Here is a 128,306-nt window from a genome sequence, read left to right as displayed (position 1 = left end):
TCCCGCCCACCAATAGGAAGTCGGCTGCTGGTTTCCATGGTGATGGCGCTGGACTGGTGGGCTGGACCAGCAGGCAGGGTCGGGACAGAGGGAAGAGCTGCTTCCTCACGGGATCCCAGCCCGGTACCCCCGACATGCAGCCTCCCACCCCTCGTCCCCACACGCCCCTGCACCTTCCTTGTACAGAGGCGAGTGGGCTGCAGATGGTCCTCCCCACATCGGCCCCAGCCCGAGACCAGTAAAGACAGGGACAGGAGGTGGTAAGACAGACAGAACCAGCCATGGAAAAGGATAGGTATAGAAAAGATGGGATTTGAGATGAAACAAAGAGAGAGACAGAGAAATCAAAAGAATGAGAACAGGAAGACAGAAACAGAGACAGAGGTAGAAATTGGAATTGCGGGTGCCTGGGTGGCTCAGTTGGTTAAGCGACTGCCTTCGGCTCAGGTCATGATCCTGGAGTCCCGGGATCGAGTCCCGCATCAGGCTCCCTGCTCGGCAGGGGGTCTGCTTCTCCCTCTGACCCTCCTCCCTCTCATGCTCTCTGTCTCTCATTCTCTCTGTCTCAAATAAATAAATAAAATCTTTAAAAAAAAAAAAAAAAGAAAAGAAATTGGAATTGCTTCGGCTTCCTCCTGGCAGACTTCATTCTGGGGGCAACCTGGCCCTCTTGGGCCAGCGGGGGAGACCACATGGCCTGTTGGGCTGGCTTTGCCCTGAACTGCAAGGAAGTTCATCTTCTGTCTAGCCTCAGGCCTTTGTGCTATGGGAAGATGGCTTTTGGGGACAAGAAATGGGAACTCCCCTACCCATGAGTCGACCTGTATGTGGGGACAGGGACCTAGATGGAGTCCCAGAGTCAGGCGTGTTGGGAGGGGCCTCGGGGAGGCAGTCCCTGTCCCCTCCTAACCCGGGACTAAGTCCATCTGCGCACAAGCCAGTCTCCGCCAAGGTTGGGGGCCCTCGTGTGGCGCCCTGGGGAACAGCAACCGCGCCTCTGCGCCCCGGAGCCCCTGCCTGTGGGCTCCACCCAGGCGGAGCTGATGAAACTGCAGGCGGGGGCGTGTACATGGGGAGGGGGTGGTATCCTCACTTCCCTAAAGTTGTGTGTACATCAGTATGTGCACCACGACATGTATGCTGCTGACGTTTATGAGCGGGCACGTAGGCATGCCATTATTTGCATGCATGTGTATCGTACGCACGTAGAGTACGCACGTACAGACTAGGCGTGTATTTCTCTCTGTATACACGGGAGGGGCCGTTGTGTTAGTCTACATATGTCCACAGAAACATGGATGCATATGCGTGTGCTATTGTGTGTTTGTGAGGTCATGACTGTGAGTACTAAGTTATAACATGTATTTCACAGTACATGTAGATGCATGGCGTTCTTGGACACTTCGCAATATATGACACACTCCATGCAGGCATGTAAATATGTGTAGTGACAATGACATGGTTTTATTTATTTTTTTTTTCAAGATTTTTATTTATTTGTCAGAGAGAGAGAGAGAGCACAAGCAGGGGGAGCAGCAGAGGGAGACGGAGAAGCAGGCTCCTCACTGAGCAAGGAGCCCGATGCGGGACTCGATCCCAGGACCCTGAGATCGTGACCTGAGCCGAAGGCAGACGCTTAATGACTGAGCCACCCAGGCATCCCGATGACATGGTTTTATTTAGATCTATGTACGTAGATATATATGCCACCATGTATCTACTCTATATGGATAATCACGTGGGAATGTGTAGACATGTGTGTGTGTGGACCCAATGCGTTTATGACGTGACTGGCACTGTGCGTGTGTTTGTATGCTCTTCCATGTGTAACACACCTCGTGTGTGTTTATGGCGTGGCATGTGCGTATACTGTTGCGTATGTACGTGTCCTGAGGGTGTGTCTATCTCTGTCATTGATTGACATGCCAAGCATGTCCCGGGCGTCTGTCACTGTCCGTGTGTGTTGCTAGCGTGGTTGAGGGGGTCCTTGTGTGGAAATGCACGTGCGTGATGGTGCGTATGTATACCGTGTATTAGTATCTGTGCCCTCGTTTATGTATACGATGCTCTGTGTGTGTGCCACACTTACCCAATTCTTAGACTACCAAGGACCCAGGGGACTTCCTTAGATTAGAACTGGAGGTAGGCCACTTTCGGTTTAGGGGTGTGGAAAGTGAGTGGAGGGCAGGGCAGGGCCAGAGCAGGGAACGAGGTAGGAGGGCCCCTCCTAGCCCTGCCGCTCCCTGTCCTGCCCCCTTTTCTGGCTTTGCAGGGAGGTCTCACCGCTCCACCACCGCCCCCCAACCCGCACCCCATCCCCTCCTTCTTTCCCAGGCCCAGACCTCTCTTCTGGTCTCGCAGGCAGGGCCAAACCCGTATCTCTCAAGAGAGTGAGTGAGCCTCCCTCCCGACCCCTCTGTGTGCCCACCCCATCCATGTGCCCGCTAAGCCCGTTCAGCGCCCCCACCCCAACAACAAAGTCTCAGACAAAACAGAAGCAGAGTCCATTCTTTATTAGTGTTGGGACCCCTGCCACCGCCCCCCGCCCCGCCATTCCCCTCCATCTACCCTCCTTTCCAGCCTCTTCCTCGTCCTGGCCTCTGTCGGCTTGTGGCTGCTCCATAGCTGGGCAAGTCCAGATGCGTGGCCCTGCCGGACCCCTGCGCCGCAGAGAAGCTCGTGCGGGCTTTTCCCGGTTGGCCACAACCGGGAGGGACAACGCCGTGGGGGACACTGGAGGCCTTTCAGGGGTCTGGGCTGGCGGGGAGGGGAGGGCGCCTGAGGGGCTCACCTGTCGCACACGTCCTGAGCGGGGAGGAAGACGGTGGCGGGCGGCAGGCGGCGGCGGCGTGGTCTCCGAAGCCCACAGTACACTCATCCATAAAGTAGGAAACACTACACCCTCCAGTGCTGTTAGTAGTGCTTTCTACTTTATGGGTGACTGCACTGTCTGTCTGTCCGTCTGCGCGTACTCTTCAGGCCGCCTGCTCCTCCTCCTGACTCCTGCTTCGAGAGCCCCCAGCCCTCCCTGTGGCTCCCTAAGACCCTACCCCCCTGCCCCGCGGCCCCCAGAGGGGCTGCTCTGGGCCCTGTGGGCGGTGACTCAGCATGGCGCCAGTCCTTGCCTCCCCTCCCTCCCTCCCCCCACTTCCTCTTTGGTTCCCTCTTCCCTTCCCCCTGCGGCTCCACCCCATCCCCCCACTTCTGGAAACACTCAGGTAGAGACCATAACTCCTCTGGTTCTGACCCCAGTTCTGACCCCCGTCCCCGGGTGACCCCTTCCAGCCACACTATCTGCCCTCCAGAGTCCAACTGAGGCAGCCACAGCTTCCTCCCACCAAGGCCTCTGTCCCCAGCGTCCTCTCAGCCCAAGGTCCTGAGTCCCTCACCACCCAGCAGCTGCCCAGGCAGAAGCCCAAGGCTGTCACAACAGAGACGGTGGCCATGTTGGGTGGAGGGAGACATTTTAGCGCCTCTCGATGACACGGAATCCCACGTTTCAGCCTACACCCACCCCCCGCTATTCCCACCCTACTCCCTGGCCCTTGTCGCTGGAAACCCAGGACCCCTCCTCTCTTCATCTGGGGCCAGGAGCCATTTTACCTTCCTTGTCTAGAGGGAAGTCAAGGCCCAGGATTTTGACTTCCCGCCACAAAAAGCCGAAAGCCGATAGATCTGAGGGTTATTGCACCTCTTTGCCTAGAGCTTTGCTAGTAAGCCTTGGCACCCAAGCTCTCACAGTCCCTCCCCCGAGGATCTCCACCCAGGGCCTGCAACCCAAACCCCTCATCACCCCTTGAAGCTAAGAGTTGAGGAGCCCCGGTTGGGGCCGAAGTGAAGGTTCAGATCCTTACCTGGTGCTGCAAGGCCCAGAGGAGCAAGCCTTGTGCTCCAGGCTCCTAAGTGGGGTTCCCTTCAGGCGGGCAGGGCTTATAACCCAGAGGCCACGTGGGCCAGATCTCAGGGCGCCCAACGGTCTTGGAGCCTGCCCCCACACCGCAGCGGAGATTAGCGCGCCCCTCCCCTCCCTGGGGAGGACAGACTGACAGGAAACCAGCGACAGGCTGGGTACTGGCGGGAGGGGGGCTGAAGAGACCATCTCACACGCCCTGGGCAGGTGGCTTCCGGGACCCCGGAGCCTGCCCTCCCCCCATGGCACCCAGTCCAGGGGATGGTTCAAGAGCCTGGGACTGACACAAGGTACTGGGTTAGTGACTCTAGGAGATAAGGTCTCCCTGTCAGGGCCTTCGGTGAGTGCCCAGAACACAGGGTTCCGAATGCAGCACAAGAAAAGGACCTTTTCTCCGAGTCCCACCCCCCTGACCCTAGCCCAGAAAACTCCCTTCCCTTTGGGACAGCAGGGACGTTCAAACCAAGCCATGGCTCCTCTCTACACGTTGCCTAGAGAGGCCACAAAGGTACAGATGCGTGAAGGGAGGTCCAGGCCAGCACATCACAGTATCCTTCACATAGTCAGAGGCCTCGGCACCTCACAAAGCCATCCCTCCCCCAGGCCCAGCCGGTGGAAGGCCAGGCCTGTCCCCTTGGCACAGTACGGAGGCCCCACTTGGGCCAGGTGGGCCTGTTAGCGCTAGGCTGGGTGTTTATGCTTCCTTTGGGGCCTATAGGGATAGGAGGGCAGGGCAGAGCAGCGGTGAGGACGAGGGTCTAGGGCAGGGCATAGGTGCCATTGGGCTTGGAGGAGTGGAGGGAAAGAAACTCCAAGGGGAGGTTCTGGCAGCCACCGGATGTGGGTACGGGGCCCGCCCACCTGCATGCCACCCCCGCTTTCCCCATGGGGAAGGCAGGAAGCTGCCCATCCCAGGGCCCCTGGCTGGGGGAGGGGAACAGGGTGTGGGGCTGGGTGGGGGCTGGGATGGACTAGGTCTAGGCCACACATTTTCCCCAAAGTTCTCCAAGCCTCTCAGTGGGTTCGTTTCTGGAATGAAGAGGAATAGTTTGGGGGGGGGATGGAAGGGTGGCATGCATGAACAAGAATCACCCAGTGACTCCTTCCCAGAAGGCCATGGGCCTCTTCTCTGGGTCCCCCATTCAGGGTCAGGCCCACACAAACGTCAGGGAACTCTCAGATTCAAGGGCCAAGAGAGGATTGGCATAGACTAGGGGTTCGCGGGGAGGGAGATTGTCATGCATTTTTTCGTTCGGGAAAGGGGATCCTCAACCTGAGAATTGTGATCCAGCCCAGGGCCCTAAATGGGATGGAGAAAAGGAGAACAGGGCCCTTCATCCACTGGGTCTGAAGAGACAGAAGTGAGGAGGGCAAGCTGGCCAGAAATGGGACAGTGCTCCTTTAACAGACCACCGCTGCTCCAGACCCTGGGTGGAGGGGAAATGGCTGCCCTCCACGATAAGAGGATAAGAATATCAAAGTTGTGCAGTAACCTGAGTTCCTGGACCCCCACCCTTCGGGGCCCCTCCTCCTGGAGCATCTTGCCGTCCCACCACCAGGCCTCAGAGTGCTCTCACAGCTATCACCTCAGAGGTATTTTGTCCCAGCAAACAAGAGGCACAGACTGGGAGCCAGAGCCCTGACTTCAGGGCCCAGCTCGGCTACAGACCGCCGCCACACGTGACCTGCAGCAAGCCAGATCCCAGGTCCCTTCCCAGGGACCCCCATGTCCCTCAACAGTCTCCAACCCAGCCCCTTTCCTGTCCTGAGCAAGGTGAAGGTGTCCCTAATGTTTGCTCCCCTGCTTTTCTTTCATATAGGTCCTCAAGGCCAAGGCCAAAGACCACCACTGATTTTTGTGTTTGTGGGTTTTGTTTGTTTGTTTGTTTGTTTGTTTGTTTGTTTGTTTTAGGAGAGAGACTAAGGCCCAGTGTCTCCACCCCAGAGTTTCTGGAGTCAGGAGGTTTCTGGAGGGGTGGGGGCTTCTGCTGGTTCCCACCCTCAGGCTGGGGTTGAAGAGGATGGAACAGAGGTGGGGCTCAGTGTCTCTGTATCCCCGGGCCTGGCAATGGCTCCCAGCTCTGATGGGCCTCAAACCAGGAGAAACAGGACACGGCCAAAGACAAAATCAAGGACAAGGAAGGGGCTTGGTCTGAAATAAGGACACAGAGACAATAAGAACCACCCAGGTGTGTGGAAGAGGAACACTGGGCCGGAAGCCCCTCTCCAGGCTGGCACAACCCGTGTGTGTGTCCCGCGTAACTGACCAGCAGGTGCCTGAGGGACGAGCAGCGGGTGCCTAGCAGACACACACACACAAGGACACACAAGGCCCAAAAGATTCCCAGTCTCCTTTCCCGAGAGACACAGCCGACAGGGCCCAGAGCCACACAGACATGCTGTGGGTCACGGCTCAGCTCAGGCCTCTGGACACACCTCAAGGAAGACCCGCCACACGTCCCGGACACCCCTGCCTCCTTCCTGGAAACACCCGGGAAGGTTCGCTTGGGAATCCGAGGCCAGCCCTTGGAGGGTGACTGGAGGGAGCTGGGGACGGCTTCAGAACACGGGCCTGTCTGTGTGAGAGGAGTGGCTCCCTCTCCTGCCCCCAAAGCTGTCTGTCGCCTCAGTTCGCCAGGATGAGAAGTGAGGGCCCGTGGCTGAGAGAGGAGATGCCTCTCTTCGTGGAGGAGAGAGGAGTTCAAGTTGACTCCGCAAACTCCGCCCCTTGGCAACAGGTCAGGGCTCCACCAGACACTCACTGGGCAGCCTCGCTCGCCTGGACTCTGCTAGGAAGTGTCCCCCACAGCCTTTCTAGTTCCGACACTCTTAGTCCCCAGATCATAGTCCTGCTCAGAGGTAGTGAAAGGGGAGGAGGAGGAGGGAGCAGGATAAGGAGTAGAGGCAGGGCCTCTGGCATCAGAAAAAAAGTGGGAACAGCCCTTCACCACGTGAGAGGGCTGAGGCCACCGGGGTCTGGGATCCTGGAGGGCTCATGACTACCCCAATCCCTCATGTCTACCCCAATCTCGCTGACCCAGGGGACAGCCATCTTTGTGTGCCAAGCTGAGAGTGAGGAGAAAAGGACACAAGACCTGTCTTCAGGGACTTCCGCTCTGATAGACAAGATACAGATAGGTAGACAGGGTATGAGAGCTCTGTGTGTGGGTGTGAGAGCAATTCGTACCAAAGCAGGTGCAGGGCTTCAGGTCTGATGCGGACTCTTGGCTCCTACTTGAGCAAACCCTGAATCTGAGAGGTAAAGTGGAGCGCGCATATATAAACCTCCACACGTACCTACATCTTACAAAATGACAGCAACGAGGGCAAATCAGTCGTGGCTGGGGTGGAGGGGCCCACAGGGCTGGACTGACAGATGTTACAGTAGCGACCTCAGGGTCACGGGGGCCCAAAAGATAAGGCTTCCTGGAGAAAGCGAGTGTGGATGGAAGAGGGTTTGGGAAGAGAGGGGAGAGAGGAGGAGCTGGCTGGGCAAGGGGGAGAAACAGGGAGAAAATGGCCCTTCGAAGACCTAACACTTGCAAGGGAGAGCAGGCCCAGGAGGTGGGAGAAAGGGCAAGGCCCAAGGCAGCTGCACAGGTCTGGGGCCTTGGCTCGGCAGGCAGGCAGAGATGGCGGCCCAGATAACCTGCCTGTGAGGAGACAACACGACAGAAGCCACAGGACCTAACCACTCACAAACAGGAAGTCAGACGGCCGAGCAGGCCCGCCCTCAGGGGAGCAAGGGCTGGGGGCATGCCTGGCTACAAAGGAGGGAAACTGAGCCCCCAGCATGGCAGCATGGGGCTCAAGACAATTGGGGTCAAGAGTCCCAAATGCTAGGACCTTTCAGCACTCTCCCTGGAAGGGCCACTAAAGGAAGCGGGGTCTGAGAAAAGAAAGTGCCTCAAGAACCCAAGGTGGTGCTCGTCCTTGCAGAGGTCAACTCGGCACCGAAGCAGGTCCCCTGACTCATCTCAGAGCCTTGGGGAGCACCCGTCATGCCGAGAGGCCTCCAGACAAGGAGGGTGGGCGCATTATCCCCTCCGCCCTGTCCACACTGCCCAGGCATCCTGCAGGTTCAAGGCCATGCTTTCCTGCTCTGCTGGGATGAGAGGCAGCTGCAGTGCACCCCGGGAGGCCGGCCCTGCCCTAGGACAGGGTTCGGGCTCAGCTCTCCAGACCACAGTCCTGAAGGCCTTTTAAGCGGCAAGCTCAGGGGGTAGTAACCTGGCCTGAGCCAGGAAGCTGATCTGCAAGCCCAGAGAGAGGCAGAAGGCAGCCTGAGGTCACAATGCAAGTGAAAGCCAAGTTCAGGGTTTTGTCCATAGCATCTGGGAAGAGGCAGGATGGGCTGGGTAGGAAAGGGGGTGTGGGTGTGAGGAAGAGAGTCACCCCGACAACTGCTGTGGGAGTGGCCACGAAACCAGATGGCCACTGGGATCTCCCAGGGACACGAGCGGGAAAAGTGCCCTCCTGGCTCTCTGCAGCAAAGGTGCTTGGTTTAACCTGCCGCGTCTGCTCCAGCTTTAACAGCTGTGAATGAACTCTGTGTTTATTGTATGTGTGTGTCGCACGAGCTGGGGCCTGGTCCCTGCCTGGAAACCACTATGATCTCTCATCAGCTTAACTCCCTACTCCAACATCAGGACCACCGAACAGAAGGCAAAAACCAGGAGGCAGGAGACAAGCGGCCCAGCCCCCACACTGTGGCTGTTCACAGTATGACTTTGGACCACTCACAGAATCTGACCCCCAACCCGCAGCCTTTGCTTTTTTCACCTATAAAACTGAGGAGGAGGTTGACCAAGGACCTGGGAAGTTCCCAAGAGCGAGGGGCCCTAGGAGCCTTGGAGGAGGAAGCAGAAAAGGTCTGTGTTCCGAGACCTGCCCAGCTCCTGGGCAGCTGACGGATTTCCCCAGCCAGCTCAAGAGCACAGCTCCCGTTGCTCAGAGAAGGCAGGTGGCTGGGAAAGGATCGAGAGCCGAATCCTCCCCTTAGTTTGGCTGGGAACAAGGGACAAAAGGCTGGGGGCACTCCTTGGTCTCTCTCTCCCCTCCTGCCAGCATTCTGCACCCCCCACAGGATCCCTCACACGCCAGGGACAGCTGGGGAGGCCGAGGGTGAGGGCTGCCCCGTCAACTGCTCTGGGCCCAGTTGCTTCATTCACCCCCCTGTGTTGCGCACGCCGAGCTGGGGGAAGGGCAGCAGCTGAGGCCTCTAGAGAACTTAATAAAACACATTCAATCTGAATCTCATCTGATCAGCACGCTGAGCCCGTGATGTAAATGATGGCATCCCCGTCTCAGAGATGAAGAACCGGAAACTCCACAGCGTTAAGTTTCACCTTCCTGAAAACCAGCCAACAGTCTGCTTCCCGGTTCTGTCGCCCCTAAGGAACTCAATTCAAAGTGCCCCCGAAAAGAAGCAGACCTCAGAGAGGTTACCCAACAGAGAGGGGAGCTGTGGCCTACAGCTGCTCACAGACCCGGCCGGAAAAGGGGGTTGGAAAGGGCCGTGGGCGGAACTCGGGTGCACCCTGCTGCCCGGGCTTGCGGGCGAGGCACTGGGCTCCGAGTGGGTGACCAAGTGGTGTGCAGGATCTCTCCAACAGCAAATGCCATCCCGGCCCCCGCCCCCAGCCCCTTCCCTCGGAGCCCATTAGGCAGTCAGATGAGGGAGAGCTGGCCACGAAGTCTGGGGGCCCCCAGCAGCCACAGCAGCAGCTCACAGCCCTGGAGCCGTTAAAAAATGACTCAACCAGAAAGTGCGTTTGAAGCGCCGCCTGCCAGGGCCCCAGAGCCAAACCTCAAAAAGACGAAGTGAGAGAGAAGAGCCTGCGGGGGGCCGGGCGGGGGTGGAGGAGGCCCGGCCACGAGCCGGCCTGGCCAAATAAGGGCAAATGCTCCCAGGCTGACCAATGGGGCGCCTGCAGCCGCGTCGTGGGGCTGGACGGGCAGGGTGAGAGGCCTGGGGCAAAACGGGAGCTGGGGACTGGGGCAGGGCCCAGGCCCTCCGCAGGGTCCGAGGATGAGTGAGCACCGCGAGGTGTCGAAGCCCTCATCCCCAAAGACCTTGGTACTGAGGTCAGTAGACCCGCACCCCCGAAAGCCCCACCTCCAGGCTGGGGCTCAAGGGGGCAAAGGGAAGACAAGGAGGACCCCCTCACCCCTACCCCAGTTATGGGCCCTAGATCCCCGTCTGCCACAGCAGAAATCAAGGGAGGCCATAAGGACTGCTGGGCTGACACACCAGTGTAGTTTTGTCTGGCTACTGACCTTGGGCAAGGGATAGAACTGAAACTGTCTTCTCATCCGTGAAAGGGGACTAGTACCTCACAGGTGGTACCGAGGAGTGGATTCAATCATGAAAGTGGCCGGTTTTGAACCTGGTAATTGCCATACTGACGCAGTAAATTATTAGAAGCCCAGGGACAGCTTCTCACTCCTATTCTTGCCTCCCAATTCCTGTGAATGGGCCCTTTACAAGGACACCGTGTGGTTCTCAGTCGTGGCCCCTGGTGTCTACAGCAGGGGAGGGAAGATGTGGACATCAGAGGGGTCCTTCTAATCTGAGTCCAGTCCCTCCTGCTGCAGAAGCTGAATAGACACTTTGCTCAGCCTCAGTCACCAGAGACGCGATGTGCCCACCTTGACCACCTCAGCCAGGCGCCTCTGAGCTCTGCACCCCGTGCCCACCTCCCGGCTCCCCTGGGGTGCAGGGCAGAAGAAGTGAGTCTATTCAGCTGCCCAGAGAAAGGGCCAGCGTCCCAGAGGCCAGCACAGGCTTCTCCGGGACCTGTGTCAGCCCCTTGCCTCAGGCCTTCCCAGCCTTGGCTGGGATCCCCCTGCCCAGGAGGAGAGCTGATCAATGGCTGCCAGATTCTTCCCCTCTGGGGGGCCCTTCTCTGTTCCCAGCACCGATTTGCATTCCCCCCTCTGCCCTCTGCTCCTCAAGCCCTCAGGGACCAGGTGACAGTTAAACCCCTTCCTCAGGCTGGTGGCCCCAGAGCACTCACTTCCTTCCAGGTATTTTCCGGCATGGGGGGAGGGGTTGAAAGGGTGGCAATGGCTGGTGGTGGGGAAGAATGAGGAATCCATTTGGGAGAGACACTGCGGTCCCTCCACCCTGGCGTCTGAAGCTGTTGCTTACCTTCCCTCAAGTTCTCTCTTTGGCACAAGAGCTCAGGGTGGAGGAAGGAGAGTGCACAGGCAGGAAGCAGCACATAGGAGCTCTTGAAATGGGCCTGCCAGGCCCCTGACTTCTTACAGGCCCAGGCCTCCATCCCCCAAGTCCTCTGTCCATGACCCCGTAATGCCTGCCCTCCACTCTGGGGGGAGCGTTGAGAATCAGAGTGCCAGAGGTCTGCAGGAGAGAGGTTTTCTGTCACATTTCGCAGAGGATCGGGCAGCTTGGTGCTGGAGCCCTCAGTTTTCTCTGCCCTCGGTTCCTGCTCTCTGGGATCTTAAAGCAAAGAGAAACCCAAGCATCTCTCGGCAGAAAGCACCAGGCCGGGTAGTGTAGGACAAATAAAGTAGCAGTGACCCCTTTGGGATCAGGCTGACCACTGCCTCTGCTGCTCAGTCTTCTCACCCATAAGGAGGGGGCGCTGGCCTAAGTCATGACTCTCCCAGCCTTCACACTCTGTATGATCTGCTGTCACTCTACAGCCCCAACACTCTCGTGAAGGCCTCTGTGCCCCAAAGGCCCAGGCAGGCAGCCACGTGCTTTCTTCCTCAGTCTACGCCTTACTGGCTCACCCTAGAGCAACCTTTACCAGGTGTGGCTATATCTGTTCTCCTAGCTCAAACGAGACTGGAGGGGGGACAGCCACACATGGGCAGCAGAAGTGACAGGCTGACATGAATCCAAGAGGTAGAAAAACAATCAGTCCCAGAACCACTTCACCACATGATATAAAAATGGAGGTTTCTAACAATGACACTGAGCCAAGTAGAGGTTAAATCACATCCAGAATCTTGTTTCCAAATAGCAAGGAAGTACATATTAGAAAACAACAACAACAACATATGTCATAAAAAAACAAGAGAACAGAGAGATTAAAATTAAAAGCCACGGTGCTTAAAGGAAAATGTGTCCATTGTGATGTATTTCTGTATGATAGATGTATTGGAACATCCATTGTCCAACAATACTATAGGGATGCCATTCTTGCTACACTTACCTAGAACTTATCTAGAGGTGGACAACTTTGGATAAATGTGATTCCCTAGATACACGTAATAGTGTACAGCTCTCCGATTGCTTTTACATAAACTAATGTATTTCTCACAACGATCCCAAGACAGGACCGCTGTGTCTTTAAGTGAACTTTCTATTTGAGGTTAGCATACAAATAGAAAAGTGAGCAAATCGTGAGTGTATAACTCAATAAATCTTCAGAAAGTGAACGAACCTCTGTACCTGGCATCCAGAGCAAGAAACAGACTATAACCTCAGGATCCCCTCATATCTCCTTTTCCACCCCCACCCGTCACGGGTAGCCACTATCCTGCAGAGTTTTGTCAGCTGCATTTTATAGAGAGGAAACTGTTTTAGAGCAGTAAAGTGACTGGGAGGCAGGGGCAATGCCCCTAATTGGATATGTATGTATATTTTCATCACAAGTCTGTGTTCCAGTGGAGTGTGAAGGTGCCATAATTGGGCTGCAAAAGGTGGTGAGTAGGAAAAAAACAGAAGAGGTTGGGGAGTACGGGGCACAGGTCAGCAGATACCTAAGAACTGCTAGAGTAGAAAAGAAGATGCCGCCAGCTGGGAACTAGAGGAGGGCTGGACCAGTTTCCCAATGTCCTGCATGGGGATCCTTGAGTAAATCCCAAGGATCACCTCCCTGGACCCTTTCCCCACACTGTCGACCTCTCTTTGGGTAATTGTGGACTTGGGGACTAGAGATGTAAGTGGTAGGCATAGGGTGTTCGGGGGACTCAGTGTATAGGGACATGTAACTCTCACTCAGCAATAAACTAACGCCTCATGCTGGCTCTGTGGAATCCTCACGAAGGGAGCAAGCCCACCGCATCCGGGGATAACTATGTTGGAAGAAGTTAGCAGCCCCAGATTGGGTGTGAGCAACGTATTTCTTGATTTCAGGCTCTACTTCTTGATCATGGCCAAATCACTTTAACTTTGACCCTCAGTCTCTTCACTCCGTAAGGATGTTGACTATGACGTAGGGGTTTTGTGAGGATCAAATAAGATAATGGACATGAAAGCCCTTTTGTCAACTGTAAAATGCCATTTAAATGAAAGGTTTTACTGATAAACATGAAGCAGACTTCCAAAGTAAGATGCTAGTCTGTTCTTCAACATTACCTACCTGTCTCTTACACACACTCACAGGATCAGGTGTCAGGGAGGGTACATGAGGATTGAATGGCAGGTCATAGACAGGCCTGGAGTGAGAAGGTAGTGGCCATGCCCAGAGGAAACGAGGCCAAACCTAAAGCGCCCAGCCTGAGCTTACTCCTCCCCAGCTCATCCCCATTACTCTTCTGAAACAGCTTCCCTCCAAAACCAGAATGTTCCATCAGCCATCAATCACTGCCCAGGAATGGAGGCTGCATTCAGCAATGAACTGCCACGGAGTGTGTTTTTTAACCCCACGGGCAGTGGTGGGTAAGAAGAAGAGAATGAGGAATAAGCAGACAAGGGGAAGGCAGCCCGGTCACTAGCCTGACTCGCAGCTGTCATTGTGGAACTAGGGAGGAGGAGCCTTGCCTTTCTGAGGTGCAGAAGCCAAACGACTGAGCAGGAGACCAAGACCCTGGGTAGATGTGGGGCCTCCGTGGTCAGACCGGGCCTGAACGTCTGACAGGCACAAGGAGCAGGGCATGGCCCTCAGGGACGTGCCACGCAGGGCAGTGGCAGCCGAGACCTCCTCGTCCACATCGCTCCGCCTCCTCACGGGGAGCCGTGAAGAACCAGCAGCCCCTCCTTCAGTCTCTTCGGGCTCCCCGCACGGGTGGACTCTAGCACCTTACGGCCTGTCTGGGCTGCCGAGTGGCACCAGAGCAGCTTCCAGGACCAGAAAAAGCCAGAAAGCGAACCGAGGGGCGGCTTCCAGGCCGAGCCCACTTGGCACCGAAGTCTGTGAAATCCGGTGCCGCCGACTGGGCACCCCTCCCCCACAACCAGCGGGCCCGTGTCTTTCGCTTCCTGCGAGGCTAACAGTTAGGGCTCAGCTCGGCGCCGACGCAGCCTGTGTGGTTACTTGCGCACAGCTCCTCTTGCCTCCCCTCCCCACAACTGTTTCCATTCTCACCGAGCAGCCACGTCCGGGTCAGACACGCAGGACAGCAGCTGGGGATTTCCAAGGGACTTTTTGAGAAAAGCCAGTGAAAGTGGGGTGTTGGCTGCCTGGCCTAGGCACTCTTGCCGAAACCCGCTTCTTCCCTCCAGAACCTTCCCTCCAGAACGTAAGGCTGGCCTGCTGGGGCTACTTCCCGAGGATCCTTTCAGATTGAAATTGAACAGAAACCACCACCCCTTGCGCTCTTTCAGTTTGCTGGGCTGAGGAAAGCCTTTAAAAACTCAGCTGAAACTGGGGCTGATGGACCATTCCCTCAGAGCTTGAAGGTTCTGGTTTGAGGAGGATCTGTGAGTGACATGAGCATCCTGGGCCACTCCCTGCTTCCTTCCCATGGGCCTATGAGCGGACAAGGACAGGGGTGGGAGGGGGTCACGGGAGAATCAGCACCTCTCCCTCCTTCCCACACACTCCAGGCCACAGGTAACAGGGACACTGACTCACTAGCAACACCAGGTGGCGAAGAGACACAAAGCCCTAGTGTACACACCTCTGCTAACGAGTCGAGCTCATTCTGCAGTGCTGATTCTGGGCATTTCTCCCACTGTTTGGTTAACCGTGCACATACTGTAAAGAATAGCTAATAAAGGGGCGCCTGGGTGGCTCAGTCGTTAACCATCTGCCTTCGGCTCAGGTCATGATCCCAGGGTCCTGGGATCGAGCCCCGCATCGGGCTCCCTGCTCCGCGGGAAGGCTGCTCATCCCTCTCCCACTCCCCCTGCTTGTGTTCCCTCTCTCACTGTCTGTCAAATACATAAATAAAATCTTTAAAAAAAAAAAAAAAAGAATGGCTAATAAAAAGAGTAAATGAATTTTACTTTTCATAAAACCTAAGTTCTAGAATTTTCACATTGCTTCGTTTTTATAATCAATACTAAGGTAAACAGGCAGTGTTATCGTTGTTTTATAGATGGAGAACAAGAAACCTAGAAAATCAATATGGGGATATTAATAGGATTCTTTGTGGAGATTTAAGTAAGAAAGAATTTCTGGTAAATTTTTCATTCTAAAACAACTCACCTTGACCAATAACCTGATATCAAAACCCCCTACTAGGCCAGAGGGGGAAAGGAGTTTATGCCCTACAAAGGCATAATCTAACCGGATGAAGGCCCAGCAGCCACCTGAGGGTCTCCAGTTAGAGGACATGCAGCAGAATGTGTGTAGGTGGGTAAGCGAGGGTCATGAATACCACTGACTGGCCTAAGACAGAGGAAGAGTGGTAAAAAGAAGAAAAAAAGGGAGAGGGGGGAAGAGTATTAAATATGGTCAACAGGCAAAGAATACTGAGAAGCCTCAGGCTTTCTTTCAAAAGACACTTGCTGTGCCAGGTCTAGAGCAAGTCTGCAACCCCCAGACACCGGGACTACCAGCTTGATGGGGCTGCCTAGACTCAGGACAGCAGACCTTCCAACAAGACCCAAGGAAGCACACTGGAAAGGCTGTAACCCCGGAAGGCTGAAAGATGGGTAACGGGGAGCAGGAGGGCCTCTACTGCTCCGGGAAAGTGCTTACAGGGTTAAGTGAGTTCTTCCTGTGTCCAGGTAGAAAAGAGGCAAGGCATCTGTCATGGGCTTAAGAACTTTCCTAGGGGTTCACGTTTATTTGGCATTTGACCCAGAGTCCTACCCATGGGCAAGGGCACAGACTGGGTCTCCTACCCCCCATTCAATTCAGTCTCTGTTAATCCACCAGCCCAAACCCCCCACCCCCAGCCCCAGCCCCAGCAGCAATCCAAAGGTAAAATGGCTCAGAGACACGCTGTGGTCTCTCAACAGTCCGCCGAGTCTCAGAGTTGGAGGGTGGGGAGTATCTGAAGTTCTGTCCATTTAGTTCCGTAACAAAAAATTAGCAGATGCAGGAGGTGGGGAGGAAAGACAATGGTAGCCATGCATCTTGCTAGGTCTTTATAGCTGTGTCTCTGGATTTGTAGGCCACTCCTCGACTTTTCAGCTCTCGCACGATTCCTGCCACAGGAAAAGAAAGCTCTGTGAGGGAGGAAGATCCCAGAAGTTAAGAAAGGTCCCTCTACTACCACTTTGGTGGGGGACAGGAAAGGGAGGAAGGAAGGAAGCTGTTCCTAAGCAAACTGGAGTTCCTACACAGCTCATCAATAGTCCTGCTTGGTTGGCTGGTTACCACTGAAGATCTAGGCACGTGTCTGGTAATGACTTGGCAAGAACGAGAAGGAAAAGACTACGCGTCGTAGTCGCTAAAACCAAGGGTTCTGGGGTCAAAATGCCTGGGTTCAAATTCTAGCTCCTCACTTACTAGCAGGATGACCTTAGGCAAGGTATTTAACCTCTTTGTGCCTCAGTTCCCTCAGAGCGGTGAGGACCGGCGTGCAGTCCCACAAAGGACTTCCAGAGAGCTTGGTGCGGTAAGTGAAGACTGGCCACTACTATGATGATTATTACCTTGGGGAAGGCGACCAGTGACTGACACTGCATAAACACCCGGCTTAAAGTTACCTATGAGAGAAGAAGAGAGACGGCAGTGAGAGTGTGTTAAGTGTAATGACCAAATGGAGGTTTAAGCTAAAAATGAAAGGAATGCTGCAACTCTAAGACAAGAACAATCACTTCTTTGGCTCCGGTATCAAACGACACAGGCACAAACGGGCACAGGACACTTTCCTCATGTTTCCTACAACCCCATCTGTTTCACTCTGCGGTCACTTACCCTCTGATCTAAGACATCCCCACTAAACCCGAGGGGCAGCAACAACACAACTCGGCCGGGACAAAGAGAAAGGGAGATACTTACTGACTCGCTGCCACTTGGAGACCCAGCTGTCCTCTGGACTCATCATCGCAATGATTCTGGGAAGGGAAAAGAAACAGAGAGTCAGCCTGAGCTTCCCCTACTAGAGAAGAGAGAGATGGAGGAAAATGCCCACTTTACTCTGCTTTCAGCCAGCAAGATAGTTCTGGGAGAGGAAACACAGGAAAAAGCCAAGTATTGAGTTCTACTAGAAAGCAGGGGAAATGGACTACTAATGCTGAGAAGGGGCTGACCCAAAGTTAGTCCCGACAAAGGTTCTCTGCCCGCCAAGCACAGGTCAGTCACCATTCCCAAAGGACTAGCTCATCTGGCTCAAAAAACATCCTTAGCCCAGATTCTCTGGGAAACAGGACAGCTTTAAAAGTAGATGGCCAGGGGCGCCTGGGTGGCTCAGATGGTTAAGTGTCTGCCTTCGCTCAGGTCATGATTCCAGGGTCCTGGGATCGAGCCCCACATCGGGCTCCTGTCTCAGCAGGGAGCCTGCTTCTCCTTCTCCCTCTGCCTCTCTCCCTGCTCATGCTCTCTCTCTGTATCTGTGTCTCAAATGAATAAATAAAATCTTAAAAAAAAAAAAAAAAAGTAGATGGCCAGTGTTACTAATTACAAGCAACACGACCACTAGGGGGCTGGGCCCTGGTGCAAAGGGGGAGGAGGAGGGTGAAGGAAACCATGGGTCCTCCTACCAGAACTCAGTCAGACTTGGCCAAGGCCTGCCTCTGATGAGTGTACAGCCTAATGCACGCATGGAGACCTCTCTCAGAATTGTGCGGAATGAAACTCAAATACTGAGCTAATACATGCCAAACACCTGGCACAGAGTAAGTGCTAGCTACGGAAGCATTCGCTGTCCTTACTTATATCTTAGTAGTTCTTCCCAGGAGAGCTCTGATCCCAGGGCACAGGCAACAGAAAGGCCCCGTGAGGGCTAGAAGGCTGCCACTAGAGCTTGACAGGTCAACGTCAGGAACTTTGAGAAGCGACAGAGGTCATTTCTGTCATTCATTCAATCAAATGCTTGCCTGCCTGCCGTGACAGGTCTGTCCCAGACACCGACTTCTGTCAATAACCACTCCCTCTTCTCCTGGCAACAACCTGGGATTCTTACTTGGGGAGCCTCCCTCCCCATCCAAATCCTACATTCTCAGCCATCTGCTGGGAGTGGAACTGCCCCCACCCTCCCCGGTGGTTAAGTAGGGGAACCCCTGCCCTGGCCTGGCAGACTGACCGGGGGCAGGCACACACACACAGGCTGTTGTCTGGACCAACAGTATGGTCTCTTCTGTTCTTCACAAGCAATCTTTCTAGCCTTATAGTGCCTGTCACCCAACCTTATGATTTAACCTCAACAGAATCCCTACCAACCTCCAGACATAGCCTGGTCTTCCCACCCCATGAATCTACTCAAGTCATTTCCTTGTTTAGAATCCTTTTTCTAAAATGCTCTCTCACCTCAACCTCCTCAAAAATCCTGTACTTCTTTCTTTCAGAGCCTGATTCACATGGTATCTCCTCTGCTTCTAGCTGAGTTCATCTGGCCCTCCTCTGGTCTCCTTTAGCCCTTGATATACCCATTCTCCAAAATCTAATATCCACCAGAATACACAAATAACTCTTAGAACTCAAGAACAGAAAGTCAAATAACCTACTTCGAAAGTGGGCAAAGGATTTGAACAGACATTTTTCTGAAGAAGATACACAAATGGTCAATAAGCACATAAAAAGATGCTTAACATCACTAATCATTAGGGAAAGGTGATCAAAACCAAAACAATACCACTTCATGTCCAATAGGGTAGCTACTATCAAAACCAAAACAAAACATAAAACAAAAAATAACAAGCGCTGGCAGGGGTGTGGAGAAACTGGAACCCCTGCATACTGCTGGTGGGAACAGAAAACAGTGCTGCCACTACGAAAAACAGTATGGCAGTTCCCCTAAATATTAAACAGAATGACTCAGCAATTCCACTTCTAGATATATACCCTAAAGAAGTGAAAGCAGGGACTTGATCAAATATTGGTAAAACCTGTGGTCACAGCAGCATTATTCCTAACAGCCAAAATATAGAAGCAACCTAAGAGTCTATCGACAGGTGAGTGGATAAATGATTATTCAGCTTAAAAGAAAAATTTGGACGCATGTGACAATATGGATAAACCTTAAAGACATGATGGTAAATTAACGAGCCAGGCACAAAAGGACAAATATTGTTTGAGTCCACTTATATGAAGCACTTATATTACACTTCAAATTCATATAGCAAGAGGGGCCCCTGGGTGCCAGGTGGCTCAGTCGGTTAAGCATCTGCCTTTGGCTCAGGTCGTGATCCCAGGGTCCTAGGATCCAGCCCCATGTTGGGCTCCCTCCTCAGCTTCTCCCTCTGCCACTCCCACTGCTTGTGCTCTCTCGCTCTCTGTCAAATAAATAAATAAAATTTTAAACAAAACAAAACAAAAACCACAAGAAATTCATACAGAAAGAAAGTAGAATGGTAGCTGCCAGGGGCAGTGGGGAGGGGAAAATAAGATGAAGAGAGTTCTGGAGATGGATGGTAGTGATGGCCGCACAACGTGAATATACTAAATACCACTGAATTCTACACTTAAAAATGGCAAATTTTCAGGGGCGCCTGAGTGGCTCAGTCAGTTAGGCGTCTGCCTTCGGCTAAGGTCATGATCCCAGGGTCCTGGGATCGAGCCCCATGTCAGGCGCCCTGCTCAGTGGAGAGTGTGCTTCTCCCTCTCCCTCCGCCCTGCTTGTGCTCTCTCTGTCTCTCAAATAAATAAAAATTTTTTAAAAAGTTAATTTTCTGTCACACATATTTTGCCACAATTTTTTTTAAAACTCTAATATGCAAAACTTTACACTGTGTCTCTTACTAGTAAGTACATCACTGTGTAACTCTTGACATCCCTGACAGCAGCCAACACAGTCGTTTACCATAGATGGGAGTCCCTTTATTCATTTGTTAGCAATTCTGTTACAGTGCTAACAAATCAACAAAGGTACTGGAGTATCTGACTGTGCACATGCATGTGTAGGAAGTAAGGTTCCTTGGCAACATCTTTTTTGCCTAATCCTTCATTCTTCCTTAAAGGAAGTCAAAGAAGGAATGGATGTAGGTGGCCTCACCTTGAAGGAAGTTTACTAAGTACTGGGTTTGAGCCCAGTTTGTGTGTAAATCTTTTTTAAAAAAGATTTATTTATTTGAGAGAGAGAAAGAGTGTGCAGGGGGAGGGGGAAAGGGAGAGAATCTCAATCAGACTTCCTGCTGAGCGTGGAGCCCAACGTGGGGCTCAATCTCACTACCCTGAGATCATAACCTGAACTGAAATCAAGAATTGGACACTTAACTGACTAAGCCACCCAGGCACCCCTGTGTGTAAACCCTTAATTGGCCTAGAGGCCAAAAGACACAGTATCTCCTTAACCCCCAAAGAATACTACCCTCTGGCTCCTATGTTGGGGAAAAAAAACTGAGACCTGGTCACTTATGTTACTCTCATTTCTCCTTCTCCCCATTGGACAATCTCACCAAGGGAAAACTTTTCTTATGGGGTCTCTTAGAAATATCTAACAGCATCAGCTTTCAGGTAATAATTTACCATTACTGTACCTTACCTTACCTTCACTTTCAGAAAGGATCTTCATGCATTTAACAAACATTTCTTAGCCCTCTGCCACCTTCCAGGCCCTGTGCCAAACCAGTGTGCACAAGATAAACACAGTCCCTACCATTAATGAGCTGACAGTCTAATGAAGAACTGTCCAGCAGAAATAAAATAAAAACCACCCAAGTCATTTAAAATTTTCTAATAGCCACGTTTATGAGTAGAGACAAAAGGATGAAATTAATTTCAATAACATATTCATTTAACCCAGTATACCCAAAGAATTATCATCTAGGTATATAATTAATATTAAAAAAATTAAAGTATTTTACATTCTTTTTCCTGTTCTAAATCTTGTCAATCCAGTGTATATTTTACAGTTAGAGCATAACAGTTTGGACTAGCCACATTTCAAGTGCTCAATGCCAGACATGGCCAGTGGCTACTGTATTGGACAGCACCAGGACTAGTGTGTGTCAAAATAACTGAGAACAACCAGGATCATGGTCTGCCTCACATTTACTAGGTGGGGTGGGGTGGGGTGGGGTGGGGTGGGAGTAACGGGAAAGTGAATGAAGGAATCTAAAGGGGCTTACCCGTCAAAGGAAGAGCTGGTGCAGTCATATACCATCTCCCGGTTACCCTTCATCTGAAGGTATGCATCACAATTGTCACAACCATCATACTCAAACTGGTCTATAGTCTGGGAGGGGGGGGAAAGGGGGATAGGGGTGAGTGTAAACAAGGCCAAAAGAATAACTAGCTCTCTCCATATTTCTACCTGGTCAAGTAGAAGGCTCCCTATGCTGGCTCTGTCTCATCAGGTTCCCCACGCACCACTCCCACAGCTCCATTCCTAAAGTTCCACCCACCCTCACAGTCCTCCCTCTTGTTCCTAACTGCGTTTTACCTAGTCCTCTCCCTAGTCTCCTCAGGGCCAGGCATCCTCTCCGACTACTCCCCCTCAGCTGCAGATCCCCACCCTCATCTGACTCCCAGTGGCCTTCGGCTTCAACAGAAGTTCGCTGAACGTCTGTTAAGGATCAGACCTGTGCTAGCTGAGGATTCAAAGGCATGTAAAGACTGCCTGCCCTCCTAGAGACTTAAACAATGGCCCCCAGCAGCTTCCCACACCCCTCGCCAAACCCGGGGTCCTGGACCTTAATTTTCTCTTCGCTATCCCCCAGCCCCGTTCCACCTTTTCCCCCACCTGGATTCCCCCATCGCCCCTACAACCAGCTCCCAGAAGGACACCTTGACCAGCGAACACAGCAAACAAGCCCGCAGATGCCGCAGGTCCTTCGGCACCGTCTCCAGGGCCATCCTCTCCGACAAAAGAACAGCAAAGGACGGGGCCACGGATTCCTCAGCCGCAGGAAGTAAACAGCGAATTACCCAGAATGCCTTCCACTTCCGGTGCCTAGGACTTCCTCTTCCGGTGTGGGAAGCCACAGGGCCCAGCCCTCCCTTCCCACACCCTCCCCCCTCCCGCCTAAGGAGATGGTTTCTCCCGCCTGGAGGCGGGGCCGGCCGGGAGTCACCTGGGCCGGCGCGCGCACCCGCCACCTGGGCCGGCGCGAGGGCGAGGCCGTGGCGGCCGTTGGGCCTGTGGGCAGGGCCCGTGGGGGAGGGGCGGCGCGGCTGGCGCCTGCGCGAGAACGCGCCGCGGCCGGAGCCGGAAGCCCGGCGGGGCGGGCCGTTTGATGTAGGCCGCTGGCAACCGGCCGCCGGTCCTCTTAGGAGGATCCCAGATGCCAGCCGAGATTGTTTTTTGTCTTGCCGTTTTAAAAGCGCAGGGCCAGAGAGTCCACTGTCTCCCTCTGGGTTATCTCTGCCGAGAGGGAAAAAAATCAGGAACAGCCCCTTTGTTCCTGAGAGCGGAATAGGGTTTCCGTTTGCCGTCCGCCGGAATGCGGGCTTGTGGGCCGGTGGCGCGTAACAGGCGTGTTTGATTATTTTTTAAAACTCTTTACGTACTTTCCTTGTTCCAGCCGATTATTTAGGCTTTGTGCAGCGTTTAGCGTTTAGACCGTTCCTTTACTCGAGAACATCTGTAGGGGATAGGAGAGTGTCCTTTTTTTTTTTTTCACCTTATAGAAAGCTAGATGCTTCTTTGCTCTGTGGTTCAAAACTGGGCAACGGACAGTGACCACCCCTACGAAACCTTTCGTGGAGAAGCGGAAGGGAAAATGTGCTTTGTGAGGATGGGAGCAAAGACTGCCCCAGGCTCTGTGGAATTCATACCAACTTAGCACCAGCTCTTGATCCTCACAGTAGTCCCAGGAGTAGGCAGAGCACGGTCATTGGTGTTTATCAGAACTGGAGCTCTGGGATATAAATAGATAGTTTCAGGCCCTGCTGTTCCATCCTCCCAACCGGGCCTCCCAGCTGAAACAGCTTCTTCAAGGGGGGCCTGCTGCTTGTGCCCATGCCATGCTGTGTTCACATGGGCTCTGTGACTGGGGTTAGAATGTTCTCCAGCACCGGATACTTTGCACCTCCAAACATGCTTTCACTCTTCTCTCAGGGGGCCCTGCAACAACTCTGTGAAGTAGGTCTATTTTATGGGTGGAAAAAGTGAGGCATAGAGTATTTACCAAAGGTCACAAAGTCACCGAAGCATCACAAGTAAGAGTGTGAAGTAAAAGGTAGAATAATACAGGTAACGACTGGACCACAGAATCCAGTCATGCTTTCGCCCTTCCCTGATGTCACTAAACCATGCTTTTAGGGGCTTAAAAACCAATTCTTGTTGCCTAGCCCACCACTCTGTCCTATCCTTTCATAAATCAGAGCCTAACTTCTGATATCGGAAATAACTTATTTCTGTCAAATGTAGAAGATGAAGCTGTTACCCTGAGTGACCATCATGACAGAACAAAACCACGAGACCAGACCTCATTTATGGATAAATATATTAGCAAATAAATACATTTCTCAACATAGTGCCTGATTCAAGCGTCTTTCTGTCTGGTTCAGATATAAATACCCATGTGGGTGCCTAGGTGCTAGTTCCCCACTGACTTTGAGGGAAGAAGTTTCCCAGGTAGGGTCCTGTGCCCACTTAGCTCCCACATTCACATTCCAAATGGGATAATGCCTGAGGAGCCGGCAACAGTCCAGCTGCCCTGGGGTGAATGTTACCCTCAGGAGGCTCCTCAGCCCTTGCCCACTCGGGTACCAGCTACCTGGGCCAGATGTCCTGCATGCACAATCTCTTGCATGCACACCTTCCTGGGTGCCCCTGGCCTGTATGGCTTATCATGGGAAGCTGGGCCTTGGATTGGAGCCATCTAAACCCAAATGTCCCACTTTGCTTTTCCTGTGTTTTCCCCTCTTCCTCATCCCTGCTCTGAGAGAAAACTCCCAGGGAGGAATTCGTTGTTGTCCTTGTTCAGCTGTAATTCTGTCTTTTCTACCTTCGTTCCATCCTCCCTCTTCTAGATGCAGTCTGGCAGAAATCCTCTTCTTTCCACCTACTTTAGGACTTTGGGTAATCTCCAGGAAAGAATTATTCCCTCCCCACTATCCCCGCCCCCAACCCCCAGAGGAACTGGGGCTGCTGGAGTGACGAGGGAGTTTGAAAGTCGGAGGCTTCATCCCAGGTTCTTCAGGGCGCAGTACCACTTTAGGGACAGAACTCCACACCCTGGCTTCCCAGAGCCTCCCCTCTGACTTAATATAGTGGATCTGACAATTAAGGACAAGAAGGGAAAAACATTCTCCCTTATGCACCAGGGCAGGTACTGCCTGGAGAAGCTGCAGAGCCTCCCTTTTTAGGGCTCAGGGCTCACCTATGTTCCCGATCCTTTTGCAAAGAAGGGAAATGATAAAAGCTGGGGTTGCTGCTGATGCGGCAGCTTTACCGAGGAGTCAAAGCTGGTGTGCAGGACTCACCCAAGAAAGGAGGTAAGAAGGACCCATTAGCAGGTATGCACATGAGACTTGGGATGAGGAAGGCCTGCTGGGCCTGGGGAAAGGAGCAGCACCTTTATAACACCTGTCTACCCATATCTAGCTTCCTGTTCTCAAAAAACAGCCTTTAAGGGAGCCAGCCCACATAGGTAGCAGCTGGTTGCCTGGCTGGACACAGACTTGCCGCCCTGCAGATGCATTCTGCACACAAGGTCCAGAGCTGGGAGCAGGGAACACCTGCCACCCACCATCACCACTCCTCTTCTGGAGGTTCCAGGGAGTCTGGCAAAAAAAGAGGGCTCTTTTCTGAGGTCCTTTCTTCTCTCAGGAGCAGGACTCTGTGCCAGGTAGGGCCCGAGTCATCCGAAGCATGCTCTTGGTTGGAGCTAGGTCTGAGCATCTCACACAGCCTGTTCACACAGCTCCTCAATCTCCTCCTCTGAGCCTGCATTTAGAGAGAGGGGAGGAAAGAGGTCACTGAGGGTCAGGCCAGCCACCTTCCTGTCCCACCTGCAAGACAGTATGGCTGGGAGAGAAGCACAGAGAGGGAGGAGCAGGGAATGTGTCCAGAAGGGGCAATTAGACTGAAAGCTGGGAGGGGCCCCAGTTGGGATACAGGGGAGAGAGAAACAAAAAAGCTAAAGAAAGAGAAACATATACAGCAACCAGTGTGTTACAAATACTTACTATTCGCTCATTAACCCAATAAATACTTATTAAGCACTTGTGAATCTGGCCTGTTACCGTGTGCCAAATAGAAGAATAAGCAGGGACCTGATTATCTTGTAGGAGAGGTGTGCATGCAAAGGGAAATTATGTAGTGGGACAGGACTGGATCATAAGACCTTTCCTGGAAAGGGGACAGATCATGTTCAAGTGGAGCAATCAGGAAGGGCTTCCTGAAAGCGAAGATAAATGAGCTGGTCCTGCAGAAATAGGTAAGAACTGGATTTATGGGAATAGGAAGGCAGCAGGATCGTCTGGGTTATAGGGACTGCAAGAAGTGTTTACTAGGTTTGGCTAAAGCATGGGGCAGGGGAAGGAAAGGGGAAGAGTGAAAAATAAAGTGGGGGGCGCCTGGGTGGCTTAGTCATTAAGCGTCTGCCTTCGGCTCAGGTCATGATCCCAGGGTCCTGGGATCGAGCCCCACATCGGGCTCTCTGCTCGGCGGGAAGCCTGCTTCTCCCTCTCCCATTCCCCCTGCTTGTGTTCCTGCTCTCGCTGTCTCTCTCTCTGTCAAATAAATAAATAAAATCTTTAAAAAAAAAAAAAAGATAAAGAAAGTGGGGAAGGAAGGTGGGGGCTAGTTGGTGCTAGAGCTTTGAAGGCCAAACCAGGCTCAGTTTTTCTTTACTGAGGTGAAAACAGAACATGTGGAAATTTCTGGACAGCTTATTTGAGGAAGATGAGCCTGGCAGCAGCAGTCAAGCAGGGTCACTGTATGTGCAGGGCCCCCCCTTCATGGCGCTGTAAGAGGGGAGGGAAGAGCTAGGAGGCTCCTGCCTTGATCTTTAGGCTGCATCTAAGACGTGGGCAGGGGCCATCAGTTCTGAAGGAGAAGGTAAAAAAGCTCTCAGGGACAGAGTTAACAGAACCTGGCACCGACTGGATTTGAGGAGCAGGGAAGAGGGAGGCGTCGAAACCAGTTCTAAGTACGGGAGAGGTGGTGGTCTGGCTCCAGCAGCCCTGAAAGCACACATGTGACAGGGTCCGAATGGATCGTCAAACACATGGCCAAAGCTTGCTTTGCATGGCTCCATGGAAGCCATGATTTTCTCTACTGTAACTGTGTACATGCCTCTGACCCCACAGACCTGGATCTCCTGGTTGACAAGTTCCATGTCCTCAGAGCCTAGCCTGGAACCTACCCCATAGCAAGCATCCAATGCAGGAAGAAAAAAGGAGGGAAGGAGTGAATGAATGAATGATAACAGCTCTAGGTCTTGACTGTAGGGTTCCTAGACTGTGAGGCCTTATATTTCAGGACCTTTGGGTTCCCTTTTGGGGTGCGTAGTGATAGCTGTAGGCAAAGAGCTTTGTCATCCACACCATGGGAGACGATGAGAAAAATGGGGAGGGGTGCTCTGGAGGAGGAAGAGGAGCATTTGAACAAAGAAACACCCAGTTAAAATTGAGGGTTTACATTATCACAATTGGTTGTAATACAATTATCAGGGATGCACTGAGGCCCCAGGAAAATGAGGTTGGTTTTATTAATAACGGTGCTTAGAAGGAAAGCCTTAGTTGTTCTTTTACCCCAGAGGGAGAGGAGAAACCCTAAGGACCCACAGGGATGCTGGGAACCACCCGTGACCTTTTTTTCTTTTCTTTTCTTTTCTTTTTCCTTTTTTCTTTCTTTCTCTTTCTTTCTTTCTTTCTTTCTTTCTTTCTTTCTTTCTTTCTTTCTTTCCTTTCTCTCTCTCTCTTTCTCTCTCTCTCTCTCTTCCTTCCTTCCTTCCTTTCTTTCTAATCATTTACATAGCTCTTGTCATATGGCCTAGTGTTATGGATATCTGCAATTATTTCTCCTACAAGACCTCATATTGCCCAGGATTATAGCTATCAGTAATTACTTCTCTGTGCTCTCCTCAAGAGCAAGGAACACTTGTTGGCCTTCTTTGTATTTAAAGCTGATAACTGGGGACACCTGGGTGGCTCAGTCAGTGAAGCACCTGACTCTTGGTTTTGGCTCAGGTCATGACCTTGGGGTCATGGGATTGAGCCCCACGTCAGACTCTGCGCTCAGCAGGGAGTCTGCTTGAGGATTCTCTCCCTCTGCCCCTCCCCAGTCTCTCTCTTTCTCTCTCAAATAAATAAATAAACCTCTAGAGCTGATAACTGTGTGCGCAGCTTTACTAATTATTACAATATTGAAACACTTACATTGGAGCTGCTGCCTCAGACCACCTAGGTGCTTTCTGATGTTTCATCCACACGGGCGCTTCCCCTGAGCCCTCCCTCTGGTCTGGCAACTAAAGGACTATCAGCGGGCAGGGTCACAGCACTTCAGGCGCCATCCTACGCTATGCCTGTTGTTCAGTATTTTGAATGCTGCCCCACTGCCCCCTTCGCAGCCTCTGTCAACCCCTCGTTGGCTGACTTCCCCCAGGCTGCAGTAACCTCCGGTATCCTCTCCTCACCACACCCTCCTCCCCTGAAAACTCACCAGGCTGGGCTGGCGGCACCTGGCAGTGTGGGTAAGGGCATGGCCTGCCCTCTGGGGTGCCAGAACTCCATTCGGAAGGCCCCTCTCCGGGTGGGTGCGGTCCGAGGGACTGGCGTGGAGTCAGACACAGCCACACTGGCTGTGAACTTGAGTAACAAGGGCCTGGGCTTTCTGGTAGCAGCCTCCTGTCCAGGCCTGGAGGTCCAAAGATCAATGGGTGGGCCTCCGGGGACCAAGGGTATGCCAAGCTGGTACTGTAGTGCGGAAAAATCTGGCAAGCTGGGTGTGCAGTCAAGTCCTGGGGCCGAGAGGCTGGGGTGAGCTCTGAGAGGCCCCCCCGCCTTTTCCTCTGTGGGTGTCGAACAGGGAGGCTGGATTTCTGCAAATGGAAGAGGCTGCTGGGACTGGGGTTGGTGGCATCAGCTGGGCCTAGGGCCGCCTCCACGAGGGCCCTGGGCCATTGTGGGTTGGGGAGCTGCCCTGAAGGGGCAGTTGGGTTGGATCTGGCAGCTTGCTGATCAGGGGAAGGCGGCTCTGGCTGGGGCTGTGTCCGAGGAATGGCAGGCCTGGCCTGGGGGACCCCAGTTTCTGGGCCAGGCTTCCGGCCGTGCCACTGGCAGCGTTTCTTGTAGTGGTGGTGCTGGTGGCGGTGGAAGTAGACGTGGCTGGAAACCTGGGTTGCCCCTGTGGGCACCACTGAGTCCAAAGACCGGGGCCGAGAGGCCACACTAGGCTGAGTCTCCTCCCCCCGGGGCTCCCCTTCCGGGCTACAGTATACCAAGGGGTCAAAGTCACTGCTCAGGGAGCTGCGGAAGGTAGAGCTGCTGCCGTGGATGCCCTGCAGACTGATGTCTGTGCAGTTGACCACTGAGTCACTTGAGGAGCCGTGACAGGGCCCCGAACTGGAGTCACTGGCGGGCCCATCTGCCATGTAGCCACTGCGTTCTGTGCGGTAGCTTTCTCCAGAACCACTGCTGTCATGAGGCCTGGCCCAGCGTGGGGTTGCTGGGCAAGCAGAGGGGTGCTGCGAAGTGCCTCGGGGGTGGCTCGGCCCCCAGCCCTGCACATAGGGGTGCTGGGCCACTGCCAGGCGCTGCTGCTCCCCCGGAGCCCTGGGATGTGCAGCTCTGGGGAGGCGGTGGTGCCGGGGGGCCGCACCTGGCTCCTGGGACGTTAGGAAGGGACCGGGTCGTGGGGGCCGGGCCACTGCACTCCGGGAAGGGCCCAACAGGTAGGCAGCAGGTAGGTGGTAGTGGGCATGGCCAGGATGCTGGCGAATGAGGTGGAGTCTCCGGCCTGGTTCCTGGTAAGATCGAGAGGGTCCCAGGGACTGAGAAAATGAATCTCCCTCTGGAAGAAAGAACCAAGAGCATAGGTGTTTGAGTCCACAAACCTGTGGAAGGTGGCAGCACTACAGCTATTCGAGCCACAGAGCCTGCATGTTCAGTCAGAGTTGGGGGACCGGTTGCACTCCTCATCTGCCTGTGCCCTGGGATGCCCCGTTCCTTCCAGTCAGTCTCTCTCCCCGGGAGTCCACTCTGCATGTCCATCCCTGCTCCTTCCACCAGCCCATGTGGGGCTCTTTCACTCGGGGCCACCAGTGGCCCGTAGTGCACCTTTGGGTAAATTAGAAAAAGGCTCTTTCCTCAAGATACTTCACTTTCGTCTTTTAGGAAATTTTCATACTATCCTGGTTTTGTTAGAACAAGATACTTTATTGCCAGAAAACCAGAATTATAAATACACAAACTATCTAGGTGTAGGATCAACAAAGTTGTGATGAAAACACAAACAATTTTTAAAGTAATAAAGAAGTCTACGATGTGAATGGTAGACCCCTTCATATGAGGCTCTCTTGAGCAGCGCACAGCTTAAAGAACTATTAAGGCAGACCTGCTTTCTCCTCAGCTTCAAGGCAACACCCTTCGTCAGAGGGCAGCCTTGTCCTAGACCCCTCTGGCTGCACACAGGGGACTGCTTGGCCCACCTCCTACCTACGATGTTGAACATGCAGAGAGGGCAAGTCCGATGCTGATGTAGCCAGGGGTCCACACACACACGATGGAACTCATGGAGGCAGGAAATGACCCGTAGCTCCTGCAGAACACAAGGGGGTCCAAACCAAAGTTATCTGTAGCTACAGCAGTAGAACCAGGCCTCCCCTTCTTGCCATGACCTTCTTGTAAAATACCACATAGTAGAATAGAAACGGTAAGGGCTTTGGTGTCAGGTAAGCCTGGATTTTGCCACTTAGCTGCATGACCTTGGGCAAGTTCCTTAACAGATAGTTTTCTGCTCCAACATGAGGATAAAAACTGAATCTACCCCCACCGCGCATTGTCGTGAGGCTAAAATGAGATCATGCATCTACAGCACCCACTGCAGAGCCTGGCACGCGGACAACACTCAACAAGGACTAGTGCCTTTCCCTGGAAGACCAGGAAAAGAGCCAGACCTCAGGGCTGTCCCCTCCCTCTGCCTCACGCAAGATACACAGGACACAGGTGCAACCAGAGCACGTGCAGCGGCCTTCAGTGCCTCACCTGGCCTCCCCCGCTCCAGCTTCCCTCCCCAGCCCGGTCACGGAGGGCAAGCACGAGGCCTGCCTTACCTGGCCCTCAGAGAACTCCTCCAGGCAAATGGCACACACGGGGGCTGAGCTACAGCTGCTACTCGAGTCTGGACACTCAGCCCGAGCCCTCCTGCAGCTGGCCCGGTACCTCCTGGTGGCCAGCTGGCTGATGGCCCAGGCTGTTCGCTGCTGAAGGGGATCCTGGGAAGAGGGGTGGGGCTCAGGATAGGGCAAAGGCTCCTCTCCCCTCACCCCTGGACCTCGGTCTGTACTCGGTTCCCACCACCAGTGAGATCACATGGCCGACTGACTACCCCTAGGAGTCTGTCCCCTTCAAGCTCATACGTGGCTCTGCCAAGCCAGCCAAGTCCTCCCACCCCACCCCACCCCATCCATACCATCAAGCTTTCCTTTCCTTGATGGCCCAGGAGAGGTTTTTCATAGGCCCATCAAACTGAATTTCTAATCCCATTAACCACCCAACAACACACCCATCCTCCCCCCTTAAAACCTAAGTCAGATCATGGTACTACTTCTGCTCAAAATCCTCTAGTAGCTCCCACTTCACCAGAGTGAAAAAACACAGTCCTGCCAATGGCCTCAGCACTCCAGCAAACTCCTGTCCTCACCTCCTGCTCTGCCCTCTCACTCGCTCTATTCCGGGCGCATGGCCCCCTAGCAGTTCCTCAGACATACTGGGCACACTTGTGCCTCAAGGCCTTTGCCTCTACTGTGCTTTCTGTCCGATCACGCTCTCCCCAAATATCTGCACATCCGACCCCCTCCCCCACTTAGGGTCTTTCCTGTAAATGCCACCCTCACAATGAAGCCTTCTCTGGCTTTGCTTTTAATAATTAACCCTGTCCCTTTACATTCCCTCTTCCTTCTTCTATTTTATTTTTCTCTCTGGCACATACCACCATCCAAAATACCACATAGATAATTTATTTTGTTTATTGTCCATCTATTCCTATTAGAATGAAAGCTCCCTGAGGGAAGGGATCTTTTTGTTCACCGTGCTATCGCCAACGCCTGGAACCGTGCCTGGTCCATACTAGGAGCTCCCGCTATTTGCTGAATAAATAAATGAATGGGCAAACCTATGTGGAGGGGCTGCTGGAGATCAACAAGTCAGATGCCAGGGTATTTAGATGTAAATGATTTCAAGAGCATAAGGGCACCTTCTTTCCTCCCTTTTCCCTTCCTGCTCTTTACCCTCCCACACTCAGGAACATGCCCACTTCCACAGGGAGCCCGCCCTGCTCACCGGCCTGCTGTGGTGGGGGCGGCACCGGATGCGCAGCACTGAAGCCAGGATGACCACAAAGATGGTGCCCACCACTGTCAGGAGGATCCACACATCATAATCTGGCTAGGGGAGTGAGAAGAGATGGAAAGAGTCATACTTCTGGAAGGAGCCGGGCCAATTTGAGAGAAACTCAGGTGCCGAGGAGACAGAGAGCTAGAGGTCCCCTTGAGTCTTCCAGCAGAGGGGATGAGGTGGGGAGGAACATGCAGGTGGGGCTACGTGGTCCCTCTCTGCCCACGGGCACTCATAGGAGAGGGTCCTCCAGATGTCAGCTTCGAGAGATACTATCTGAAGACCCATGTGCTTGGGGAAAAGAGGAAAGGGACTCCCCTGCAGAGTGGGAGCCTCCCAGTGACCAGCTGGGTGAGATTTCTAGCTGGTGGAGAAACACCAGCCAGGGCCTCAGGGGCTGGGGGCCAGGGTTTCATTCTGGCTCTGCTACTCTGTGCTATGAAACCACAGAGCTGAAGACAACTTTACAACTCAGCTGGCCTAATCTATTCATTCTGCAGATGAAGCCTGGAGGGGGAAGAAACTTGTCCAGAAGCACATAGCTGGTAGATGAAGTTGAACTGTAGGATTTCTAAATTCTCTTTGGTTCCAGGAGTCCAAGGGCTTTTGATGGGAGTCGCCACAGGACAAAGTGGTGGTGAGGATGCGTGCTAGGGCAGGGTCTGGAGACCTGGCGTGCTTACCCAGGTTGGGGGCTCCTTCAGCTCAATCCTAACGTGGGCCTTGCGGTTCTTGTACACAAACTCCATCAGCTTCTCGGCGTCCTTACCCCAGATCAACACCACCGGCCAAGTCAGCCCCAGGGGCTGCTGCAGCTGCAGGAGGGAAAGTGCCCGCAAGGGCTGCTGTGTCCTGACATGTCTTTCCCCAGGTGACTTTATCTCCCTCCATCCAGCTCCCTCCTCAAACACCCCAATGTTCCTGGGTACCTGCTCAGCAGCAGCTCGATCCTCCGTGATGTCAAAAAGGACAGCGCTGGCTCCTCGCTCCCCTGCCATCCGGGCCTGCAGAAACACACAGCAGAGGTCCCGCTGGGGTCAGGGGAGGACACAGCCCGTCCATGCCCTGGCCTCACCCTCACACGTCTATCCCTTCCTAGGACATTGCGTACACCTTATCTCTGCACACTCCTCTATGACACATGCAAGGGGGCAGTGGGACTAGGATCCCTGTCCCGCCCTGAGCTCACACAGCTCCCACTGCCATCAAGGACAACATTCAATCCTTCCTTTTGTAATCAAATAAACCCTTAACAAGGATTTAGTAGGTGCCAGGCAGTGGACTAGGCTCTAGAGCTAAGGACAAATAAGACATCTCCCTGCCCTCAAAGTACCACAGGTCTGCCTTCACTAAGAGCTGTGAGAACAGAAAGCAGGGAATGACCAGCACCCCCAGGGAGTGGGGAAGGGTGATCAGTCCCCAGTACAGAGAGAGAGAAGGGGAGAAAAGACAGATGGAGAGCTCCTTCAGAATAGAGCTGGGCTTTCCAAGGTCCAACCCTGCCTGACGAGAGGAGCCTGCAGGGCATCCCCCAAAGGCCTGGGACCCTGCTGCCACCCAAGGTCTCCATGGCAGAGCCCCAGGCTCAGCCTATTTCTTGGTGTATCTCTCCCTGCCACACTCTAGTTTGTCAACACGTTTCCTGGCTCCAATTCAAGGACTTAATGGGGTCCCCATCCAGTGTTTTGTCCCTGCGCCCCCTCCCTGAGGTGGCACTGGAGATTCAGTGGGGAGGGACCTGAGGGGCTGTTCCCACAAGGGCACAACTGTGCGTGCGTGCGTGCTTGCCAAGGCTCCAAGAGCAGGCGTGGGGCAGCAGAATCTAGCCAGGCAGGCAGAGCAGAGCAGAGCAGAGCAGAGCCAAGCCAAAAAGAAAAAAGGCAGGAATCTAGCAGCTCTGGGTGTGGGGTAAGAGAAGGGAGATAAGAGCAAGGGCTGGGTGGAGGCATAAGGGCAAAGGAGCAAGACAGATGTTACCTTGCCTCGGCGTCGGGCCGCCCTGCCCAGCACCACCACTCGCCATCCTTTCTCCCCAAAGCCCACGCTCATCTTGTAAGGGTATCAGGCTGGGACCTCGTGCCCCTGGGGGCCTGCTGAGTCTTTGGGGCTGGGCTGCAGGCACTGAAGGAGTTAATCCCTCTGCCAGCAGCAGTGGCAGGCGGAGGAGCCTACTCACACGCTCAGGCCTTTGATCTCTGCTTTCCTTCCCTGGGGAGAGCCTGTCTGGGCAGGTCTCCTGCCTGGCAGGCCCAGGGAGCGGCTCCTGGCTCCTGCTCCTCACTCCCCAGGAGGCAGCAGGGACCAGGGGGCCCCTCAGAACAGCCTACAGGCAGGGGAGCCCTGGAAGGTGGTGGAGACACTCTAGTGAGGCCCTGTTTGGGGTCAGGAGGGTGACTTTCCCCCTTCCTCCTTCCCTCCCTCCCCGAGTTGCTGAGGAGCCCGGCTGGACCATTGAGCAGCACCCAGGCCCAGCCCAGGCCCAGGTTGGCCAGCCTAACTGACTGGAAGTTCACAGGACTCCAGAATGGAATTGCTGAAGAAATTGAGACGTCTTAGCCTTCGGTGTCCTCCTGCCCACTTACTCCCAGGAAGTCCAGCCCAACTAGGGGACCCCAGACAAAGAGAAGCTCTCCAGGCTTCAGAAACCCCCAAGCCAGGGTACAGGAGCAGCCCCAGAGGACAAGGAGAGGGGCTCCCACTGCTAATGTCACAGTCTAGGACTTGGCCAAGGCATGGGGAGGTCACCCCAGTAGTGAAAGATTTGACTCCTGGATCTCGCATGCTGCCAAGTCCTCATGTTTCTCATGCCCAAATTGAGACCCTACACCCAACCCAGCCTGGAAGAGCATGAGGGAAGGGCACAGTCTTCCTTCTCCAGAGATTTTCTTACTTTCCCCAGCCCCCCTCTCTTTGAAGAATTGGGGTAGGAACAGTGGAAAGTAATTACCCTGATGTTCAAACACCCCAGCCCATTACAGCCCATAATTACAAAGTTGTAAAAGAGATCAAAGAGAGCATACTGGCCAACAGGGGAAACAAACAGGACTTTCAGGCAGTGGGTACCTGTGTCCAGAGTTCTAGGAATCAAACAGCAAGACTTGGGGCCAGATGGCAGCCCACACTCCAGTCTATCTGCACCCAAGGAAATGGGAGAGAGGGAGAGAAAGAAGCACTTCTTGGGAGACTGGAATCTGGAAGGTAGAGAGGGTGGGTGGGCCCTCTGCATGGGAAGACTGGGCTCTAGAAAAACAATAAAGAGATCTCTTTGGGAGCTGCAAAGAATCAGCCAGCCCCCTTGCCCACGGCCTCTAGCCACCGGAACCAGTACACTGCGGGAACTGTACATGACGCTCTTCTCCTCTGTGGGCTGTAGGTTTCCTCTCTGGACACAGTGACAGTCTCTGTCATCTTCTCCTCATCAAAGACTGACCGAGTACCTACTGTGCCCAGGGCACCAAGCCAGGGAAGGCCAGGCCCTCTAGAACAACTCATCATCTAGTTGTAGAGACAAGTCATATACATAATATAATGTTGATAACGTTCTAGAGTACAAATGAATGAAATAGGCCAATAGTTCACAAATCTTTCTTCACTGCAGAAAGCCCTTCCCTCCACTCCCCCTACCACACACACACACACACACACACACACACACACGATCCGACACAAATCTTCAGTACACAATAAAAGTGAGCTGAGTTTGAGGATGGGGGTGGAGTGAAGAAAGAGCCTTGGTTTTTCCCTCCCCTAAAACCTGGTGTGTAAAGCAGACAGAGACCCTGACAGTGTGCCAGAAGAGAGGGAGTTCTGCCCCTAATGGGCTAGCTGGGCTGGGCCAGGCAGGAAAGATTCAGTAGTAGAGGTGGAATTCACCTGGGCTCAAAAGCAAGGGTAGGAGGAAGGAGAAGGGATATAACCTATATTGAGACCCGCTCTGCCCAGACTGCTCAGGTTTGAGTCCTGAATTTGCTAACAACTATTAGCTGTGAGACTTTGAGTGTGTCATTTAACTGCTTTATGCCTCAGTTTTCCTTTCTGTAAACTGGGGATAATAATAGGACCTACTTCATGGGGTTGTTTTGCAGACTATATAAATTAAACCACATAAAGCCTTATAATAGTACCTGGTACATAATTAGTGTCCCTTAAGTATTAGTTATTGTCATATCAGCTATTACTACATGCTTTGGGTACATGAGTTCATTTACTCCTCACAACTCTATAAGACAGTCCATCCAGTTTTGAGTTGAGAAAACCAAGGCTCAGAGAGACTGAACAACTTGCCCAGCATCACACAGCTGAAAAGCAATGGAGGCAGGATTCCCACTCAGGACTTCAGTCTTCCAAGTGCCTGATTACCAGGTAGTGGTCTCTATGGTAAGAGAGGCAGGGCCTTGCCTCCAGAGCCAGGTACTTCCACCAGGTGAAAGGCCACTGCTCTAGTCCAGGCATGAGGGGTTTAGGGCCTGGGTAATCACAAGGATGGCTGTGGAGTTGCTAATAGAGAAACAGAAACCAATCTGGATGACTAGATAGGCGGGGGTGTGGGGGGTGGGGGGCAGTGACAGGAATGGAAGAGTCCAGAAAAATTATGGTGAGGGTTTCAGAGAAGATCAAGAGAGGTGCCAATGAGAGAAAAAACCCAATCTTGTTAACTATAAAAGCATGGGATGTTGATGACAATAGTAATAATTGTGATCCTTTATTGAGTGATTCCTATGTGCTTGGCATGGGGCTGAGAGCTTCTATCTGCACTGTCTCATTAAGTCCTCATAACTATTTTATGATGTAAGTCCCATTATTATTCTGCTTTTACAGATGAGGAAACAAGAGGCCCAGAGAGGTGAGCTAAAATGTCCAGGTCACACTGAGGGGCAGTGGAGATGCCCGGCTTCAGGCCCAGAGCTGTCTAGCTCAAGAACCCAAGCTCTGTTGATGGTGATGACACCACTCATACTAATAGATATTCCTGAGCAGAGCTGATTGAAGTCAGCAGTTTTCAAGCTTTTATCGCTAAAACCCACCTTTCCCCTATGCCTCCCATGAGCCATGTATTTTTTATTTTTTAATTATCTTTAAAGATTTTATTTATTTATTTGAGATAGAGAGAGAGCAAGAGAGAGCATGAGCAAGGAAGGGGCAGAGGGAGAGGGAGAAGCAGACTCCCCGTTGAGCAGGGAGCCCAATGCAGGACTTGATCCAAGGACCCTGGATCATGACCGGAGCCAAAGGCAGACATTTAACCGACTGAGCCACCCAGGCACCCCGAGCCATATATATTTTTTAATGTTTCACCAAACTAACTGCATTTATTATGTACAATTTATTTTCCTATGAGATAACTTGTAACCAAAAGCAACAAATATTTTAGTTAAGCTTGTGGGACTTAGGAAATCTTGGAAGTAGCTCAGAGACCTCCATTACTACCTTCACAGACCTCCTTTGGGCCAGAGGACCCCAGGTAGGAGCTGCTCGGTGAGGTCAAAGGATGAGGCCAAAGGATGAGGCCTGAGGGAAGCCTTGGACCTGACCCGTTGGAGAACTCCGGGCGAGAGCTCGCCCACAGAAGACGAGGAGAAGCCCCGCCCACCGAGACAGAGAAGAAGCCCCGCCCACTGAGACGAGAAGCCCCGCCCACCGAGACAAAGAAGCCCCACCCACTGAGACGAGGGAGAAGGCCCGGGCGAGGAGGCTGAGGAGCGCGTGCGGGGGCAGGAAGCACGAGTGGCGACCGCAAAGGCTGTGGAAGAAGAACAGGTCCCAGGGCAGCAGCCAAGGCACTTCTTCTGAACCCCTAATGGTTTTTTGTTTCTGTGTTTGTTTTAGCTCAGGCACTATTTGGTACTTGACATACATCATTTTTATCCTCACGATGATCACTGGGGTAGAAAATAAAAGCTCCATTTTATGGCGGAGGAAACAAAGGCGCAATACGGCGCAGTGCTTCAAAGAGCACCGACCACCTGCTCCTTGACTCCCGAGCCTCTGGGCACGTGCCTTATTTCTCCCCCAGGAGTGGGCTCCTCCAAGGGCCAGAGGAACCTTCCCGCGTGGAGGGCATCCTGCCGTGGCCCAGTGTTCCCAGGTATGGGAAATCATACGCTGCTCTAGAAGAACAGCAGAGCCTCTCTGAGCCCTTCTTCCCCCATCTCTCTCCACCCCCCACCTCAGCATCTCACACACACACAGGCGCACACGCACACTCTCTGCCCTCACACTCATCCTACCAAACACTAGGCGCTCATCTACCAAATGAATAAATGAATGACATTTGCCCATATCCTGTAAAGCAAGGGAAGTGAAATAGCCAAAAGCAGGGTAGCTTCAATCTAACAAAATCCTGCTACCATTAAGGACCCACACGGTCTTTTTTTTTTTTTTTAAGATTTATTTCTTTTTTGGGGGGAGCAGAGGGAGAGAGAATCCTGAAGCAGACTCCCCACTGAGCGCAGAGCCCAATGAAGGGGGGGCCCACGTGGGGCTTGATCTCACCACCCCAAGAACATGACCTGCGCTGAAACCAAGAATTGGCCACTTAACGAGTCACCCAGGTGCCCCAAGACCCACACAGTCTTGCACAGAAACCATGCTCTTCCCTCTTCGAGGTGTATCCTGGCCCCCATTTCCCACATCCCCACGTGGCCCCCTTCTGCATCAGCAGGGCCAGCCTGGCAGAGTATCTTCACCCACAGGGCACCTGGATGGCTCAGTCAGTAAGCGTCTGCCTTCGGCTCAGGTCATGATCCCGGAGTCCTGGGATCAAACCCCACATCAGGCTCCCTGCTCAGCCGGAAGCCTGCTTCTCCCTCTCCCACTCTCCGTGCTTGTGTTCCCTCTCTCGCTGTGTCTCTCTCTGTCAAATAAGTAAATAAAATCTTTAAAAAAAAAAAGAGGGGTGCCTGGGTGGCTCAGTCGTGAAGCGTCTGCCTTCGGCTCAGGTCATGATTCCAGGGTCCTGGAATCGAGCCCCGCATCGTGCTCCCTGCTCAGCGGGAAGCCTGCTTCTCCCTCTCCCACTCCCCCTGCTTGTGTTCCTGCTCTCGCTGTGTCTCTCTCTGTCGAATAAATAAATAAAATCTTTAAAAAAAAAAAAGAAGAAGAAGAAGAAGAATATCTTCACCCACGTGTGGGGCCACATTCAGAATCCGTCCACAACCCTGCCCCCCTTGGTGGGCTCGCGGAAGAACGCAGGCTGTTTCCTCGGGACTCCTGGCTCAGGAAGCAGACCTCAGGAGGATCAGGAAACCCCCAGGGGGATCTGGTCCTGAGCACAATAAGCAGGCGCGCTGGCTAGGGCTGGGGACCGTCAGCTTCCTCTTTTACCACACCGGGGAGCTGGACCCCTTGCCCCACGTCGACCTGAGTCTGCCGCACAGAATCTAACTACACTCTGGCTTAGGTCACCATGAGAATCTTCTCATATACATTCAGTGTTCCCAGCCAGAATGGGAGGCAACAGGGCAGGGAGATTAAAAGCCCAGGTTTGGGAACTAGACAAAGCTTAGGTCAAATCCCAGCTCCACCCCTTCCTAGCTATGTAACCCTTGCAAGTTACTTAGTTTTCTTTTTCTTTTTTTTTAAAAAGTTTCTTTATTTTTTTAGTAATCTCTACACCCAAGGTGGGGCTCGAACTCACAACCCTGAGATCAAGAGTTGCATGCTCCACTGACTGAGCCAGCCAGGCGCCCCAGTTACTTCAGTTTTCTGACCCTCACTTGTCTCACATGTCAAATAGAGAATAAAAATGTCTAGCTTTCCTGATCGTTGCACAAAGTAAACGAGATAATATAGAGAGAATCTGTCCCACCTGGCCCACGGTCAGCGCACAGAGTACAGTAACATTAGAGCAGGGATCACAAATACACATGTTCACAGGGCCTCTGAGGTAGCAGGCCAGGGAGGAGTGCGGCAAACCGGAGAGCCCAGGCTGTGGGGGAGGGGGCAGCTGCCGCCAGTCCCAGCCAGCCCTGCCCCATGGAAATGCGGAGCCCCCCCCCCCCCCCCCCGTTCGCCATCTTGGAGGAAGAATGTGAACTGTTTACGGACAGGGCAACAGCTTCTGTTTCTGCTATTCTTGCATATGTTCAGGTAGTATTTCTGAGAGGTGGAAAAGCCCTTCAGCTGACCCCTCCTTGGTCTGACGCTGGGCAGGAGAAGGGGTCTAGGAACTTCCAGGTGATGGGAGAGGTTATGGGGCGGGGAGCATGCCCTAGATGACAGTCAGAAGGTTCTGCTGGTAGATGGTGGTTGGTGGGGAAAGGACGGGGGCCTGAATTTCCACCCCTCTCAGACCCGTCATGAGTTAAGAAAACCTGAGTGAATTGGGCACATCACTCCTAGGCGACAAGGGGACAGAGAACAAAAGGGCCTCTCGCAGCCTGGAGCTGGGTGAAGTTCAGAGTGTGTGTGGGGGGGTCAGGTGTGAACCCACCTTGCTGGCCAGGGACAGGCAGGGGCGGGGGGCCCGTTGGGGACTCTCCAGCTTGACGATGCTGATGAATCCGGGCTCCAGATTGTCGTCATCACTGGCATTGCACAGGTACAGGGGGTGGGACTGCAGAGACAAGGAGAGAGAGAGAGGTTAGGGAGGCTCTAGGGGATAGCAGGAGGCAGTGGGAGCCAAGCACTTGCCCACTGTTCCAGGCACGGACCAGGCAGGTCTCCTCCTAGGGCTATGAAGGAGTGGGCCTTCTTATCTGATGGCCTCACAGGAAGCTAGTAACCATCAGGTGTCATTTCAGGGGCGCCAGGGCCAAGAATACATGGAGGTGGGGGGGCAGGTAGGCAGGAGGGGTGTCCAAAAGGGGGACCTCCATGAAGAGTCTGCTGCAAAGCCACTCCAACAACCCTCACACTGCCCCAGCCTCTCTCACCTCCTACTTCTAACACGTGCTCCAAAGCCCCAGGCTAAGAGCCCACGTCAGTACCTTCAGAATCTTGCCTTCCCTCCGTGCCCTCCCAGGGCAGTGCTGGGTGCTACCAGTGCCTCCTGCCTCCTCGGGGTGCCCCCTGGGATCCCCATCTCTCACGTGGCTTGGGTCTTCTCACTTGGTGCTGCCCCTTTCCTCTCAATATCTCCCTTTGCCCCTGCCCTGGGCCCATCCTGAGATGAAGCAGGGCACGGGAAGGGAGAAGACCCTACTTGGGGATGAGGCTTGGCCAACAGCCTTGAACATCACACTTACTAGGAGCTCGTCCTGTCCTCAGGAATGATGCAGTGGAGAGGAGCCAGCCCAGCGCCTCTGCTCTGAGGGTGTGGCAGGGCCAGTCCAGGACCCTGTGCCCCTGGCCCAGTCGGTGCGGAGCAATGGGGCCGATGTGTGCTGACAAACCAGAGGATCCCCTCCGCAGAGGGACAGGAGTGCCTTTCTGTGTACTCGCTTGTCATTCAAGGTGCCTCAAACGCCCACTTGAATCTAATTTTCCCAGAGTGCTGTGAGAACAAAGTATGATTTATTTGGCCCTAGATAATGCTATGGGCCAGAGGTTCCTACGTGGTGGAAACGCAGCTGCAAGAAAGGGGATTTTATATGACGGAGGTGCCCATACTTCCCTCTCTGCTGCTGCAGTCTAAAGGACTTCCAGAAAGAACCATCAGAGGAACCAGACAGCATTTTGAATTTATGAGGATGTTCTGAAGATGACAATGCCGCTGATGGATTTAAGAGCGTGGTGACTTTCTGAGGGCACTTTCATGCTATTTCTTCTCACTGTGTCCCTGCAGTCCCCTGAACATAGTGGGTTCTCAAACACACACACCACCTTGCTTTGAATTCTAGCCTTGTGAATACACATCTTTGGGCAGGCGGTGTTGAGATGGGAGTGCCATTCTTGCTCCCAGAATTTAAGGAGTACTAGTCTGGTGGTGACCAAAGTTTAGTGTGGGAGAAATGTTACACACATCCCCCCCACCAGCCCCCGAAAAAGGCCAGGGCCCAGGTTGTTCTCACTTCAGTGAGTCTGTAGCCCTGTCTCAGCAAGTCCCATGAGCCTGTCTATCTGCCCATTTGCCCAACCGGGCATCCCTTCCTTTCTTCATTCTACCAACACTGAGGGCCTCCCTGGTGCCAGGCACTGTACCATCCACGGGGGAGTCAACAATAAATAAGATGGAATCTTTGCCTTAGAGAAGCTCAGAAGACAAGTGTACAAACACATTGTATTGTGATGTTATGATGCAGGTTCATTCAAGGGCCTGTGGGAGGACAGAGTGACTTCAGTGCTCCCTTGGGTACTGAACAGGTATGTGCTCACCCACTGGATCCCCAGGAAGGGGGAAGGTACATTCCTGGCAGAGGAAGCAGCCTGTGCCCAGGCATGGAGGCACCAGCAGGGGGCTGGGAGGGACAGCAGGCAGTTAGGTCTGGTGGGGAGGGGAAGGCAGGAGATGAGGCTGGAAAGGTCAGCAAGCACCAGACCAAGGAGCAGAGACTACAGATTTGCATCTGAGAAGGAGCTCCCAGGTGCTGATAGAAGACTGTCTGGTGTGGTGAGGAGGCAGAAGTCAGCTATCCCAACAGAACGAAAGGTGGCGGATCCTCCTTCAGGAACGACAAATTGTAGCCACGGGCGTCTACTGCTTTGCTTGCTCCCCTACCACGACCCATGGTCAGCTTTCTTCAGATAACTCCAACACACCTCTCACTGGCCAGGGAGTCAACTGAGGGGGATAGTCACCTCAGAGAAGAGTTGTTTTTAGAGAAAGATGTGCAAATATTTAACCACCACTCTGCCCCCAGACCTCTGCAGAGGGAACCAGCAGATACAAAGCAGTGCTATATTGTAGGAAGCCTCTGATGAGATGCAGGAGAAAAAAACTTAGTGTCAGAGTCACCAGACTTGTCTGGTCCTGAATGAAAAGCTATGGAAGAGGGAAGGGGAGGAAATTAGCCATTATGCCTCTTGCATACCAGGCCCTCTAGATGTTATCTCACTATGAGGTAGCTGTGATCATCCCCATCTAAAGAAGAGAATGAAGCTTGAGGCACAGGGAAGTGAAGATCACACAAGATTAGAACCCAGCTCTAGCGGACTCCAGCCTCTGGACTCATGTAACTCCAAATGAATGCAGAGTCAACCCTCCATTGTTCATGCTAATGATGATGATGATAATGCTAGAAACGACTGTCTCCATTTTAAAGATGAGGAAACTGAGGCATTAAGTGGTTAAGTAACCAGCAAGGAAGAAGTCAAACTTTCACTATTTACAGATGACATGATACTATATATAGAAAACCCAAAAGACTCCACCAAAAATCTGCTAGAACTGATACACGAATTCAATGAAGTCACAGGATACAAAATCAACGTACAGAAATCTGTTGCATTTCTATACACCAATAATGAAGCAGCAGAAAGAAAAATTAAGAAATCAATCCCATTTGGGGCGCCTGGGTGGCTCAGTCAGTTGGGTGTCTGCCTTCGGTTCAGGTCATGATCCCAGGGTCCTGGGATCAAGCCCCATGTCAGGCTCCCTGCTCAGTGGGAAGCCTGTTTCTCCTCTGCCCTTGCTCGTGCTCTTTCTCTCAAATAAATAAATAAATAAAATCTTTAAAAATAAAAAAAGAAATCAATCCCATTTACAGTTGCACCAAAACCAACAAGATACCTAAGAATAAACCTAACCAAAGAAGTGAAAAAGACCTGTACTCTCAAAACTATAAAATGCTGATGAAAGAAACTGAAGATGACACAAAGAAATGGAAAGACATTCGTTCATGGATTGAAAGGACAAATATTGTTAAAATGTCTATACTACCCAAAGCAATCTACAGATTCACTTATTCTTTTTTAAAGATTTATTTATTTGACAGAGAGAAAGAGTGCACAAGCAGGGGGGAGGAGCAGAGGGAGAGGGAGAAGCAGGCTCCCCACTGAGCAGGGAGCTCAATGTAGGGCTGGATCCCAGGACCCTGAGATCATGACCCAAGCCAAAGGCAGACACTTAATGGACTGACCCGCCCAGGTGCCCCAGCAATCTATAGATTTAATGCAATCCATATCAAAATACCACCAGCATTTTTCACAGAGCTAGAACAAACAATCCTAAAATTTGTATGGAATCAGAGAAGACCCCAAATAGCCAAAGCAGTCTTGGAAAAGAAAAAGAAAGCTGGAGGCATCACAATTTTGGACTTCAAGCTCTATTACAAAGCTGTAGTCACCAAAACAGTATGGTACTGGCACAAAAACAGACTCATAGATCAATGGATCAGAATAGAAAACCCAGAAACGAACCCACAACTACATGGTCAATTAATCTTCAACAAAGCAGGAAAGAATATCCAATGGGGGAAAGGAATGTCTCTTCAACAAATGGTGTTGGGAAAACTGGACAGCAACATGCAAAAGAATGAAACTGGACCACTTTCTTACACCATACACAAAAATAAATTCAAAATGGATTACAGACCTAAATGTGAGACCTGAAATTATAAGAATCCTAGAAGAGAGCACAGACAGTAACTTCTTTGACATTGGGCACAGCAACTTCTTTCTAGATATGTCTCCTGAGGCAAGGGAAACAAAATAAAAAATAAACTCTTGGGACTACATCAAAATAAAAACTTCTGCACAGTGAAGGAAACAATCAACAAAACTAAAAGGCAACCTACAGAATGGGAGAAGATATTTGCAAATGACATATCTGATAAAGGGTTGGTATCCAAAATATATAAAGAATTTCTAAGAGAAAGAGAGAGAGAGAAACAAACCATGAGAGACTCTTAGAGAACAAACTGAGGGTTGATGGAGGGAGGTGGGTGGGGGATGGGCTAGATGGGTGATGGGCATTAAGGAGGGCACTTGTAATGATGAGCACTGGGTGTTGTATGTAAGTGATGAATCACTGAATTCTACTCCTGAAACCAATATTGCACTGTGTGTTGACTAACTAGAATTTAAATAAAAATTTGAAGGAAAAAAAAATTTATACAACTCCACACCCCAAAAAATGAATAATCCAATTAAAAAATAGAAGACATAAATAGACATTTTTCCAAAGAAAATATACAGATGGCCAACAGACACGTGAAAAGATGCTTGTCATCACTCATCATCGGGGAAATGTAAACCAAAACTACAATGAGATATCACCTCACACCTGTCAGAATGGCTAAAGTCAAGAACACAAGAAACAATAGGTGCTGGCAAGGATGCGGAGAAAGGGGAAGCCTCTTATACTGTTGGTGGGAATGCAAACTGGTGCAGCCACTCTGGAAAACAGTATGGAGGCTCCTCAAAAAATTACAAATAGAATTACCCTACAATCAGCAATCGCACTAGGTATTTACGCAAAGAATACAAAAATACTAATTCAAAGCGCTACATGCACCCTGATGTTTACAGCAGCATGATCTACAATAGCTAAATTATAGAAACAGCCCAAGTGTTCACTGACTGATGAATGGATAAAGAAGATGTGGTATATGAATACAATGGACTATTATTCATAAAAAGGGATGAAATCTTGCCATTTGCAATGATGTGGATGGAGCTAGAGAGTATTATGCTAAGCGAAATAACTCAGTCAGAGAAAGACAAATACCATATGATTTCACTCATATATGGAATGTAAGAAACAAAACAAATGAGCAAAGGGGCGCCTGGGTAGCTCAGTCGTTAAGCATCCGCCTTCGGCTCAGGTCATGATCCCAGGGTCCTGGGATCAAGTCCCGCTTCGGGCTCCCTGCTCAGCGGGAAGCCTCCTTCTCCCTCTCACACTCCCCCTGCTTGTGTAACCTCTCTCGCTGTCTCTGTCAAATTAAAAAAAAAAAAAATGACCAAGGGGGGAAAAAAGAGAGAGAGGCAAACCAAGGAACAGACTCTTAACTGTAGAGAAGTGATGGTACCCAGGGGGGAGGTGGGTGGGGGGACAAACTGAATAGGTGATGGGGATAAAGGAGGGCATTTGTCATGATGAACACCAGGTGTTGTATGGAAGTGCTGAATCACTAAATTCTACACCCGAAATTAATATCACACTTTATGTTAACTAACTAGAATTTTTAAAAAACTTAAAAAAAAAAGGTTAAGTAACATGCCCAGAATTACATAGCTGAGATCAGAAGAAATGAAAAGAAGTAGGATAATGTAAAAAATGTCATAATAAATTAAGAATAATTTCCATTTAACTTTGAAAACACCATGCCTTCCCCCCAGCTCATGGCCATCCTAATTTTACATTCCTAAACGAGTCCCTGAAATATTGGTGGCGACTTCCAGGATTCTGTCCTCGGCCCTCCTCTCTTTTTACTCCCCATGCACCCCCTGGGTGACTCCAGCCAGTGCATGCCTTTGGTTTCCACACAGAGATCATTGATATGTGCAGCCCAGACCTGTCAAGTTCCAGACCAAATGTCCAACATGTAGGGCCTGGACGTGTCTGCCTGAAGACCCTTAGGTCAGACATCTCAAACTCGGCATGTTCAAAATGGAACTAATAATTTTATCCCTCAAAACTGCTTCTCCTGTGTTCCCTATTTTAGAGATCGGAACCACCATCCACCTACTATGCAAGCCAGATGTTGTCCTCCTAGCCTCCTCTCACTCCTTCACCCCTACCCCCACTAGCAACAGCCACCAATCACTGGATTCTAACAATCCTATCTCCCAAACATGTCCCCTCTTTGTCCTCTTTCTTCCCTTCCCACTCTGGCTACTCTAATACAGGCTGTTCCAATCTACTGAAATAACCTCTTAACTGGGGTCATCTCACCCCACAGTTCTATACACTGAAGCCAGAGTGATCTAAAATGCTAACCTGAGTGTGTCACTCTTCCACTTTAAGCTCTTCAAAGGCTTCTCATAGCTCTTGGAACAAAGTCTGTATTTATAAGCACAGCGTAGAAGGCTCTGCCTGCTCTGGGCTTACCATTCCCTTCCCATACTTCTTCCCCCCTTGCAACCCATGGTCCAGAAATAAAGTGTTTCATGTCTCCAAACACTTCTGGCTTTTGCGGCTCTGCCAGGATAGGTCAGAGGCCTCTCCTCTGGGCCCTGTCAGCACGCTGGATTGCGCCCATCACAGCCCCGTGCGGTGGCATCTCAGATGTCTGCTTACTTCCCTCTCCCCCAGGCTATAACTGGCTCCAGCCGCCCCTTCAGTGCCTGCCACACAGTAGGTACTCAGTCAATATTTTAAGTATTTAATACTTAAGTACTAAAGGTCTACAACCAGACAGCTGACAGTTAACTATAAAGGCAACACACTGCACACCAAAATTCTGGTAACGGTGGCTTTGGGAGAGGACTGAGAGAGGAGACAGTGAAGAGACTTCGGCGTTTTGCTTTGAACATTTCAATCATAGGATGATATACCAAGATATCACTTTGAGTTTTGCTTTTTTGTTGGAAGAACAGAAAAGAATGAGAGCTATTTATAATTTGTTCTCTGCCTTTTTCTCTCCTGCCATTCCAAGAAGAGAACCTCTCCATCTATTTCCCTGCCTCATGGGCACTTGCCCAAAGCAAGTATTGCTAAAGACCTAGCTTCCCAGCTTTTGTGAAAGACTGAACTCCTTGAGGAAAATGTGAGTGTCCTGGAGGCAGAAAGGAGTGTGTATGGGGGTGATGTGGGGGCCAGTAGAGTCCCTGGAATCCTAGAGGATGGGGGGCAGAGTCTGGGGATATGCCAAGTTGTGGGAATCTGCAGACTGGGCCCCAGGAGTGGTAGATTCCGGAAGGCTGGACCCGGGCAAAGATGATGCGCCTCCATGGATTCCAAGGGAACACTTGTGCTTGAACAATGGGCACATTTGTGTTGACCAGCTTGGGACGAATGTCAGAGGGGTCTCTTAGATATTTCTGTTTCAGCTGCTTTGTGAGGGGAAGCTCTCAAGAAAACATTTCTTGTATAGCTCTATTTGTGGCATGAAAACCATACTCACTACACTTTTGTATGGTTTGATTCTTTTACAGTAAGGCTTTTTCAAGTATTCTCAGATTAAAAACAAAATCAAAAGAAAAAAGAAAAAAGGAAAAAAAAAAAAAGGTCATTCAACCAGGACACTGTTCATTACCTAGCAAAGCAGTTTTAGTCTTCCTTGGGTGTAACATGGGCTGTCTTTGCTCCCTCCTCCAGGGGATTTCAGCTGGAAAGAGGGGCCCTGAGAAGAAAATAGATCCAAATGCACCTGCCTCCTTAGGATGCAAGGTCTCCTAATAAGGAGGAGGCCCCTGTCCCGTTAGTGACACCAGGAAGAGCCAAGAGAAAGAGGCTGGTAGCGTTCAGGGAGGGTGTGGCTGGGGAGGGCCCCTGAACACTTGATGGGCTTAAGGATTGGCTATGTCTTCCCGAAAGGCCAGGCGTTGGGACGCCCTGTCCCAGATGCTGCCATGAGGGGCAAATGCAGAAGAGCCCGAGCTTGCTCTCAGGATCCAGGCCACTCAGGCTGAGAAGTCAGCTTTGCCCACGTATTTTACACGCCTATGTAAAGACGTGAATACTGTCCTTCAGCGGTATGTTCAGCAGTGTGTGTTGTACTTCCTATTCTTGGATCTGCTCTCCATGTCTCTGTCTTCCTCCCTTAACTTCTTTGTTCTGGTGTTCCTCCTCCCTTCCAAAACAGACCTAAGGTTCCAATTCTGACTCCATCATTTGCCTGTGTGACCTTGGGCGGGTTACTTAGCCATTCTGAGCCTCACATTCTTTGCCTGCAGAATGGGATGATTATCATGAAGACGGGAGATAATGGATATAAGTGCCTAGCACGGAGCCCAAAACTCAGTAAATGCTCATTAAATGGTAGTTGTCTTATTATTGCATTTGCAACAGTAAAATCCCTCCTTGTCGCTGGAAGGGACAAAGACCTTTCTGAGTGCTACTCCCTTGGTGATTGTCAACAGTGCCTCTGAATGCCAGTGTTCTACAAGGCGCAGCTCATTATCCACGGTCACTTCCCTCCTGTGCTCAGCCCTCCAAACCCCACTGAACAAGCTCTTCCAGTTCTCAGCCTGCCTCCTTCCCATGAAGGAGGCCATGTGATCTCATTACCTCCTCACAAAGGGCATTCCAGGGCTCAACCGAGCCCCAAACTTAATGCTGGTCTTTCTTTATCTGCGGCATCTCCTCATCTTAGGGTGTGTGCTTTTGCAAGCAATTCTTTACTGTCTCTTGTTTCCAGCCACCCGCCTCCCCCCACCTCTGCTGCAATAATCTCTCAGTTCTCTAATTCCACATATGGACCTTCACCCAGGCCTTGGACAGGTAACTTTACTGCCTGCTACAATTTTGCTTTTGTAATCAGGAACATTGGCCAGGCATCAAAGGCACCTTTCTTCCCATTTCCTCTTTTCAGATTTTATAATCAATCTCTCCTGTGCAACCTCCATTACCTGCACTTAGAACTACCTGACTCTTATCTCTAGCAGTAGGACACACCAGTATCATAAAGTCAAGCTCCTGCAGCTCGGGCGTTGAGAAACAGATGGGCCTGAAGCAGCGGCTTCCTGCCCGCAGCACCAGAATAGCCTCGGAGGCCCAGTTTGGTCACTTGTCCTTTATCGAAAGAGGTCAATGTTCACAATCACAGGTTAGAGCCTAAGGGTGACTGATTAGGCTTGGATTTGGAAACCTCTAGACCTCATTCTCGTCCTTACCTTAGCCTGTCACTACTATCTTTGAGATGGCTGAGTTTCCTACTGAATTAAGCTGGGAGGCTGGGAGATTGTCAAAAGGAGTTTCCCTTTATTCTGTTAATTTTTTTTTTAACAAGAAAAATGTATTCCTGCCTAATTGTGTAATTTTTTAAAGTACAAAAGAAAATAATATTGGTGGGCTGGACAAGCCTTGGGCCCCCTGACGAGAGTGGACTGGCAGAGAGAGGACGGGTGACCGAGGCCTCCCGTGTTTCTCACTTGACCCAGAAAACCTCCCGGCAGACAGGTCAGCAAGAGTGCTGACAAGAGAACGGAAATGACGTGCCAGCTTCCAACAGGAAGCAAGGGGACAAAGTCTGAGAGGGAAAATGAGCTCATCAGAAGTCCAGTGTGTGTGTGTGTATGTGTGTGGGGCGGGGGGGTGGTGCCTGAGTGGCTCAGTTGGTTAGGCGTCTGCCTTCGGTTAAGGTCAAGATCCCAGGATCAAGCCTCTTATTGGCTCTCCGCTCAGCAGGGAGTCCGCTTCTCTCTCTCCTTCTGTGATCTTGCTCACTTTTGCTCTCTCTCAAATAAATAAATAAAATCTTAAAAAAAAAAAAAAGGCCAGCCTGGGGCTTTGCATTTTGGAGGTCCTTAGTATTTGCTGAAAGAATTAATAAAATTTCATTTGAGTCCAGCTGCCATACAGTTTATAAAGAGATATAAATTGCTAATTGCTGGGCCTGGTTCATGCCTCTAAGGGCCCTTCAAAACTTCCTTTTCACAGATGAGGAATGTGAGACTCAAGTCACAGACTGCCCATGGTCACACAGCTAGTGAAAGGAGGTGGAGGTCTCCAGGATTCAATCCCAGTACCCTCTCTATCCTGCCATGCCACGTCCAGGTGCATGCAGTGGGAGGTATTCTGGGAGGTACAGCAAGCATTAGTCGATGCTATATGCATGGCTGCAAGGCATGGATGGAAGCCTTCAGGACCTCCATCTGTAGAATGTTCAAACTTGAATCATTCTTAGCAACAACACAGAAGCAAGGTCTGTTTGCTCATCTTCCCTCCCGGCCCAGGCTCTTTCTGCCCAGCAGCCCCGGCTTCCTTTCCCTCCCCTAGGGCTTATCTCATCTCTTCTCCTAGCCACAACAAAGGCAGCCAGACCCAGACACTGCTCAGAGGTGCTTTCCCAGTGGATAGTCCATGTTTGTTTAGGATGAGAAAGGTGTGTCCTGAAATTAGAGGTCACAGAAGCTCGGGCCCAAATAATGGTCATTCAGCCAGACTACAATTTCCCTCGCTGTCTCGCTCCACATTAAAGGCTTCATTCTTCAGTTTTAAAAATTCATCTCTCCAGGGCGCCTGGGTGGCTCAGATGGTTAAGCGTCTGCCTTCGGCTCAGGTCATGATCCCAGGGTCCTAGGATCGAGTCCCACATCGGGCTCCCGGCTCAGCGGGGAGCCTGCTTCTCCCTCTGACCCTCTCCCCTCTCATGCTGTTTCTCTCTCGCTCGCTCTCTAAAAAATAAATAAAATCTTAAAAAAAAAAAAATTCATCTCTCCTCGTCTCGGATCCTGGCCAAGCTCCATGATGTAAATGGACCTCATGACCCTAAAATGGCCCCCATGGTGGGGTTTTCCTGACCCCACACCTTGTTTGGCATCTATGGATGGGTGGTTCACAGGGTCATAAGCAGAGTCATGATCAGGAAGAAGGGAGGAGAAAGAAGAAAGAGCTAACTGTCTAAGTTGCTTTTGAAATAAACTGATATCAGAAAAGAAGCTTATCTGGCAATAATCAGACAGAGAGAAGGAGGAAAATCTCAGCCACCCAAGAGGTAGAGCTTCTGTCCATTCTATTCCCACACAGAAACAGGGTTTGTCCTGACTCAGCCCAGAATGACCTCTGGTTACAGGGGCACCAGGAAGCTATTCACGAAGTTAGGAGCAAAGGAGAGGGAGCTCACCAAATACCATTTTAGTTACACATCAATGTTCTTTAGAAGGAAAGCTATGAAATAGGATACCACGATTCTGAGGCCCACGAAGGTCAAGACCTTAGAAGACACCCCAGTCACGCAGTTTGAACTCCTCTCCTCCACCAGGTGTGGATCTCAGGGATCAAACCTCTAAGAATCCCACACTAAGAGGTCCTGAGATGTCAGCTGTGTTCTGCCATTCAGTGACCACTGTCCCGGGAGACCCTACCCCCTTCACTGACCTCCCTCCTTCAGGAAGCACCACTTGAGGCCCCTCATTTACCTAAGTCTTGTTAAAAGAGGTCATCTGCAGAAGAGCTGAGGTCTTGGCACGGGTGACAATATTGCTAGGGTGACACCTGCCCTCCCATTTCCAAGAGAGGGGTCCAAGAGGCTTTGGCCTTCACTCTTACCACAGTAAGGCAGTGAACAGCACTCCCACAAGTGCTCCAGCCTGACCCGGTGTGCTCCTTGAGGACAGCCTTGACACAGTCTGCTTTACGATTTTGCAGTTCTTCTTGCGGCCAAATTCATGCCAGAGGTGGTAGGAATTTAGAGCCCTGCTGGAACCAGGTAGTGTTGGGGTTGCTTAAGTAATTATTTATGTTAAGATTTTAATGCTGAAAAGGCCAAAGACTAAAACCAGATAGGCTTTGTGAAAAACGACCAAAGAAATGAAACTTGAGGAAATCAGATTATTCACTTCAATACGCCAGAGGCATATCAGGACTACCAGCAGAGCTACGCAAGCATTGCTAAGTTTGGTGAGTTTACACGCAAGAGTGTGAAGTAGCTGCATTAATCTAGTTATTCCCCACATCCCATGTCTTTCAGGCCTAGTCTGCTGCTCGGAGGTTGTAGGAATTTCAGGTTGCCCCACAAACTCTGTGCCAGTCGCTTGCCGCAGTGCTTATACGTCCTCTGAGGGCAGATATTGTAACCAGATGGGCCAGCTCAACTAAATCTACACTCAGGTTCTAATTGCCACATTGTGAGCGGGGATGGGAAGTTAATGGCATTTGCTTGGCTGAGCCCCATCCCCAGCTCCTGGGCAGTAACACACAAGGTTGCATTTACACTGGAAAGTGAGCGGGGAGAAAATGGAGCATGGGCCTGCGCTTCGGTCAAGAAACAATAGAGCGGAGATAAGGTAGTTGCACTAAGAAATCACATTAGGAGGAGGACAAAATTATTCAAGCCACCGGCCAACTCGGATGCCCAGAGTCTGTCCTCAGAAGCCACTGGGGGTTGAGACCGGGCCAAGGAGGCTTCTGTTCCGAAGAGGCAACAGTCAGAAGACGCTTGTGTTGGAGACAACCCAAAGGTTCCAGCCCAACTGCTGACAGCCCTTTGACCACAGCTCTGAATCCCGTCCATGGGGTGGCCCTGGGGAAGAGGCCTGCTTTGGGGGAACTGTTTAATGACTGGCCAGGAAAGAACAAGGCAAACAGACCACTGGCAGCAGCCTGGATGCAACAGGAGAGTAGATTTTTATTCCCACCCACAGTGGAGCCTTCCAGGCAGGAGATAAAAGAACAAGTGAAAGATGGTGTTGTGAGAGCCTGGAGGGGACTGCATTTGGGCATCAGCACTTCACTGGGTCTCCGTGCATAGTGCCTGGGTATTTTGGCATTGGTGCCAGTGGTGTTTCCGTCCTCTGAAGATGTTAGTAATTCCTCATAGCAGCATCTCTTGGGCTCCTAGGAATTAAAGAGTAAGATCTCTAAGGGGCCTCTTCTGGCAGGGTTCTAACATTAAAGACAATGAAACCAGAAAAACAGTGTCTTGGCTCTGAAGTAGTCTTTTACCAAAAAAAAAAAAAAAAAAAAAAAAAGTATGAGCTGGGAAAGTAGTTTGGTTCTCTGCTAAACTCCTTTTCCTTTCTTCTCATGGGCCTTTCCCTATCTCCTTGGCTCTACAGAGAAAAAAAGGCACCTCCCCTTCCCCTGTGAGCCAGACTCCAAGGTCTAAGTCCTGCAGCTTTCCTCCCCTTTTCACCCTTAACCTCTCAGCCAAGTCCTTCTGTAATCTTCTGAGCAGCCTTCAGTCCTCGGAATTAAACACTTCCCCCACCAGTCCCCTAAAATGATAGATTCAAAATTCTTACACGACACTTACCTCTTACAGTTGTATCAATACAATGCCTGGTTCTTAGATTTCAATAAAATATTAGCCCTTTCCTCCTCCCTCGAAAGTAGATCCTGAGCTATTTCAAGTCAGGAACTAGGCCTTATTCATCAATGAGCATAATGCCAGGCACACAGTAGATGTGAAGAAAAAAATGCATGTAGAATTATCTGTTTTAATAAACAGATGTGAGATCAAATAAATTTGGTGGTTTCTTTGTCATTTGATCAGGATAGGCTTACTTTCAGATTTCTGCTTTCTCTTCGAAAACCTCCTGTATACTCCCTGTAAGTTTAGGTTTTAAAGTCAGCTTTACAGTGTTTTGACCTCTTAAGGGAGAGTTTGCTCCCTTCCTTTTTATATCACGCCTAAATCTCCTCCATAACCCTGAACAAAACTCACTTCTTTCAGGAAAATCTTCCTGCTTAATAACCCATCCCCAGTTACTCTTCTATTGTCTTCCCTCGGTATCAATGTGCTGAGTTGAACATAATCCCTCATGGGAGGGAAAGCGTCTCCCCCTGCCAAAAAAGGGAGTGGGCTCCTGCTCTCAAGGGACTAAAGCCTAACTGTAAATCTATGCTCATGCATACACAGGCTCACACACAAGGGGCTCAAGGCCATTGTCCAACAACACACGGGGAATGCAAATTCACAGATCACAGCACATCCTCACTAAGACAATGCAGAATGAATGGGCAGAATAACTTATTCTTGTGATATTATTTTGAAAGCGCTCCCTTGTCCTTTTGGGTCCTTTTGTCTAATCTCCCAGATCTGATGGGAAGCTCTTTCAGGATAGGAACCAATTAGAGACTATTAAAAACAATTTTATCTGTCTTTTTATCCCTACAGTATTGACTCAAAGAAACTCTTGCCCCCCACCGGCCACAGGCCATAGTGTTGGCTGAGTGTCTCTGGTGAACTTCAGTTCCTACCAAGATTTTATGAGGACTCGGGCCAGTGATCTGCATGGAAAAGGTCTGGAAAAACTCAGAGCTGATTTACTGCCAATAGTATTCCATATTTTTTCCAAGTGGGTCAGATTAACATGAAATGAAATGATGTATTTAGATAACATTTTTCTTACCTTAAGTGGAATGAGAGATGAATCTTATTTCTTTTCTCCATCCTTCTACTCTGAAAAGCTGATGTGTCTGAAGCCCAAATTTTAAAGGCTTCAGCTGAGGAGCCACTTGGTATCATCGCCTTTCCTGTTTCAGCCTCCCCACAGCCTGCTCGGCCCTCCAGCCCACTCTGGTCCTGCCGATGTAGACAGGCCACCTCACGCCAGAGGTGCTTGTATGTTCAAATATTCCAAGCATCCTTGACTCGCTCTTTGTGAACTATGAGTTCTTTGTTACTTCCTAATTGCTCAAATCTCTTTATTTTTCTTGCTAAGTGCAGATAGTAAAAGATACGAAAAGATAATCAGAGTGCTGATAAATGGAAGAGGAGTCTTCTCAGTTAGCTTCTGCTGAAGAGTTCCTGTTTGCATTGGTCAGGACATTTGGAGAGGTGCCATCACCAGACTTAGTGGGTAAGGGAAGTCCTTGGAGAGTTAGGAAGGAGTGGAGCCAAGTTTGTGGGTTGAGAGTTCACAGGGCAATGAGGATCAACAGCAGCACTTCTGATTTGTACGCTGTTATCAAGGTACAAAGCAACACTACCCTTCGTCCTTTTTATTTTTACCCTGCTAATGGAACCTTTGCCCTGAATTAAGACTATTATTCGGCTTTGATGTTGTGTTTTATATCAGCAAAGTACTTTACAATCCTTCATTAGCTATTTTATTCTCCCTTATTAGTACCACCCATCTTACAAACTAGGTTGAAGAGAAAGCACAGTGCATATTGCGCTTGCAACCAGGAATCCCGAATTCTGGGCATGGATGACATGTATTAAATATAATGAAAGGAGGTGTGGCAGACCATAAGAAGAGCCACACAGTAAAGGAATAAAAGCGCCAAAATTCTAAGAGCCTCCTTGGGAACTAAAGCCCCTATGATTTAGAGCAAGACCTGTAACGTTCACTTTATTTTGCCAGCAGCAAACTGAGAGCTCTCACTAGCTTAAATCTAAAATGTGATCACCAAATACATCTTTAATAGGAAAACAGTTCTCCTGGTTGACTAATTTCCTCCATAACAGAGTTGAAAGAAGAGGGGACAAAGGATGTATGGTGCCAGTTGTTTTCTAAGAAAGTAGACTGATGCTAAAGCAAGACCAAAATCCCTAACTTACTTCTGATGTGTTGAACATCCCCTCTTCACACTCTCCCTACTTGCTGCTTGTCACATAATGCTGTTCTATTCTCTCTCCCCACTTCTCTGTCCCTCATTTGTTGCCTCTTTCTTCCTCTTCTCTTCTTCTTCCTCTCATGTAAATATAAGGAGATGCAGGGGCGCCTGGGTGGCTCAGTCAGTTGGGTGTCTGCCTTTGGCTCAGGTCGTGATCCCGGGGTCCCGGGATCAAGCCCCGCATCGGGCTCCCTGCTCAGCAGGGAGTCTGCTTCTCATTCTCCCTCTGCTGCTCCCCCTGCTCATGCTCTCTCTCTCAAATAAATAAAATCTTAAAAATAAATAAATAAATAAAAGGAGATGTTCTCTGATTTCTATTATTAATTTCTTCTGGGGTTCTTATTCACCCTAATATCTTCACTAATTCCAAAATTTGTCTCCTAAGTCAAATTATCCTACACTACAAAATTCCTGTTACACATTATTTCTTTGAAGTCTTTCTGGTACCTCCAACTCAAATATACCAAACGTACATATCATCTTCTCCCTGTACTCCATCCTAAGCCAATAACTTCTCTTAACTCATCTGTTTTTGTTAATGGCACTGTCATTAGAGACCCAGGCTGAGCACCTCGGAGTCATTACAACCCCCCCTTCCTGCATCCAATCACTCAAATTCCTCTTGGAAACCTACCTTCTCTACGCCCCTGGAGTCTGAAGCATTACGATAGGCTTTTAACTAGTCTCCAGTCTCTCACCATTCTAAAGCTCTCTCTTTATCTCTGCAAAAGCAATCTTCCTAAATACAGCACCAATCATATTGTTCTCCTGTTCAAATACCATCAATGACTCTCCACTGCCTTCTGAATTAAATTCGAACTCCTTAGCCTACCAAATCAAGGCTTCAGTGCTCTCTGCACTGGCTTTGGAATCAGACGACCTGGTTTCACATTTCAGCTCTGTCACTTGAAAGATGTGTGTGACTTTGAGTGGGTATCCTAACCTCGTGAGTCTTGGTTTCTTTATGGGTAAAAAAAATGCAGGTACCACTACCCATGCAAGAATATCATTGTAGAGATTAAATAACATATTTAAAGTACCAGCATTTCCTGCACACAGTAGGCACTCAAAAAGTATTAATTCCTTCCTCTTCCCCTCTGCTTTTTCAGCTTTATTCCCACTTCTCTCCTAAATGTACTGTACTGCTTGTCCAACCCAAATGGTCTTACTCTTCTCTAGCATCCTCTTGGATTGCCTTTACTCCTATCCTGTCACTTTTTAAAATGCTACTTTTCACTCAAGGGCACACTTATATGCTACCTCTCTCATGAAGAATCTTTTCTTCATCTGAAATGTCCCAATCAACTTGTTTGTATTTATGGTGTGGCACTTTTCACCTTCTCCTTCATATTCATAGCTCCTAAATTGAAGGCAGGGTTTTCTTTATATCCCACAGAGCACATCGCCTTAATATAACAGGCAACCAATAAATGCATGCTGAATTAACATTGAGAGCTTGTGCTTTTGGTCTTCCGAGAGCCCATTTGTTTGTGACTCATACTTCACACTGAGAACTCTTCAGAAACAATCTCTGGCGGGATATCAGAATTTCAAACAACTTTAACAGAGAAGCTGAGTCAGTCTAGAATTAAGTTCAGTCCTAGTTCAGCCAACAGGAATTGTCTGGACCCTGTTCCTGATTGAGATATCATAATTTGGCAATTTGTGAGCCATGGAGCTCATTTGAATAAATTCAGATAAGAACATACCTGTTTTAGGAATAGGCAAGCAGAAACACATGACACCTGTAAGAAATCAACCACTCTGAGGTTGACGATGTCAATGGCTTCACTGGCATAGGAAGAAGTCCCCCAAAGCCATCTGGTTTCATAGGTTCTGACTGTGGCTCAACTACAAGGTAACTACACCTTCCTCTGGCTTTCATCCAATCCATTTCCTCTTGGCCCAGTTAGCAAGTGGGTAATTATATGACATCAGCCACCATGGGGTGGCTGGAACATAAGGTGGCTTCACGGTGCCATATAATGTGGCACCAAGTTTCTGAATCACCAACCACAGGTGCGTCGACTCTTCTCCCCACCACACCCCCACTCCATAAAAATCACCTTATCTGATATTGCTGTTGACACAATGACTACATTTAGGTTCTGGGCATTTTCCTTTGCTTCTTCATTAGTGTTTGTTCGGGTGGGTACCTCTGTGTAGCTTACAAATGAGAACTCACAGTGCGGGAGTAATCACCCAGTCATTGGGCCATGCTTTTGCCTTTAGGTAGGCTTACTTCAGAAAGTAGCAACATATCTAATTGCTCAGTTCACACCTACCTGAAATATTTCAGAGCTGAACTCCCTTCCGAGCCAAACACCTAACTAGCAGAGTTGCTCTCTATCACTAAGTCTGATTCTTAGCCTGGACACTATCAGGCCTATTTCTGGAGCCATCTTTCTCCCTAAAATAGCAGCTGCTACAATTTTCTTCCCAAACCCTTTGTTACAAGGAAGATCAGTAGCTCCCAAATGCTCCTTGTCAAGATATAGAGAGTCATGTGATATTGCTATTGAGTAGGATGCTGGATGGGTACACATGAAGATTTGCCCCATGGGCACATCAGAATGGGCCTGAAATATGGTCTCTTAGTTGGCAAGTGTTTGATGAACATTTATCTTCTTCCCAAAATTATGTTAGATCCAGCCCAGGGGTTATAGGGAGGTCTTATTAGGGAGGTAACATATGAATACAACTAAATGGTGGCATAAAATGGTATACTATCGAGTGTCACATTGTGTGGCACAGCCAATAGGTCCCGTGGGCTTTGTGGAGGTGATGAATCTTTTTTTTTTTTTTTAAGATTTTATTTATTTGACAGAGAGAGAGAAAGCACAAGTAAGCAGAGTGGCAGGCAGAGGGAGAGGGAGAAGCAGGCTCCCCACTGAGCAGGGAGCCCGATGTGGGGCTCCATCCCAGGACCCTGAGATCATGACCTGAGCCGAAGGCAGACACCCAACTGACTGAGCCACCCAGGTTCCCCAAGGTGATGAATCTTAAGCTAGCCCCTAAGGAAGACTGAATTGAGTAAGAAGAATAACCACATATATAAAATAAGGGCATACTGATCCATAGGTTCTGTCAAATGGATTTTGGGAACTTCCCAGCTACACCCTTGAGAAAAAACATGGGGCCAAGGGAGAGGAAAAGCAGGGTTCTTGATCAGTTTCTCTCAAGTCTTCAAAGTACAAGAAGACTTACATGACTGAAAAATAGACCTGCAGAGACAGTTTAGATAACTGAGGTAGGGTCAAATTGTGAAAGCCGCTGAATGCGGAAATAAGAGCTAGACCCTGCTGGCATATGACAAAAGGGAATCACTCTAAATTCTTAAGCAAGGGGATCTAAAATACTAAAAACAGTATTTTAAACACAATGGCGTATCAGAGTAAAAACGATAGTGGAATGAAAAGAAACTGGGGGTAGGAAAGCCAGTTAGAGAGCTGTTCCAGAATCCAGCATGGCACGATGAGAGCTTGAACTCTGGTGGTAACAGTTAAAAGGTGAAAGGATGAATCACAAAAATTATGAAAGAAGTGTTGAAAGTACTTGCTGACAGATCGAACTATAAGAATAAAGGAGCTAAAGGTTCTACACCTGGAGAATTGGTGGGGGGTGGTGAGGGGGTGGGGAGTTGCATCAACCCAAAGAAGAATATTGGAAAAAGAAGTTAATTTTGCACAGGGAAAACTAATTCAGTCTTGGAAATGCTGAATTAGAGATGAACATTTAAATCCTATACGCAATTTGAAATAAGAATCAGAGTTTGAGTGCAAGGACAGGACTGGAGATACAAATCTGCCAAATACTGTTTATGTCTCCAGATATAGTACTATTGCTATAACATTTTAAATATTAAGTTAGAAAAAGTTAAAATGGCTATATCAGTGAATCCAATTAAAGCAGAGTTTGTGGTTGTTGGTTCGCTTGAACTAGTCCCACTGCAATAAATCCAGAAGAGATGGTGCTGTGTAGCCTGCCTCTCAAGAGTGAAATTCCACTCACTTAGCTTCTAAAATTACCTCATGTACAACCTAAAAGGTTCTGTGGCTCAGGGAAGTGGATAGAAGAAAAATGAGAACTCCTAAAGGCAAGGCAACCTTGGAATCTTCTGAGGAAGATACAGAAGCTAATCAAAAGCATTGGTTTTCTTCTCCTTATGTCCTATTGCTAGGTCTGTAGGCCAGCTAGTAGTTTTTCTAAAAGGAAGCTCCCACAAGCTACCTGCTGCTTCGAAGAGTCCGTAAGCCATCTGCCAGGGACCTGTAGGTAAGTGATCTAGCCTTCAGGCCACTCAGTCTCTGCAAGTGGGACAAATTCTCTCCTCACCAAGAGTTCGCTTTCAGGTAGTAAAGTCACAGTCACTTCAATGCAAGTGGGATGCTGTGGCTATCTGTTAACATCCTCGTGCTTATTAACCTAGAGCAGTGGGTCTCAAAATTTAGTCCCCAAGACCCAGCAGCATCAGTATCACATGGGAATTTGTTAGACATGCAAATTTTCAGGCCTCCCTTCAGGCATATGGAATCAGAAACTCTGGGGGTAGGGCCCAGTAATCTGTGTTTTAACAAGCCTTCTAAAACTGACTCTGATATACCTTAAAATCTGTGAAGCGCTGATCTAGAGGGACCAAAATGATTCTAGGCAGTTGCCTTACTACATGCATAAGGAAAACAATGAGGATGAGAAGCCAAAATTCAAGAATGATCATTTCCCAAAAAAACAGACTATATTTGGGTAGAAGAGCAGGGACTCCCTCCACTGTTTCCTCCTGTTAAACCTTACGGTAAATGACCTCAGAATTAGCCAGGGCATTGAATTGGGTGGATCAGAGAGCAAGCCACGAAGCTTCCTGGTGTACGTACCTTATAAATTTTGTATTTCTACAATTCTACTGTATAAACGTGATTTAATATGTCCTTTCAAATAACCACTCTCCTGTTTACCATGAACAAATAACAATGCTGAGCAAATGGTAAAGAAACTTGGTTTTGTTTTCTCTAGTACTTATTTTCTTCTAAAGGACTTGATTTCTTTTTTTAAGACTGAGCTGTTTTGTGTTTTGGTTTTTTCTATGAATTAGAGGAAAGTATTAGTCATCCTGGATAACAGAAAGGGCTCATCCTCAGCAGATCGGTAAATCAGAAGCGGAACACAGGATGGAGCACAAGGTTGCACATCCTCAAGCCATGCCTTCTCTTTTATTTTATCCATGCTCCTCTAAAGCTATATTCAGAATCAGCAAAGGGAACTTGGATAGTAAGTCAGAAACAAACCCCAAAATATGTAAAGGGAATGAAAAGGTGATCCAGAAAGCTGAGCAAAACAGAAAATGAAACAAAGAAAATAAAGAGGCCTGAGATCAGAGCTTTCTAACTAAGTCATGAGGGCCCCTAGTCAAGTTGACTATATAATGCAGCTCTCCCCCCAAAAAAGTCCTGGCTTTTTTCTGCAAGAATGTCTTATGGCTGTATCCTTTTCCTTCAGTTGAAGTAAACGAGGCAAGTGTTAAGATACTGTTTTGAAGAGAAAAAGACTCTAGCTGCTTTACACTTGGGAGTCTGGTGTAAGGGGCAAAATCTGGTGCTTGGTGCTCACCTTGAATACAATGAGTGTAGGATTTTATTTCTCTCGTTCACTTAAAACCTATGGCCTAATCTAAATTTTGCTCCTGTGTTATGTACCATAAACTGCTTCAGCAATGACAGCCTTAAAACTACTCTGAACATCTTTAAAAATATTCATCAGGAAAGGGTCTTCCACAATTAAGATGCTTAGAGTAAGTTGCGCTTGGTATCAGGATGCCCCGTGGGAAGGCAGGTCTCATAACTCTACTTTTGCAAAATTCTATTCATCAGAAAAATTCTAAAAGAGGCTTAACGATTCCATTTACTATATGCCTGGAACACTCAATATGTGGCTATAGCAAAATCAGCAATTTAATGAAAAAGGCATAAGAAAACTGATGAGAAATATGAAAGACAAGAAAGTATTAAAAAGAAAAGGACTGAATGTAAGATTTCTCAGAGAACTGGAAACAAGTTTCCCTGATCACTCTTGTCCATGTTGCTGTTCTTTCTCCTTACTGTGAGCTCCCACAGAAACTCACTGTATGCCTTAGTTGGCACGTGTTATAAACTCTCATGGTGGCAGTTATCTCTAGAATATATCTAGTATTATCTTAAGGTCTCAATTAGTAAGCACCTTGAGGGCAGGACGTCTGTTATCTTACGCCCCTTTGGGCCCTCTCCAGAGCAGAGCCTCATGCCTTGTACTTGGGTCCAGTAATACTGAATAACTGTAAAGCTAATGGAAGACATGGGGTATACTGAGGACCAAAGTTGGATTCAATTTGGAGCAAACGAGCACGTCAATGGTGAGGCTGTAAAGGTTTGAGAACACGAATGTGGGTAGGAAAATTGAGCTGAAAATGAAATTTCCAATCTCTGATGATAATTCCTTCCCCACTATGTATTCCTGGTCAAGGTTTTCTTTCTTTTTTTTTCCCCCCTTTTTCCTTCCAGCATCAGCCAGGTGCAGAACAAAAGGAAATGAATGATTTAGTTATTGCTCCAATGCTGAAAGTCTGGAAGTCAGTCAGTCGGAGCAGGCTCCATTGTACGGCCCTGCATGTCTCGGGCCTCGGTGGCTATGCTTCCAATCGCCACAGTGAGGGCCAATGCTGGACGCCTGGCTTCTAAGCAAGAGAGATGAAAGGCTTCTTCTAATGTAATAACTGACGGCCTCTCAGTGCCGTTTGAACTGTTTACAGACTGAGTTAACTATTACAGGCTATGTGTATCTTGGCCAGGTGCCCGAAATTCTTACCCACCCGTCAGATATTATCAAAGAGCCCTTCCATGCCTGGCTGGAGTCCTTCCAAAGCACCTCACAGAGATGCCGACACAAAAGGAGGAGTGTTCAGAATGTGCTCTCTCTCCTGAGGCCAGGGCAAGAAAGTTAGAGAATCAGGCATGAATTAGGTGCTGAGGGGGCAGAGTTTCCAGAACTGCTCAGGATTGGGGAAAGGGTCAAGGTCAGCACTATGGCCAGAAGAACCGGATTCCTCTCTAAGCAGGTTAGGAGGTGTAGGTAAGTAACAGCCTTCACTGCTGGCAGCTAGAGGTTGATGAGAGTAGGGAAACAAGACCCTTGAAGTGAAGCAGAAATCTGCACCCACCACATGAAACAGAAGCCCCTAAGACATCAGCTCTGCAAGGCTGGATTTATTATGGGGCAGCATACAGAGGGTGGAGGGAAGTAGACTGTTTTTTTCTCAGAGCAATAGCTAAGTTGAGAAAGAACATCATCTCAAGACCAAGACAGAATAAGAGACTTCAAAGGTGATAGTAAATAAAGTTAAGGGAAGCTAAGAAGACACCTCTTTATTGAGGTGAGTCTCAAGAGACCAAATGTCATCTGTTTGAGCATTATCAAAATGTTTTTAACACAAATACAGACAGTTAATCATAAGATATAATGGAAAACTGGCTAGCTTATGACCGAAAAAGAGACTTAACACCAAGAACGCCAGAAAAGCTTTCTGGGGGCAGCAAATATTAAAGAGCACTCAAGCCAGGGAACACCAAGTCTAGTTATTATTTAACTAAATGCTAACTTGTGGACTCCAAAGTAAGGTAGTAGGGAGTTTCTACTATTTCTTTATTAACCACCTATTGGCCCCTGAATATATTTGGAAGTGGAGTCAATGGCAGCCCCCACACCTAAGCCTTAGAAATCTCAAGTCAATATATAAGACAGTTGCACATTCACTCCAGAACTCTCTCAAAGAGGAATACCTGTCTTCAAAGGCTAAGGAAGGGTTATATGGCTTTTTTACTTCCATACATGGCCTGATGAGGGAATAGACATTATATGACTTATCACAAAATGCTCTCACAAGAAAATCTGGGGACAATGCATGCAATTCATATTCTTCTATCCATATATGAATATAATCATCATTATTACATTGTGTTCCCTTGAATTTTCTTTACAGCCTCAACTGGATATGGTTGTTTTATTCTCCTGTCCTAACTTGCTGAGCAATGTTGCTATTATGGAGCAGCTGGTGACCTACCCTGTGTAGTGGAGGATAGGACATCACGTTAGAAGATAATTCTTCAGACTATCTACCTTGAGGTGGGGGTGAACTTGACATTACTATTTTGATTGCAGTATAGATTAGGAAACTGACCTGATTTTTGAGACTCATTGTAATGTTTATATTTTCTGCAACAGACCACAACCCATGTGCATTTACTTGAACAAGGCTTGAACAGAAACACAATTAGATACTGAGTTGCTTCAAAAAAGCACTTCCAACATTCTCTAGACTACTATCTATATGGGGATACTCTTCTCTCCTGGGGTGGGTAAGATTAGATAGAGGTCAGTTTGATTTTTAGAATAAAAAAAAAAAGAATACAAATCAAAATCTTGTTTGCACTGAAACTGTAGAAAGAATATGACGCAGTGGTAAGTTTGAGGTAAAATTACAAAAGTAAATCCTATCAGTTGATGTTGAATTTTATGAAGAAATTCCAGATAATCCCTTAGAATTTGGCCCCATAATCTTCTAGAAAGTAGCTTCAAAGAAAGAAGAGAAGATGCCTCTAGCCTCTCTAAATAGGTGGTTAGCAATGACTTGATATCAGATAGAATGAAAACAAGCAATGCATTGGATATTGTACAAATGAAAACAATTTAGTAAACCATTAGGGAAACGGAAGAAGTCAAGTATACAAGGACTCAGAGAATTGCGGTTTTTGGTTTTTTTTTTAAGATTTTATTTTTATTTATTAGAGAGAGAGACAGCAGCTCAAGTGGGGGGAGGGGCGGGGGGGGGAGAGAGAGAATCCTCAAGCAGACTCCCCACTGAGCAGGGAACCCAATGCAGGGCTCGATCCCATGACTCTGAGATCAGGACCTGAGCCGAAATCAAGAGTCAGACGCTCAACTGAATGAGCCACCCAGGTGCCCTTGCAGTTTTTTTTTATGCAGAAACAAGACAGTTCAACAATCCTCCTCACATTGGGCAGTTGAGAGTACAACTGCAGTACTTACTATCCACTGCTTACAGCCCTTGCTTTGTAAAAGAGATTAATACACAAGAAGTTCAAAGCAGGCCAACAAAAGGATAGAAGGACTTGAGGAGATGATTCCCAGGAAACGGCAAGGGCCAGGAAATGAATATTTTCAAGGATACCAGGAAGCCTGTAGTGTTACCTCGCTAGGAATTGGACTGCTCCAGATGCATGGGTTCCACACTGGAACACCAGCTGTGTCTTTGAACTTTAGGAATGTTGGGGGCAAGGAGATGGCCCTCTTTCATCCTCCCAACTCCTCTCACCTTCAGGGTTGTGCAAATCTATGGAGGCACAATGGTTCAGCTATTTTACAGATATTCCACCTTATCTAGAGAGCCGACACTCTCCCACAGGGTTCTCCAATGTGGGGCATGGTGCTGGGCAGGCAAGTATATCAAGAAGAAAACAAAGTTCCTTATCAGTTTTCCATATAATAGGTTTACTTGGACAGATTGACAATATATGGAAAATAGATAAGAAACACCAATTTCCTTCTTCACAAGATTACTACTAGAACCTCTCTGCCTTCACTACTTAGTAAAACTAGCAAATATTAAACAGGATCTGAAACTCCTTTGAGGAAAAATATAAGGTAATGGCTTTAAGGCAGCCAAATGGTCTGTCATAGCATGAGCTACCTATCCAAAGATTGTGGAAAAGGCATTATCAATATGAGGCGATGTAATGTGTTGGTAAGTTCCCTAGTTTTAAACATACACATGGCTCAATGATTTCTGATTAGAGCTCAGGATCCATGGTAAGATGCATCCAAACCTACTATCATAGCAATAGCATGAAGTTATTCCTTCTTTATGAAAGACAGTTTACTACTGTGCACACTTGAACTCCTAGAGATACTCACACTTCCTTGACAAGTAAACCTATGATGGCAATGAAATCAGAAAGCTATAAAACACAAAAATCTGAGAAACATTCTTTTGGAAGGAAGATCATGTAACTTAGTCCCTCACCATAAAGATCAAGTATTAAACAAACTCAAAAAAAAAAAAAAAAATTAGACCGGTTCTGCCACTTGAGAAAGAAAAGAAATGTGGTTTCTCCAGCTAAAAGTTTTCTAGATGATGCAGGAACTGCTGCTTAGAAACTACCCTCTAAGCAAACTGCAAAGGGATTACTATAAACATTTCATCAACATATTACAATAAAATTCTCTAGGAAGATGCTTTACCATTAAGGATAGAGAAAACCACAGATGCTCTGATTTCAGTTCTTCTCTTTCATTTGCTGTGTTTTGTAATTTTCTCTAAAATCTAAGCTTTCATTTGATAGGGAGGAAGAAAGGATCTTTCTTTCTGATGGGAAGACACAGCGGTCAGCACGTAACACAACGTGCAGGTCCTGTTAACGCAGCCTGTGGAACACCATCTCCAGATGAAAACAGCAGCACGTCAACTTATTCAACAAAACTATGAGTGAAGATATACAGTGAATCTGGTACACTACATGACTTACCAAGGAACAGGCCAGGTCATCAAAATCCCAACCTAAATAAGACCAACATAATGTGGAGGATACAAGAGTGATAGATCTTCATAGTGAGAAGAGACTTTCGACAGTGGGCGCAGATTTTTTTTTATGACCCCAAAATGAAAATGAGAGAAACGTCATAGAAGGACCATTATGTAGGTAAAAATTCTTTTTTTGGGGGGGAGGGGCAGAGGAAGAGGGAAAGAGAGAGAGTCTTAAGCAACCACAACCCAAGATCACGACGGGAGCCGAACGAAATCAAGGGTCAGATGCTTAACTACTGAGCCACCCTGGTAAAAATTCCTAAGGAGAGAGTCCACACCACTAGGGAGAGATGAGCAAGCAGAAATTAACGAGAAAGAGAAGAAAGCCAGCTCCAACACGCTGAATCGGAGACAAGGCTGAAACAGAGCAAAAGACATCAGTTTGAGGTTAGAATTGATCGTTTTCAGCTAAGTAAATTTAACTGAAATTATGGGTGGTAGAGCAGGAGTCAGGGAAAAGAACACAGGGGGAATGTCCTAAGGTTATCCATTTTGCCTGTGACCATCCTTTCTCTCAATAGGCAAAATTTCAAAAGCCAGATAAGTAATTTGGCTTTAGGGTCTCGAAAGGCAACTATTTTCAGAGACTGGTCCAAAGTTTGCATAGAGGAAGTAGCTTCCCCTAAAGGATGGAAAGTAAGTATTTAGAATATGTACATACATATTCCATATATATGTTCTATGTATATGAATATAAATTCTCTATATAACATATACAATGTTATTTACAAATATATATCTAATATATATTATTCATTCTAATCTAAACACTCATTTTCAATCCTTCATGTATATATAGACACAAATACATACTATTACCATTATTAGTAGTTTCAGGGTGGTTGCTTTTGCTAAACATGATGTTAATTTCAAATAATTTTCTATAGTGGTTGGCATAATGTATTCCATCCTCCTAACCAATTTCCTATAGAATCTGTTGAGTTTCCTCTGGTTCGGATGAATATTTTCAATTTTTTTTTCTACTTTACTTTTCTTTGGTGAAAGCTAAGCTTAGAAGTACAAAAATCTGTGTGTGTAGAGATGCAGAAATTGAGGTGGGGATTGAAAAAAAAACAAACTCAGTTGAAAAGCTAGGGGGGCAAAATATATGTGTGTATACAAGCAAACTTTATTGTAGAATAACCATTTAAAATCTAAAACAAATAAACAACGCATCGACTAGGGTCACCTTTTCTTTTCTTTTTTCTTAATGAAACACATAGCAACACCACAAACTCAAAAGGAAAGACCAACAGCATTAAAAAAAGAAATTGAGCATTAATTCTACTCAATTCTTAAATGCGGCTGCCAATCATGGAAGAGAATATTCTGATTAGCGCAAGTCCTTGAATACAGAAAGCATAAAATAAAAGTTTGTGATTTATTTAGCTTGCTAAGGACCAGAAGGAAGTCTTTTAAAATGTAATCTGTACCACAGAATCCCTTTCTAAAATGTATTGGTACACTTTCCTGCCTAAATACATTATAACCGAACATATTTAGCCTTTATTTGGTATCTTCGGTATAAGGATATCATTATGATCATTTTTAGCATGAAATAATTTACATTCTGAAGTATAGGAGATTGGCTGAACTTACAATGGTGCCCCTAGGAAGTTCTTATATTATTTGTTTAGATCCTTTATATCAGTTTCTTCCTTTTAATTTATCTCTAACTCATAAACGCAATATGGATGGATATCCCAGTTTATTTGGTATTTATTCTAGTTGGTGAAAATTTTCCTATAAAACTCAGGAAGGAATAGAATTGGAAATAAAAATTCAAGTGATCAGATATTAAATTAAGTTTGGCACCAAGATTACCAAATGTGAACAATAAAAGTATCCAAAGAACTATTTTTTTTTTCAAAGATTTTTATTTGAGAGAGAGAGAGCACGCATGAGTTGGGGGGAGGGGCAGAGGGAGAAGCAGACTCCTCACTGAGCAGGAAGCCTGATGTGGGGTTCGATCCCAGGTCCTGAGCCGAATGCTTAACCAACTGGGCCACCCAGGTGCCCCTGAACTATATACTTTATTATTTTTTTTTTTAAAGATTTTATTCATTTATTCGACAGAGAGAGACACAGCAAGAGAGGGGACACAAGCAGGGGGAGTGGGAGAGGGAGAAGCAGGCTTCCCGCTGAGCAAGGAGCCCGATGTGGGACTCGATCCCAGGACCCCGGGACCATGACCTGAACTGAAGGCAGACGCTTAACAACTGAGCCAGCCAGGCGCCCTGAACTATATACTTTAAATACATTTTCAGACATTCCACCCATAGAAATGGAGGCTAGCAGGCATTCATTCTTAATACCCTATTACTCAGCATCTCAAGACTTTGTCCAATGGCGTCAATAAATGTATAAAGATATCAAGAGGTAAAGGTCAAAAAAGAAATCATGAACATCAAAAAAGGCCGCTGGAAGTGACCCAAAACATCACATGCTGGGCTTTCCTTTTTAATGATAATAACAATGATACTGAGTCTTTATCCATGCCTCTATTTCAAAGAGCTTCAAATGCTTTGCAGACATCTCTCACTAATCTTTATTAGGCCTTGAGAAGAAAACAGATTTCCCCAAGAAGTACCTTTAGAGAAGGACTCTTCCCAAAACTAGTACAAGGGAAAACATTTGCCCCCTCCATCTTCCCCATACACACTGTCTCCTGACTCCCACTATGTCGAACTGTGATTGAAATGGATTATAACACCATGCAAGTGTTGAAAGGGTAATAATGGTAATTCAGTTTGTTTCTAAAAGAGTTATAAGCTACGTGTGTTTAATCACAACAAGGAACAGGTAAGTAGAAAAGATGAGAAAACCCATAATTACCTTTATCCCATTATTTACCTGTTTTGGGGAGAGACTTCAAACTGGTAAAGTTACAGTGTGGAATACAGATTTTTCCATACTGCAGAATATTAGTCCCTGAGATGCCTCAAAGGATATCTTTACCTAAAAATGATTTCCAGGCCAAAAATATCGGATAGGTGCTATGACTGAAACTGCTTATTCTCATTTTGATCTATTACTTCTCAGATGGGGAACTGGGAGTCTCAGGGACTTGTGGGGTAATTTCCAAACAGGCTAGAGAAACTTACCTGCTGAGCTTCAAAGAATAACATGTTGGGACCAGCACAGTACAAGTATAATGAACCGGGTAAATTAGTTCCCTTCACAGTCCTGAACGCCTCTCCTTCTATCCCTTAGAACACAGCTGCAAAGCTACACAGGAAGCTGGGAGCTTCTGCATCCCGAACAATTGTTTCAGGGTAGCAGCAATTAAAAGAATACTCCAAAATTTCAAAAAGGGAAAATGTAAGAGTGATAGGTAATATGGTTCTAGGACCCCTCTGACTCTGAGCAGTGAAAACTTAGGAAAATAGCTGTTTTGTGTTGTGTCAGTGATCACCTCATTGATCCTGGAAGGAAGCTAATGGGCTCACCAGTGTAGACCAGCTACATGTTGTACAAAGGTCCAGGGAGGGCAAGTGATTCACCATGGCACAAGCAAGGCAGGAACAGAACTGAAGTTCCCACCCTAGAGCCCACATGCCATTAGTCATTCTCTAAGCCATTAAGGCTACCTGTTACTCCAGTATGGGTAACATTTCATCTGCCCTTTGGCCCACAAGATTTTGAATCTAAAGAACTTTTTAGCTACACTAAAAAAACAGAAACAGTCTTATTCTTAGTCATCTTAGGATAATGCCAAATTGAATTCAAATAGGTTAACTGAGCTCAGTAACCCTCAAACTTAATGATATTTCTTACAGTAATTAGGTGAATGAGAAAGAGCTCAAGTCTAATTACTATTAATAATAACAATACCTTACATTTGCAATTTTCCAAAGACAATTCTCATTTCATTTCAGGTTGGCAGACTATTACTATTATCCCCATTTTATTTTATTTATTTATTTGACAGAGAGGGACACAGCAAGAGAGGGAACACAAGCAGGGGGAGTGGGAGAGGGAGAAGTAGGCTTCCCACTGAGCAGGGAGCCCGATGTGGGACTCGATCCCAAGACCCTGGGATCGTGACCTGAGCCAAAGGCAGACGCTTAACGACTGAGCCACCCAGGCGCCCCTATTTTATTTTTTTAAAAGATTTATTTGAGAGAGACCAAGTGTGAGTAGGGGGAGGGGCAGTGGTAGAGGGAAAAAGAGAGGGAGAGAAGCAGACTCCACACTGAGAGCAGAGCCCAATGCCGGGTTCAATCTCACGACCCTGAGATCGTGACCTGAGCCGAAGTCAAGAGTTGGACGTTTAACCAACTGAGCCACCCAGGCACCTATTATCCTCATTTTACTCATGAGGACACAGGCTCAAAGAAGTTAAGCATTTTTCCTCAAGGATCAGAGCTGAGATTAAAACACAAGACTACTGGAGTGCCTGAGTGGCTCAGTCGATTAAGCATCGGACTCTTGGTTCCAGCTCAGGTGATGATCTCAGGTTTGTGATCTCACGGTTGTGAGATTGAGCCCCACGTCGGGCACACACTGGGCCCCACATTGGGCTCTACGCTCAGTGTGGAGTCTGCTTAAGTTTCTCTCTCCCTCTCCCTCTGCACCCCCCTCTCTGCGCATGCTCTCTCTTTCCAAAATAAATAAATAATACAAAACCGAAAACAAAACACAAGACCACTGAGAGCTCTGTTCACTGTAGGATGTTGTCACTCATTTTAGAACACCCTTTATGCCTTATTATTATATCATTATATGTGAATACTGTGCAAAGAGCACTATCTGGTGGGCATATTATTTTCAATTATCTGATTGGTGACAGAAATTATGTTTCTTAGGCCAGAAGGCCTCCAGTTACACATAAAGTTAGAACACAATGAAGTAACTCTGCCCTGAGGGAACCCAAGATACACTTCGATAATTCAAAAAGAAAACGTCCTCATCAAGGAAGTTAGCTGGCCTCCAAAACAACTGCCTAATCAGAGAGCGTTCAACTGGTGACCCATAGGGTAACTTACATTTCTGGGAAACGGAAAAAGAAGCAGGGACAAATGGTAGCTTCTTCTGGAAAACACCGCATGGTGTTCTGACTTTGGAGATAATGTTCCTGATCTCTTTTAAGTAGATCATATTCTCCCCTTCATGATTAGCAGAGGCATAATTGAGCAAGACAATTTCTAAATAATAAATTACCAAACAATCCATCATCCTTGGTAGACCTGACAAAAATCTTGAAAACCAGTGAACCAGAAAGCTACATCTCCTCCATTTGATTAACAGTAAAATAATCATTGAATATGATGCAAAAGACTACCTCAGAAGTCAACGGAGAACTAGTACTAGTCCTCCTGAAATTGGGGCATCCATGTTCTTGGGCATATGCGCCCACTGTTTGGGTGCCAATTACTATAGTTTCTGGGTAGAGTTTGGCCACAGGAGAAAATCAGATCTTCTGGCAGCACTTACAAGGCAGGTGCAGTCATTAAGAACTTGACTTTTGATTCCATTGTCTCTGCCAGGACAGGTGGTTTGGTAGAAGTATGGAATCCTGCCAGACAGGCTCCAACTCAAACTTCCCTTTAGAAAACAAAACAATAAAAAATGGAAACAAAATGCCAAATCCTGTTCCATGCCTTTAAGATTGATATTGCTGGAAAAACTAGAGCATTTCATACAATGTTATTAATTTGGTTCAAGTACACATCAACTCAGGAGAAATAAGGTTACGAAATTGAAAGATTGCAGGTTAGGCTTTTCCCTTATAGTTCACTTCCCTATTCCCCTTTATAAACTTTTAAAAGGGACATTCTTAAATTTCAGTGAATTTTACCCATATATTCTTAGTATAAAAAAACCCCCCAAACTGTAATCCAATACCTGCACAGGAGTAACGCAGGCAAGTTAGTTTGACACTGCTGAGTGGAATAAAAACTTCTGGCAAATCCTGCCTACCCCGCACATTCTGACTTACCCTCCTAGTACAAACTAGTGCTCTTAAAATGTTGTGAGAGTGGTCAGTTGATGATTCCTTTAAAGAAACTGTCTTTTCTCTAAAAACCTAGAGCGTGTTAGTTTAGAACAGAGTAAAAATATAAAGGATTGGTTTTGGTGGCAAAGATAGACAACTGACATTTTTACCAGGTTTGTCTTCAGGGCAAGCCTTTGTGACTGATGATGTAGGCTCCTAACCACAAGGACACCACAAGAAGGCTATGAGGAAGCGTGCTCAAAGAATCCTTGTGCGGGCACTGGGGCTGCCACTCTTGGAAACTGAGCATTTTTGGTGTTCCTGGAATTCTATTTCCAACCATTACTTTGTGGTTGCAGTGAAGGGACAGAAGAGATCTCCTAGACCAAATGCTCTCTTCTGCTCATAACCACAGAGCCAAGATTAAAATAACAAGAATGTACTTTGTCCAGGGCATAACTCTGCCTAAATCTGTCCTATCCACCACTTTATTTTTTCTAATTCTTGTTTTTGTTGTTGTTAATCTACTCTAGGAAAGAAAGTCAGATAAAATGGGTTCTGGAAAAGCTTGGAAAAATTCATGGATTCGGAGGATATTTAAGAAGCAGCCATAATCTCTTGGAACAACGGCCTATAAATGCCCTGACTGCAAGAACCAAAATATTAATCATTGTTCTGATCCAGAAAATAATTTCTGAACGTTACAGTGTTAATTCTCCCTAAATAATAAATGGTCTATTCAGGCCCCAGAGATGAGGCTGTGAAGCTAGTACTTAACATGGTTGTGCCTCTTTATGCCTGAGTCAATCTAACTGTTTAAATCCAGAAGTAAGTTCCTCCTTCATTTACCTGCCAAGACCTGAGTTCAGGCCCTGAGGGTGCTGAGGTTTTCCTTTGTGAGAGAAAATGACATCATCAACACCTCAGAGACAGCAGAGAATGCAGGGAATGCAGCTCCCAATATTGGTGATATCATCAATGGCCCTGGGAGAAACCCCAAATTCCCAAAAAGTTGAAGTATTGAAGGTTAAAAAAGATTTCTTTGTTGTTTCAAGTTTACCAATAGATCCTCATGTTTCCCGATATTAGGTTTTAAAAGGGCAGGTAGAGTAACCAAACATACAGAATTAAGTCCAGATGGAGCTATTCATCTCATTTGTAGCTTACTGGGGTACATCCAACCAAGGAGGAATACACACTTAAGTTGTATTAGGCTCTTTCCCAACTCTGAAATGAGTATATTCTTTGGGGGGACCTGCTAATGTTGCGAATTTGCATTCAAAATAAATTCTAGGCACTCACATAATCCCCCAGTCTCCTCCAAACTTTCTTTGATGTCCAACAACCAAGGACAAGGATCTTTGATTATAAAACAATTTCTTTGGTTGGAAGAAAATTCTTTGCAGGGCGTGAACAGCAGGAGAAAGAAAAGATTTTTCTGAAGTGCAAACTAGTTGGAAACCCCCTGGGGAAAGAATCGGATTCCCAGTCTTTGAGGGGACCGGGCCTGCCTATACAGGCTGCTTCTGCTGCAGGCCTGTAAGAAGGCACTTCTGTGTCTACTGTACGGCCCTCAGCAACAGCATGGCAGCCCTTCCCTTTTTTTTTGCCAGCGGAAGTTTTCCAACTCTGGGGGATATACAATGCAGAAAGTCACGGTTTAATAACAAGGCATAGTTACTAATCAGATGGCCCCATTTCCACTCCTTCCCAGAGGCCTCCAGATGCTTGCAGACTAGAGCTCTAACCCCTAGCCCCACATGTGAAAACCTACCAGCTGCTCTGAAATCCTTCTTTCTAGTGTAATTATTCAGCTTATCTCTGATAATTCAACTTCACAAAGTATTTTAGCATCAGACACATCATCCTTTTACTGCTATGGCCCAGACTGGCTCTAGGTTATCTATGGCTTTTCCAAACCTTTCTGAAGGTTCAGATTCACTTAGATGTAGGCTCATGACTGAAGGCAGTGTGGTTTGGTGGCTGCGACACCTTGATGAGGAATTTAGAATAAGAGTCCTCAATCCACTGCAGATATTTTAAAATATAAATCTCCAGAGAAAAACTCATTTTTGTGTGTTTTAACTTAATGTAAAGGCAGTAAAGGCCAGAGGCCTGGGAGTGCACCTGAGTCTGATGCTTTACTTTGCTACCAATTTGTTGTGTGACTTTAAGGAATTTAGTCAGATTTTTTTGTACTACCTACCAAATAAATTTTATCTCAGGGAAAAGAAATAAATAAGCAAGTTACATGTCCCTTTAATATACTAAGTCTATTTCTAGGGCAAACATAAATTCTGTTTAGAGCTAGAAAGGATCTTAAAGATTTTTTTTTTTAAGATTTTATTTATTTATTTGAGAGAGAAGGAGAAAGCGTGCGTGAGCAGAGGGAGGGGCAGAGGGAGAGGAAGAGGAGGCTCCCCACTGAGCCCAGAGCCCAAGGCAGGACTCGATCCCAGAACCCCAAGATCATGACCTGAGCCAAAGGCAGATGCTTAATCGACTGAACCACCCAGGCGCCCCAGGATCTTAAAGATCATTTAGTTACCCTACCAACTGTACCCCAACAGATGATAGGTTATGTTATTTACTTTTTAAATGGTCACAAGGCACCTATGGACTTTTCGTATACCCAAAGGGGACAACTAAATTCCACATAATCTCTAATGGCGATAAAAATATATGCTGTATAACCATACAGCTTACGAACTTCAGAGCAGGTAACAGCCTACTGTTGTTGTCACAGGAGACACGTACACTCTTCCAGAGTTAGCATTTATATCCCTCATATTATACTGAAGTCATAACACATTTTAGAGAATGGAAATAACAGATACTGATGACTACAGTCAATAATTTTTTAAAACCTTGGTATTAGAAACAAATTTTGCTGAATAGAGATGATATTCAAATACCATCCACCTTCTACACAGTCTTAGTATTTATTTCTTCTTTTATGCAGTTTGAAAAGAATTAAAACTGAGCTAGTGAGATTCTCAATTCAAACAGAACTCCTAATATGTTGGATTCTGTCTAAAGCTAAATGTTGTTTTAATTTTACTGAAACTTAACAAGAATTTCTTGTACATTTTAGAAAATTTGCAATTTGAGAAGAAAACCATGGTGTTTATTTGAAATCCTAGTGAAAATGCTACAGATGAGCATTACACATACAGGAATATTTATACAGGCAATATTATAACCTATATTTAACTGATAACAGTGAAAATTAGAAGGTATGACTGGCTTGTAGTTGTCCTCTAGCTTGAAGCTACTTGAAGTTGCCTAGGTTAAAATCTTATTTTTGTTTGTTTTTTCTTTAGTCCTAGGGGACTGTGAAACAGAACTACCACAGTCATGTGAAAGACTCCCGAGAGAACCAAAATCGGCATTCTAACGCATCCACACCTGCACCTCTTGTTTGGCATTTATCTCATACTGTCTTCTGCTGTTTTCCTCAGTAGGACTAGGCTAGGGTGCTGTTCTTTGTATTCCCACCGGCCCTGCCACAGCGTTTGGCACAACGTAGGAAACCCACATTATAAGACATTGAGAGAATCCAGTGCAGCCCCCAGTCTGGGTAAGGTTCTTGGCCTAGATTTCATAAAAAGTCTCTACTGCTTTGAGGAGACAATTCAGGTCAACAGGCTATCTACAGCAGAATAAATGACATATGCACCATGTAAAGTAATGCTAAGTTGTGGCAAGATATTTTTTGTTTGTTCACTTATTTTAAAGTATGCCTTCTGGTTGACTAGGGATCAAAGAGGAAAGAGACCCTATGGCAATCTATAATATCTTCTTAATGGAATGCTCAGGGAAAAATCTCTGCCAACATCTGTTTTTTTTTTTTTTTTTTAAAGATTTTATTTATTTATTTGAGAGAGAGAGAATGAGAGACAGAGAGCATGAGAGGGAGGAGGGTCAGAGGGAGAAGCAGACTCCCTGCCAAGCAGGGAGCCCGATGCGGGACTCGATCCTGGGACTCCAGGATCATGACCTGAGCTGAAGGCAGTCGCTTAACCAACTGAGCCACCCAGGCACCCCAACATCTGCTTTTTAATCTCCCTGCAATGACCCCCCAAAAAGTTTAAAGTAAATAAACAAGTTTGTTAAAAATGCTGGCCAGTAAAATATGGCAGTAGATTGGCAGCTCTTTGGCAAACTACTAATCTATTTCTTCATCTGTAAAATGAAATGATTGGATTAGGTGTTTTTTCTAGCTTGAAATTTGATGATTATATTTTACAAATGGAATAGCCTGACCTGTATTTTACCCTAGGTATGGAAAACTGAATAGGATTTCATTTTAGAATAAGGCCAATAAAGTCCTTCACAAAGTTTTAAAAACTTGGCCACAGAATTGTAAATTCAGATACCAACATGGTTCTAAGCAGAAGATACAAAAATGAAAGAACCTGAAACCTGTATCACATAAAAGATTTCTTTTTCTTTTCTTTTCTTTTTTTTTTTTTTGAGAGGATAATTCACAAGACTGTACAAAATGGTTTAGGGAAAAAAAGAATGGGAATCCATAATCAGTTTTTAGGAAATAGCAAGATCAACAGGCATAAAACATAAAGCCTGCAGTCTCATCCAAATTATTCTACAGAAATAACAATAGCAACAGTGTTTCCCAATTATCATATATTTATATATGCCTAATAGTACCCTTTTGATATATAAGCATGCATAAAATTGGTAGGCACATGATAACTGATTATGCTACTTAAATTATAGTTGTATTATGGTTACTTTCCATCATAACAGAAGTATCCTAGATTTTTTAAAAAACAAGTAGTGGTCTTGAAGATAGTTATGTTGCCATCTTAAACAACTACCACTGCTTCAAATTCCAAGGATTAGAATTTCTAAATAATTTAATTTCCTATCTCCAAGAGAAATGTGAGCCTGTGCTTATAACTCTCAAAAAAACCTCTAACTTAAATCACCTTGATTATTTTGGTGTTTCCGAACTTGCATATATTAAACACAAATTCCAATATATTAAAAAGTATCAAACAAAACAAAATGTATTCATAAACTGTAATGTTTAGAACCCAGATCAAAATTAGAGTAGCTAGGGCGCCAGGGTGGCTCAGTCGTTAAGCATCTGCCTTCGGCCCAGGTCATGATCCCAGGGTCCCGAGATCAAGTCCCACATCAGGCTCCCTGCTCAGCAAGAAGCCTGCTTCTCCCTCTCCCATTCCCCCTGCTTGTGTTCCTGCTCTCACTCTCTCTCTCCGTCAAATAAATAAATAAAATCTTTAAAAAAAAAATTTAGAGGGGCACCTGGGTGGCTCAGTTGGTTAAGCGACTGCCTTCGGCTCAGGTCATGATCCTGGAGTCCCTGGATCGAGTCCCATATCGGGCTCCTTGCTCGGCAGGGGGTCTGCTTCTCCCTCTGACCCTCCCCCCTCTCATGTGCTCTCTCTCTCTCTCAAATAAATAAATAAATAAATAATTACAGTAGCTAAAGTAGCTTATCTGGTATTTTTAAAAACAAACAAGCAAGGAACAACAAACTTTTTTTTAAAAGATACAAAGTTTTCCATTATAGCAAATAGAAATTTAAGGGCCCAATGAATTCTATCCTAGGAAAAGCAGTAGAGCGTAAAGGATAGAAACCAAAAAAAAAAAAAATAGAAAGTAACCAAAGTTAGTTTTACAGTCTCTGTTTTTTGAATTTAGTAATCAAACAGACATATACAGCCACAATTGTTCTACTTATATCAAAACTAATTAGTAAAATATTCTTTATTCTTATGGACCTTTCCATGAAAACACCATAATGAGAGGGTTGTAAGCACATTTTGAATTGATGTGGTTCCACTTAATATCTGGAGAGCACAATTCCTTTACTAAATCAATATAAGTAGATGCTTGTCACATACCAATTTTTACATCTGAGGTCATCTTAGGTCAGGCCAACCTTCTTACAACTGCATCATAATACTGTTGTCTATTTGACTTCAAGTAATGTATAGAAACACTTTTTTTTAAGATTTTATTTATTTTAGAGAGAGAGTATGTGCGAATGGGGGAAGGGGCAGGGAGAGGGACAAGCAGACTCTATGCTGAGCACAGAGCCTGGCAGGGGCTCAATCCCACGACCCCAATCCCATGACCCGAAATCAAATCAAGAGTCGGCTGCCCAGCCAACTGAGCCACCCAGGCGCCCCTATACAAATACTTTTTAAATTAAGTAAGCTGAGGATAAATTAGTTTTGAGAATTTGGTATTGTTTCTTGAAATAATCGGGATTATTCTAGGATAGCAGTCATTAATCTGGAGTCCTTAGATCCCTGTATCTCAAAGACTCTTTCAACTCACTGAGATTTTATGCAAAATTGTAAGTACATATGGTCAGCAACTTTTCTCAAATCCTCAAAGGAGTCTGTGACACCAAAAAAGGATTAAAAATCACTGTGTTAGGGTACCTCAAAACCAGAACTGGGAATCACAAGTTTAAGGACTAAGAAGGTGAGGTCCTTTGGATATATGCCAATATCTTATAATCACAGATTTAAAGTAGTACCCCAATAAATCTTTCTTGGAAAATCAGAATTTCCTAAAAAGCAGAGGTTGAGCTCTCTATTAAACCAAATAAATGCTGTGTAAAGGAGCACCTCAAACATATTGATTATAGCCATGTTTATAATTTAGAAGCAGCAATCAAGGAGATACTGTGCTGTCTGAAAGTCAGAGGAGTAAAGGAATGGAGCATGTTATATCAAACCCAAAGCACTCAAAATAATTGACCTCATAGTATACTTAGAAATGTGATGACATAAATAAATCTGTTTCATCCTACAGTTATCTCCCAGGTATCAGAGTTACTCAGCACCACCATCATGTTCCTTACATTTATTCAATAAATACTTATTGAGTACCTATTACATCTAAGGCACTAAGTATACTAAGACACTACTCCCAAGAATACAGCTCTGAACTAAGGAGACAAAAATCCCTGCTTTCACAGAGCTCATATTCCACCAAGGGGACAGAGACAAGTACAAAAGTAAATATTACTGTATGTCACATGGCAATGTTTATGAAGAAAAACAAAGCAGGGAAGGAGAATATGAGCCCAGGAGGGAATAAGAAGAGCCCTTCAGCATAGGACAGTCTAGGAAGGCCTCACTGAGAAAGCATATTTGATACCTGGGGATGACATCTGAGAGACTACACGAAGAAAATACCTGGGGTATAAGTGGGACTCACACGTGGAAGGGCCTTGGGTTGGGAGTATGCCTGGCTTACCGGAAGGACAACGAGGAGGGCAGAGTGACTACGGCAGAGTGAGGAAGTAAAAGGTCAGGGTGCCACGCAGATCCTGATGGGCCTTACAGGTCGTTGTAAAGACTTTGGCTTTTGCCCCAATAACAGTGGGGAAAAGAACAATGAATGCAGGTCAGAGCACGGGCTCATAAGGCTTTTTGAGACATAAAGTTGTCAAACTGCTTCACCAATAGTTTTTTGAATGGATCATCACACTGAGCAACATAGGCCCAAATAGAGTAGATATCTCAGCCTTTGACAATATTTTAGCTTTTTAGAATTCCCACTCCGTAGAACTGATTCCAGAGAAATCCACATCCTTGGAAACCTGAAAAATTGGATTACTCATCTATCTCCTGCAGAGCAGACTGGGTCCATCTCTGTGCAACTTTGTTCTTGGATAATCTATTTGCTTTCTCTCCCCCATTATGTTTCCTTTTCTGTAAAATGGAGTAAATACCACTTATTCTTATTTGGCTTGCGGGTATTTGTGAATCATTTTAAGCTTCTTGAAAGAAAACTACTATGTAAATTCAATGGAACATCATCAACACACTCTTCTCTAACAATACCCTACTCTACCAATTCTGGTTCCTAACAGGACATATAAAATAGTACTGTACTCATTTATCTTTTTCCTCTACTGTACTTAGCAATCTGAAAGAAATAAGAGGAAAAAACGCAAAAAACGTCCCAACACTTTCCAGTGAATAAATTGTAAAAGCCCTTCTATTAAAAACAAGAACAAACAGGGTCACCTGTGTAGCTCAGTCAGTTAAGAGTCTGAGCCCAGGCTTTGATCTCAGGGTCGTGAGTTTAAGCTCTGCGTTGGGCTCCACGGTGGGCACTGAGCTACTTAAAAAACAACAACAACAAAAGCCAGGAGCCCCAGAAATGTCTTTAATATTGTATAAAAAGTAAACTATTGGTTCCAGCTCAGCTCATGATCTCAGGGTCATGAGACTGAGCCCTGCATGAAGCCCCACATCAAGACCCACGTTGGGTTCCATGCTCAGCACAGAGTCTGTTTAGGACTCTCTCTCCCCCTCCCACTCCTCGCTCCCTTGCTCACACTCTGTCACTAATAGATAATCTTTAAAAAAAAAAGTAAACTATGGCTAATTTTTACATAAAGAAAATTACAACACACACAAACCCTTTACTACAAAAACCAAGGAAATGTCTACCCCCAGAATCAGCTAAATAAACACTAAATAGCCTGATAGGTGTAACAGCCAGAGGTACAGCTCATTTATTGCCTCCTATTAACCACAGCAATTTATGAATTTGAATTTACAAAATATTTTCTGGATTTCCACATGAAATAAAGAACTTTTATGTATACAAATCTGTTTGATGGGTGCTTATAAAAGAGAAACCTTCTTAACTTGAAAAATTATCATTAAACATATTCTGTAGCTTCCCTCTCTCCTCTGGGTGCCAGGCTTCTAACAACAAAGCCAAGTCAAGAGAGGCTCTGAGCTGGGACTGCAGAAGGCAAACACCTAAGACTGTGAGTGCACACAGTGGAACTACGTCTGATGGTGTACTTCTGACTCTGTTCCAGAGTCAGTTATAAATTAATTGGATATTCTGCACCTCCATTAACATAAATAACTGATGGTTGACTGTGCCTTGAATATTTATACTTATTTTAAAGGCTGGCCTCGAAACAAAATCCTAAAACTTTGAAATCTCTGCTTCCAAGGAGCCCCAACTTGTGCAAAGCAATGCATATGCTATTTCAAAATCTATGATGTCAGGTTCCTGTATTAGATAACTTACCATGGTCTGTTATAAAACGAAGAGAAAGATAATGAAAGTTGTTACATAAAAAGGTAGATAGTGATTAAATAAACATTCTGATTTACAAATATCGTTGCAAATGAAACACAAATGAGAGAAACAGAAGGAATACAGAGATCATTAGAAATTAGCAGGATATAGTGTATTCTGGGTCAACCTCAGAAAACAGTAGTCATCGTTTTCATTCCTTTCTAGTCTGGAAATAAATGAATCATTTATACAAAGCCTACATGGGTGTTCTGTTCATTTGTGGCATTCTTTTTTTTTTTTTTTTTTAAGATTTATTTATTTATTTGAGAGAGAGAGAGCAGGAGAGGGGGGAGGGTCAGAGGGAGAAGCAGACTCCCTGCCGAGCAGGGAGCCCGATGCGGGACTCGATCCCGGGACTCCAGGATCATGACCTGAGCTGAAGGCAGTTGCTTAACCAACTGAGCCACCCAGGCGCCCCATTTGTGGCATTCTTTTTGATGTACAGAATTCTAGAGCTGGAAAAGCTTGGGCTCTAGGGTTCAAGTTCCAACTATGCCACCTACTAGCCACATGACCTTGGCAGATAATAACACTTTGAGTCTCAGTTTGCTTAACTGTAAAATGTGAAGAATAAAAGTAATGTACTTCTCTCACAGAGTTATTATGAGGATGCAACGAGCTAATACATGTAAAGTGAACAGCACAAGTTCGCAGTGCACTATTATATTTGAATCTCTCATTTTTACAGATGGGGACTCTAAAGCCTAGAAAGATGAAAACCATTTTGTCCCAAATATACCCAACTACGTAGTGACAGAGTCAGAGCTAAAAGTCAAGCCCCTTGAGTCACAGTGTAGTCACTTCATCAACTACAGTTTGCTAAAGCATTATCTCTCTGGCTTTGGCTAAAACTTTAATTATAAAGATTTCTCTCCCTCCTCAAATAATTCATTTCAGGTCCTGACTACAAATAAAGCAAAAATGCAAAGATAGGAGAGCTACGTGTTGACTAATAGGTAAATTAAGGGGCAAGCAGAGACACTGCACAAGGGGGAATTTGTCCAGGAGGTGTTCACTGTTAGTGGCAAAATGCTAAACCACCACAGTTGCCACTGTAGGTCTGAAGCCTCAGGACAATACAACCTAATCTTGATCATACTTTATCCTAGAGTCTAAGAAAATCCAGGACAACCCGCTAAGCAGGAAGAGTGTGGCGGTCAAAGAATTGTTGACCTCTCTTGTGCAAAGCTACGATCCTCTCGCTCTTTTGCTTCAAGACAAAAGATTGATTTTGAGTTGTCCTGCTGAATGACATTTATAAATAAGGAACAAGAATTGAAAAAGAAAATAGGACTGTAATCATTTATAGAAGTGGTAGCAGCAACATTACTAGAAATAACAGAAACAAACATTGACAAGAAGTAAATAAACCAGAAAACTGGACAGTTAGATAGTGCATAAGCTCTAGCACATTTTCCATCTACAATGGCATAAACCAGGAGAAAAAACTATATTCAAATGAAAAATAAAAACAGTAAGAAGTTATAATCACTACCATTTAGTCCTTTTTATAGGACACAGACAAGGAGTTAGGAGATATGGAAAGTTTCCTTGACATGGATTAATTGAACAAAATGTAAAGAAATGTCAAATTTTCTGAAACTCTCTGGGAATTCCAGAAACCACAACAAGGTTACTATTTTTTTTTTTTTAATCACTGTTCTTGTACCTTTACATTTGCCAGTGCAGAGCATCGCCAATTTTACAAAGGCCTGACTACATCTTTGGAGACAAACTTAACAGGCAGCTAGAATAATTCATAGGCAAAAGGATACATAGAATTATCTAAAATTCCTCAAGACCAATAGAGAAGACTGCCTTCAGATCTGTAACACCAGGGTACAGCTCTCTCTCAAGCAAGCTGAAATGCAGCAAAGCACAACTCTAAGGGATATAAATTTCAGTTACATGGAAGGCTTGGTTAACCACAGTTGAGTAAACCTGAGCTGCACTGTAATCTGATAAGGAACAAATAGCATGGATTCTAGAAGTGTAAACCATGTGTCCCTAACACATTAGAGTTCTTTGAAAGAATTAATCAAATAGTAGATAAAGAAGAACTGGTGCATATCATCCAAAAGGTTGTTTTCATATTTTTAAAATAAAGTCTCTCATAAGAGGCTATTAAGACAATTTGGTAACTATTGTGGATTAAAAATTGATTAATAGGCAATAAACTAGGACCAGTACTGACAGTCTCCAGCAATTAATATTAGGCTAGTGTACAAGTATATTAATGACCTAAAAGAAAGTTATGTGTACACAAAAAGTGAAGAAAGACTAAAAATTGCCAATGAACGCAAACCTACCCTATAATAAAACATGAAAGGCCTTGCTAATAATAGATACAATGAAATTCCCTCATCACAAAGTAAAGAAACAACATTTTAAAAAGTCAATAGCTAAAAAAAAAAAAAAAAAAAAAGATTAGCAGGATTTACCAGAGTAAGAAAAAGGGTAGAATAAGCAAAGATATGATCAAGATTGGTAAAATAATGAATGGCAAAGAGAATGCCAGCTAGTCCCTGTTACATACCTTTTCCATTATGAATACACAGAGCTTTATGATAACAGAAGACAACACATTTAAAATAAAAGAGACACTATTTTATGCAGCATATAATTAACCCACTGATGCTGCCACAGGACATTAATAAGACACAAAGCTTAGTATGGCTCCCAAAGACCTCAGAGATATCAAAATATGGTTAAAAAGTAAAATCACTTATGGAAAAAAATGAAAATGGAGCATATACCTCACACTTCAGGGTATCAACTAGGCAAGGTCAGCAAGAAAGTTTCCTTTCCAGTCACAGTCCAAATTATTTGTGATTTCAACTTTTAAATATTCCTAATTCCATCCTAGAGCTCAGATTAAATGAATAGACTCTTATCCAAAAATTCTTTTGCCATTTTTTCCAGATACATTCTTTTTGTCTGTTTATTTTTCTGAATAGCCAAGTCCTTCATTTCATCTAATTCTCCTTCCACTTCATTTATCCCGGTTTCAAAATATTGCCTAAAAAGTGATCATGAAGAACCACAAAATCATGTACGTAAAAATGCATGTTTGGAAGAGTTCTATAATTTGTTAAATTTTCTCATCTTTAAGTAGACAAAAATTTGAATTCATATAATACTTTGGTTCTATTCATATCACACAATTAAAATCTGAGGCTGGATGCTGAAGTAAATCATACTTAATAACATTGTAACCTATGCCCAAGAGCTACAGCAAGAAGTGCCCTTTTATAAAATGAATTTTAATCAATAAGGAACATAATTCTATGGAGTAAGACACTAGAATGCCACAGTAAAAAAGTACAGCCCTTTGGGCTCTATCTTCACCATGGGGAATGAGCAATTCTATGAAAAGCTATGGCCCTAGTCAGTTAATAAATTCAATACATAAAGAGTAGGCTATGAATTAATTATAGACAAAATTCACAACCTGAAAGCCTAAGAAACTGTGTCTGAAAAGCTTTGTGGGTCAATAAAAAAAATGTTAAATTAAAATTTTTTCAAAAATAAAATTATGTGTAGACAAGACCAAAGGAGGCAAGTTTCCACCTTGTGTCCATTTTGTAATGCAGTCCTCTCCATTTTGGGCTTAGCAATAGGGTGCTACACGTGGTATAAAGCCAGCCATAGCATTCAAGCTTGACCGAATTTTAAAAGTGACACAGTGATCAAATATGCTCTAAGGACATTCTAGAATTTCAGGGTGCTGCTGACCACTGTAACCTCCTCACAATTGTATGGTAACAGATGGTAACTAGACTTACTGTGGTGATCACTTTGTAATGCATACAATATCAAATTATTATGTTGTACACCTAAAACTAAATAATGTTGTAAACCAATTTTACCTCAATAAAAAAAATCAACCTCTTCGGTGTTCACTTTAAATTTAAACAGGATATAAAGTATGATCCTCATGTCAATTAAATACAAGTCCATACATATTTAATCTATCAAAAAATAGTGGCCAGAATACATCACTTGCAAAGAATGGCCTTATTAGGGGGATCTAAAAAGGCAGTGCAATAGCAGAGTTAAAAATAAGCAGATGATCTTCTAAAATGTGGAATTTCATGTTTCTTCTTTAGCAGAAATAAGGATTTGTTTTAGAATGCCAATAAGGCAATATCCTTAAAAGAGGAAACAAACAGAAAACTAAACAGCAGAAGCTCTTGTACGGTATTTGGTTTGAGAGACAAAAGAAGAAAGGCATAGTTCGAACAAATGGAAAGTGAAATATAATAAATTATCCTTACCTGCATTAATTTTCCTTCTGCTGGAGTTATTTCAGCAACACCAGCAAAAACACCTTCCAAAGTGAGATTCAGTTTTCCTGTGGGGTCCATTTTCAAGGGGATCACTCGGATAATAGCTTTCTGCTCTGCTGATCTTTCCGACTCCACCGCTGCTCCCAGTACCAGTCCTGTGCGTCCAAAGCCTGCCTGCAGGGTAGCCATCAGCAGCCAGGGCCAGAGGGCAGCCAGCTGCAGCTGGTGGCCACCACTCATGCTACCAGCTGCAGCAATGCACTTCGGCCATACATAGTGCTTCCACGAGCCAATTCCAAATGCAGCTTCTCAGATCCAGACAAATGGAGGAAAAGAGAATTGATGCTTCAGTTTCCGAAAGCCAAGTCGTAATTTTGGCCCTTCCTTTCTCTAAAGTATATTCCCAAGAACAGGTGGCATTCCTGATCTGTCAGGGCAGAGGGTGTTTTCAGCCCACTTCTGCTGCAGGTCTGTCATTTTCTCCCATCTTCACTGTGATTAGTAAAGATATCACCACTTCTCTTTGGAATTTCCAACTTTGCTTGAGGTGGAATGTCACATCCCGAATCTTTAGTATGTCAGTTCACTCGGTGCTGGTCTTCCATATGCATCAAGTTGCTGAACCATTAAACCCAATGTTAATGAACAAAACAAGGCAAAGTAAGTAATGAAAGCCATGCATCGAAGGTGAGAGTGAAAAACGCCAGCTCGGAAAATGAAGAGATGGTCCTTTTTAAGCCACAAAATTTGTCAATGGTAAAAGACTAAAGATCACAGGAAAAAAAGTGTAGTTGTTTTGTTTTGTTTTGTTTTTTAACGGAGGAGAGGGTACGATACTTCAGGCCACACCTTGAGAGACATCCAAAGATGCTACAACATGTATTCATAAAAGTTTCCACATTAAACTGTATTTTAGTGTAGCCAAAGTTCTAGGCCCATTGAATTTATAATACTTTTCATGAAGTTAAATATACTGTCATTTTTAATGTTCTACCTAGATTTGCCTATAAATTAGATGCTAATTTATGTCTTCACAAATTACAGGATAATCCTGAGTATCACCTCCTTTTCCAACTTTCAAAATTAGAAGAGTATTTGAGAAGGTTAGCTTTCCAATTATTTTTCCCAGTTAAACGATATTTCTATCTTTATTTTCCGTTCTCTCCTAGGGATTCCAGCTTTTATTCTCCTGCTTGAAAATGCCAAGCGCTTTGATTTCCCAGGAGATGCTTTTGGAAACTACTTTATTATCCAGATCTTATAATCTTTAATTTTCTACGTTCCTAAGTAAAACAAAGGACTATTCCTAACACATGTTCAAATTCCTTGAGGGGGTCGGGAATAAAAGGTAGGGGGAGTCGGGAGGTGATTAGTGTACAGGCTCTAAGTAGAACATCCTGAAAAAGTAAAAATAAGCCTAAATAGATCTGTGCTATTTCTAGGCACACTTGAGAACTTGGGTCTTTGTACAAACAAAATCTTAGTTCTAAGAGATTAAAATGTGCACCCCTAAGTAAACATAAATGCACTTCAACCACAAAGCCCGCCGTGTTCAGAGGTCAAGTTAAAAAAAATCTTATAAAGTCTTTGGAATAAGTGCTGAAAAGCCAAGCAATTGAACATGAACCTGTTATATAGATCCTTCTCTTTTGCTGAGGCAGAGGGAGAAAAATAAGAATTTCAAAAGAAATCTGCAAACCTGTTGCGCTGTCGGGCCCACCGGAATCCACGGGGGTGAAACAGATTCAATTATGCTTTTATAGGTCCTGCTCAAAAAAGGTTTCAACTGCTTAACCAAGTACAGCTTTCTTCCACCTTCTTACTCTGCAACCAGACCAAGGGCCCCACACTGCAGGTAGGTGCCGAGAAATTCCGCAGCCTGAAAAAATAATCCATGCAGGTCAAAGGCAAACATTTACTCCAGGCTTAGAGCTACTGTTCCCAAGAACTCTAAAAAGCACTTATAGAGGATCCAAAATCATTTCTGAAATCTCCTAACAAAAGTTCTTTTTCTCCCCGAACAGCATATAAAATAATCAAATCTTGAGAGAGAAAAGGAGCAAAGTAGCAAATACACCAGCAACAATTCACTACCAGGAACACAGAAAATCCCAGAGGGAGAAAGCAGTATCTCTGAATCATGGATGGGCTTGGAAAGTTCGGAAAGATTCAAGTGCTTCCCTTCCAGAAAGACAATTCTGGATCAACTCCCTAGAGCAGGAAGCCTGTGGTTTGTAATTGGTGTTCTAGCTCTGACTCCCTCCCCTGGGACTGCAATCACGCTCTCTACCTGCTGACACAAAGTGAGGGTGGAGCAGCTAGAGGCAACCACCCCCCCTCCCCGCCCCGCCCCACCCCACCCCTCCTCCTGGCTGGCTGCTAGGGCCAGGGCTTCAGGGCGCGCACTTAACTGAGCCAGACACGTTCTTTTGCTCTCTCTGCTCTCTCAGCTCCTCTACTCCCTCTATTGAGCCACAGCCAAACTGCATCCAGTTCAATGCTCAATAACTTTCTCCGGGTAAGCAAGCTACCACACGTAAATCAAGTCCACTCAAACAGATATCTAAGCAGGTTCTGCACCCAAGAGAACATAAATGGGGGTATGAGGAAATAAAGAGAATAAAATAATGAAAACCCAGAACGTGAAAGAGCGGACACAAGATTTTACAAATATAATTTCAAAGGGGTTTCTGCTCTTTCAAGGTTTTAGTGTCTATAAACGGCACAATGCTAGAATAAAGTGATCCAGTGCTATAGTCCTTATTGCTGTCTCAGGTCTGCTACCCTGACAAGAACCCTGTCCATTTTACACATAGTTTTTCTTCAGCTTTTACTTATTTAAATTCAGCAGCTCTTTTCTAAACTGTGCCTGTATGGAGCTTTTAGATCAGGGTGATATCAGAAGTCTGGAACCTATTATTTTCTTCTCACATCTTTGGAGAGTGAAATAATACTATGGATCACACCTATGCCCTCAATGTAAGATTGCAAGTAGTCTATGTCATAAATATAAGCAAAGGGGTAAAATATATACGCTTCACGAGAAGCATGTAAGGCAAAAAGAAAACCAATTCTTGGCTAGTTAACTACCACAATCATGAACTTTTTTAGTTACCTTGTCATTAGAATGCAAAAGTTTCTAATATATGTTTCTAAAATTTGAATTTTCAAATTTACCAGATTATATTTGACTGTGTCCAGACACTTTATTTACCTATTGCCAATAATCTCTCCAAACTGTATAAATGTACAACAATGTGAATGTGGTTAACACTATTGAAGTGTACACTTAAATTGTTTTTACACTTAAATTTTAGTTGTGGTAAGAAGCACAGAAGATTAAAAAATGTTTTAATTGTACAAATGAGAACATACAAATTGATCATCTGTAAAATGTGGATAACAATAATTGCATTGTAGGTTATAAAACAATGACACAATGCCTCCAGAGCAAAAAAGTATGAGTGCTTTCTTCACCTTGAGCATTTTTTCCCTAAAGAAGGTTTATGAGAGTAATTTTGACATTTTGGCCTAATAACTGACATAGAGCAGAGAAATAAGCTCTAAAATAAATTCTTAATTTAGCACGTTTTCTTTATTGGTTGGACCTTAAGAACACAATGCAACTATAACCTTTACAACTCTTTTCAAAAGAATTTTTAAAAATCTCTTATGGTTTTGTATTTTTAATTTTATATATATTGCATAATAGCATAGCATAAATAATGTAAAATATACATTACTACATATTTGATAGAGGCAAAAACATCTTTAAACAAAAAGTGACCTACCAATGGACTTTGCCTCACCTGTTCCTGCTTGAAACTTGCAAAGGAGTTAAGAGACCTAAACAAACCTAAGAGTTAATATACATACTTAGGTGAAAGAAGGAAAAAAAATATAGATGTGGTTGCCCTCTCTTGAGGAAACTGCAAGATCTAGGAATGATGATAATATGTTTCATGAACCTGGGTATCCCGTGAGATACTCAGTATCCACCCAAACAGCCCTATATAGTTTACTTCCCTGATATACTGTGTTTACTAGGTCACCAGAATTGACAAGCAAGAGATCTCCAGCTTATCCTGCAGGGGTTGATATATCACAACTCCCAAGGGATGTCATAAAGCTGTCATTTCTGTGGTAATGAAATGCCCATCTCACTGACGTCTACTCTACCTAATCCTACCCATGAGAGAGATCACCCTTCAGGGTCTATTTCCATATCTGGATTGACTAAAGCTACTGAAGACTATTCATCCTTTTCCAAAAAAAAAACCCAAAAAGCCAGTTTCTATAAACATGTCCAAGAATTGTCCTTATCCCTAATGGCATTTTAAAGATTCAATCTCTGTTCAATCTCTCTTCAATTGCAAATGAAAAAAACAAAACAAAACAAAAAAACCTGACACTTTTTTAAAGTTAGATTCTTTAAAAAACAGAACACATTCTCCTTAAAATTTTGCTATTATTAATAATAGTCATGACAACTGAGGTTTCTATTGATCACCAATAAAACAGTAAAAACAAGCAAGACAAGTCCAGTTGAAACACTCACTTTATTGTTGACTGACTGAAATTTATCATGCTTAAGGTGCTGAAATACTGAGGTGCTAGTCAGAAACCTTGTTAGTATGTGTCAGGCCCTACTGGCTAATTCACACAAAGATTTTATTTTATCTTTTGCCATTTTTCCCAAGTCAGTGATGATAGCTTTAGTTGATAGGTAGCAGGCATGTGAGTGTAGCAGGAGATCCAGCTCCTTGGTCTGTTGTAGTCATATATAAAAAAGTTTGGAAAGCTGATAAAGGTATTTCATTAATTAAGCCTTAAAACCACTGAAACCAAATCTATGCCAAGGTTTCTGCTTGACACATTTCCTCAAAAGATATTATTTCTTTCAACATATACAAAGCTAAAAAGGCATATTAAGGGAAGGAATGTCACCTACACCGTTTATCAGCTTCTCAACGTGACAGAGAAAAGACAAAGTTCCTTCATTTGGAAATTGGGTCTCCTCTTCACATACTCTGCCAAAATACATAGTCTGGCCAAAAGATGGAGGAGTCTTGATAATTTGTTCATCTTTTAAACCTTGCTAATAAAGGTGAATAAATGCCCATCACATGGACATCAACCAGTCTAATCAGATGGACCAAACAAGTCACTTTTCAGAACCTACCTTCATACCTAAACTGAGTCACTGCACACCAATACAGAAATCATCCTTTTCCAAATAACTACTATCTCTGTAACATTTCTATGGTTTGACATCATTGTAAAGGCACAATGCGATTTAAGAAATGAACTGTTACACTCACAAAGAGTAGCATAGTATTTATGTCATATCACTAAGTGTCTTTTCTTTTTAATTAGTTTCATATTCTTAGGCTTTCCTTTTGTTCCTGCAATTCTTATTAGGACAACTGAAACAAAATCCAATAAGAAAGTTCTAGCCAGTTTAAAAGACTTTAAAATCAGAAAGTTTCTTGCTGTCATTGGATGAGCAAGTGAGGGATCAACCACAGAAAGTGGACACCCAAGATACCTCTCCTAAGAACCGGTCCCACAATCTTCCTATTTGAATTTAGAATCCTACAGAGGGGATAAAATAAAAATGTTATGGTCTATCCCATTATCCAAAATTCTCTCAGAAGCATAAAGCAGACATAAATTATTAAAAATGTCAGAGGTACAGCTTCCGTTAAATGACTACTAATCAAGTTTTTCCCAAAATTTGCACACAAGATCTCATATAGATGAGAATTTATACAGACTGAATATAAAAAGCTAAAGCAAGAAAACAGTGTTAAATCTCTTAATGTTTTTGTTCACACATTTTCCCCTTCAAAATAAATATCTTACACATGCATCCTTTATCCTTCTATCCTGAAATATTAATAAAAATATAAAGCTTTAAAACTTTTAAATCTACCAGCATTTATAAATATAATAAACAAATTACTTTTCTTTAGAAGACATTTAAATAAGTGATATGTAACAAAACCTTCTTACCATTTATGATAATGTATCATTAAAATTAAAGAAAGATATGAAAATAAAAGAATGCTCCCATTAATATAAAAGAATCAGGGGTTGTTAAATGTGATGGATGGTCCAAGTCCGGATGCCTTGCTTTTGAAACAGAATGCTGGGTTAGGAAGTAAGAGCATTTCCTGGTTAATCACTTAGAAAATTAGCTCTTTCTCAGAGTTTCTTCCCTGGAATTCCTGACCCCTTTAGGCCTGTGATCTTGGTGACCTCACATGCCTTTGTTTCTCACACAATCTTCTCTAGAAGGATCACACTGTGACTTGAAACAGATAGACTGAACTCCCCCTGGAGTTGTGCTGACTACAGTTTGAGAGTGGCAAGACGGCAAATCAGCACACACACACAGATTATTCTCCAGTACATAGATGCAGCAGTTTTTAGACGCTTTTTGACTGCAACAGAAGGCCAGGACTTTTCATTTGAAAGGGATCTGGGCAGCAAAGAGAAAAAAAGGGGGGGGCTGCTTGATGTTTAGTAGTTCGTCAAGGTAAATAGTCTGAACTGAACAGCTGTAGTAAATACCAAAGTCCCAATTCTCAATTAACAAAATTCTCAATTAACAAAACAAAAATACTTTTTTTTTCCTTAACAGAACTGAAAAAATCCCAACAGTGTGTCATGTGCAAGGCTAGTCTGCCTCCAGCTACAGCTAGTGCACAATGTCACATTTGTCATCCGTTCCTCACTCTTTTAATTCTTCCTCCTTTGGAAAGTGCTCCTGCTTGCAGGCCACATCCACCAGCAGATGAAGATCTAGAAAGAAAGAAGGTTTGTTTACTCACTCTTAGCCTCTCAGACTGTGGAGTTCGATAGATAAGTCTTCAGACAAGAAGAACAAGTTGCTCATGTTTAAATGTAGAATTGGATCTAAAATTATATTCTCATCAGATTCTCAGTTTTCAGTCATTCCTGTACCTCTAAAGCGCACAGATGCAGCCCAGTTGTTAACCCAATGAGACCAGCAAAGTGTACAATTTATATCTTTTCAGTGATGTGGCTGAGCCTCTTTTCATTTCAACTGCCTTTTTTTTTTTTTTAAAGATTTTTATTTATTTATGTGACGGAGAGAGAGACAGAGAGGGAACACAAGCAGGGGGAGTGGGAGAGGGAGAAGCAGGCTTCCCACCGAGCAGAGAGCCCGATGCGGGACTCGATCCCAGGACCCCGGGATCATGACCTGAGCCGAAGGCAGACGCTTAACCGACTGAGCCACCCAGGCGCCCCTCAACAGCCTTTTATTAGAAGTGAAAAATTAAGGAAAAGTGTCAAGGGGATCAAAGTGAAATATACACATACAAATGAAAATTCATTTCTTTGATACAGTAACCAAGAGTGGGTGGAATATGAAAAATACGTGGGAATATGAAAAAGTCATGCCTTCAGAAATACAATGTTAGAATAAGTAATCACTATTTTTCCAAAGTTGACTGACTCCATAAAATTTCCACTTACTGACAACACAGCTGCTCTCTTGTAGAACACCTATCTGAACTGTTGTAAAAAAGAAACATACCCTTCACGGAAGTCAAGAGACAAACAGGGTTGGTTCACCAAGAATGTAAAGAACCTAAGGGCACCTAGGTGGCGCAGTCGCTTAAGCATCTGCTCTAGGTTTCAGCTCAGGTTGTGATCTCTGGGTCTTGACCTCAGGGCCCCACCTCGGGCTCTGAGCTCAGTGCGGTCTGCTTGGGTTTCTCTCTCCCTCTCCCTTTGCCCCTCCCCACCTAAAATAAATAAATAAATCTTAAAAAAAAAAGGAAAGAACTAAAAAGTGAACCCTTAGCTCAGGTACTAGATTTTGTAATACAAAAATCTAGGATCATGTATAGAAGCAGGGCTAAAGGGCCTGAGTAACACAGGCAGAAGTAGAGATCATAATGTGGCTTTTAGATTCAAGCTAATTAGTTTACAACTTCTAGAGCAACATACATATTTCTGGTTTATAACTTCTAGACCAGGGAACGCTTATAGGTTTGTTTTGAAGTTTACAATTTTGCTGTAGTAGCACTTGGAATTAAACTAAACTATACAACACGAGTCCTTAATTTAATTCTAGATACAGACTTTTATCATTATATTTCTAGAACACAGCTTTTGTGGGATTGATCGACAGAGTGGGCAAGAGAGCTAATTCAATAAAATAATTCTAACATATTTGAGAAAATCCAGAAAGCATATGGAATAGTAACTAATTTTTGCCCTACTTTGTAAAAGGCAGGCCAGTCACTAGAGGCAGGTAAACTCATGTGGTAAACTACACTACAACCTATCCATAAAGAACAAGTGATTTGGGGCACCTGGATGGCTCAGTCGGTTAGGCGTCTGCCTTTGGCTCAGGTTATGATCCCAGAGTCCTGGGATCAAGCCGCCGCATCAGGCTCCCTGCTCAGCAGGGAGTCTGCTTGTCCCTCTCCCCCACTGCCTCCTGCTCAGGCTTTCACTCTCTCTCTCTCTCAAATAAATAAACAAAATCTTAAAAAAGAAGAGCAAGCGATTTATCCAGATGAGCATCCTATTTATCTTTACTTAAAATTCACTTCTTGTATATCCATGATCATAGCAGCATTACTCACAATGACTGAAAGATGGAAGCAATCCAAGTGTCCAAGGACAGATGAATGGATAAACAAAACGTGGTATATACATACAATGGAATATTAATTAGCCTTAAAAAATTTAGGAAATTCTGACACATGCTACAACATGGTTTAGCCTTGAAGATATCATGCTAATTGAAATAAGTCAGTCACAAAAAGACATATACTGCATAATTTCACTTATATGAGTACCCAGAGCAGTCAGATTTATAGAGACAGAAAGTGGCATGGTGGCTGCCACGGGCTGCAGGCTATTCTGGGAGTTACTATATAATGGACACAGTTTCAGTTTAGGACAATGAAAAAAGTTCTGGAGATGGATGGTGGTGATGGTAGTGCAACGATGTGAATGTACTTCATGCCACTAAACAGTACAAAATGGTTAACATGCTAAATTTTATGTTATATATATTTTACCACAAAACAGCGCTTTTTTACAGTCTATATAATAACAAAAAACAGTCTTATATTTATATAACATCTTTTTTTCAAGTAAAGTGCATTATTAGAAGGTCAATTAATCCTGAGGAGTAAATTGCTACCAGGAGTTAAGAACCTCTACTCTAAGCTTTATGGTTAATAAGTAAAGCCAGTGGTTTCTCAACCTCATTGCACATTGCAATCACCTGGGGATCTTTTAAAAACTACTGATGCCTAGGGTTCCTACCGCCAACATTCTGATTCAGTTGGTGTGGAGTGCTACCTAGGCATCAGGATCTCTAAAAGCTGACCAAAAGATGCAGGAATAACACCTAATTATGAACATTCTCTAAACACCTCAGCTCCATATCAGAAGAAGGACAGGCCCTATGGTAATAGAACATATTACAGGTAAAGGCTAGAAAAGCCACTACAGATTTCATATGGGGAGGCAAACTGAAGAATAGCAGCGATAAACCCTCTTTTTTTTTTTTTTTTTTTTTTCCGGTGAACAAATGTCATTGATTTCATGCTTATTAAGACTTTATCACATTGATAGGTTCAAATCATGGACAAGAACATATGACAGACAGGCTTGTTTAAAAAGGCAATAGCCAGTATGGCTCTATAACAGCCTCAGAATGAGTTATGTAAAGGAGTGTGCACAACAAACCCTCTTAACCTTAATGACTGGGCTTTAAATTAGCATTTGGCATGCAGCTTCTAATAATGAGCATCTAAACATAGTAATTTTATTAAAGTGAGCTTCCTTCATTAACAAAGCTGCCGGTCAGGGAGTTAAGAGTATAGAGACCAATAAAAATACAAAAAGACATAGACTAGCCTGGTGCTACTCGAGGTTTATATGACTTCATTTAGAAGAGAAGCTTGCATACCCATTTGAGAAGGTAAGTATTTGGGGATTACAGTAGCTCAATTGGTTTGAGAGCTGAAAGGCCTTGAGGGACAAGAGCATTGCATCTACTTGTTTGGGAATGTTAATTCCTACTGAGAGCACCCTCTAGGGCTTGGGGATTATTATCTTAATGAAGTCTCATCCATAATCCAACAGCTACAAAATGGGAAGTCCTTTCTTAATTTTTTTAAAGATTTTATTTATTTTTATTATTATTATTTTTTAAATTTTACTTAATTTTTTGACAGAGAGAGACACAGCGAGAGAGGGAACACAAGCAGGGGGAAAGGGAGAAGCAGGCCTTCCACGGAGCAGGGAGCCCGATGCGGGGCTTGATCCCAGGATCCTGGGATCATGACCCGAGCCGAAGGCAGACGCTTAACGACTGAGCCACCCAGGCGCCCCAAGATTTTATTTTATTTTATTTTTTTGAGAGAGAAAGAGAGAAAGCACAGAGGGAGAGTGTGATGGAGAAGCAAGAGCCAAGAGCCAAGAGCCCCATGCGGGGACTCATCCCAGGACCCTGGGATCATGACCTGAGCCAAAGGCAGACGGACTGAGCCACCCATGCGCCCCGGGAAGTCCTTTCTTTAGGAAGGAATAGAACTTTGCTTGTAAACATTCACTTTCCCTTAACCAGAAAGTAAATATCCCATCAAAACAGGAGTGAGTATAGATTTTACCATAAGATTAATCTTTGGGTATATCCAGTTTAGGGTGTTATCATTACAGAATTTGGAGGAGCATGACTGAATCTAACTTTCTTTACCTCTTGGTAATTTTGATCCAAAATGTATTTCCTTAAGTTAACATGTGCTCAAAAAGCCTACACACAGCATGGCAATGACTGTGATTGACAATCTCCTTCTAACAAAACACACATCTATTAAAATCAATACAATCTCTATACTTAATCAACTTGAAGTCTCTTATTTGAAAAAAATTCAAAGAAAGCTTGAAGTGTGAGAAGATGCCCCTAGTTAAGCAGGGCAGACACATTTTCAAAATAATTCAGTAACAGAAGGGCACTGAGAGGTTCTGGAATATAGGATGCCCCTGTTCAATGGGATATTGAGCAACATAATGATATTCCAACAGTTAATGTTAGAATCATAGTATTTCAGAATTTGGAGGCAAAGGAGTCTTTAGAGGTTATTTCACGAAATTTCTTTATTTTTATCATAAATAATGTATTGTGAAAGTTGAAACCCTATTGAGGGGAGATACTCCTAATGTTAGTGACAGTTGAAATTTAAGTGATACTTTAGGAATTTTACATTTGGTTCCTATCATTACTACTATAATCTTGGAGTTTAGTATCAAAATAAAAAGCATTTGGTCATCTATAAGAACTAAACTAAACACTAGTCGATTATGAGCCCTCCTCAGAAATACCTCCTTACTCTCTTAAAGGCTTCTCTGGTCATCAAGGATCAGAAGCTAAGAACAACGACTTTCTAAACAGGGTGCAAAAGACTGTTTATCTCCCCGAAATTCATAGGTTGAAACCTAACCCCAATGTGATGGTGTTAGAAAGTGGGAACTTCGGGAGGTCATTAGGTCATGAGAGTGGAACTTTAGGAATGATATTAGTGCCTCTGTAAAAGAGATCCCAGAGAGCTCCCTCATCCCTTCTGCTGTGTGAGAGACAGCAAGAAGATCGCCATCTATGAACCAGAAAGCAGGCTCTCACCAGACACTAAATTTACTGTGCCTTAATCTTGTGTTTCCAGCCTCCAGAACTGTGAGAAAATTTTTTTGTTTATAAGCTAGCCACTCTATAGTGTTTCTGTTACAGCAACCTAAACAGAATAAGACACAGAGTGTCTGTACTTTTTCTGTAAAGAGCCAGATAGTAAATATCCTAGGTTTTGTGGCCCATATGGCCTCAATTACAACTGCTCAGCTCTGCTATTATAGTGTGAAAGCAGTCACAGACAATACAGACAATGAATGGGTGTGGCTCTGTGTTCCAATTAAACTTTATTTATTATAGACACTGAAATTGGAATTTCTATCATTTTTATGTGACATGAAATATTCTTCTTTTGATTTTTCTCCAGCCATTTAAAATGTAAAAACCATGCTTAGCTTGCAGGCCATATAAAAACAGGCAGTGTGCTAGATTTGGTTCACAGGCCATAGTTTACTAACTTGTTGCACTCACGGGGCTATAATTGAGAGAGATTTAATCAAAACAGAAGATTTCATCAAATAGAATATTGTTATAATAGTTGTAAAAAAATTATCTATAATAATACAAACGGCCAACAAGCATATGAAGAGATGTTCAACATCACTAATCATTAGGGAAATGCAATCAAAACCACAATGAGATTAACAGTTCACACTGACTAGGATGGCTATAACAATAATAAAAAGTGGAAAATAACAAGTGTTAATGAGGATATGGAAAAACGGGAATCCTTGTATGTTGCTGTAGGGAATGCAAAATGGCGCCGCTGTCATGGAAAATAGTCTGGCCAATAGTTAAACACAGAATTACCATATGACCCAGTAATTCCACTCCTAGGTATATACCCAAAAGATGTGTAAACAGGTACTCAAATACATGTACACATGTGTTCACAGCAACACTATTCAAAATAGCCAAAAGGTAGAAACAGCCCAAATGTCCATCAGCAGATGAATGGATAAATGAATTGTGGTATATACATATGATGTAATATTATTTCACCATAAAAAGAAAGTTCTGATACAAATGCTACAGTGTGGATGAACCTTGAAAACATTATGCTAAGTGAAATAAGCCAGACAGAAAAGGTCACATATTGCATGATTTCATTTATATGAAATATCACAGAAGAGGTAAATCCATAGAGACAGAACACAGATCGTGGCTGCCAAAGGCATGGGGGAAGAGGTGATGGAAATAACTGCTTAAGGAATATGGGGTTTTCTTTTACAGTGCTGACAATGTTTGGGAACCAGAAAGAGGTAAAGGTTGCACAATATTGTGAATATACTCAATGCCAATGAACTTTAAAATGGTTAATTTTATGTTTTGTGAATTTTATCTAAAAATGTATATTTTCCTGTTAATTTGAAATGACCAGACAAAAAGACAGGGAAAAGAAAATGGCTACAAAAAGTAAAATTCATAACAAAACATACCTCAGTTTTAAATATCAGAGCATAATAACAAGGTATGAAATGGCTTCTTAGAAAGAATGCACAATTCTTGGTTCCAGAAGAATAGAAGTGTAGAGGACACTACTCGTGTGTCCCTATCGTACCCAGCATGGTACCAAGCCCCAGGCAGTTAGTTGTTCAGTAAGTACTTGTTGAAGGAAACCTAAAGGGTGGTTTGACTCCTCATATGTTTAAAACTTATCTTTTTGGTGGCTAATTAAAAGACTGCTCAGAGAGACAGAAAGTAGAATAGTGGTTTCCAGTGGCTGGGGGATGAGGAGGAATAAGGAGTTATTGTTTAATGAGTACAGAGTTTCAGTTTTGCAAAATGAAAAGAGTCCTGGAGATGGATGGTGGTGATGGAGGCAGCACAGTGTGAATGTGCTTAATGCCACTGAACTATACACTTAAAAATGGTTAAGATGGTAAACTGTAGGTTATGTACATTTTGCCACAATTTGTTTTTAAAAGATTGCTTTTTTCCAAGGATTTTTTTTTTAAGTAGATGGGTAAGAGTGGGGAAAAAAGCAATTCATTTGCTCAACAAACACTTTGAGTGCCACAGCTAACCTCTAGGTGTTGAGGATACAGTAATGAACAAAACAAACTCCTTGCCCTCATGGAACTAACCATCAAGAGGGGAGAAAATTAATAAATAGAAGATGTCAAGTAGTGAGAAATACTATAAAAGAAAAACAAAAGGGATAAAGAATAGAGACTGAGGTAGGTAGGGCAGGACATGGGTTGCTGTTTCAGATAGCACGGTCAGGAAGATTTCTATGATGAGCTGGCATTTGAGTAGAGAACTGAATGAAATAAAGGAGAAGCCATGCAAATATCTGGGTGAAGCACATTTCAGGCACAAAGAACAGGAGGTGTCGGGGCACCTGGGTGGCTCAGTCGTTAAGCGTCTGCCTTCGGCTCGGGTCATGATCCCAGGGTCCTGGGATCAAGTCCCGCATCGGGCTCTGCTCCACAGGAAGCCTGCTTCTCCCTCTCCCACCCACCCTACTTGTGTTCCCTCTCTCGCTGTCTCTCTCTCTCTGTCAAATAAATAAATAAAATCTTTTAAAAAACAAACAACAGCAAGTGTGAAGGCAAGAATGTGTTGGTGTGTTCAAAGACTAGTGAAGAGACAGCTGTGGCTGGAATAAACAAAGGAACCAAGGTGGTAGAAGATGAAGTCAGAGCAGTTGCCAGGAACCAAATCATTCAGCATCTTGCAGACCATAGTAAGGATTTTTAGATTTCATTCTAAATGTGATGGAAAGCCATTGGAAAAATTTAAACAGGGAATAATTAATGTTTTAAAAGGATGACTCTACTGTGTGAAGAAAAGGCTTTAGGGGCCAAAAATGGAGCAGGAAGACTGGTTAAGAAGCTACTGCAGTCATCTAGGCAAGAGATGGTAGTGCTCGGACCATGGTGATAGCATGCAAGGGTGATGAGAAATGGTCAGATTCTGGATCTACACTGATCTCAAGCTGACAAAATTTTGCTGATGGGTTGGATGTGAGAGAATAGAGTCAAGATTTTTGGCTGACTAGAGGTGACTAGAACTACTATTTCCTAAAGTAAGTAAAACTGGGGAAAGGATGGAATATACTAAGTTTAGAACATCTATGGGACATCCAAACAAAGATGTAGCATAGGCAATAAGGTATGCAGGTCTGGAGTTCAGAGAAGATTGAGACTTAAGATATAAATTTAGGAGTCATCACTATAAAGATGATAATAAAAGCAATGAGACTGGTTGGGATTACCCAGGAAGTGAAAGAGAAGAAAAGAGGTCCAAGAATTGAGCTCTGGGACTCATCAATAATTAGAAGTCAGGAAAGATAAAGAAGATTCAGTAAAAGAAGTGGAGTGGCCAGTGAAGGTGAAGGAAAACCAGGAACAGGTGATATTGCAGAAGCCAAGCAAAGAAAGTACTTCAGGAAGGGTAAAGTGGTCTGTTCAAATGCCACTGAGGTCCAGTAAAATGGGGACTGAGAACCTGGCAACATGGCAGTCAATGGAAACCTTGACAAGAGCAGTTTTAGCAAAGTAACAGGAATGAAAACCCAAATGAGGAAAGGATATGCTTTCAAGGAGCTTTTCTCTATGGGAAACACAAAAATGGAGTAATAGCTGGATGGAGATATAAATGAAGGAAAGGAAAGAATTTCTTTTATCATAGAACCTATGATGGCATGTTTGTATGCTGATGGGAATTATCTTACATAAAAGGTAAAAAGTAATTATTGAAGAGTACAGGGGGATAACTGTAAGTGCTAAGTCCATAAGTACATGGGATTCTATACACAAATGGAGGGATGGGCCTTATTCCATGGTAATAAGAGGAAAGGCAGACTGTAGGGTTATAACTGGAGGTAGACTAATAGATTTGTTGGTGGGAAAATATGAAAGTTCTCTTGTCGCGGCTTCTATTTTCTCAGTAAGAATCAAGGTTACAGCTGAGAATGAAAAGAGGAGAGTGTTGGAAGTTGGAGCAGAGAAGATATGGTAGAGTGGCTTTGGAAAATGGGGAGTATACTAAGGAAATAGTATAGGATGCTGGCAACACTGGGAACCCACATGAATTTAAAGTGACACCAGTCATTTGAAAAGTATTTAACAGTAATAAACATAATAATATATATTATGAAAATTATAATTATTGCTAAAATTCCATTGCTACCATGTACTGACTACTATGTACCAGGCACTATACCAGGCTGGTTATATGTTTTATATTATTATTATCTTCATTTGATAGATGAAGAAACTGAGGCTCAGTAAAGCAAACATGTCCAAGATTCCCATGGTAAATGCTCCCAGATTTTAATTTAGAATTTTTATTCAGGAGAGCCCACTGGCTCAGTCGGTTAAAGGTCTGCCTTTGGCTTAGGTCATGATCCCAGGGTCCTGGGATGGAGCCCCACATTGGACTCCCTGCTCAGCAGGGAGTCTGCTTCTCCCTTTCCCTCTGCCCTGCTCTCTCTCTCTCTCTCAAAATAAATAAAATTAAAAAAAAAATTTAAAGAATTTTTATTTAATTTAGGTTTTAATTTTAATGTAGGTTTTTCTAAAACCAAAAGCTTTCTCCCTGATTATCAACTATGCCATACTGTCTCTAGTAGACAGTATATAAATCTTACACGGACTTTGGTCAAGGTCTTCTAATCCCACAGAACCCTACATACAGCCATGTTTTCATAGACCGTTAGGTTAAGTTCTATCAAGGTAGAATTTTATACTTATACAAGGTAGTATTTCTGCTTACATTCTCATTACAAAAGCTAACTTTTTAGCAAAGAGGTTCTAGCTTAAGCATAAGTTATTTACCCCTTGCCCCTAATAAAATGGAAATGTGATTAGATGTCCTAATAATGCCAATATGTCACAACTCTTCTATTTCCCAGCAGGAAGCCAAGGTCAATTAAGACTCAGCTATCAACACTACTGACCAAAGGATAAGATTTTACTTAGGAAAAAAAAAACAACATGAAGAGTTAATAAGGATAATTAATGTGTTAATTATTTTATCAGTTACACTTATAACCATAATAATGAAAGAGATGAAATTATTATTTTAACAGCAGGTACCAGAATTCCTCATGGGGAGGTAACTGTCTTTGTAGAGACTGTATCTTGACAGGTTGTTTTGGGTGGGGAAGATAAGGCCTCAAAGACATTAGGAAATAGATGAAATGCCTAACTTCTCTCCTTAAGTAAGAAAAAAAAGACCAGAGAAGAGAAAGTATAGTGCTAGTACAAGGAAAGACAACATGGAGAAGGCCATAGTGATTAGTGACAAGGAAAGGTGAGAAAGTGGTAAAATGACTGAAGGCCTTTTAAAAAGAAAGATGGAGGGGCGCCTGGGTGGCTCAGTCGGTTAAGCATTCGACTCTTGATTTCAGCTCAGGTCATGATCAGGTCCTGAGACTCCTTGGACTTTGAGCTCAGGATGAAGTTGCTTGTCCCTCTCCCTCTGCTCCTCACCCCAGTTGCTTGCTCGCTCGCTCTCAGATAAATAAAATCTTAAATTTTTTTTTAAATAAAAAGAAAGATGGATACCATTCCATTTAAAATTACTGGCAGTATTCTAAATGCAAACCCTTACTACCTTCCTTCAGAAAAGTGTTGAACACATACAAATGCCTAATGTAAATGCTTGGGGGAGGGTAGAAATCAAAGGAAGAGGGCTGAGTTCTACATCTGGTTACAACATGGAAAAGACAGGAGAGAATAGCTGTAAGAGGTGAGAAATGGACGAATTGGAATTAAACAAACAGAAACTTCAAACGTCTCTGTAAGCCCTAGAAATTCTACAAAATCTTGGAAAAGCATTTTAGGTGTAGGATAAGGTTAGTTTGAGTCAATCATATCTAAACCTCAGAAGTCAGGTTAATAACTGGGATACAGGGGCACCTCGTGGTGCAGTCAGTTTAGCGTCTGACTCTTGGTTTCAGCTCAGGTCATGATCTCAGGGTCATGAAATCGAGCCCCACATCAGGCTCCCACTCAGCGTAGAGTCTGCTTATGTTTCTCTCTCCCTCTCCCTCTGTCCCTCCCCACTGCTTGCTCTCTTTTTCTTAAATAAATAAATCTTTAAAAAAACCTGGAATGTAAGTATTTTTTCAAAATATTCTTTAAATTGCCCATTTCTATTACTTTAATGCTTTTATACTTATACTATAGAGCACTTTAAAATATTTAAACACTTTTTAATATTTTTTCTTTTTTCTTCAATTTAAAAAATCTAGAAAAATACAAAAGGGAAGTGAAAATTTCCCATAATCCCACCATTGTGTATATTCATACACAAACTGAAAGGTAAAAAAGTACCTCTCTACACCTCCAATTCTACTTTCCCAGAGGTAACCACTGTTACATGAATCAGTTTTATCATATACTCCCATATTTTTTCTATAATTATATAGTATATACTTTTTTCTTTCTAGAAAGGAGGTTGTCCCTGACATACTGTGCTGCAACTTGCTTCATTCACTTAACATATTATAAACACTTCCTATCTTTCCGAGTAACAACATATCAAGCTACTTTCTATTCTTAAGTGGTTGCACAGTATTACATTAATTTTTCATATCTAAATCCCTCTTGTCAAGCATTTATGGTTTTTCCAAATTTTTGCTATCATAAATGACACAATAGTGAACTCTGCTGGAGAGATTCCTAAGAATGGAATTCCTAAGTCAAAGCACATGAGCATTTTCATTATTTACAGATAATGATTAACTGCCCTCCAAAAGGTATACAAATTTACATTCCAGTTACGGTATAGAAGAGGTTCCTTTTTTTCCTAAACTTTTATCAAACCTGGATATTAGCAATAGCTTAAGTTTTGTTTTGTTTTTGTTTTTTCTTAAAGATTTTATTTATTTATTTGACAGAAAGAGACACAGCGAGAGAGGGAACACAAGCAGGGGGAGCAGGAGAGGGAGAAGCAGGCTCTCCACGGAGCAGGGAGCCCGAGGTGGGACTTGATCCCAGGACCCTGGGACCGTGACCTGAGCCGAAGGCAGACACTTAACAACTGAGCCACCCAGGCGCCCAACAGCTTAAGTTTTTCCAATCAAACTGGCAAAAAAAAAAAAAAAAAAAAAAAATCTTTTTGGATGATTTAATTTGCATTTCTCTACCAATTTCTGAGGGGTTCAACATCATTCTATATGCATATTGGTCACTGTATTTCTTCTGACCTGCACATCATTAGCATCATTTTATTTACTTTTATTGGGTTGACTTTTTCTTAGTGGTTTGTAGAAGCTTTTATGTATTATGAATACAATGCTTTATATTTTGTTGTAAATATTTTCTTAGTCCATACAACAGAGACTCCTAGTTGTCTTCTAATATTTATTCTTCCTTTAAATCATGGTGTTGTTTAAATGGGCAAGTGGTCCCCAGCTAAAGACTACATTTCCAAGCTCCCCTGCAGCCAGTTTGATCGTGTGACCAAGTTCTAGTCAAACTGGTGTGAACATAAGTGATGATTATGCTTATAAAAGGAAAGGATATTAATAGCAGGCTGCTGGCTGACATACTCATAGAGAGGGGAGCTGTTTTTAACCATGCAATACCTGAAGGCTACCAGAGTGCCACATTAGCTCTCGACAGCTTATTCTCAGACTGTATCAGACTGAGAAGAACAAGCTTCTAAACTGTTTAAGCTACAGGTTTTTTGTTTTGTTTGTTACAGTAGCCTAACTTATATGTGGACTAATGTGGAATTTGGAATCTAGAAGTGAAGTGCTGCTATTATTCAAATTAAAATACATGGTATTGGCTTAGTAGTCAAGACAGCAAGTAATTAAGACACAGCAGGCTAGAACGCTGATGATCTTTGTAATCCGTATCAAAACATTTGATAAAATTGTTGCTGTGAGGGGCACCTGGGTGGCTCAGTCAGTTAAGCGTCTGCCTTTGGCGCAGGTCATGATCTCAGGGTCCTGGGATCAAGCCCCACATCGGGCTCCCTGCTCTGCAGGGAGCCTGCTTCTCCCTCTCCCACACCCCCCTGCTGTTTGTGTTCCCTCTCTCGCTGTGTCTCTCTCTCTCTGTCAAATAAATAAATAAATAAAATCTTTAAAAAAAAAAATTGTTGGGGCGCCTGGGTGGCTCAGTCGGTTAAGCGGCTGCCTTCGGCTCAGGTCATGATCCTGGAGTCCCGGGATCGAGTCCCGCATCGGGCTCCCTGCTCAGCAGGGAGTCTGCTTCTCCCTCTGACCCTCCTCCCTCTCATGCTCTCTGTCTCTCATTCTCTCTCTCGCAAATAAATAAAATCTTAAAAATATAAAAATAAAAAAATAAAAAAATAATTGTTGCTGTGATACCCTGGAAGGCAGACCACATGCCAAGTAAGCATGTAACCATAAGGGGAAAGGCTGACAAAATTCACAGTGTGCTAGCTGTTTCTTGACACATTCAACAAAGCCCTAAAACAAGAGATGAACTCAGACTAGAAGTAGCCAGAGTGCAAACAGAGATGGAAGGGAATATTTCTCTGTCTGTGGTTGATAACCTATTGTCTAGAGTTCAGTAATTTGGATTATGCACCCAACTGCTCCATTATTCCAACTTAAAATAGTGGTAAGAGGTCCTCAAGCTTTTCTCAAGTACTACTGATAGACAATGGGAGAGAGCTCTGTGGCAAAGATCAGACTAAGGATGTTATCTTTCCAATGAAACCCATCCTTTTAGATGATCTCAATATAGGTTCCACTAGGTTGAATGAAAGGGATGGGCAAAGTATAGACAGTAAATCAAATACCAGACCTATCAGGCTTAAAAACTACCTAAATGAGATCCCTGTTATAACTCACATCTGGAATGATCAAAGGCAAAGAAAGCAGTAGTTTTTTTGTTTTTTGTTTTTTGTTTTTAAAGAATTGAAATACCAGATAAGTAACAAGCCTGGCCTGCTAAGATATGTGACCGTTCAGCCTCTAAAGTAATCCTCAGACCTTTTAGATCCACTCTAGCAAAAAGTAGGCAACAAAAACTGGATTGCTCCAAAGAAATGTATATTCCAGAGGTGCCTGGCTAGCTCAGTCTGTACAGCATATGCCTCTTTATCTTGGGGTTGTGAGTCCGAGCCCCACATTGGGTATAAAGATTACTTTAAAAAATAAAATCTTAAAAAAAAAAAGAATGAAGAAAAGGAATGTATATTCCCCAAGGACCACATCAACATAATGATTTGTATATAATAATAATGTGTTCCTTCTTATTGCTGAGTAGTATTCTGTTGTTGTATGGATATACTGTAATTTACATGTAATTTGTAATTTGTGATGAGTATACCTTTAACTTAATTTTTAAGAAAATGCCAAATTAAAAAAAAAAAAAGAAAATGCCAAATGGTTTCCAAAAATGGTTATACTATTTTTTAAATTCCCACTAGCAATGTATGAAGAGTTCTAGCTGCCTCATCAGCACTTAGCATGGTCATGTTTTTTTCTTTAAAAGTTTTAGCCACTCCAATGGGTGTGTATTGATATCTATTATAGTTTTAATCTGACTTCCCAAATGATTAAACATGTTACATTTCTTCATGTGCTTATTGGCCACTTGTATATCTTTTGTGAAATGTCTGTTCATATATTCCCCCCATTTTTGAATTGCATTGTAAGAGTTCCTTTTACATTTTAAATATGTCCTTTGTTTTGACATATGTGTTGTCAATATTTTCTCTTAGACTATGGCTTGCCTTTTCATTTTCTTTTTAAACTATTTTTTTTAAAGATTTTATTTATTTGACAGAGACACAGCGAGAGAGGGAACACAAGCAGGGGGAGTGGGAGAGGGAGAAGCAGGCTTCCCACCAAGCAGGGAGCCTGATGCGGGGCTCGATCCCAGGACCCCGGGATCATGACCCGAGCCGAAGGCAGATGCTTAACGACTGAGCCACCCAGGTGCCCCTGGGCTTTTCATTTTCTTAATGGTGTCTTTCAAAGAGCAAAAGTTTTATATTTTGATGAAATCCAATTTATCAATTTCTTCTTTATTAATCATTTTTTTTTGTGTTATAAGACATCCTTGTCCACTCCAAAGTAGCAAAGCTTTTCCTTTTTTTTTTTCAAGAAGTTTTATATGTTTTTTATATTTAGGTCTGTAAATCATTTTAAGTTAATTTTTATTTAAGTTGTGGGTCAATGCTAATTTTTGTTGAAAAGACTTTCCTTTCTCCACTACATTGCCTTGGCACCATAGTTGAAAATCAATTGACCACATATGTATGGATCTATTTCTGGACTCCTTTGTATCATTCATCGATATGTCTATCTTTTCACCAATATCAAACTATTTTAATTATTGTAGCTTTATGGTAAGTCTTGAAATCAGATAAAATCTCCTCTAACCTTTTATTTTTGAAGATTGCTTTGGTAATTCTCTGGCCTTTACATTTCCTTTTAAATCTTAGAATCAGCTTGTAATTAAAAAAAAAAGTACACTGGAATTTTGATTGGGATTGCACTGAGTTTATAGATCAATTTCAAAAGAACCGTCACTTTAAGAAAATTGGATCTTCTTATCCATGAATATGGCATATCTTTCCATTTATGTCTTCTTTAATTTCTTTCCACAAAATTTATAGTTTTCAATGTAGAGGTCTTAGATATCTTTGTTCAATTTACTTCTAGGTATCTTATGATTTTGGTCTTATTGTGTTTTTTAAATTTCATTTTCCAATTTTGTGCTGCTAGTTTAGAAAAATACAATTTTTTATATCAATCTTATGTCCTACAACCTTGATAAATTCATTTATTTGTTCTAGCAGTTGCTTTGTAGATTCCCTAGATTTTTTTTTTTTTTACATAAGCAATCATATACTTTTACTTCTTCCTTTTCAATCTTTATGCCTTTTCTTTTTCTTGACTATTGCAATGGTAGGCCCATCAGTACAATACTGAATACAAGTGGTGAAAGTGGGTATCCTTGCCTTGTTCCCAGTCTCTAACGTATATAGTTCAGTCTTTCACCATTAGCTATGATCTTTGTTATACATATTTTAGAGATGCTATTTATCAGTTTGAGAGGGGGTGCCTGGGTGGCTCAGTTGTTAAGCGTCTGCCTTTGGCTCAGGTCATGGTCCCGGGGTCCTGGGATCGAGTCCCGCATCGGGCTCCCTGCTCTGTGGGAAGCCTGCTTCTTCTTCCTCTCCCACTCCCCCTGCTTGTGTTCCCTCTCCTGCTGTCTCTGTCAAATAAAAAAAAAAATTAAAAAAAAATCTTTATCAGTTTGAGAAATTTTCTACTATTCCTACTTTGTTGAGAGTTTTACTATGAATAATTGCTGAATTTTGTCAAGTGCTTTCCCTGCATCTATTGAAATCATCAGAGTTTTTCTCTTTTATTCTGTTAATATAACAAGTAACATTTTTTAACATTTGAAAATCAATCAAGCCTTGCATTCCTGAGACAAACTCTATTTGGTTGTGGAGTCTTATCCTTTTTAAATATTGTTGGACTCAATCTGCTAATATTTTGTTAATGATTTTTGCATCTATATTCATGAGGATTCTTATTTTAAGAAAAGTCTTTGATAACCAATTCAACTTCTTTAATAGATGTAGAGCTATTCATCTGGCTCTTGTGGGAATTTTGTTAAGTTGTAATTTTCAAAATATGTGTCTATTCCATTTAAGTTGTGTTCATTCATGTAAGACTGTCCCCAGTATTCTCTTGTTATCCTTTTAATATCCATAAATTCTGAGGTGGTAATCTCTTTTTCATTCTTGATAGTTATGATTTGGGTTCTCTTTTTTCTTGATCAGTCTAGCTAGAGGTTTCTCAATTTGGTTGATCTTCTCAAATAGCCAGTTTTATATTTGTTAATTTTATCAACTGTTTTCTATTTCACTGATTTCAACTCTTATTTTTATCATTTCCTTCCTCATGTTTACTTTGGGTTTACTTTCCTCTTTTTTTTTTTTCTAGTTTCTTATAGTGAACTTCAGATCATTAATTTTAGATCTTACTTCTTTTCTAATACTACCATTTTTTAATTTTTTTTTAATTTTTATTGTTATGTTAATCACCATACATTACATCATTAGTTTTAGATGTAGTGTTCCATGATTCATTGTTTGTGCATAACACCCAGTGCTCCATGCAGACCAGACGTGCCCTCTTTAATACCCATCACCAGGCTAACCCATCCTCCCACCCCCCTTCTAATACTACCATTTAAAACTACACATTTTAGGGGAGGCTGTGGCTCAGTCGGTGGCTCAGTCGGTTAAGCATCTGCCTTTGACTCAGGTCATGATCCCAGGATCCTGGGATCAAGCCCTGCGTCAGGTTGCCTGCTCAGCGGAGAGCCTGCTTCTCCCTCTCCCTACCTCTCTGCCTACTTGTGCTCTCTATCTCTCTGTCAAATAAATAAATAAATAAATCTTAAAAAAAGAATAAGGGGCACCTGGGTGGCTCAGTCGTTAAGCGTCTGCCTTCAGCTCAGGACATGATCCCAGAGTTCTGGGATTGAGCCCCGCGTTGGGCTCCCTGCTCGGCAGGGAGCCTGCTTCTCCCTCTCCCACTCCCCCTGCTTGTGTTCCCTCTCTCGGTATGTCTCTGTCAAATGAATGAATAAAATCTTTTTAAAAAATAAATAAAGCCACACATTTTAGAGCGCCTGGGTGACTCAGTCAGTTAAGCATCCAGCTCTTGGTTTTGGCTCAGGTCATGATTTCATGGGTTATGATCTCATGGGTCGTGAGCTTGAGCCCCTCATCTGGCCCCACTCGCTCATGCACTCTCTCCCTCTAAAATAAATAAATCTCTAAAAAATAAAAAATAGTAATAATATAGCTACACATTTCATGCTAACATTGTTTAAATGCATCTCACAAACTCATATTTTCATTATCAGTTCCACATATTTTCTAATTTTTCTTGAGATTTTTGTCTTTGAGCTATGAATCATTTAGAAGTGTATAATTGTATTTCCAGATACTGGAGGTTTTCCTAGTTACTTTATTGTCACTGATTTCTTTTTTTTTTTTTTAAGATATATTTATTCATCTTAGAGAGAGAGCATGAGCAGGAGAGGGAAGGGGGAGAGAAAATCTCAAGCAGAACTCCGCACTGAGTGCAGAGCCCGACATAGGGCTCGATCTCAAGACCCCGAGATCACAACCTGAGCTAAAACCAACAGTCAGACACTTAACTGACTGTGCCACCCAGGCACCCAATTGTCACTGATTTCTAACTTAATTCTGTTGTATTCAGAGAATATACTTTGTATGATTTTAATTCTTGTAAATTTATTGAGACTTGTTTTATGGCCCAGTATATGACCTATCTTGGTCAGTGTACCATGTGCACTTGAAAATAATGCATATTCTATAGTTTTGGGATGCAGTATTCTATAAATGCCAATTAGTCAAGGTGGCTGATTATGTTGTTCACATCTCCTATGTCTTTACTAATATTTTGTCTAGTTAGTCTATCAATTACTTAGATAGTATGTTAAAATATTCTACTATAGGAACGCCTGGGTGGCTCAGTTGGTTGAGCATTCAACTCTTGGTTTTGGCTCAGGTCATGATCTCATGGGCCATCAGACTGGGCTCCACACTCAGCGGGGAGTCTGCTTAAAGATTCTCTTCCTCTGCCCCTCCCCACACACACACGTGCATGGAATCTCTCTAAAATAAATCTTTTAAAAAATATCCTACTATATTGAGGAATTGTCTATTTCTCCTGTCAATTTTTGCTTCATATATTTTGAAGCTCTTATTACAAAAAACACATTTATAATTGATATGCTTCTGTGATGAACTGTTCACCATTATGATGCAGACCCTTTATATGTGCTCTTAAAGTCTGTTTTATCTAATTTTTTTTTTAAGATCTTTATTTATTTGACAGAGAGAGAGAGACAGCGAGAGAGGGAACACAAGCAGGGGGAGTGAGAGAGGGAGAAGCAGGCTTCCCGCTGAGCAGGGAGCCCGATGCGGGGCTCGATCCCAGGACCCTGGGATTATGACCTGAGCCGAAGGCAGACGCCTAACGACTGAGCCACCCAAGTAACCATACCAGCCTTCTCATACTTCTGTTTGCATATTATATCTTTTCCCATCCACTTACTTTCAACCTACATGTCTCCTATAGCCAGCCTATTGTAGGAATTTGCTTTTTACCCATTCTAGCAATATCTGCCTTTGAATTAAAGTTTTTAAGGCCATTTACATATAATCATTGTACTGGCTGGATTTGGGCCCACTATTCTTATTATTTGTTTTCTCTTTGTGTTCTTTATTTTCCTTCCTTTTCTCCCCCTTTCCTGCCTTCTTTTGGATTATTTCTATTGTGTTGGTGATTACTCTAAAAACTACAGTATGTACTCTTGATTCATCAAAGCCCATATTAATCAATACTTTTACCACAGTTTCCTTCTGCCTGAAGAATACCCTGTAGAATTTCCTTTAGTGCTGATCTGCTGTGGCACATGCTCTCAATTTTGTGTTTATCTAAAAATGTTTTCATCATCTTGCCTTCATTCTTGAAGGATCTTTTTGCTGGGTAGAGACTTCTAGAATTGCAGTTTTCTTTCAGTATAGCAAAAATGTGATTCTACCCTTTTCTGGTTTCCATTGTTGCTGTTCAGAAAGAAGCTGTTAGTTTACTTCAGGTGTTGGCAAATTATGACCCCTGGGTTAAATTGGGCCCAGCACCTGTTTTTGTAAATACAGCTTTACTGGAACACTGCCACAACCATTCATCTAAGTATTCCCTATGGCTGGTTTTGTGCTACAAGGGCAGAATTGAGAGATTAAACAGGTCATATGGTGCTAGCATAAAGACAAACAGACCAATGGTCTAGAATAGAAAGGCCAGAAACAAATGCTCACTTAGAGGGTCAGATGATCTTCCACTAAGATGCTAAGACCACTCAATGGGGAAAGGACAATTTCTTCAACAAATGGTGCTGGGAAAACTGTATATCCACATGCAAAAAAATGAAGTTGGACCCTTATCTTACATCATGTACAAAAATTAACCAAAATGGACTAAAGGCCTAAGTGTAAGACCTAAACTATAAAACTCCTGGAAGAAAACATAGAGGAAAAACTTCATGACATCGGAGTTGGCAATGATTTCTTGGAGAGGACTCCAAAAGCACAGGCAACAAAAGCAAAAAAAAACCAAAACACCCCAAAAAAACAAATGGGACTACATGAAACTTAAAAACTTTTATGTATCCAAGGATACAATCAACAGAGTGATTGTGAGTAGAATATTAGCTACATTAATTAATGTATAACCTTACTGTTTCTCTTTGTGAACAAGTTACTTATCCTCTCCAAGCCTAAATTTCCCAATCTTTAAAGTGATGACAATACCACTTTCAACGTTTGTTTATGGCATAAAAATGGGTATACAGTAAAAATTAGTTCCTGTCCTTTTCTAAATTGCCTTCAAAGTCTATGCCATTGTCTTAAACATTTTCAGTGGTGAGAAATCTTAATCTTTCATCATGGATTGGGCCATATATTCAACTAAAAGTGACTGTACAAGCTGAGTTTAATAAATAAGATGAGTGATCTAGATAGCTCTTCATCTAAAAGGTGTTTTGCAGAAAGAACCCTATGAGCCTGAGCAAGATCTTGATCATATCACTATTAGTTTACTTTTTGGAGAATTTCAATTTTTCAATTTTTATAAGCTAAAATGATTGTCTGACCTTAATGCTACCTGGATTGCATGTTTCTGTCATGCATACAATTTGAGAATATTAAATTTGGCCACTGGAGACTTCGATGACTTGTTGGAGGATCACATAAAGAAACATGTTTTATTAGATGTTACTATTTTCTTTAAAAATGGTTTTGTTGGGCACCTGGGTGGCTCAGTTGGTTAAGCAACTGCCTTCAGCTCAGGTCATGATCCTGGAGTCCCTGGATCGAGTCCCGCATCGGGCTCCCTGCTCGGCAGGGAGTCTGCTTCTCCCTCTTGACCCTACCCCCTCTCATGCTCTCTCCATCTCATTCTCTCTCTCAAATAAATAAATAAAATCGTTAAAAAAAATGGTTTTGTCCAAATGCCTGAGAAACCGCAGAAGAGCAGAACATGGGCGCTTGGGTGGCTCAGTCGGTTGAGTGTCTGACTCTTGATTTTGGCTCAGGTCATGATCTCAGGATCATGAGACTGAGCCCCGCGCCAGGCTCCATGCTGAACGTAGAGCATGCTTAAGATTCTCTCCCGCTGGTGTGCCTGGGTGACGCAGTTGGTTAAGTGTCTGACTCCTGGTTTCAGCTCAGGTCGTGATCTTGGGGTGGTGAGATGGAGCCCCGTGTCGGGCTCTGCACCCAGCACAGAGCCTGCTTGAGACTCTCTCTCCCTCTGTCCCTCCTGCTCATGCTCTCTCTCTCTCTAAAATAAATAAATCTTTAAAAAAAACTCTCTTCTCCCTCTGTCCCTCCCCCCACCACTTGTGTCCACTCCCTCTCACTCTCCCTAAAAAAAGTTAAAATAAGTAAATGAAATAGTAGAACCAACTCTATGTGCCTAAAACAATAATTAATTCTGAGTTCTTACAAACCACAAGAAAAACAATCCCACTGATACAAAGTCATACTTTATACTATCTTTATAATGTGCTCAGGATAATTTCATTAATGACCATCTAATTCTTTTCTGCCACAATTTAAGCATATCACCTCTTGTCCTACAGTCTGTTAATAAGAGAACAAGTACATCAATAATTACAAAGTCTTTGGCACCTGAAGCAGCTATTAAATCACCCTTCATCCTTGCCTTCTCCAAGTTAAATAACCCAAATTCCTTTGCTTTTACTTAATATGTTCTGTCTCTTTGAAAGCTCAAATTTGCAATAGTAGGAAAACACCTGCAATACTAGGAAAATAACTTTTACATACTTTACACGGACAATTAAGAAAACATATAGAGTTAGAATTACAGTTATGTAAAAAAGCAATGTGGTAAATATATTTATGAATAAAAAATGAAGACTCAGAAAAAAACTGTCATTCATATATTAATTCTACACCATGGTTCTAATTCTAGTATTCTAGAGCACAATAATCCTTACCAGGGGACTTTCCTTGCTGTGAGTTGCTTCTTCGCTCTCTGTATCTGGCTGGAGTGGATAAACCTGCGTCTTTACTAGGCTTGCTAGCAGGCCCCATTTCTGAAATAAGGAATCCCATCTGTTCTGAAGGCAAGATATTCTCAGGTGGATTGGTCAGGCATTTTATACTGGCATCCACCTAAAATATTAAACCCACTCATTATTCTGAATTTACCCCAAATATCTACTAAAAGTTAAGATAGTTTATCAGAGGAGTTCTATTATTGAAACATGATCCAACAAACATACCTGTAAAAGGCTTTTCATTCTTATGAGTGATACTACCTTTGATTTTGTTGAACTAATGTGAATATTCAGTAGTAGGATATATATTTCCCCATGCACAAACCATTGAAATATATATGGAGTTAAAACATTTACTTATGATCAGAGGAAGATTAACCATGAAGCTTGTTGGATTTTTTTTTTTTTTTAAATTCACACACACACACAAATTTACAGTTGGTTAAGACCCCTATCTTTTTCTACTCTAGTATCCCTTTCATCAGATTTCCACCTCCGTTGATAATATTGAAATGGTCACTGGCATAATCCTGTTGATGTCAGTGGAGCTGAAGACACTTTATTCTACTAATTTTGTATTCTTTGTCTTAAAGAGGTCCTCAAAATTATATAACCTTTAGCCCCTATAAAATCTAGATCTGTTCTGCTTATGAGTTTGGAGTTCCTAAGTTTTCTCTGGAATGCAAATCCCTTCATCAAGGTGACCAACTTCTGAACTACTCTTATTTCTTTGAATTTATTTTAAACAAAACTATATAATGAAATAAAGCTAAAAGTTAAAAACATAGCTTTTAAAAAAAGCTCTGATGTTCAAATATATTTTTTAAAGATCTTGAAAGTAATTATATGAATGCAATTTTAAGGTATGAAATCTAATATTTTGTATGTGACTATGAAGGAACAAAGACAAATTTTATGTTCTTTCCACAATCATATTTGAAACACAATGGGCCTATCTTTGGTCTACTGAATTTATAATTTATATTTATTATTTTAACACACGATATACTGGGTCTCAACAGTTGGGCTCAAAAAGGACAATAAGTTGATAGATACCTTAAGACATGTGGATCTAAAATTAGAGCTAAAAAAAATGTGTTAAAAAAAATACAACTGTCCAAAAGTTATCTTGGGAATCTAACAGTGATGATATTTTCAGTCCCATTAAAGAAAAAAGTCCAAAATTTAATATATATATATGGCTAAGATCAAGAAAAAAATAAAAGTAGGAAAATACAAGTTAATTCACAAAAAGTGATTTTAATTTAGGTGTACTTTTATTTAGAATCAAACTTTATTCATTTTCTGGTCATAAACCAGCAGCAATAAAGGAATTAGCTTCTACCTTCAGAAAATGTCGCTCAAACGAGAGTCAGAATTCTGCTTTAAGAATGTAGGTAACAATAACAAAAAGAATGGAGATATTAGTAATGAAATTCAAACATAGTATGCTCATAAGATAAATGTGAATTCAATAATGCTGTAAGAAAGTATGAAAAGACCCCTAACCATCTCCTTACCTCCATGCTACAAATGGCTAGGAAAGTCCTGATATTATCTGCCAGATAAACCATCCTTTCTGAGTAGTGAATTTTAATCAGCCAGGCACACCTAGTCCATCCAAATTAAGATAGGAAGCAAAACTCAAGGGATGCTTTTAACATGAAAATAAGGTCTATACCACAGTGCTCCTACTGCCTCTCCAGAGGTTGACTTCAGACCATAACACAGTAAAAAGATGTCTGGGGTTTAAGGTTACTTCTTTCTGAATTTTTCGTGCAGAGTCCCTGGGACATGATCCTTCTGGAAAGCATAATGGGAGCACCTGGGTAGCTCAGTCAGTTAAGTGTCTGACTTTGGCTCAGGTCATGATCTCAAGAGTCCTGAGATCAAGCCCCATGTCAGCCTCTGCACTCAGCGTGGAGTCTGCTTGTCCTTCTGCCTCCCCACACCCCTGGTTTGGGCTCTGGCATGTGCGCTCAGAGTCTCAAATAAATAAAATCTTTAAAAAAAAAAAAAAGAAAGCATAATGAACTGGTAATAAACCCAAATAAAATGTGAACAAACTCTTTACTAGAATGGTCTTTAGCAAGAAGCACTAGGTACTTTGAGCTTTTTTAGGACTTTTTTCTTTGCCTTACCTGGTGTGTGCTGAATGGTAGCCCTTCCTGCACAAATACTACTGAAGATGGAGATGGATTATGACTTAGCTGCTCCTTCAGTTTGACATGAGCTTGTTGGATGGCTGCAGATTCCTGTATTGTAGTATTTTCAACAGGCTGAGCTGTGTGGATGGTATAGATGTACTCAGGTGACTGTGGTAGAGAGCAGGTAATTGCTTGTTCTGCTCCGACTACAAAAGATGTAATATCTGAGCCTACAGGAGTAAGTGGCTCCAGCTGGCTAGCCTGACTTGTGGAAGATGGATTGCTGTTGTTTGAATTAGCTAGGATATGTTGGCCTCTGTTCGACTGAGATGTTGGGCACTGATTCTCAACAGGCTCCACCTTCACCATCTCCAATTTAGGGGAGGAATGCAACTCATCTACTATCTGAAAAACAGCCTCTAGGTTTACTTCTGTCTTTTTATTTTCATCAGTAGCACTGCAAGGCCAATTAGAAGGCAGAAATTCAACTGGATAGGAGGATTGCATTGGAGGATTCTGGGAAAAGAGAAAATAGGACTGTTTGGATAGAAAATTGAATATGAGATTAAGGAGGAAAGCAACAATGTTTAGGCTGATAAATGTTAAACAAATAGATTAAATTTTAACTAAAGCTCACTAAGAAAACTTGAACACCAATCAACTTTTCAGCAACGGTAGCTTCAATTCTATTGTTAACATTTACTTAGCCACTGATACATGTCAACCACTACGCTAAGTTTAATACTGGAAAGGACCAATAATTCTCAGGGTTAAAGTATACAAAATCAAAAAGCCGTAGTACCCAAATACCTATTTGCTGATAAAATGTCTATACACCCAATTCTTCCATAAAAGTTGACAGACAAAAACATCACTTATATCTATCATATACTATTTTAGGAATGTAGTAAGGAAATTTCAAACACAGGATGCTCACAAGTCCACCAATGCTTCTATAGATTCAGGGGGAGGTACTGATATTCTGTTCCAAATGATCTGGGAAAAAATGGATGGAATATCGAATGTCCTTTGGTTCCTGAGATTGTTTATTTTTAATAATAAAACAATAGATTTTAAAAAGCTCCCACTCTTAGATGTATTCTTTATATCTTTAAGATGTATTCTCTTATACATAGTACTTTGCACAGAGTAGGCATTCAGTTACATGTTTGATGATAAATAATCTCAAGCTATGAATATAAAATACTGAAGAGTAATAATTAAATAAAACATGTAATAGGTTGATGTTGCCGAATACACAACAAAGACTGCGTCAATTATTCAAAGGACATTAATGCCAAATAATGTAAATTTAAATGGTTTAAGCATCAAGCCACTCAATAAACGGTTTATTGAGTTTGAGTTCTTACTATGTGCCATTTATTTATTGAGTTCTTACTATGTGCCAAGCACATGCAAAGTACTTTATATACATTATTCCATTTAATCCTCTCAAGAGGCCTATAAAATGTGATCATCTCCATTTCCAAATGATGAAACTGAAGTTCAGAGAAACTGTGTAATTTACCCAAAGTCACAATGAAATAACGGACAGATCCAGGTTTCAAGCATAGGTTGCCTGACTTAAGAGCTCTTGCTCTTAACCTTTACACTATAATGGTCATTCATGCACACTCTCACCAATATCTGTGATGCAACTAAACCAACTGCATTTATTTCCAGAATCACACCTAAAATATATTCTTTTTTTCATTTCAAAAATGTTATGTCTACCTATCTTTATTTTCCTGTAACAAACATGTATTGTCTTTCTAGTAAGGATATTTCTAAGGATATGTTAAATAATTTATTTAAAACATAAACATAATCAAGATATAAACACCATCAGAGTATCTCCAGTATGATCCAAGGGAGAGAGTGTCCAGATCCACAAACAAAAGCATCTAATTTGTGGGACAGACATATCCCTCTAGTGAAGATGAACAGATTGGACCATCATGCTTGATGGTACCTGCCATTAAAAATGTCCAAATAAGTCCCTTTGATCTGATTCTACGCTCTTCAAACAACAATCTGATTATAATTTGACATCCCATGTAATTTTCTCAAAACAACAACAACAACAACAACAACAACAAATGAATGTTTCTTTCAGTTCTGGCATGCCACTAGTAAGATATTCTCTTAAAAACAGAAGCTATCTCAACTACATGATATCAAAGGCAAACACATAATTCCAATCTTTAAGCAATTACAGCATAAAACTACAAAGCATGGAATTTAATCTTATCCTAGAAATAGCAGTCTAAAACATTTAAATCAACACAATTGCTCCCCAATAAATAATGAGAAAATAATTGAAGTATAGTATTTACAATATGGGGGCAAAAAGGGATCACCACTTAAATTTCTCATTTTTATTTCACTTTTCCTTTCTCATTAAAAAAAGTAATTATCTGTATCATCTTGGAAGAAACTGTCATTTGGTGACTTATATACTTTTAAAGTTTATTTGATACTCATTTTACCATAGAAGAACGTAGAACAGCAATGCTCAAACTTTCCACAATGATGAAAATGCTCTCTGTGCTGTACAATTTGGTAGCCACTAGCCATATGACACTTTGAACACTAGAAATGAATTTTAGATTTTATTTCATTTTAATTAAATAGCCACATGTAGCTAGTGCCTATTGTTTTGGACACTAGTGCTTATTGTTTGGATGTCGGAATCCTCAGACATCATTTCTATCAACTCCCTCTTTTTTAGAACTGAGAAAACCGAAGCCGTAATCCACAGCTTACCTCTGGCTACTCATTAAGATAAAATTATACTTTAAAACTGTGCAAGGTCAATCATACTCCCCGTCAAGTACAGAGTGTGTCCACCGTTCCAAGAATCTTACCTGGAAGTAGTTGCAGTGTGCATAGGAAGAGGCAGTGGGGGTGACACAACTACTCAGCGCGTCCATGTGGGTAGAAGGAGAGCAGCACTGTAGCACAGCTGGGACAAATTCAAACAGAGAAAAGTCATCAACCACAAGTAACCTCTGCAGCATTTAAGGCACTCCCCTCTCTCAACTTGGAAAGAAAAATTCCAAAAGTTTGCCTTTGTGGATGCAATAAAATTATACTTAGTCCGACTCGGTGCTATTATTTATTGAAAACAACATGGCAATACACTAATGTAAAAAATCATTTTAAAGGGTCATGTCTACTTTTCTAAATGATTTCTTTAGCACCTAAACATTTTGCTACCTTTCTAAGCAAACATTTATTCTTATTGAAACTAATTTCATTTTACTGAAAGTATCAGAACATATTTGGAATTCCAAAATAATTGTTTCAATCATTTTAACAGTAACAAACATTTGGAGGAGGGTGTGTTTTAAGGATAAAATAAGTGAAATACTCTCCAAACATTCCTACCATTATACAATGCATCTAGTAAAATCCAGACAAAAATGTTTTAACCATTTAAACATGGTTAAGAATTCGAATCTAAGAGCCAGACTGTCTGGCTCTGGAGCCCAGTTCCAAAATTTTAAGAGCTGTATGAACTTGAGCAAGGTTAACCTCTTTGGGCCTCAGTTTCTGCAGCTTAATAAAATAGGGATAATAATAGTACATACCCTACTATGTTTGTTGTGAGGAATGAATGAGTTAATATGCATAAAGCACTTAGAATAGTACTGGCATACAGCAGGCAACCAAAAAATAAAAAGCTAATGCTGCTATTATTTTAACTAAAGAAGTATATTTTCCAAGCTTTCTCTTTATAGTTAGGATACCATAAAAAGATTAACTCTTTGTACTGGGATAGTTATACTTACAGATGCAGTCTTAATAATAGGTTGAGTCTCCTCTTTTCCAGAGAGAGACTCTCCAGAACGAATGAGAATCAGTTATAATACATCACACCTTTGGATTAAACAGAGGATGACATTTATTGAGCACCTACCATGTTCAGGCACAGTACTAGGTGCTTTACATATATTGCTTCATTTAATCCAAACAACAATTGAATGAGGTATTAACATTACTTTACAAAATTAAGGAAACTAAAGCTCAGAGATGTTAAATAATTTGCTGAAAGTCACAAAGCTAATAGTGACAGAGCCAGCAATCAAACTTCAAAGCACATGCTCTTTAATGTACAATACTTCCCTAATCTTTCCTTCTTCCTAAAATGTAACATTTTAATTTTACTAGAACTCCACTTGATGAATATATTTTTAAGTTGTCATTACTATAAGGTGGCGACTTTCTATGTCCACATTTTTGTGTATGTTAATAAAATTACTAAACAATCTTATTCTATGATCTTTGAAAGTAAATTAGCCTAAGGATTATAAAAATTCATTGCAATGTTTCCCTATTTCTCTATTATTGACTACTGATTTTTAAAATGTCAGAAGTTCATGAAGGTATACTAGAAATAATTATTCTTCTAATATCATGTGCAATTTAAGCCATTAAATTTTGCACATGGAAGGAAAAACTTGAAATAATGGACAAAATTCTACTTTAGATTCACATGTAAGGGTTGATGTTTTCTGAATTACATCATTTTAACAATTCCAGTGATTAAAAAAGTCAGACATTACTAAGATGGCCACATAAAATTCATGCTCTTATCATTTCCAATATAGGTTAGGTAAGCAGGTTCTTACACTTTAACCTTTGGAGATTATTCACATACACAATTTCAATGTTTTGGATTTGAATTTGATTTCCCAGAATATTTGAAAGCATAAGTATCCTGGGAAAGAACTTAAAACCAAAAAGGAAAACACCAAGGAGGGGGTCTGCTGGGTTTGCCAAAACTCTGAAAAAAAAAAAAAAAAAAAAAAACAGACATTTTTCTAGAGTTTTAACAGCTAAGGAAAACCTAGCCCCCTAGTGGCAAGAAAAGACCCAGTCAGGAGCTGCAGGTTTTCACTCATGAGGGTACCATGAAATAGTATTTTGTTACAAATTAAACAACAAAAGGTATTAGGTTTACTTTTCTGATATTGTTCTGATTCCATTGCTTACACATTTTAAATAGTCGTTAAAGTGTACTTTAAAATAAATTTCTTGGATAAATAAAGTAAAATATACAATAGAGAGTATATTAATATATAGCTGATAGCTGATTTGGTATCTAAGGAAACAGCAAAATGGTGAATGTCCTTTTAAGTTTCCAATAACAAATGGAAAGTGGAAAGCTACCTGCAAAGGGGAACGTGAATAGATAATCCAAAAAGATTCCTCAGTGGCTATTTCCTTACCAGTGCAGTCAGACTTTGTACAGCCAACAAAATAGAACACGGTAAGATACTAGTAAGTTTACCGAATTATGAAAAACCTAGCTATAGAAATGCAGCTGTGTGCTTAATATATGACAAATTAACCCAGTTATATTATGAAAGCATTGTGAAAGCACTGTCATTTATAAAACTAAGTTTATCACGATATCCTAAGGCACATTCATCTGCATAAAGATCTTCCACTGCCTTCCTGAAGGCAGTATTCACTTAAGGCATTAAATTGCACGGAGAATGAAAAACTGGAAATAATGGACAGAATTCTATTTCAGATGTCAATATAATAGTTAATGACATTTTAAAATTAATTAATTACAATTCTGGTAATTAAAAAAACCCAGGAGTAGGAGTGCCTGGGTGGCTCAGTCGGTTGAGCGTCTGCTCGGGTCAGGATCCCAGTCTCGTGTAGGGCTCCCTGCTCGGTGGGAGGCCTGCTTCTCCCTCTCCCTCTGCCCCTCCCCTGCTTGTGCTTGTTCTCTCTCTCCCTCCCGCCCATCCCTCTCTCTCCCTCTCTCTCTGTCAAATAAATAAAAATAAAAATCTTCAAAAAAAAATCCAGGAGTACTAAAAGTTATCTAATGGTAAAAATTTTCATTCCCACTATAGGTTAGGAAAACAAGTTCATACTCTTTTATCCTATGGAGGTAATTCAAATATATAATTAAAATGTTTTAGACTTGAATCTACTCCAGAATAGCACAGTGACAACAGTGAGAAAATCCCCAATATAAATGCTCAACAGGAAAAATATCTTAATAGTAAATTTAGTTTCAAGATAAGTTACCATACATCTAAAACCCCAATACTTCCTCACTTATAGTAGGGTAAAGATCTTCTGGGCATATACCCCAAAAAAGTGAAGGCAGGCCCTCAAATATATATATATATATATATTATATATTTGTGCATCCATGTTCACAGCAGCATTGTTCACAATAGCCAAAAGGTGGAAGCAACCCAGGGTCTATCAATGGATGAATGGATAAACAAAACGTGGTACATACATACAATGGAAAATTACTCAGCATTAAAAAATAAGGAAATTTTGACCCATGCTACAGTATCAATGAACCTTGAAAACAGTATGCTTAATGAAATAAGCCAATCACAAAAGGGCAAATATTGTATGATTCCTCATATATGAGTTTCAGAGAGTTGTCAAATTCATAGAGACAGAAAGTAGAATGGTGGTTGCCAGGAGCTGGGGGGAAGGGGGAATGTGAAGTTAGTGTTTAATGGGTATGGAGTCTCAGTTGGGGAAGACGAAAAAGTTCTGGAGATGGAAGGTGGTAATGCTAGTACAACAATGTGAATGTACTTAACGCCACAGGACTGCAGGCTTAAAAATGGTTAAAGCGGTAAACTCTATGTTATTTATATTTTACCTCAATAAAAAGAAAGACAAATATAATTGTGCTTTTGTTTAGTTTCTTCTGGCAGCTAAAGAGAACTTCCTGTCCCTCTTTCCATAAGAACAAAATCAGGCCTTTTCAAAGAAACTTGACAATAGAGGCTACCTGAGCGCAAGAACGACAGCATTGGAAAGCTCTTATAACTCCAGGTGCTCTATCTGTTTATGTACACTATATAAAATTAAAAGCCTAAAAATAAAATCTTTAGAATTTAAATGTACTTTAAAACAATAATAGGGGCGCCTGGGTGGCTCAGTCAGTTAAGTGTCCGACTCTTGATCTCAGCTCAGCTCTCGATCTCAGGGTTGTGAGTTCAAGCTCTGCACTGGGCTCCACGCTCGGCATGGAACCTACTTTAAAAACAACAACAACAAAACCCCACAATAATAAGCAATTCTTTTTGCCCAAGATTCAAGTCAAAAAAAATTTTTTTAAATAATGATACAATATGTATTTTTTTCAATAAAAAATAAAAGCATCATATGTACCTTGCAGAAGTTGTATATTCTTACAAATTACTGTTTTTAGACTTTGGGATGTTAGTATGTAGTTTCATTTGAAAAACAGCTTTTAAAATATTTTCTCCTTTCTATGTAAATAGTGTTTTAAATTTTATAAAGTCTATTCGCATACATTAAATTCATTTAATCCCTGACCTGAACTACTATTGCCACTTTATAGGAAGGGAAATTGAGGGGGAGTGTCATGAAATAATCCCCTGAAGATCAGGTTAAATGATTAACTACAAAGCTGAGACTAGAATTATTTCATTCCATTCAATACACTATTTACTAGGGAATCATTATAGCCGAGCACCATGCTAGGTAGAGGGGTATACAGAAATGAATTAGAGGCAGCCCCACTCCTCAGAGGCCCCAAACTAGGCCCCCATTCTAGCAGTTGGGAGTATGTTCTCACTGCTTGGGTAGGATGAGTCAATAATCCAGGGTAGTCCCACTGACACCAGCAGCATAGAAGGGTAGGTCCCTCCATCATTTTCTGTTGTCTACCCTTTCTGGGAGTAACTAACTCCAGGAAGGAGACATAGCAAGGAAGAGTCTCTCAAAAGATAAAACAAAAAGTCTCTCTCTGTATGAGAGGCAGGCAGGTAACAGAGCGCAATGACCAAAGAATCGACTCCTGAGTCAAGTTCGCCTGGGTCTGTTCCCCAGCCTTGCCTCTGACTAGTTGTGTTTCAGTTTCCTAACTTATAAAATGAGGATAATTACACTTCTAATCTTGTAAGGTTGTCATGAGGATTAAATGAATTGATATTTGGAAAATACTCAGAACAATGCTTGGTCATAGTGACTGCTATATAAATAACATCAGAGGGGAAAAAATGAACCCAAGATAAAGCAAGACTAAAAAGAGTCAATCAATACTGGATCTCCAACATTTTGTCTTTGAAGGAGTGATAAGAGTGGAAAAAATGTAGTGAGCCAGGCAAAGAAAACAGGCACTTCAAGAGAGGAATGACGAATGTAAGCACGGATTCAGATGAGTCATTTTATGAGTCAGTCTGCCAGCAATTTTCCAGTCTCAATCTTTGGCTTTACTAGAGAAATTGATTTATAAAATATTACAACATTCAAAATTTACTGGTTATATTATTTGAAGACCAGATCCAAATTTATTGTCAATATAATTTTTTTTTTTAATTTTATTTATTTATTTAATTGACAGAGACAGCTAGAGAGGGAACACAAGCAGGGGGAGTTGGAGAGGGAGAAGCAGGTTTCCCGCCAAGCAGGGAGCCCGATGTGGGGCTCGATCCCAGGAACCTGGGATCATGACCCGAGCCGAAGGCAGGCGCCTAACGACTAAGCCACCCAGGTGCCCCGTCAATGTAATTTTTAAATGAAGTCAGGTGTCTCTGTCTACTAAAATTTGATCCAAACCTCAAATCCTTCAAAAAGATTCAAGTATGGCCATTATTCCAAAATTAGTTACTTCATTATTACTTTAAGAACTGGATTTGGGAGTGATTATTACCCTGCCTCTGAGAATGATATTCTATTGAACTTTGGAAAAGTCATTTGTAATGCTCTTCATAAACAGGTACTTACTAAATAACTGGTTAAATTGCTCACTACTTTTTGCTTCCTTCACCTAAAATTTGGAGGAATCAAATTCTTCTACAGTATTTTTATGGCACTTTCTTTTCCATACCAAGTCTTTTGTATTTAACAATACAACCTTTTATTTATATAGTACTTCAGAATGTTCAAAGCAGTTTTGCTTATTACACTGTATCACAGACCTACTCTATGTATTAGATGTCATCATGAGATCATGACATTTCTTATTCTTATAAACTCAGAAACATTATAGTCATTTCAATTATCCCTATTAAAGGAGACAAAACAAAAATTCAGATAACATAAGATTCTATTTCACATGCCCTGTAAGCTATCAAAACATCAGCAGCACTTAGTTGTTCTTTTAATGCCTCTTTCCTAGTCCTTACCTTGAACTCTTGGAGACAATTCTTAATTTACAATTTTATATCCAAGCTAACATAAAATATATTTTTTAAAGATTTTATTTATTTATTTGAGACAGAGAGAATGAGAGAGAGAGAGCACATGAGAGGGGGGAGGGTCAGAGGGAGAAACAGGCTCCCCGCCAAGCAGGGAGCCCGATGCGGGACTCGATCCAGGAACTCCAGGATCATGACCTGAGCCGAAGGCAGTCGCTTAACCGACTGAGCCACCCAGGCGCCCGGAATACTACTTCTTTTGAATATGATTGGCATTCTAGCCACCAACCGACTGAGCCACCCAGGTGCCCTAACATAAAATATTTTTAAAATAACATATCCTAAATCATAATAATTTAACAAGTGGTATTTCTATAATGAATGAATAATATTAACTATTTGTAGTGTTTTCTGGTACATAATACATAAGTGGTTCTCATAAAATTTGGAACCAAGTGTTTCTGAGAGGATTGTCTGGAACTTGAAATACATTTTCCCGTAGACACATCATCACATAGGCTAATTTGGCTCCTAAACCACCCTAATATGTCCATGGGAAAATGCCTCCAAAATTACAAATTGGAAGGTTAAACACCTTTCTACATATCTCTTGCTGCAGTCCTTCCAAATTTAAACTCCCCAGAAGCTTCTGAGTCTTTAGTAGTTTGAGGAGGGGGCTTTGGAGGGAGTTTAGGAAAGGAGAGAGAAACACTTACTGGTAAAAGAAAGGGGGTGGGTAGCGGTATTATCCAGCTGATGGGCTATAGAATGTAAAGCAAGTGTAAGGAAGACACAGACAATCTCTCTCTATGTATGTATATACATTCTATGCATACCCGGAATGCAGCTGAAGTTATCATTTAGATAGTAATGTCTAATCTGTTTATTAAAATGTTGAACTGGGGGCACCTGGGTGGCTCAGTCGTTAAGCATCTGCCTTTGGCTCAGGTCATGATCCCAGGGTCCTGGGATCAAGCCCCACATCAGGCTCCCTGCTTGGCGGGAAGCCTGCTTCTCCCACTCCCCCTGCTTGTGTTCCCTCTCTCGCTGTGTCTCTGTCAAATAAATAAAATCTTTAATTAAACTATTCACCAATAAAAATCTGACCCTATTTGTTGCTATACATAAGATCTAAAACTTCTTTTTTTTTTTTTTAAGATTTTTTATTTATTTATTTGAGAGACAGAGAATGAGAGACAGAGAGCATGAGAGGGAGGAGGGTCAGAGGGAGAAGCAGACTCCCCGCTGAGCAGGGAGCCCGATGCGGGACTCAATCCCGGGACTCCAGGATCATGACCTGAGCCGAAGGCAGTCGCTTAACCAACTGAGCTACCCAGGCGCCCCAAGATCTAAAACTTCTAACATGAATTTAGTCATCCTCTATTTTTAAAGATCACACATATTTTCGTTTTTCAAAGAAGTAGCTGAAAATCTGGAAAAATACTAGACGTCAACCTTTTTCTTTATAAGAAGGTAAAAAAAAAATTTAGATTTCTAATAGGCAAAATTAATAAAAGTGCTAAGTCATCCTTAATCCATATACTTCCTTTGTGTTTTCCTTCTCAACTCCACCTACCCAAAAGAGTAGCAGCTCTAAAAATATATAAAACCCAATCTAATTTAAACTCTTGTTTTATTATTTTAATATTAAAATATTAAATATTTTGGGAAAATAAAACAATCCCTTTTACTGTTACATTTAGGTAGAATGCAATAAGCCAATAATAAAAGAATACAGTTGGATGATACAGCTAGAAAATAGTGAGTCCTGTTACAAACAGAAGTTACCAGATTGAGAACTTGTAAAAGTCAACAAATTATTTTATTCCCTTATCAAATTTACATTCCTCCCACTTATTTTAGCTTTTGATTTCCTCCTGCCTAGGAGAAATGGTCTAACAAAATACCTCTAGAGATCGCTTCCAGATCTACATTTTTGAGAAAATTAATATTCCTAGAGTATTAACAAAGGAATGCCCTCTTCTCTCTCTGGTCTTTTCTGAAAGCCTTGACCCTTGTCTTTTTTCCATTGCCCCATTTTGTCACTCAGTTTTAAAGTACTCTACATGATGAAACACACCATGACTATATGGTGCTCCAGCAAAATCGAAGATACATTTGAATGGAAAGGAAAGGCTATTAATCTTGCAAAACTGTACTCCTCCCCTCCCCCCAAGAAGCTAAACACATGGTCACTATAAGGATTCCCGATTAGTGGCTTGAGATCTACAGTATGTCTTCAATGCCCTTGGCTGAGCTCTAGGTCAATTATCATTGTCAGGTTCTCTTCTCTGCTACTCCTACTCCGCACTTCTTAGTTGGCTGGGATTAACACTGAAGGGACTGCACTGTCAAATCACACCATCACGTTTTTACTAAAAGAATATAATTTAGTTTTAAGAGATAGAGAGTGTGTTCTTTTATTAAACTTCATTACTGAGATACTAAAATGATTTCATTATGAGGTAATCTCACCTATATTAAAAAATATAGTATATACAGTTGGCCCTTGAACATGAGTTTGAACTATGTGGGTCCACTTACATGTGGATTTTTTTGATACAGTACAGTATTGTAAATGTATTTTTTCTTATGATTTTCTTAATAACATGTTTTTTTCTCTAGCTTACTGTAAGAATACAGTATATAATACATATACAAAC

The 128,306-nt window shown here is 43.7% G+C and overlaps 2 protein-coding genes and 1 long non-coding RNA gene across 3 annotated transcripts; all 3 read right to left on the bottom strand.

Moving 5' to 3' along the window:
• Nucleotides 1-15,808: 15,808 nt before the first annotated feature.
• On the bottom strand, nt 15,809-22,037 carry SUPT4H1 (SPT4 homolog, DSIF elongation factor subunit). The gene is made up of 5 exons (XM_035026749.1): nt 21,889-22,037; nt 21,231-21,337; nt 17,005-17,060; nt 16,656-16,709; nt 15,809-16,205 (listed from the first exon to the last, which is right to left on the bottom strand). Exons 1-5 carry the CDS (start codon nt 21,955-21,957, stop codon nt 16,138-16,140), a joined length of 354 nt encoding a protein of 117 aa, XP_034882640.1. The 5' UTR covers nt 21,958-22,037; the 3' UTR covers nt 15,809-16,137.
• A 1,370-nt stretch (nt 22,038-23,407) lies between these two features.
• RNF43 (ring finger protein 43) lies at nt 23,408-87,763 on the bottom strand. The gene is made up of 9 exons (XM_035026747.1): nt 85,557-87,763; nt 40,040-40,162; nt 32,538-32,612; nt 32,292-32,423; nt 31,555-31,659; nt 30,327-30,488; nt 29,710-29,812; nt 27,716-29,065; nt 23,408-24,994 (listed from the first exon to the last, which is right to left on the bottom strand). The coding sequence occupies exons 1-9, from the start codon at nt 85,806-85,808 to the stop codon at nt 24,951-24,953; spliced, it is 2,346 nt and encodes a 781-aa protein (XP_034882638.1). The 5' UTR covers nt 85,809-87,763; the 3' UTR covers nt 23,408-24,950.
• Nucleotides 87,764-113,692: 25,929 nt separating this feature from the next.
• Nucleotides 113,693-120,710, bottom strand: LOC118024703. The gene is made up of 3 exons (XR_004683178.1): nt 119,347-120,710; nt 116,474-116,995; nt 113,693-114,447 (listed from the first exon to the last, which is right to left on the bottom strand). It is a non-coding gene; the product is annotated as an uncharacterized LOC118024703 (long non-coding RNA).
• Nucleotides 120,711-128,306: the final 7,596 nt, after the last annotated feature.

This window comes from Mirounga leonina, unplaced genomic scaffold, assembly GCF_011800145.1.
Source record: "Mirounga leonina isolate KUSES-001 unplaced genomic scaffold, KU_Mleo_1.0 Mir_200, whole genome shotgun sequence".
Classification (NCBI taxonomy): Eukaryota; Metazoa; Chordata; class Mammalia; order Carnivora; family Phocidae; genus Mirounga; species Mirounga leonina.
Note: the sequence above shows the minus strand (reverse complement) of the source record. Positions and strands in the feature narration are given on the sequence as shown.

Excerpts from the sequence above, each read along its gene's own strand:
- SUPT4H1 (XM_035026749.1), bottom strand. The coding sequence starts at position 21,957 with ATGGCCCTGGAGACGGTGCCGAAGGACCTGCGGCATCTGCGGGCTTGT. Across the intron at positions 16,710-17,004 it reads CTCCAAGTGGCAGCGAGTCA|GTAACTTTAAGCCGGGTGTT; the intron begins GTAAGTATCTCC and ends CTTCTCTCATAG. Across the intron at positions 16,206-16,655 it reads CACTGGTCGCCTTCCCCAAG|GAATCGTGCGAGAGCTGAAA; the intron begins GTAATAATCATC and ends TTCCTGTGGCAG.
- RNF43 (XM_035026747.1), bottom strand. The coding sequence starts at position 85,808 with ATGAGTGGTGGCCACCAGCTGCAGCTGGCTGCCCTCTGGCCCTGGCTG. Across the intron at positions 32,613-40,039 it reads GCCTGTCCCTGGCCAGCAAG|GCCCGGATGGCAGGGGAGCG; the intron begins GTGGGTTCACAC and ends GTGTTTCTGCAG. Across the intron at positions 29,066-29,709 it reads CTGCATGTTCAACATCGTAG|AGGGAGATTCATTTTCTCAG; the intron begins GTAGGAGGTGGG and ends TCTTTCTTCCAG.